The 144,179-nt window shown below is 40.6% G+C and overlaps 2 protein-coding genes across 3 annotated transcripts; both read left to right on the forward strand.

Annotated features, from left to right (window-relative positions):
• Positions 1–2,182: 2,182 nt before the first annotated feature.
• LOC150091695 (very long chain fatty acid elongase 2-like) lies at positions 2,183–92,206 on the forward strand. 2 transcript variants are annotated; one of them, XM_090376465.1, is made up of 8 exons: positions 2,183–2,285; positions 63,320–63,381; positions 63,902–64,092; positions 66,514–66,594; positions 67,003–67,059; positions 79,945–80,050; positions 86,184–86,320; positions 91,743–92,206. In XM_090376465.1, exons 2-8 carry the CDS (start codon positions 63,327–63,329, stop codon positions 92,037–92,039), a joined length of 924 nt encoding a protein of 307 aa, XP_090232591.1. In that variant the 5' UTR covers positions 2,183–2,285; positions 63,320–63,326; the 3' UTR covers positions 92,040–92,206. The 2 variants fall into 2 exon arrangements, with proteins under 2 accessions (XP_090232591.1, XP_090232586.1); XM_090376460.1 differs by lacking the exon at positions 2,183–2,285 and adding an exon at positions 46,727–46,859.
• A 7,986-nt stretch (positions 92,207–100,192) lies between these two features.
• On the forward strand, positions 100,193–138,945 carry LOC150091696 (very long chain fatty acid elongase 1-like). The gene is made up of 8 exons (XM_090385231.1): positions 100,193–100,283; positions 114,643–114,704; positions 115,725–115,915; positions 121,024–121,107; positions 121,455–121,511; positions 125,300–125,405; positions 135,596–135,732; positions 138,371–138,945. The coding sequence occupies exons 2-8, from the start codon at positions 114,650–114,652 to the stop codon at positions 138,668–138,670; spliced, it is 930 nt and encodes a 309-aa protein (XP_090241357.1). The 5' UTR covers positions 100,193–100,283; positions 114,643–114,649; the 3' UTR covers positions 138,671–138,945.
• The last annotated feature ends 5,234 nt before the right edge of the window (positions 138,946–144,179 follow it).

A 144,179-nucleotide genomic window follows, 5' to 3' on the forward strand; every position in this document is an offset into this window, starting at 1 on the left:
TAGTTCAAACAACACTGGTGGGCAACAAAAACACTGGTAGACCCTAAACTGTCCTCCTTTGCACATCACGCTGAGTTTGATGAAACAGTTTGTGAAAGCTTTACCTCAGGAAGATCCCTGCTTCAATTACCTTTATACGAAATTCCCATCGATCACCCAAGAGAAACCAAAACAAGGTATTTTTGTTGGACCTCAAATTTGCAAACTGATGAGTGGACCACGAATTTGAGGAAACTATGAATAAAAGAGAAAAACAGGCATGCATTAGTTTCAGATCTGTTGTTGAGAAGTTCTTATGAATCAAAAAAGAATCCAGACTACAAGAATATAGTTGAAAATATGTTGGCAATCTTCAAGAAGCTGGGCTGCAAAATGAGTATTAAGGTACAATTTTTACACCCTCACATCTACCACTTCCCAGAAAATCTAGGAAGTGTTAGTGAAGAAAAGGGTGAGAGGTTTCACCAGAATATTAAAATCATGGAGATGAGGTACCAGGGGAGGTGGAATGTCAACAAGATGGATGTGTGAGTCTTGCTGGATTCTGAAGACGGACTGCAATAGGCCACCGTAGCCGAGTGGTCAAGCACTGGTGCATAAGTACATATGCCTTGAGTGACCCGGGTTCAAGAGCCCGTGACTGCTAAATACGGTGCTGTTTCTTGTATTATCTCTACCGTGGGGTCGTCCTGGAGTATAATCAGTAATTTTAATTTAAAATACAAGGATCTACAAGAAAATCAAGAAAGAGAAAGTTTGACTCATCGTAGATCAGTTTTTAAAATGACAGGTCTAATAGGTCTATGCTTTTGCTTCTGAGAAATTGTGAATTCCTGTGTGTAGTGCTGTACTCAAAACACTAAATAACAAAATGGCCGCCATATTGAATAGTGGTGTAATTTTTTTTGAAATTTATGTATGCCCGTTTATTATATTAGCATTAATTAAAGTATACATTGAAAAGACGTATAAAAGTTTTATATAAAATTTTTATTAATATAAAATGTATATTGATTAAAAACTTGGACTGCGAAAGATCTTACAAAGGTACCAATCCATCACATTTTATTAATTGTTCTTTTAGAAATAGTCATAAAATCTAACCGCAGGCAACAGGAAAAATCTTCAGCTCTGTCTAACACTTCCTTCAAGTCGCTCATCCTATAAAAAAGTCTACGAACGTTTTCTCAAACGTGTCTGAAAGCAATTGCTGCTGATATGTATACCTCCTGTTGTCCTCAACATGTCAGCCTAGCTATCCGTTTCCCCAAATTACAGCCTGTACATGACGTATACAGGGATGTCTGTCTTGCATGGATTCCATTGGATATCTGACAAAGTCTAGTTCAAGATTTGATCATTCTTCTCTTAGGATATATAAATAACTAGACTGCAGTGGACAGGTTTTGATGTAATTTTAAATTTGGATCTTTTATAAAGAGTGTTGATTCATGATGCATGTTTACTAAACATACACCATGAATCATTAACCACGGAAGAAAAGTGAAACATGTATTATATTTCACTTATGAAATCCTAGAAGAAATAACTAAGATTATATAAACTCTTCCACTTACAAACTTTGTAGAATTGCATTTTATTTCGCTCCTATTTACAGGGCCATTACGAAATCGTGGAATCAGCCTAACAGGAATAGCTTGGAACACGTATTGCATTTTACGAGTTGAGGTATTTTCAATGAAGTCGAAAAAAATAATATATAGTCGAATAATATATAAAACTCAGCAATTTCGGTCTACATGAATACCTCCATGTAGATCACAATTATTTAGGGATGGTGGGGCTCTCTTTTTTCACGGTTTAATTCAAAAAAATTACAGGGTCTTCCAGAAATAATTTTGTAATTAAAAATTTGTCTATCTAATTCTATTTAATATCATATATTCGAATTTCGAAAACTTTTTGAGTGATGCACAATGTCTTTGTAGATGCAGAAATCTATGGACTGAATAATATGTTTAAAAACCTTTAATATGGTTTTTGCAAGGTTATCAGAACGCTGTTTACGTCACGAATATCAACGCTCGTATTTGTATTCTGCTCATTTTGTGTCAACTTGGCCAAGGTTAGATACACTCGTTAAACTTCGTGGAATTACATATTATCCCCCCCTCGTTTATAAGGAACATCACTGAATGCCATTCTCAATTAAGAATCAAGGTTAGAAGCACGATTCTCCTGAAAACGTAAAGTTTGTTGGACACGAGTCAAACTGTAATCAAAGGAGTGAAACTGAAATAAAAGGCCTCGGTATTGCAGCTTTGGTAAGTAACAGGAAATACCTATTATCTTTGCGCAATGTTTCAATATTTTTGTCCGATATTTTAAATTAAAATACTTCAAAAAAGGGATGAAAATCTTGCCTATCTAGTGATTTATAGAACTGTTATATTCAACAGACTTTGCCTCACGTATTTCGAACGATGTGGTCAGATTGTAAAAATTTTATTGTAACAATATTTATTTATATTAGAAAGGTTTGTAGGCTTTCTTAAATTTAATTAAAATTGGACCAATAGAATTCTGGAACGTAATAAAAATTAAATGAACTGTGCCACTGTAGGTCAAACAATTTGATGACAGGGTTACGTCTATTGTCAAAGTTGCCTTTCAGGTATAATCATGTATAATATTGTTGGCGTAGGCCAATTTAAAGACAGAAGGGGTACACCTAAAGAGCCATTCTTCGAGAATCAAGTTCCAGAAGAGTGGGTCTTAAACGGAACCCTAAGGACAGCCATGTGAAAGTGTTGCTAGCCTGAAATAACATGGATGGTACGATTTACGAAATAATGCCTGGCGATCTGGTTCAGTTGTTTTGAACATTGAGCAGCACTGAAAAGAGGGAGCAGACTGTTCCACCATAGGGAGTCATATACCGCTGAAACGTCTACAGAAATGGCCACTATGTATTTGCAATTGCTTAATTTAATCGGAGAAAAGAGTTCCACCGAGGCCTGTTCAGTACTCCTACCAGTACGAAAAGCAAACTGATTCGAGGACAATAATGATCGTCCAGAAAACAAAGTATTGAGCGTTGTAACAATCAATCGCTCTAAAGTCTTACCAAAATTTTGTAGGAGAGCTATTGGACGATGTGCTTTAGTTGAAGTAGAGCCAGACATCTTGGGAATCAATTTAAGAAGAGCTTGCTTACAAATATCAGGAAAGGTCCCTTCCGCTAACCATTTATTTAACAGCGACTAAAGAACAGTGAGACAATGACTGTGGAACTTTTTTGATGTTGACACAGCACAATCTACTTCTGCTTGACAGGAAGGAGTTAAAGAAGTACAGCAGAAGTAATCATCATTTATGTCCTGATGAGCGGATGAGATTCTTGATCAGGAGTTGAGTCGCCTGTGGGGAGTAAGGCGTCCAGAATAGCACCAACAGCATCACGGCAAGTGATAGTTTTTGCTTCGTTGACCGTTACCGAGCGTCAGGGAGATGAAGCTCGTTCCTAGTGAGTTTATATCCAAGACCTCAAGGGTCTGTATTTCCAGATGCATGAAAAAAATTATGCCATGTCGCGGATTTCCTGTCACGAATAGCCTTGTCGGCCTGCCATTCACAGCTTGATAGGTTTCCTTGAGCTGTTGTACATTGGCAGGAGGCCAGCTTTGTCGATGTCGGTGGAAGGCGCGCGAACACGAAAAACACTTTGACGTAGAAGAGTCAGGTTATGATTCCACCCAAGTGTTGGATGTTGCTGTGTTTGGGTAAGGCGCCACGTGTGGTTTCCCACAACTGCGCCATCAGTACTCTTGTGTAGTGCCACAAATGCCACAAATGTGTGTGTGATATTTGGTCGTGTGTCGGGGGGGTTCCCTAGGCATTCGCCCATTTCCACCTAGTTTACCTTATTTGACAGATCAACTGTAAATTGAACCTGACAAGATAGGAATGAAATTATATTTCAAAACAAGAAAATTTTGACTAAAAAGTTATTTTAAATTAATAATCATATTTTTGAATAGGAAAGTATAAACAAGCGTTAAAGAAGTTTTTGTGACCGTAGTGTGTTGTTAGTGTCAGGTCACTTTGCCACCAGGCACGAGGAGCTGGACCTGTATCTACTTTTAAAAACTCTCGTGCAAAAGCACAAATCCCGCACCCGCCAGAGGAAGTGCAATACTGGTGGCGTGGTGAGTGCCAGCAGTCCTGCTCCCAGGTTGCCCAATCCTGGGAATCAGACAAAAAAAAAAAAACAGTGGTTCTTACTCTAATGGACACAGTTCCTGTAGAGTCGATGTCAGTCGGGATTAGAAACATTTAGGCTCAACATGGAAAGCACAGAAAGATCAATGCAATGACACATTGAATCATGCCAAACATGTAATATAGACAGACCCAACACCGTGAGCCAGGTCCGTCCCAGTAATTTCAGCATTTGCAGACAACAAGAAAACTCATACAGAACATCTAATTATAGTTCGTTTAGTGAAGACTGCATAAGAAAAGTCTTGAAAATCCTGGAAGCTCAATGCATCACTAACAAGAACATCCAAATTATCTTCCGTCAAATCTGGAACTGTACACATAAGCGTCTGTCTTTCCAAAGTGTAATGAATCCCGTTAAACAGCACACGTAACCATGACTCTTCTTCACAACAGGAACAAAACGGATCGTCTTCCAGACCTCGGCGAAATAACTTTGCTCGAAGTGAGCCATGCCCAGTCAACAAATAAGATGTACAAAATTTGTATACATTGTAGGGGAAAGCCAAGAAAAAATTGATTGATTTAGAAGTAGTAAAATCAGCAGCAGTTATAAATTTTTCTTGTTTCATCACTATGCTCATTTGCACTCGAATAGGCCCTGCAGACATCAATTAAACTATTCAAAATTTAAATTTTTCTATTTTAGTGTCATTAGTAGGATTTGTGATAATGTCCATGAAGTTAGTAATTAAACCCCTCTTTAATCTGTATATCATTCCACGGTATACAATATATAACTCTAATGGGATAGTTCTCGCAATTACCTGCAGAGCAACGGTGGAGCCAGCTCTTGGAGCCATGAGTACAGATAACAACATCAGTCTCTGCAGAGACATATTTTAGCTTAATTAAACCTTAGCCACAGCCTCAATTCAAACTCTAGCACCATAAGCTGCAATCGGTAGAAAAATGGTCTCATAATATAAAAATAATGTTCTTTTGTTTAATTCCCATTGACTTCGGGAAATCCTTACTATCGATGATGTAAATTTCCTAATCTTCTCATTAGTATGAGATACATGTTTCATAAATCCAAGTTTGTCATCATGTATAACACCAAGGTATTTAACATAAGAAACATAAGAGATTGAACGCCATATAACAACACTCTAGGTGGACGATGATAATGAAAATGATTTTTAAATACCATAAAATTGGTCTTTCTAGTGAGATCCTAAGTTTATTACGCTCTGCCCACCATACCAAATTGTCAAGTATCAGCTGTATACACTGCTCCAACTCAGACCGAGACCTCCAGACACATCGATGATAAGATCGTCTGCGTAAGCTGAAAAATTCGTCTCCTTGCTCAATCACCCACTGATCTAATACCGCATTCCAGAAATAAGGAGCCAAAACTGAACCCTGCGGACATCTCCGTGTAATTTGCTTACTATACACCAATGCTTAGAACAAACGTTAACTACTCTATTCCGGAAGTAAGATCTGATAACTTGATAGATATAATAGTAACAATTTTATAATCTTAGGGATTTCAGTAGACTCTCCCACCAGACAGAGTCAAAAGCACCTTCAAAATCTACGAACACTGTTAAAACATATTTGCTTGGAGACAACTTGATATAATTCAAAAGAGTAGTCATTGCATCCTCAGTAGAATGTCCTTTCTTAAATCCATACTGATGATTAGAACAAAGCCCGTTTTCCTCTAACATCACCAAAATTCTAGGAGCCAACAATCTTTCAAACAATTTTCCCAGATTTGCAAGAAGAGAAATCGGTCTATACGCTTTCGGATCACATTTTGGTTTACCAGGTTTATGCAGAATCTTCAGCAATGCTAATTTCCAAGAGATACGAAAATCTTTTTCAATAAACATTAATTAAAAATAGAGAGTAAAATCTGGGGAAAAAACTCAAAGAATTTAATCATTACTTGATTTGCAATCAGATCCAATCCAGGGCACTTTTTACGATTCAGTTTTGCAACTGCAACACCAAGTTCTACCAATGTGGAAAGCTCAACATTAAAGGAACCAATGTATTCTCTATTGTCCATTCGAATTTTAGCCTGATCACATGTCCAGGCTGGAAACATCCTCAGCAAATATATTACCTACTATACCTTCAACTGTGCTGCGCCAATCTCGCATTTCTCGTCCGTCCGACGTAACAGTATTGTAAATTTCTCCCGACAGCAATTTATTTCGGGAAAGCCTATAAATCAATCCCCAGGGGTCAGAATTCCCTACCTCTCTTACAAGGTTTCAGCTATTTTCAGTTATCGCTTTGTGATACTGTCTTCGCAAGTTTCTGCAGCTTTCCATTAATTGCTCAACATCTGCCACCGACAAATGTTTATTTCTCTAATACATTCTTCTAGCAAATTGCACCCTAGATCTCAACTGCGTCAAGGCCACCAAGGAACAGGTGTCTTTTTATTTTGTTTCCACTTGGTTGACTACTGCATCGCTTGCGATAAGTGACGCTCTATACGATGCACCATTTCTTGCGCATTGAAATCATTATACTTCGGAATTTCATCCTGATTATATATCACACTGAGATAGTTCTTAAATTTTCTTCAGTCAATCTTTTCCATAAAAAACCTTCTTCTGAAATCTCTTACACAGAAGGTGTCAGTAACAGAATCCAGGGCGACAGTAAAGAATATTGCATTATGGTCACTATTTATCATTTCAGGATGCACCTCACAATTTCATATGCATCTATCAAATCTATAGAATAACAAGGCCACATCAATATTAGCCTGACCATTTAAATTGGAGAAGGTGTATGGTTTATTGGTAAATTGCGAACACAAAGACTGTGTGACAGTATCAATTCCCCGAAGAGAATACCAAGTGCATCAGCACATCCACTGTTCCTAAGTGTGGACTTTGCATTCAGGTACGCTGCTATAACTAGATTTGTAATAGCAAATCTGCCACATATACCATCTAATTTGTGTAAAGCAAGGTGAACACCCTCTCAAGGAAGACAGTACATTGATACTAAATAAGTCGATAAGGCTCTAGAAGAAACAGAAACACAAACTGTGTTTGATGTACACTCATCAGTAATTGTAGTAATTACCAAATCATTATATACAATTATGGCCGATTTTGGAAGGGAATCAGTAGACGCGATAATCCTACATGTCGCCGGGTATCCTACACTTTATAAGCATGTCCTCCAATCTGTGAAGAGCAATAAGGCTCTTGAACACAAACCAAATCAAATCCTCTATCAGATACTGCAGTCCTTGTCTCTTCTGTAATCACCCTAGATCTCTGAGCGTTAATCTGTAAAAATTTTAAAGTTCCATTTTCTGAATTATGTTCCAAAGATAAACTTAATAAAGTTGTACTATTCATTAACAGTGCGCTTGTTTAGCAATTTAACTGCTCTAATGTACTCGGGGCACTTCCTGTCCCTTACGGAGTGATCACAATTTCTATTTCTTCTTTTGCAATTTACACACTGTGGCTGATCCGCTTTATTAGGACAATCAGCAAAAACATGTCCACAGTGGACACAGGATACTGTCGTATGTGAAAAACAATTCTGTGCAGAATGTCCGTACCCCAAACACCTAAAGAAAGTTCACAACCGTGAACTTTCTGAGCCTGTGAGAGCCAAAACCCAGAAATATTCTGTCATTCTGTAATAAGCATCTATACAGCTTTGACTTAATGACCCAATTTGTGACCTTGATACTTGATCCAGACCTAAATCTAAATGTAGTTCCATTATTTACCTCTTCTTCAGTAAATTCAAAATCTCTGAAATTTTCATTATAAATATCATCCAATATCTCATCTTTTTTATACTCTTTTGGAACTCCATAAATTGGGACAGTTGGAGACGTCAACCTGGGTTTCTCAATAGAGAGCCGAGCCTCCTTCAAACCTGAAATACGGATTATTCTGTCTGCATCCTCGGTACTCGTTGTCTCCAAAAGTACCCCTTTGTTCCTTAGAAGACGTATATTCCTAATCTTCGTATTTTTATATTTCTTCTTTATAATGTCTGTTATTGCAGTTCTGACATCCTGGCTAGATGCTAGGTCAGAATCCTCAGTAGGTCTAAATATTATAATTCTATTCGGATCAGTGATCCCTGTGGCTGGCCGAGAGCCCAAGGAGGTCCCTTCTCCTAAAAAGGAAAAATTCACTGAAGTCTGTCATTTTTCTTCTGACTGAAGTCTGTCTTTTTTCTTGTGACGCTGAAACCACGGCCGAGCCACTACCTCTGCAAAAGATCTAGAAGACATAGGATCAGCCTGTTTCTTGATGGTTTGATCAAAATGACCAGCTCGAATCAACCAAATGACCAGTTCAGCGCCACGAACCTTGAGTCTCTCCTTATCAATCAATAAAGCTGTGGTAACAGCTTCCAAGTTTGCCCACAGACTATGAATACGATTTGAAGCTAATTTAGTAACTTTGCTGGAATCAGCAGACATATATTCTTCCAATGCCTTTCTAATTTTAGCCACTGTGGCATAAACAGCTGAGGCCTCTAAGGACCTTCTCAGGTTCACAACCTCAGTGAAGGAAGAATTCTGAACTGTTTCTGAATGTGTAAAATGTATATTATCCTGTCCACCACCACAAGTATTGGACTGGACCAAGCTAATCTCAACATCCACCCCCTCTTCCTCAAGGACAGCAGGAGGATTTTTTGTTTCTCTTTAGCTCCTCCGCAGTCTTCCGCCACAGGAGGATTGCTATTTTTATCTTTGTCCCACGAGACACGGCTCTGGGAGTTTTAGGAATCTTTTTATCTTTCTTTATAGGTTCAGAAGCCCTCTGCTTCTTGGATAAGTCAAAAAACTCGGAACCAGAAGAATTATCATCTCCAGATTCATGCAAAATCCATTCTCACGCACTGTATCAATTTTAAATTGCTGAGTCAATAAGTAAAACAAAATCACAATTAATCAGCAATAACATACAATATCTGATTCTCTTCTTTCTGAAAAAGATTAAACTATATTTAAATCAATTCCTTCTTCTGTATTTCTTCCAATAGTTCTGAAGAAAAATGCTTACCAACACCCTGTAATAAAAATATAATCACTTCAATTATAAAACAGTATATATTCGACTCTCACATCGGGATGAAAATCTGCATAAGAGTTTTGGATTTTACAAATCAATGTTTTCAGATCTCCCCTCCTATTCACCAGTGGGAACTCAAAAAATTCAAGAAAATAAGTACTCCTTCATGCGACTCCCACACCAAAGATGACGTCCCCAGGACTAATAGGTAAAAAGATATTAATGTTTTAAGACTGAAATTCTTAGCCCAAAGGAGCCCACTATGTTATCCTCTGAGAAAAATTTCAAAAAGATGGCATCAATCACAAAAGCCTCCCTATGGCTAAATTTATGAATATTAATGATAATTCACACTATTTCACTAAAATATGATAATGAGATAGCGCTACTGACTGTTTGTATTGCTATGACTATCTTTAAAAATCAGAATTTCCAAGGTCGCCATTTTCTCCCATGTAAAGGCTATGAGCTAATGCTTTGCTCTTCTTCTTTATCTTCGCCTTCTTCCCACGTTTATATGGGGTCGGCATTTCCGTCCTTAATTCTTTTCCTCCATTCCTCCCTATCCTGGGCTTCCTCTCTCTTCCATCCTCTCTCTTTTAAATCCTCTGCCACTTTGTCCTTCCATCTCAGCTTAGGCCTCCCCCTCTTCCTCTTCCCTATCACCTCCAACTTTTCACACCTCTTCCCCACATACTCCTCGCTTCTTCGTTCCACATGTCCAAGCCACCTCAACATAGAATTCCTGCTTTCTCTATGGGAAAATTCACAACTGAATGATCCCATTGGCAAGCCTATGTTATACTGTATATATGTCTGTCTATGGTATGTAAATGCCGTGTGAGAAAAAATCTTCAAACAACGATATCTTGAAAATTCCACACCGCCAGCACGTGAAACTTATATGCTACAACTCGCCACACCTTGCTCTAACTGATACCCATATTTATCCACATGGGGACAGCAATAAACGCACTTAATAACCAAAACAGCAGGAGCACATTTTCAGTGCACTAATATAAAGCTGGAGGAGTCCACTAGTAGTGGCTATTTGGTGGCAGGGCCCCTAGTGGGATCCTACGTTGCCCGCGACCATCACTAGGAGCTAAGTCAGGTTGCCCATTATTTGGCTGGGACCCGCCAGGATCGCCTGAGCTTCCTGGGCGAAATACAAGTTTAAAAAAAGGAAGGAGAGAGCACAGGAGATAACTGTAGATATGGTCGCAATGAGGACGACAGAAGGTGGACCAACAGGGAAGACGGTCGGCCAAGCTGTGGCATAGTTGATATAATTTTGAGGGTAAAGTGCCACCGGTGGTTTCCCAGAACTGCACCGTTAGTACTAGGGCTTGCATAAAACCGAGAAATTTCAAAACCGAGTTTAACCGAAGTTTACTCTTAAAACCGGTTTTAAAACCGATTTTCTCAGACTTGGGGAAAATAATTAAACGCTTATAACACAGGTATTTATTTTATCTTGGGTAGATTGTACAAATCGTAATCAAATCTTTTAAACAAAATCTATAAAAAATAAAAAAATTAAAATGCTTCAAAAAAGTAACCAGCTTGAGAATATACAAAATTACAAATTGAATTCAAATCCTTTGTATAAAAACAATCTTCTCGTATAGTAAACAAAAAATAATAAGCCCTGTAATAATAATAATAAGCCCTATAATAATAATAAATAACTAAAAAATGAATAGCAAACACTTAGAAAACGGTACTCACCTTGTATAAAATTTTATTATATTTTTTCACCTTGTATAAAACGGTACTCACCTGCAATAAAATTTTGTTGGTAGATGGTGGTTAAATTTAGGTTGAAAGAGGCATTAAATAGAACTAAGGCGGGGAATGGGGTGAAAATATTTTAAACAGATTTTAAAATGAGCGCAAGGAAGTAGAAATGCAGATCTCCAATCCTTGGTTGTCATAAAGAGGTTAAAAGACGTAAATGAAAAAAAGAGAGAAGACAGGTGGTGCCAATAGTCGTTACGATGGACTTTCGTGAGTAAACCGTCATCAGTTGGCAAATGGAACAGAAGTGAGCGCGTGTTGTATTTAAAGTTAATCTAAACTCCCATGATGCTCTTTTTGACACGTGGGAACTTTAGCCGCGAGAGGTTCCAGGCCGGTGAAAGGTTGAAGGGAAGTTTAGCGTTAATAATGTTGAGATCAGAATGGTGCCGATACCATTCGATGGTGAGGGCTTCATATTGAAGAATTCTGTAGCTCGATCTAAGTTTAATAATAGTGATGGCAGAGTCAACAAGGGGGGGTGTGGTTGTGGGTTTGAGCTTGGGTTGTTAACTCAGTGCAGGATTGACTTGTCTTGAAACTGTTGAAGTGGTAGTATGCGCGGGTATTGGAAGTTGTGGAAGAACCGAATTTGGTGGTAGTGCTGCCGATGTAACAGGTGTCGCAGTTCGGTTGGCATTTTATGAGATATATTAAGTTATTGAGATCATTGATGGGATATTTGTGTGTATCTTTGTAAGAATTAAATAGGGAACCTAGTTTATTGTAAGTGGAGAAGGTGAGGGAGATGTCGGTATCTTTGAATGCACGTCGGAATTGTGCTGCGAGTTCACTATGGTAAGGGAGAACTATGCGAGTATTTGTCTTGTGACTGTGTCTGGTGGGGTTATTAATACTGTTTTTTACGGTGGATATTGTGTGTGTGTTGGATGAGTTGAGGGGTATAGCTCCTGGCTATGAATTTATCAGTAAGGTATTGAAGTTCATTGTGTAAATCGTTTTGTGAAGAGGTGAATTTGATAGCGTTGTAGATTTGGTTGTGTAGGACGGCTTTTTTGGTACTAAGGGGATGATGTGAAGTGAAATGTAGATATTTACCAGTATGCGTGTTTTTTCTGAAAATCTTGGTATTTAAATTTGTGTCTGTTGTATAAATAGTGAGGTTAAGAAAATTAATCTGGTTGTCCGTTGCGATTTCGAGGGTAATGTTTAGCCTGTCATGTATTGTATTGAATTTTAAAAAAAAGATTGTCTATGGTTGTTCTGTTGCCTATTATTAGGATATCATCGGGGGTAGCGGATGTATAATTTAATTTCAGAGGGGAAAGGTTGTAAAATTTGGTTTTCAATAGTGGCGAGATAAATTTCAGAAAGGGGGGCAGAAATGCCTAAACCCATTGGTAAACCAAATGTTTGTCGATAAATTTTATTGTCAAATCTTGTCAAAGATTTGACAATAAAATATTTTTATTTTTATTGTCAAATCTTTCAAAGCATTATAAAAATCTCAAATTTTTATAATGCTTATCAGATATTTCTCCAACAAATTACACTTACAAAAATGCTTATATCACAACGTCATCCCCAAATTCGCCCGCATTTTTCCCAAAACTAACTGTAAAAAATACCCACATATCATACACCGCACGTCTATCGCGATCATACGTGAAGAACTTAAGAAAAGATTTAACAAAAAACACCAACTTTTAAACTGTATACACCAATTACGATTCTTGCTCAAAAGAAACATGCCACCGGACGCCTGGATTGAATATATTAATAGAATAGAATCTTTAATTGCAGCAATGATAGACATACAATTAGTCCCGTCACGGCATGGTGGTGCCAGGGGTTAACAAAACATATTTACAAAAGAGATACACATGAGAAAAAAAGATAAATCAGATTATTAACAAAGCACAGTTTTACATTTTCAGTTCGACGAGGAAACCCTTCCTGTATTTTTTATTATTGACCACTTCTTGGAGGTCCCCGTCGATGGCTTGCAGTGAGGGCAGCATTTGCTTTGGCAGGAATCTGTCGGTTAGTACTAGCCGGTTACGGTTTGCTAGCAGCTGTGCTGAAGACCGGAGATAAGGGGGAGGAATGCGCCAAGAGCAGTGATCCCAGAAGTTCGGCTCTGTAATTTTACCGGTGGCCATCTTGATGGTGAACAGCAGCCTTCTTTCTGCGATGTAGGACCGGAGCCTGCGTAGTTGAAGAGCTTCTGCTAACTGCGTTGATCTGGGAGCTGGGGGAAGGTGGAGTTTGCTGTTGGCCCATTTTAGAAGCCGAATTCGGCAGAGAATATTCTTTTGATGTTGGATTCGGCGGCCGAGGCCCATATCTCTGAAGCATACAGTATTGTCGGGTAAAGGATTGATACGATGTATCTTTTTACCAGTTGTGGGTCGGTGGTGTGGAGCAGCTGTTGTTTGGCGACCCAGCGTAGTGAATTCAGCCTCGACTGTATGAGATTTATGTGATCGTTGAAAGATAGTTTGGAGTCGAAGACGACCCCCAGATCTTTGTGTGTTTGAACACTTGGAACTGAGGAGCCGTTAAGCACAGGCTCCAACGTTGTTGGGCTGCCCTTTAGAGAGTAAGTTATTTGTGCTGATTTTAGGTGGTTGATTTGGAGGTTGAAGGTATTGAGGTAGTCAGCCATGTCCTGCAGTTTGCTAGTGATTTGCTCAGTGATTTCGGCTGCCGAGTTGGATGGCGATATTTTAGTAAGGAGCTTGATATCGTCAGCATATGTGATCCAATTGCACTTATTGGTCACAAATGGCACCATGATTGCTGAGAAGAGAATGCCAGACAGGACCCCCCTTGAGGTACACCGGCAGTTATGTGGCGCGTGAAGGTCTTTGTTCCGATCTTTAGAACAAGGGTCCTCTTCGATAGGAGAGATTCTAGGAACCAGAGAACATCGCCGCGAAAACCACAACAATATACATATCAACGCCACCATCCAACACATAGTACAAAAACACACCAAAAAATGGAACACACTCACATCTAAACCCCCCCCCCCCAAAAATCTCCATCATTAACCTCTCCTCAAAATCCTTCACCCCTTCCGAACTCTCCGGCCTAGAATTTGGCTTCAATTTTGCCATCAAAGAACAACACTATCCAATAAAAGATTGTATAATCGAACTCCAGTCTAAACTCGATCAACATCCCGATAAGTGGCTACTTATACACCAGTCTAATAGGATAATAAATTCTAAACTCACATCTCTCCCTAACATAAAAAAACAACAACTCCTGGATTTACAAAGACTAAGCAAAACCCCAAATATCATCACCCAAAAAGCTGACAAAGGAGACACAATCGTTATCCTGGACAAGAACACCTACACAGAAAAAATGGAGTTAATTTTAGCCGACCAAGATACATATACAAATGACAGCAACCACAACATTACAAAACTTAAAAATAAGCTTGACACAATTCTCATAAAACTCAGACAGAACAAAGAAATCAACCTTTTACATTACAACAGATAGGTATTCGCAACAACATTCTGCCCCACATGTTCGGAATAACCAAGTTACACAAACCTGGCCACCCACTAAGACCTATCGTTTCTTTTAGTAAATCAGCTTTTGTTAATTTATCCACCTTCCTTGTCAAAATTATATCCCCGCTCACTCGATTCTCTATATTCAAAATTAATAATACCAACCAAGCATTCCAAAAAATCAGCAACACCACCATATCCGACGGAGACGTATTAGCTTCTCTTGACGTCATATCCCTATACACTAATGTGCATATTCCTTTCACCCTGCAAGCATTACGCGTACTTCTAACAGCTGATGACACTTTAACGAAACGAACCTCTCTTTCAGTTGACCATATCCTTGAACTTACCACTCTTTTACTAGACTAGATATTTTAGATTCAACAATAAAATTTATCGACAAACATTTGGTTTACCAATGGGTTTAGGCATTTCTGCCCCCCTTTCTGAAATTTATCTCGCCACTATTGAAAACCAAATTTTACAACCTTTCCCCTCTGAAATTATACATCCGCTACCCCCGATGATATCCTAATAATAGGCAACAGAACAACCATAGACAATCTTTTTTTAAAATTCAATACAATACATGACAGGCTAAACCTTACCCTCGAAATCGCAACGGACAACCAGATTAATTTTCTTAACCTCACTATTTATACAACAGACACAAATTTAAATACCAAGATTTTCAGAAAAAATACGCACACCGGTAAATACCTACATTTCACTTCACATCATTCCCTTAGTACCAAAAAAGCCGTCCTACACAACCAAATCTACAACGCTATCAAATTCACCTCTTCACAAAACGATTTACACAATGAACTTCAATACCTTACTGATAAATTCATAGCCAGGAGCTATCCCCCTCAACTCATCCAACACACAATATCCACTGTAAAAAACAGTATTAGTAACCCCACCAGACACAGTCACAAGACAAATACTCTCATAGTTCTCCCTTACCATAGTGAACTCTCAGCACAATTCCGACGTGCATTCAAAGATACCGACATCTCCCTCACCTTCTCCACTTACAATAAACTAGGTTCCCTATTTAATTCTTACAAAGATACACACAAATATCCCATCAATGATCTCAATAACTTACTTAATATACCTCATAAAATGCCAACCGAACTGCGACACCTGTTACATCGGCAGCACAACCAAATTCTGTTCCTCTACAACTTCCAATACCCGCGCATACTACCACTTCAACAGTGTCAAGACAAGTCAATCCTGCACTGAGTTAACAACCCAAGCTCAAACCCACAACCACACCCCTCTTGTTGACTCTGCCATCACTATTATTAAACTTAGATCGAGCTACAGAATTCTTCAATATGAGACCCTCACCATCGAATGGTATCGACACCATTCTGATCTCAACATTATTAACGCTAAACTTCCCTTCAACCTTTCACCGGCCTGGAACCTCTCGCGGCTAAAGTTCCCACGTGTCAAAAAGAGCATCATGGGAGTTTAGATTAACTTTAAATACAACAGGCGCTCACTTCTCTTCCATTTGCCAACTGATGACGGTTTACTCACGAAAGTCCATCGTAACGACTATTGGCACCACCTGTGTTCTCTCTTTTTTTCATTTACGTCTTTTAACCTCTTTATGACAACCAAGGATTGGAGATCTGCATTTCTACTTCCTTGCGCTCATTTTAAAATCTGTTTAAAATATTTTCACCCCATTCCCCGCCTTAGTTCTGTTTAATGCCTCTTTCAACCTAAATTTAACCATCATCTACCAACAAAATTTTATTGCACATTTATACAAGGTGAGTACCGTTTTCTAAGCATTTGCTATTCATTTTTTAGTCAGATTTATCGCGGTATAATATAACGATACTATAATTTCACTATTGTAATAATAAATAAATAAAAATAATATGAAAAAAACAGCTTCGGGAAATTACTTTACTATTTATTGCTCAGTTTTTTTCTGAAAATCATCCTTTAAAAAACACAGTATATTAAGCATTTTTCCTGATAGACTTGACCTCATTTTTGTGTTAAAGAGACCAGTGATCGAAAACACTCTCTCAGATTGGCACTTGTTGGTTTAATGGTCAGCAGTGCTCTATAAACTTTCTCCAGCTTTTCACTTCTACTGCTAGTTGCCTCCAAAATTTTAAATTCTTTGCTGATTTCCAATTCACTCGGATATTTTGAAGGCTCTTCAGTTAATCTGTTTATTACACTATCATACTCTCGCATGAGTGTATCTCCAACATCGGAATTGGATGATTCTTTGTTTTCTTTTAAAAGAACAGTTCGTTTATTTTCAGTTTCTTCATTCAACGTTAAGACTCCTTCGGAATGTTTTGCAAATAATCTCTGATAAATCTCTTCAGCATGCTTTTTCAAACTTGCTTACTTTTAAAATCAAAAGTTCTTGAACCTGAATCTTCTTTCCTAAACTTTTTGGGGTTGTGTAGATAACTCAGGAAAGCCACATTTTTTCAATTTCGTCTTGCATTGTAATGCTGCAAAAGGCTTTGGTGAAACTTTAAAGCAAATGGGTTTTCTGCTGTATCAAGATTATCAAGCAGTAATTCTATTGAAGACTCTGCTTTAAGTAAGTCTGTATCTTCTGAGGTTATAGCCTTCAGAATCATTTCAACTGGTCGCAAAGTTTCACGTAGCAATTCAAGTGTTTTCCAGTCATCGTCAGACACAGATTCAGTTGACAGTACTGCACATAGAGCATTTTGAATGCAATTTTCCAATTTCAAAAATCTCTCAATCATATAGAATGTGCTATCCCATCTAGTCTTGCAATCTAATATAAGTTTATATTCTTTCCCATTAAATTTTGCTTTAACAAAATTTTAACGAAATTTTGTAATGTCGTTTTTGGTAGGCGATTTTCCAAAAAGCTTGCAAATTTTTCTGAGTTTGTTAATAGTTCGTGCAATATTGGCCATTGGATTGAAGAAATCAATGAGCTCATCGGTAAAGTCGGTTTGATAAAGCATGCCTTGTTGGCTTTCTTCAACTTCTTCATCATCACTACTTTCTTCATTATTTTCATTTTCTTCATTGTCTTTGGGAGACTCAGACACTGTGGCGCCATAATTGATTGCTTTTTCATAAAGTACATCTATAACTGACAGATGTATACAATGGGCTATACATTGTTGATGATTAGGCGTTGATGATGATTTGCCAAACTTAATCATCATTGCTGCTCCATCGGTGGTGCAGGCAACAATATCCTCATCCAAGTTCAAACCAAATTCCTTCAAGTGTCCATTCACAATTCGCTCAGTTCTTCTGCTATCAAGTGAGCCATTAATCTCAATAAGACCTAACGACCAATGATTGTCTTTTGACTGCACATTTATATTCATATACCTTTTATTTTGTATAGATGTATATTCGTCTAGAGTCAATGAATACCGTGCACCAAAACCAATGAATTTTTGAAATGCTGAATGAGTTCTTCTTTCTTAGTTTTATAATAATTCAGAACCATATTTTTAATTCCATTCACTGAGGCTGGTGGTAATTTATCGTATTTATTTCTCTGAAGGTGAAGGCTTGATTGTATAAACTCACTATTGGCAATTGAATTAAAAGAAAATCCATCTAAAGCAGCTAATTTTGAAATCTCTTCTTCCATAGATTTTTTAACGATAAAGTTTTCTAATGTTCTTACCATTTTTACGGAAGGTTCACTGTTATCTTGTTTAATGTCAATCTGATGCATTTTCTTTAAATGCAACATCAAAGATGATGTAGATCCTCCAGACGACTTCATTATCTTCTGACATTTCGAACATTGTGCTTCATCTTTGCTTTTTCGAGCAAAATAATTCCATACATTTGATTTCATCTTAGACATATTAAGAGTAATAAATATTAAGTAGTAGGAATTTATATCACCGGCAATTTTAAATAAAAGTACTGAAGATAACAAAGGCACAATACTATGCGTCACTCCCGCAAGCACTGAATGAAGAGTCTAAACGAGGCAAGTTTCAAAACTTTCACGAAAGAAATTTTTTATTTATTTACTCGCAATTTTTTCCCCCAATTAAATCTATTGTATTTTCAAAATTACATAAAACCTAAATTTGGTGAAGCTGCTTTTTGGAGAATATTTGATCGCAAATTTAATATTAATAAAGAAGCAAAAAACTGTCTACGATTGAAATTTTATGCAATATTCAACGAATCTGTTTCTAGTGAGTAACCATCAATAAGGCGCGTTCCATAACTTGCCTGGCGAACAAGATAGATGGAACGGAGAAATGTTGAGCATTTTCTTTTACGCTACCGCTCCGACTCACTCAGTCGTAAATGAGTACACCTGCATCGTGCCATGATACAGGTGGGAAGATAAAAGGTACCCCTCCTAGATTGGGGCCACTTGCCCATGAGATTCGTATCTAAACATAAAAATAAAATAAAATAAAATAAAAAATATGTTTAAAGCAGTTGAACGATCCAGACAAACGAACAAACAAAAGAAAATGTGCCTAACAAAAAACTATATTCGAGGGCTAACTAAGAAAATATTCGAATCTGGTTTTTGAAGCTCGGTTTCGGGTTTAGCAACTCAATATAAAAACCGATTTAACCGGTTTTATAAAACCGGTTTGCAAGCCCTAGTTAGTACTCTTGTGAAGATTACAGACTCTGTCGATTCCAGAAGTGTCTTTTGTGTCGTGTTGTGTGGTGGTATGTTGTTCTGTTCTTCTGGCACTTTTCCGCAAGGTCCCTGTTGGGGCCCCACGTTACCGTCCACAGCTAACGGGGAGGCGACTAAGTCGGTATGGATTATTCTTTGGCTAGCCTCTACCAGGCTCCCCTGAGCTTGGTAGAGGCTAAGATAGAGGCCAAGTGAAAAAAAAAAAATTATTAGAAAAGAGCTCAGGGAATATAGTACAGGAAGGTCAGAATGGGGGGAGTAAAGTACAGGTGGACCATAGAGTAGAGACCATGCTGTGACAGATAAGTGGAGGTTTTTACCTCCTCAGTGGTAGAATCCGTCAAGGAAGTTGCTCTCAGATATTTGGTTCAGGGAATTGCGGTGACAAACGTTTTCATTATGAAGACGATTTGCCTCTTCAAATGGTAGAACAAGCCTAATCAGGTGGAGCTGTTGAGCCATAAGCATGGTGCCTTATTGGGAAAAAAGCGAAGTTTCTCCGATAGCCATTTAACCTGCCAAAATTCCGAGAACCAGATTCGCAGCGTATTGCTGGATAGTTCGCTGCACTACTGAAGTTTTCCGTACTGTGTGGAGATATCCTTTACAAGGAGAAATTATATTTTTGGGAGACTGCGAAGCTTCGCGAACCGTGACCGCAGAGTACCATAGTATGGTTTCAGCAAGAGAACTTGAGATACATGGAAAGAAATAATGCGCATCAGCTGTTGACTTAGAAGGCGAGTAGCAATACATTTATATTGCATTTCGTGCCAGAGCCTATTAGAAATTCAGCTTTAATCCATCGAAGAACAAGCCCATTAAAATTCGTATAAAATGGTAACCCGACCATACTACAGTTCATTAGTAAATAAAATAAAGATCATATTTCGAAACATGTCATAATTTTGGTTTTCCTTTTATTCCAAATTGGAACCTTTAAAAAAAATTGACAGTAAAGTCTGTTATTGAATATAATACTTAAATTAATGTAGTTTACCTAACTGGTTGCCAAGATACGCAGTGGCAATTTTTTGATAAAAGAAGGCGGTGTTTTGGTACATTTGCCTTTCAAAATAGCAGTAAATTGAGCTAATGATTGTGGGAACATTGCAATGGTCCAAACTCCAAATTCCACTTCATCCTAAAGGTGTTCACCGGGGTTAAGGACGACGCTCCAGGCAGGCCTTTTGCGTGTCCACTTATTCGACGTAAATTATTACAGTCCGTTCCGTATGACATAGTGAATTGTTACTGAAACAGAAAAGGGTCCTTACGAGACGAGAACTGGTAAATTTAGTCTACTATTGACACGAAAAGGGTCCTGCCCATTCTGCTGCCACAGTGCAAAAAGAGCAGAATTGTTCAAAATGTCAGTGTACCACATAATATTCATTTTTCCAAGGTCCAGTCCAAGCTCCAACCACGAGAAATAACCTCAGTAGTTTCAATTCGCCAAACCCAAGTACGTCATCAGATTTAAACGAAGCATTTAAAATTGGAAGCCCACAGATGGCGTGCGGATATCTGAAGTTTATTGTAGGGCTCTGAAATTGCCAACTTTCACAGATTAACGAGCTTAATTAAACCTACATGAAAATAATAATAAATGGTGATACCGAAAGAGATACACTAATATAAGATTTAAAATAAAACTTATACTTAATTTAAATTGAAATAATTACTTCATTTTAATTAATTTCCATTAATATAAAATTTTAAATAAAAACTTAACTAATACGAGCCTTCATAAATGTTGATGGTCATGAAATCACGTATTTTAGCGAAAGGTGAATCACGTGAAAACACTGAATACATTTCTTACTTTAATAGCACTAGCTTTTTAAATTAATGAGCATGCGTCAATTATTTGCTATATATTCAATGGCAGCCATTTTGTGACTGGCACAGAATCACTTTGTTCTGTTTAATTACGACTACATTGCATATCGATACTGTAGGAATTGCACGAACCAATGCTGAACCTTTGATTAAGAAATCTCAGCAAAAAATTGATCCATTCATCTGATGGATGCTGTTTATCACTCCCGATTGATGCGACCACAAAAACTGGATATTGCGAGGTCATTTTTTTTTATTAAAACTGCTTACAATTAAATAACACGTATTTATCTCTTTTCTCTTTCCTCGTTGTGGTCTCAAACACTGTTATTTGTTGAGGAAAAGTTTGCTGGTTTTTCCATTATTCTTAAGCCAAGTATAAAAGAAAGTACATTATTCCCAAGTTATGCACAAATTACGGAAAAACAGTGTGAGGGGAAACCAAAATCTTAACTAATAATACTATAAATACCACGATGCATCTATTAACCCTTCCCTTCGAATTAACTTAAAAATGAACGCGCCTAACACATATCATCGTTATTAAAACAGGAGTCTATATACTGAGTGGCCACTTTATTAGGTTCACCTGCTTTTGAATCGTGAAATGGAACGCTCATTCAATAGCAGCAGAGTGTGTTCGCACCACGCGATATAAATCAGGAGTGTAGATAAATTTAAATAAAATTTAACAATATTTAAAAATAATTAAATTTAAAAAATTATATTATATTAACGGCTTCAAAGCCTACCTTATATCTTTAAGCGTATTATGTCTGTCGAAGTGTGTTTATGGGCCGATTTGTATGGTGGTGGTGTGGGCTGAAAAATCCAGAATAACTGATGAGCGAACGCTGTTCTCAGCCTTAGGTAGGCTAGCTGCAGCCTCTATTGAAGAAGACTAGAAATTTGTCCAGTCGTCATGGCAGGTTCTTGGTTAGGATCAGATGATGTTGTGTACAACTTTATATCGTCCGCAGAAAAAGACAGAAAAGAAGAAAGAACTGTTGTGATGCAAGGGAAGGTTCAAGAGCAGCAGCAACAAACAGGTAGTGGAAAAGGACGCCTACATGAGATACTCCTCTAACGACCAGGCATTTATATTGACAGATTTCGTGGGTAACTAGAAGGCTCTAGGTTTCAGAATTGCCTCCAAAATTCGTAATGCAACCTGTAATGTTGAAATAATTCTCCAAGATATATAAAGTATTTAAGTATCAATATTGACAAGGTCATAGGCTGTTTTCACCTCGAAGAAGAAGAAGACGACATCAAGCACCACTCGGTAGCTCGGAGTCCTCTGTATTCTTGTAACTGTGCCAAGCAGATTGGTACTTGTAGGCCTATCTTCAATTACTGTGTGGAGATGGATAGGCCTGTGCTTAAGCATGTTCTGTTTGCGCAGGTATAGCAATAGTAATGATATACGATGCAAGCAAGCATGTACAGCATCAGCAGAAAAAAAAAAAACTCTTTTCACCTATCCATTCACTCCAAAAGTTTGTCCAGTTCTTCCTTGAATCCATTTATGCTATTAACTTCCATAACGACAGATGGAAGTTTGTTCCAGCAATCAACCATCCGCTGGCTAAAGGCAAATAGCGGCATATCCATTCTGCAACTGTCTTTCCTCAATTTGAATTTATTTCCCCTCAAGTGCGTAATCTGAGCAAAGGAAAGAATCCATCAGCATTGGACTTGCCCAAACCGTTCAAGGCCTTATACACCTCAATCAGATCACCTGGCAGGTGCTTAGTCTCCAGACGCTGCGTTTTGCAGAACTTAAGTCTTTCTTGATAAGAGCAGCCCTTTTTTCCCATGACCAATCTCATTACCCTTCTTTGTACTCGTAAGTGGATTGTTAGTGTGCCAAGGAGATTGGTACTTGTAGGCCTGTCGTCAATTACTGTGTGGAGGTGGGAAGGCCTGTGGTTGAAACAATGTTCTCTTAGTGCAGGTTGGATGACTTTCTGAAAAAGTTCCAGGAATCTGCACTGTCGCGATGGCTCTAAAGTCGTTGGGGCCCTTAAGATGCTCACATTTTGGTATTGGACACACATAGCATTTGTTCCAAATTGTGAGAGAATAACACAAACTGGTGACCATTGGTTAAAAATATGCGGCAGAATATCCGCAATGCAGAAGCTGCAAAGTTAAAAAAATTAATCACGGAAATTCGTCCGGACTTACTACTGACTTTAGAGGTGGCATCTTTATGATCTCAATTAGTTGGTCTCTGGCGATAGTAAAATCAATGAGTACTGATTTGGTCGTGGTGGCTGCTATTGAAAGGCTGACTGATTAAGCTGCTTACTGGGCTGATCTAAGGACGAACAATTGTGCGCGGTCCAGGTAAGGTCTTCTCTACCATTGTAAAATGCTTTCAAGTAAACGAGTACAATCTTTTTCATTGTCGCATCCTCTCAAGAATCAGTTTCGCGTGAACCGTTCATTTTTACTTGAAAAACAAAGCTCTTTCCATTTTAGATGATGAATTCTCCTTCAGCATTAGTCCTTTTTCATCATCAGTGAGCCTTCTCTTTGCGAAGAAAAGCAAGTTTGATGTTAATATTAAGCCATGGGATGTTCTCGATGTGATCCGAACTCCTCAGCCAGGGTTTTTTTGTCTCAGTTTGTCATCTAAGCAGGATAGATCTTTCTCCAGACGGATGGTATACAGATTCGATCCTGCCTGTTAAACTACGTAAGGCGTTTTTAAAAAACTTGTCAAGGAATCAAGGTTGACAGTGGAAAGGCAGGAAATCACCTTGACAGTGTCCAAAATCGCGCTTCACAGACTCTGAATGAAAAATTCAAAGCAGGTAAAGCGCCCAGAGTCGCATTGTTCCTGTTGTCATATTTTCGCCAGTTAAGAATGCTTTCAAGCGAAGAACAAGAAAAAACAAAGGATGATGTGGGAAATTTAATAGAAATATTTTAATGTAACGAAGAATTCCGAACCGCTCGGGTATATCAAGAAATTTTTGCGAGGAAAGTCAAGGAATGGCCACCGCATATCCCCAACCCAGATAAAGGGTGAGGGTTGGCGCCAGGGAAGGCATCTGGCCATAAAAATTTCATGCCAAAATAGTAAATACGGTGACCTCATATAATGGGAAAAAGGCGAAGACAAAAAAAAAAAAACGTACTCGTATATGAATACAGTACTCCTCTTTGGGATCTCGTGTTAGTTGCAATATAACATTTTTCTTCCTGATTTCTTTTCCTTGTCATGTCCTTGTAAACTGAGAGAAAGACATTTCACGAAATGTGACATTTCATGAATGGGTATTCTTCATAGTTTTCTATCAGAAAGTTCATTTCAAAGTTTAATACTTGCTGATTAACAAGCTTACCAAAATCAGTTGTCTTCATGGTGTATAACTAGATTTTTTTTATATATTGTTATTGATGGCAACAAGAGAAACAACATTATTAAAATTCTGAACAGGCCATCTTCATTCTCGGTGGCGGCACGTGTTCAGACTGTTTTGAAAGAGAGAACGGGAATTATAGAAGCCAATTCAGAAGAACAGTGCCCATGGAAGTATCAGTAGAAACGGCATGCAGCAGAAACAGTGCGTCTATGAGACAGCGAGTGGAGAGACTCTGTTAGAGATGAATCATTAATTAACCTAACTGCCCTCTTCTGAATGGAATCAAGAAGCCTGAGAGAGGTTTTGGGGGCACCACCCCAGATGTGGAAACAATATTCCATGGCAGGGCGGATTTGCGATTTATACAGAGTGAGCAGCTGTTTGAAAGAAAAGTAACGCCGAGAGCGAAAGAGAAAACCAAGTTTTTTAGATGCAGAGGAAGCAACATTTGTAATGTGCTTGTGCCAAGAGAGATTAGAAGTCAGGGTAATCCCCAAAAGAGATATATCATTTTGCCTAGAAATCGGAGTGTCACTAAAGATAAGCATAGGAGCAGAAGAATCCTTTTTGCGAGATATAAGACAAGACTGAGTTTTAGAAGGGTTGAAATCAACTAAGCTGTCTTCGCCCCACTGGAGAATTACCTGAAGATCGGCATTTAAGGAATTGGTAGCAGATTTTCGAGAAGTTGAAGCAGATTGAGCAGGAGAAGGTTTCTCAAAATGGAAAGTGGAATGCAATGTGCTATCATCGCCAAAATTATGGATAGGATTTCCAGTCAATGGAAGAAGGTCATTGATATACAAGAGAAAAAGAGTGGGGAAAAGAACTGAACTTGGGGGAAACCAGTATTAGTGGAGAAGTAAGAAGACAGAGAGCAATCTACCAAACCCCCTCAGTGAGCGATCAGAGATAAAACTGGATAACCAATTACAAAAACAGCTAATGAATATGTGATGGTCCCCTGCACCTAGGCATTTCTGCCTTGTGCAATTTACGTCCTTAACTTTTACCTACTTGTATTACGTATTATTCAAATTTCTTTTTTCATTTTAATTATGTGTAAGTTGGGTTGTATCCAACCTACGTATGATTGAATTGAAAAACGCGCCCGCTTGTACTCTTATACATTATACCTCATAGTGATTCCTCTTACCTAGCCTGTAAATTTCGCACCATCCTGCACATTGCCATCTCGGTGTGATCGCGCAGTTTCTAGTGGTTAATAAACTGATAATAATAATAAAGACTTTTCGGCTTCCTTCTTATATGTTGGTTATTTTTTGCTCGCATCTTCCCCATCCTCCCTATTTGGTGGTCACGGGCGCCAACCCCGGTCTAATCAAGAAGCGTGTGCTACGCACCGCTGCTCCTCCCCACCTGGCTACGGAGGCGCCTATTCATAGACGAGTACAATTAAGAGAAATCTTTGCTAAGAAAAACAGCAAGGGCCTCTTTACTTATATAAACTCTAAAAGGAAGGGAATGAATATGATTGGTCCACTTGATATCGATGGTTCGACTGTTGATGATCCTGCTCAGATAGCAAACAAACTGAATGAGTATTTTGCATCTGCGTTCACACATGAGGAGTTATTAAGGAAAGAGAATGATTCCAGATGTTTATCAAATAGTAACAGGGTGCTTAATGATTTTGTAATAACTGAGAGCAAAGTGGAGGAGAAATTGTTGAAGTTAAACATAAGAAAAGAACCTGGGGTGGATGGGATCTATCCAGTTATATTAAAGGAGGCGGCAAACGAACTAAGCAAACCCTTAGCCATAATTATGAGAACATCCTTGGACCAGGGGGAAGTTTCCACGGACTGGAGATGTGCAAATGTATCCCCAATTCACAAAGGGAGATCAAAGGGTGACACGAGTAATTACAGACCAATAAGTTTAACTTCTGTTCCGTGTAAAATAGTGGAGTCACTGGGTAAAGAAGCATTGCAGGATTATCTAGACATTGTATGTATGTGGCCTATTTGTAGCGGCTCCAGGACCCGGGTCCAACTCCGCAAATGCAGCTTGACCAATATTCATATTCATTCTTTGCAAAATCGTTGATGTTGAATTTATACTCGATAAGACTTTTTCTATTAGTACGGTGGTTAGCACAAAATCAAAATGTTCAATATTATTTTTAATCGGGATGGCTTCCGACTCTTCATCGCTTTTTGTCGATTGTACGATAATTTTATTTAATGCCGTTAGCAAATCGGGAAATCTCAATTTTATAGCAATTATAGATGCAAGCCGACTAGACCAACGAGTTGGATTTAATTTTTTAATACAATATCACATTCGACAATTTTAGGATTAAACCTGTTCTAATACTGCTTTCCAAAAATTTTATTGTTCACCCAAATTTTCTTTCTTAATTCTATCAAGTTCTGTATTGCTTTTTCATACTTCTTTCGAGATGCATGCTTCTACGTGCTTACAGCCGTTTACATGGTCCATAATTTTAGAAAACAATACAGTTAAAGAGGCCTATGCGCTCTGGATTCATTATGATGAGTTATTACGTAGCACAGAGCGAAACGGAAGACAGAATAAATAAATTACAAGTTTAACATCGGTCGGTCCGGCCATTACCAGCGGCACGCCTGGTTGGAGTCGTTGAACATCACGTGCTCTAATACTTCAAACAACAGAAGCAATGAATGTCGTGTCCACCCTATTATTGAAGCAACAATTCTTATGAGTGACAAACGTTGGTTGCGTTCATATACGTCATAACCACAGGCTTCAACATCAAACAGTTAACTACTACATCACGCAGTTCACTACCCATAACCGGCACTACTCGCCCCTTATGTTCTACGTTCCTAAATTGTCAATTTGACCAATGAAGGTTACCATAATAACCGAAAGCTATTTTTACTGCATGTATTTAATATATGTGTTTTACAATTTAACATTAAACTTGTCATTTATTTATTCTGTCTTCCGTTTCGCTCTGTGCTACGCAATAACTCATCATTTAATAGACAAATTTTGCTAATCATTGATGCCTTTCGTCCAGTTACATCTAGTTCCAGAAAACATCCAGCATGGCTCGCAATATATGGAATCCAGTTTTTTGGAGTAGCACAATCATTGCCTGTTCATTTTGAATTGAGATTTACTAGTGGTTGAGTAATATTTTACAGAAAATGATCTATTTTTGTTATTTTTCGGAAATGGTCCTTTTGGCTTGCAAGCACAGTATTTTATAATAAATTCCTTCATATCTGCTGTTTGGACTTGCCCGAAACCCGAAAAAAGATCGACCAAATGTCATTCACTATGAAGAGGTTGAAGAATGATATCAGTATTTACCTCAATGTAAAAATTCATCGCCTTATTCAATCAGCCACTCATCATTCCAGAAATAAGGGCCGAAAACTGAACCCTACGGACAACCCCGTGTAATTTGCTTCTATACACCAAATGCTTAGCACAAACTTGATAGATATAATAATAACAATTTGCTAATCTTAGGGATTTTAGTAGATTCTCCCACCAGACAGAGTCAAAAGCACTTTCAAAATCCACGAACACTGTAAAAACATATTGCTTGGAGACAACTTGATATAATTCAAAACGGTAGTCATTGCATCCTCAGTAGAATGTCCTTTCTTAAATCCATACTGATGATTAGAATAAACCCCGTTTTCCTCGAATACCACCAAAATTCTAGGATTCAACAATCTTTCAAACAATTTTCCCATATTTACAAGAAGAGAAATCTTAAGCAATGCTGATTTCGAAGAGTGAGGAAAAACTCCCTCCAACAAACATTTATTAAAAAGAGAGGGTAAAACCTGGGGAACAACTCAAAGAATTTAACCAGTACTTGATTTTAAATCAGATCCAATCCAGGGCCACATTCCACCAAGGAACATATGCCATTTTATTTTTTTCCCGCTTGATTGACTGCTGCATCGCTTGCAATAAGTGACACTCTATATGATGCACCATTTCCTACTCATTGGGATCATTATACTGATGAATTTCATCCTGATTATATATCACACTGAGATAGTTCTTAAATTTTCTCCAATCAATCTTTTCCATAGAAAACCTTCTCAGATCTCTTACACAGGTGTCAGTAACAGAATCCAGAGAGACAGTATTTATCATTTCAGGATGCACCACACAATTTAATATGCATCTATCAAATCTATAGAATAACAAGGCCACATCAATATTAGCCTGACCATTTAAAGTGGAGAAGATGTATGGTTTATTTGATAAATTGTGAACACAAAGACTGTGTGACAATATCAATTCCTCAAAGAGAATACCACGAGCATCAGCACATCCACTGTTCCAAAGTGTGAACTTTGCATTCAGGTCCGCTGCCATTACTAAATTTCTTATAGCAAACCTGCCACATATACTATCCAATTCGTGTAAAGGAAGATGAACATCCTCTGATGGAGGACAGTACATTGATATTAAATAAGTCAAGAAGGCTCTAGAAGGGATAGAAACACAAACTATGTTTGATGTACACGCACAAGTACATTGTAGTAATCACCAAGTCATTATTAAATACAATTTTGGCCGATTTTGGAAGGGAATCAGTAGACGCGATAATCCTACATGTCGCCGGGTATCCTACACTTTATAAGCATGACCTCCAATCTGTGAAGAGCAATAAGGCTCTTGAACACAAACCAAATCAAATCCTATATCAGATACTGCAGTCCTTATCTCATCTGTAATCACCCTAGATCTCTGAGCGTTAATCTGTAAAATTTTTAAAGTTCCATTTTCTGAATTATGATCCAAAGATGAACTTAATAAAATTGTACTATTCATTAACAGTGGGCTTGTTTACCAATTCAACTGCTCTAATGTACTCGGGGCACTTACTCTCCCTTACGGAGTGATCACAATTTCTATTTCTTCTTTTACAATTTACACACTGTGGCTGATCTGCTTTATTATTAGGACAATCAGCAAAAACATGTCAACCGTTTGCACAGTGATCACAGGATACTGTCGTATGTGAACAACAGTTCTGTGCAGAATGTCCGTACCCTAAACACCTAAACCATTTATTCACCACCGTGAACTTTCTGAACCTGTGAGATGTTCTGAAATATCTCATAGAAATATTCATAAACCCAGATATATTCTGCCATTCTGTAATAAGCATCTCTAAATCTTTGTGCTGACCCCATTGACCCGATGTGTACCTGATCCAGACCTAAATTTAAATGTAGTTCCATTATTTACCTCTTCTTGAGTAAATTCAAAATCTCTGAAATTTTCATTATAAATATCATCCAATATCTCATCTTTGTTATACTCTTTTGAAACTCCATAAATTAGGACAGTTGGAGAAGACAACTTGAGTTTCTCAACAGAGAGCCCAGCCTCCATCAAGCCTTAAATACGGGTTATTCTCTCTGCATCCTCGGTACTCGTTGTCTCCAAAAGAACCCCTTTGTTCCTTAGAAGACGTATATTCCTAGCCTTCATATTTTTATATTCATTCTTTATAGTGTTTGTTATTGTAGTTCTGACTTCCTGGCTAGATGCGAGGTCAGAATCCTCAGCAGGTCTAATAATTATAATTCTATTCGGATCAATGATCCCTGAGGCCGGTCGAGAACTTTTCTGAAAAAGATTAAGACGGTCCGCCAATTTGTGGCATACTGGATATAGTGTTGAGAGTAAGGTGTCACCGGTGGTTTCCCAGAACTGCACTGTTAGTACTCTTGTGAAGATTACAGACTCTGTAGATTCCAGAAGTGTCAGTGATGTGTCGTGTTGTGTGGTTGGGAAGTTATTCTGTTCTTCTTAACAGCAAACAAACAATTTGGTTTTAAACTGGGAAACTGAACCCTCGACGCACTGGAACGAATCTTATCATGGCGGAGGGTTGCCGACAAAAATCCTTTTTCGTCATCTCTATAGAGTTTGCGGGAGTGTTCGACGTCCTCTGGTGGCCGAGAGTCCTCGCAAGACTCAGGGCAGCTCAACTGGCATCAAATCTAGACGGCTGCATAAGAAGCTACCTAACAAACAGACGGATCCTGGTACAGGTCCCTTACTGTAAGATAGACGGACAAGTACACAGAGGATGCCTCCGGGGCTCGGTATTAGGCCCCCTCCTGTGGAACTATGTGTGGACGAGTTCCTGTCCCTCGACTTAGGGAGCGTACAAGCACTAGCCTAAGCGAATGACCTCTCCCTGGCTTTAACTGCATATTCAAGAGCCCAACTGGAAATTCATGAGAACGCAGCATTAACTACACTGCGGGAATGGATGGAAAGGCACCTACTCACCATATCAGCCACCAAGACTCAATCAATTTTACTGAAGGGCTACCTAACCCCAACCAGACCGCTGCAAAGAAGGATCCACAATAGAGCAATCAAGTTAACCACTGATTTAAAATATCTGGGAGTTATCCTGGATCGAAACCTGTCTTTCACCCCGCACCTAAAATACATGCAGGCTAAGATAAAGAACTACGACACCATGCTCGCAAGAGTCAAACGTGAGTCAAACTAGAATCATACGCGACTGGGGGCTAAAAAGGCGAACCCCAGCGATCCTTTACAAAGCAGTCATTGTCCCGGCATACAATCTCATCCGCCTCGGGTGCTTGGTTTCACAAAGCCTCAACTGCGGTAAACCGTCGACGTCTGGATATTGTACACAGACCCTCACCAGAGCCTGCAACACAGTCTCCACCCATGCACTACAATTGATTACGGGCGCTCTTCCTCTTGATCTTGAGGTGACTCGCATTAATATACTGCAACAATTAAAGCGTGGTAAAGCCACAACCTTCTTGGACCACAGACACGGAAAACAATCGTAAAGCCGAGGACAGGCTTGCTGCCTGCCCTCGGCTTTACGATTGTTAACAACCTACTTAACACCAATCTGGTAACAGCGCTAGACGAACTCTGCCAAAGGGGACATCACCCGAAGGTTCCTCCTGAACTGGCAACGAGTATACCCAAAATATCCGTCATGGCTCTACCCTGGTCTCCATGTCACCTACCTTCTCCCTGGATATGGAGTCATCCGCTATAAGTAAAACATCCTCGGACTGACAGATAACCCAGCATTTGTGTGTGGCTCCCTTGAAACCTGGGATCACCAGCTACACGAGTGTGAGTTGTATGAAGACATTCGGGGTCACCTCATCACACGAGTCCACTACAAACCTATAAACCAAGAGCACTACGTATTACAAGACGAGGCAACCTACAATGTCCTCACTTACTTTTCCACAGTGCTTATTTGCTAGACGATAGACTCTACCTATGCCACCAAACCCAGAACAACCAGGATAAAACAGACTCCATACATACCGAAACTGAAGCCCCACGGACTTAATGGTAGCCTACGAACTGAGCGAACATAGGGCAATAAACTCTGACAAAACCCATAAGAACATATGCCGCAAGAATGAACATCGGAGACCACCGCTAATTTCATTACAAACACAACAACCTGACGCACCAAGGGAAAGCTACACCAATCAACTGTGACTAAACCTCACTTATAAATATTGACCCATGGACGGGACATTAATCCCATGAGAGAACCCCAACGAATGACAAACTGCATCGACTGCAATCGGACCTACACACAAATCCTGGCTGATTGTCCGGATTACCTACTTGCTGATCTATGGACGGAGTCACCATCGACGAGGACAAACCTATTGAACAACGACCAACGGATGGCAATTGGGGCCCATGAGTGAATACCTAACCAGGACTTGCATAAATCACTACTAAACCTAAAACAAAACCTTGGACGGAAACACCCTCGCTGGACCTCCTGGGTTCCCGGATGGCACAACCAAGTTGCCTCGACATCCACCGGACTGTAGCCTCTTTGCATCCACGCCCTATTGGCGATCTGGGTCAGCCTCCTTGTCTGGTATACTATTTTTCCTTTTCCTGGCAGAGGGAGAAAAAGATTTAGCTGTCTCCTTCCCTTCCCCCACCCCTCTATTCTCCCCAGTCTTCAGTCTCTCCCCACACTCTATCTGTAACCAAGCGTACGCCCTACACAATCAAAAATTTAACAAACTAAAATAAACTTTGCCCACCTATTTGACCCTCTCCTGGCGCACCCCCGCACTCGCGAATTTCTTTTTTTTTTTTTTTTTTTTTTTTTAGGTCCTATCCACTGAAATCCAAGGAAATTACGTGGTAGCACCTGCCAGAATCAGAAATCGCAAATGCCCAGGACTGGACATGATTGAACCAGAGATCTTGAAGAAAACTGCAGAATTTTCACCGCGCTTACTCTATACATCAGATGCCTGGAAACAGGCAAATTCCCCACAGCATGGAAAACAGCAAACACCAAGTTGTTACTTAAAAATCCTAACAAAAAACCGGACTGCCCAGAGTCATATAGACCTATCGCACTGCTCTCAGTGGTCAGCAAACTATATGAGAGACTGCTGCACAAGAGAATCAAAAACCACTATAAGAGGAAAAACCTGACGGCTAGGAATCAGTTCGGATTTAAGCCGGGTTCCTCCACAGTGGATGCATTTGGAAACCTGCTTCGGAAGGCAGAGAAATGCAGAAAAAAATACCTATTAGTCATTTCAATTGATTTTGCTGGGTCGTTCGACTCACTATGGTGGCCGAGCGTCCTGGGCAGACTAAGGGTGGCTGCAGTCCCTATCAACCTATACAAGGTAATGGAGGACTACCTATCTTGCAGGAAAGTAGAAATAAATGCCAATAAACTACCAAATAAACTACCAAAAAGTCACGAGATCTGTACACAGGCGCTGCCCGCAGGGGTCTGTCTTGGGGCTACTCCTTTGGAACATGGTCCTCGACGAGTTTCTGAACCTGGACCTGGGGCTGATCGGGTCCCAGGCCTTTGTGGAAGACCTTATTCATACCATTGAGGCTGACTCAAGAGCCTAACTGGAAACCACCGCAATCCAAGCTATACAGAAAATACAAAACTGGGCTACAAGAAACCAGTTAAAAATTTCACCGACGAAAACCACATCTATTCTACTAAAAGGAACTGTGGGGGTTGCTTCTTCCTTTTGTGGGGCTGGGGGTATTATTGTTTTTCTTGGTTGCCCTAACTTTCGTTATATTTTAATTATTATAATTTATCACCTTTTTTATATGTATATCCCCGTAGTCCAATCCTCCCACTTAGCATCTGACTTGTTTGTTCTCAGAAGATTACCAGACCCAAAGGGGACCCCAATTATTTTAGGTATTTTTCTACCGGATTGGCTGAGTTTCGGAATGACAGACTCCAACACATGAATGTAAAATAAAACAATGTTTATTAACATATCATACAGAAATTAGCAATAGTATTTGGTCAAACTATATTTAGCTGGTGACTTGTTATTTCATTAACCTTTATATGTGTAAATATCTTGTTCAAACTCAATTGTTTCATCATCAGATATTCTACTCTAATACACATTATTATTCATTATGTCATGGTGTCTCTTCATGTTCTTTACAGGGACTTCAATAGGTCGTGTCATACACTTTACATAGATTCTTCCCACTGTTCTTCTGAACAGTCTATATAATAAACCAATAACTACCCGCCAATGAACTGGCTCACAAAAACCTTCAAAGTTCGTGTCTCAATTTGTAAGAAAATTTCATTTATTCAATCAGATCAACAGGAAATATCAATCAATTCAATTTAACATTACCTTTCAGAACAGTTAATCCTCCATACCTTTATATATAACTTATTAATTAGCCCCTACTCAAATCAGAAATACTCTCCACAAATCAACTCATAATAAATTGAAATTTCAACCTGCAATTTCATACATATTATAAAAACCTTTCCCAACATTAACAATTCTCGGTTATCTATTATACCCTCTCCTTCCAGCAAGCATTTATATGAGGAGCTTCACTTCAAATTATAGGCTACGTCCGTCTTACATACCTTACACTTTTATTCATATATTCATTACTTAAACCTCCCTCCTTAACTATAAATATCTATCTATCCTAAAGTCCTCTCCTTAATAAATTAAATACACCTATGTCGGTAAACTCTCTAGCACTTACGTGTTTGGCCTGGAACTTTCCTCCCTGCTCGGCTTCCTTTCCTACTGGTCATTCAGGTACTGGAATGCGGGGGCGCTCATTTGGGGATCTCGGTGATTATGGTGTTTCCCTACCGGGTACTGCACGGCTGGAATCAATCAGTGTCGCATACTCCTTACCGGTCAGCATTTCTTCTTCCGTGGATAGAGGGGTTTTCGAGTAGGTCAATGGTTCGATCACTCATTCGACTGGCTTTGCCTATATAATTCTCAGGGTGTGATTCTTCCTTCTTCCTCACTACGGCTTCCATGTTTACAGGTGAACATTCCTACGGGCTGTCGGGATATGCAGAATTTCTATCACTGCTTCCATCTACCTCAGGTCTGCAGCTATCACCCAAACTAGACTACTGCTCTGCTTTGTATCGTTCTCCAACTCCTTCAAATCATCCTCCAGGCCGCTCCGAGAACTTCTTCCGAATCACACGAAAACTTTTCCAGAATGCTACGAAAACCTTTTCAGAATCTCCCTCTCAAAATTCCCTCTATTTTCTTCCTGGCCAATAGGAGATCTGCACATCCTTTTTCCTGTGTTCTCATTTGTCTCCTCTCCTCTTCCGTGGGCGGGTATTCTTTACACTTTGTGTCCCAACTTCCGTGAGCCTCGAACATACGAGAACAATCTAGAAAGAGAGGCGGAAGTTCCGGTCAGCTGAGAAGCGTCACAGCTCCTCCCGTGACCTCACGCGCGCACACCTGGTGACGTCGTCCACCTCTAATGGCGTTTCACCGTGAAATTTTTAAAAGGGCCAGCTTAAGCACTCTTGGCCCTTACTATGGTGCATCTGCCTCTGTCTTAATGGGGATTTGTCATGGTATATTACTTTCACTGACTCGTCAAAAAACTTCTATACAAACAAGCTACTACTAAACAGGGAGTGACTGGAAGGTATTTTTGAATTCCAGTGCTACTTAACTCATGTTGTTTTTACCAGAAAACCACTATTCGTATTACAGTTAAATTCTCATAATATTTAACCATTTTTATTAATTAATGTAAGGACGGGTCCTTACAGAACCCTGCAAATACGGCGTCCATCCCAAATTAAAGGTGTGACCATTAAACTTGCCAACCAAATGAAATGTCTAGGAGTTATCCTAGACAAAAACTTATCCTTTCAACGTCACCTACAATATATAAGGACGAAGATAAGACGTTACTCGGCAATGGTGGGGAGGGTTACGAGAAAAGACTGGGGATTAAAAAAAAACACTAATGTTGTATTATAAGACAACCTTCATCACGAGATAACTTATTCTTCTGCAGTGTGGTACAGCAAAACGACGCTTGTAGTCAATAGAAGAACTCTGGATATGATACAAAGGACCATTTTATTAACAATCACAGGAGCATGCAGAACAGTAACCACACCGGCGTTGCAGGTGCTTGCTGGAGCGCTCCCCCTCGATTTGGAGACTGTAAAAGCTGGCTTGCTCTTCCTGCACGCCAGGGGGTTGCTACCACCTTCCAGGATTTCATAATTGACCCAGCGAGTAGTACAAAACCAGAAAAAGTCCGATTACAGACCTACCTACTTCGGGAGTGGCAACAAAGATGGACAGATACAACAAAAGGAGAAATCACAAGAAAATTCCTCCCTGACCTCAGCAAAATTTGCCCCAAGCAACCGGCCTGGTACTTTCCGGGGAAGCACTTGACTTTGCTCCTTACTGGCCATGGCCCCTTTAAGGAGAAGCTGCTCGGGTTCGGCCTCGTTGAGGACCCCACTGCACGTGTGGGGAGGTCGAGAACTGGAATCACTTGGTCTACGACTGCCCAGAATACGAAGATCTCAGAGGCATCCTGATCACAAAGATACACTACCTTCCGAAAGGACTGGAATCCCACTTCATTGACACAGAAGAGGAATACAGAGCACTTTCTCAATATGTGCAGGACCTCTTCGAGAGGAGAAAACTGCTAATTACCATAAATCGTGTCTGACGAAAGACTACCACAAGTTAAACTGCACAAGACCATGAATTACTGTCCAATGGAGTTACTACAGAGAAAAACCTAAGACAAGAAAGTGAAAAACACAAGGACGGGGCTTACCCCATGAGCGACTGGACTGAAATCAACTCGACATTGAAGAAAAGAGACTTAACACAGCTGCCAAACGCCATTTGGCGACTTGAAGAGGGCGCCCTAGCCTCCTTCATCTTTAATACCCCTATCCCCGGTGGGGGGGAGACAGTCTTACTGTCTCCTCCCCCCTTACTGTCTCCTCCCCTCCTTGCCATTCCCACTTTCCCTTCTGATGGGACATGGGCATGCCCCACTGTGACTTGGGGTTGCCTCCTCGCTCGACTCCATACTTCTGTCTTTTTCCCCCAGACTTCAGTCTTCCCACCCACTCTACCTGCACATACGCAAGCGAATGCCCTACATGTCGGAATTGATTTAATCGTCTCCAAATTACGTGTTTCCCCCATACACTCGGCCTTTCAAAAATTTAGCGTTACTGCTCATCGAATTTACCAAAAAATATATATATATACAGTATATTTATATATATTTCTTTTTTATTTTCCTCTTTTTTAAATTTTTTTTTTAGGTCCTAGCCGCTGAAATCTCAGGAAATTAAGCGGCAGGACCTGCTAGAGTTAATCTTAGTCTACTGGTGTTTCCTGGTCTGCCTCCAGGGGGCAAAAGTCGGGCGACGTTGGGCCTCAGTAGGGGTCCAGTGGCTAAACGACTAGGTGAACAACGGTATTTGGTATGTTGAGGGTCTAGCGGCTCCTCGAATTTTTCTCCCATCTCCGCGGTGTTCTCTGTATCGAGTGACAGTACCTTGTCAAGCCAGAGATTTAAAGTGTGTGGACCGTGTATAGTGTAGTCTGTTGTGCCCATTGTTTATCTGGCTTATTGGCCATCGGGCCCCTGATGGGACCCGACGTTGCCCATTCCGCGCCACGTGGAGGCTAGCCAGATGTTACCAGTAAGGAATCAGTACTCTGGCAGGTCCTGCCACCTAGTTTCCTCAGATTTCAATGGCTAGAACCTATAAAAAAAAGAAAAAAGACATTGCTTTAATCGCTGTTGGCGCTTTGTTTGGTCATAGAAGGGATCGTACGCTGGATGAGTTTTATTTTTGGACGAAAAGGGTCGGGCAAGCAATTTTGGTGTAGTTACAATTTTGACATGTGGGGCTGTGCGCTGTGAAGGTAGACCAATCTGGGTGGGGGAGAGGGGAGGCTGGAGGGTAGAAAAAGAAGAAAGGGACCGATTGAGAAGGTGGCCCCCAAATGTTCAGTGGGCATGCCCATGCCACACCAGGGGGAAAGTGGGTTTTGCAGGGAGAGGAGGAGACAGACGTTTCCCTCCGCCAGGAAAAGGAGATAAAGCAGGCCCGGAAAGGTGTCGGATCAAGGTCGCCATTTGGCTAGTTGGCAACAAGGCTGCAATCTAAGTCGTTCACTTTGACTCTCCAGGTGGTGGACTTAGTCTCGGCAGAGACCAGGATGCGTCACCTGCACGTGACAGGCCAGCTACATCTAGGTCCCAGTGTTTGGTCGCATCCAGTTAGGACTCTGTTGTCTTTCAGTTGCTGAAGGTTGTCCCCACCACTTGTGTTCAAGTCCTGTAGTCACTCAGCTGGTCGTCAATGGCCAGTTGTGTGCTTTGTGTCCATCGGTGGTCCAAAGTCTGAAGTTTGTTTCAGGGTGGCGGAAGTGCTCTTTGTTTTCTTATAGTTTTCGTGAAAGCCTTATAGTTTTCTTCTTCCTGCAGCACTATGTCCTCCTGATTTCTAAGGATGGAGCGTAGTTTGGTAAACAGCAGGCCAAGGAGGTCTTTATATATATTACATTCGTAGAGCAGGTGCTGCCAAGTTTCTTCTTGTCCGCATCTACACTGCGCTATGTCCGAGATTCCAAAATCGTGTAGCTTCTTCCTGAAGGAGGCATGCGCTGTCAGCAGGTAAGTGGTATGAAGTCCAAGAGAGTGCCAGGTCAGGGAAATAGGGTAAACACGTCCAATGTCTGGTTGAAGCTTCTAGTTATGTGGCCTTTAGTGGAGTCATTCCACCGATTCTGCCACACTGTTCTCATGTGGTCTGTAAGACGTCTTTTTTCCTGTGGTCTAGTCAGAGTTGGGTCCGTAGTGTATCCCAAATGTGTGATTACCCTTCCTTTGGCATGTTGGTGCAGCAGCCCACGGCCGACGATCTCCAAGTCCAGAGGGAGATATCCCGCAAGGACCTGGAGAGCGTGGGTGCTCACCGTGCAGCATGCTCTGGTTGTTGTGAGGAGAATTATTCGATGGATGGTTTCCAATTTCCTTCTGTTAACAGCAGTGCTTGCCTTAGCGTACCAAGCTCCTGCTGCATAAGCCAGTGCCGGGATGAAGAATGCAATTGTAGAGGATGGCGAGCGCCCTCTTCTTCAGACCCCAGTCTCTGCGTGTAACTCTAGCGAATAGGCCGGAATATTTCCTGAATTTTACTCTGAGGTAAATTGCACCGACGAAAACCACATCCATCTTGCTGAAAGGAACTCTTCAGGTACAGCGTCCGCCCCAAATAAAAATAAATGGCCTGACCATCAAACTCACCAAGCAAATGAAGTACTTAGGAGTTATCTTAGATAATAACCTATCGTTCATACCCCACCTAAAATACATAAGAATGAAAATAAGAAGATACTCAGCCCTAGTGGCTAGGATTACGAGGAAGGATTGGGGACTGAAAAAACGAACCCTAATGCTATATTATAAGTCAACCTTCATCCCAGTAATAATCTACGCAGCTGCAGTATTGTACACCAAAACATCACTGGTAACCAACAAGAAAATCCTGGGTATGACACATAAGACCATCCTATTGACAACCATACGAGTTTGCCGCACGGTAAACACACCTGCACTGCAGGTGCTTGCTGGAGCGCTACCCCTAGATTTAGAAACTGTGAAAGCAGGGCTGCTCTACCTGCACTCAAAGGGAGTGGCCGCAAATCATCAGGACCACAATCAACCCAGCAAGCAGTCAAAAACAGGAAATAGCACGGCTACAGACCTACCTCCTTCAGGAGTGGCAGCAAAGATGGACAGAGAAGACAAAGGGCGAGATCACTCGTAAATTCTTTCCAGAACTGAACAAAATATACCCAAGGCAACCGGGCTGGTTCTTCCCAGGCTTGCACCTGACCCCGTTACTCACAGGACATGGACCCTTCAACCAGAAACTGTTCGGCTTCGGCCTCGCCGATGACCCAAATTGCACGTGCGGGGAGGTCGAAAGCTGGGACCACCTGCTTTAAGACTGCCCACAATACGAAGACCTCAGATGCACCATCATCACGAAAATCCATTACCTCCCCAAAGGACTTGAACATCACTTCATTGACACGGAAGAGGAGTACCGCGCGCTCTCCCAGTATGCACAGGACCTCTTCACAAGGAGAAGGGTGTTTATTGCCATACACCGAGACTGATAGTACAGTAACATAAATCGCGTAAGACAGAGACAACTCCTGGAAAAGAAAACTGTGGAAGAAAAGAAAATGAACGGAAAAGAAAGGAATAAAGAAAAGAAGAAGGGAAAAAGAAGAAGAAAAGAGAATCAACGAAAAAAAAAAAGGACAGGGATTGCCTCATGAGTGTCCCAACCGGAATCAAGTGGACAAGAATAGAGACAACAAACAACAAACTGCAGCCTAGCTCCCAAAGCCTCACGGCAGCCTGAAGAGGGCGCCCTAGCCCCTTTCACCTTTAAACCCTACTCCCCCGGGAGACGATTCTCTTGTCGCCCCCCCTCATTTCTACTCTGGTGGGGCATGGGCATGCCACACTGAAACTTGGGGCTGTCTTCCTTATTGGCTCCATACTTCTGTCTTTCCCCCCAGTCTTCAGCTCCACCCCCCTCTCTATCTTCACGCTAGCGAAGCCCCACACACCTAAATTTAAATACATCCAAAATATCTTCACCCACGTTCTGACCCAACTCAAGCGACGTCAACCCCACGATGGACGTTGGTATGTGTATGCACGTTGTGTGTACATATGTGCATGTGTGTATATATGTGCTTGTATACACACATATATGCATGCAATATAAATACAATATAATTTTATTTATTTTTTTATTTATTTATCTTTCTTATTATTATTTAATCTATTTATCTTTTTATTTTTATTTTATTTCTTTATTCATTTACTTTTTTTTTTTTTTTTTAGGTTCTAGCCACTGAAATCTCAGGAAATTAGGTGGCCGAACCTGCCAGAGTAACTTAAGTCTACTGGGTTCCTGGTCTGCCTCCACGGGGCAAAGGTGGGACAACGTTGGGCCTCAGTAGGGGTCCGGCGGCTAAACGACCAGATGAAGAACGGTACTCGGCACTACACATATACAATATCCATACACTTTTAAATCTCTGGCATTTCCAGTGAACTGGTACACCCACAATGAAAACTACGCGGAGATGGGGAAACCCCTGGTGCTGTCTGACACTAAATACACCTTACACCTTACACTTTACACCTTTCTAAGATACGGTGTGAAGTTGAGGTGTCTATCGAGGTCAACGCGGGGGAGTACAATGTCTACAGAAAGGATAGACAGGATAGGAAGGGAGGAGGGGTTATGCTATTAGTTAAAAAACACATAAAATCCAAGGAAGTGAAGCCAGTCGACATCGCTGGACAGTGCAGTGTCGAGTCAGTTTGGTGTGACATAAGCATTGGGAGATCAAAATTGAGAGTAGGAGTGTGCTATAGGCCTAATGACTCTGATGAGTATAATAAGAAACTGTTCGGAGAAATAGAGTGGGCCAGTAAATCAGAGAGTCTTATAATGGGAGATTTTAATTTCCCAGATATTGACTGGAATTTGGGGGCTGGTCACTCACACAGTAGTAAGGCTTTTGTGGATTTATTGGATGATTGTTTTCTACATCAGCATGTTCGGGAGGCAACTAGAGGGAGTAATACTCTTGATTTGATTATCAGTAGTGATTCTTCATGCATTAAGAATCTGCAGATAAATGAACCACTTGGTGGCAGTGATCACAGTGTGCTGAAGTGGGAGTTACTCAAAGAGGTAACTACCATTAGGGGTAAAGGGAAGGGGTATTGCTTTCGTAAAGGCGACTACAATGGACTGAGACAGTATTTAAATTCTATACAGTGGGATCAACTGATGATATTGCCAACAGCAAATTCAAAATGGGAAGCATTCAAAGAACTTATCGTGGAAGCTACTAGGCTTTACATACCAACTAAGAAATATTGTTCAAGGTTTAGGCCTAAATGGTTGTCAGATGAACTAATGAGGCATATGGCAGAGAAGAAAAATGCATGGGATACATACAAATTAACACGTGACACGGACGCCTATGATAGATACAAGTTGATCTGTAACCAAGTTACAAAGGAGGTTAGGCAGGCGAAGGCAGATTACGAGAGATCCTTGGCAAGGGATGCGAAGAAAAACAGCAAAGAGTTCTTTACTTATGTAAACTCTAGAAGGAAGGGGATGAATCAGATTGGTCCACTTGAGATCGATGGGTCAACTGTTGATGACCCTGCTCGGGTAGCTAACAAACTAAATGAATATTTTGCATCGACATTCACACATGAGGAGTTATTCAGCGAGGGGAATGCCAGAGGTGTATTCAACTCTAGCAGTAAGCTAGAGAATCTTGTAATAACTGAGAGCAAAGTGGAGGAGAAATTGTTGAAGATAAACACAAGAAAGGCACCTGGGGTGGATGGGATCTATCCAGTTATATTAAAGGAGGCAGCAAAGGAGGTAAGCAAACCCTTAGCCATAATTATGAGAGCTTCCTTGGACTCAGGGGAGGTACACATTGACTGGAGATGTGCAAATGTGACCCCAATTCACAAAGGGGGATCAAAGGCTGACACAAGTAATTATAGACCTGTGAGTTTAACTTCTGTTCCCGGAAAATTAATGGAGGCACTGGTGAAAGAAGCACTGCAGGATCATCTAGACAAGACTTCAGTTATAGCTAGGACACAGCATGGTTTTGTTAAGGGGAAGTCTTGCCTGACCAATTTGATTGGATACTATGATGCAGTCACAAAAGAACTGGATGCAGGGAATAACTTTGATATTATATACTTGGATCTTAGAAAGGCTTTTGATACTGTTGCACATGGAAGACTGCTGCACAAATTGGAGCAGTGTGGCATTGGAGGCAAGTTGCTGCTATGGATAAAGGGGTGGTTGAGGGGGAGAAGACAGAGAGTGGTAATCAATGGACACTGCTCATCGTGGACTAATGTTATTAGTGGAGTCCCTCAGGGTTCAGTATTGGGGCCTTTATTGTTTTCTGTATTTATAAATGATATTGATGATGGTATATCAGGCTTAATGTCCAAGTTTGCAGACGATACGAAGGTTGGCAGGGTTGTCAAGGACACTACTGACACTATGCTGCTGCAACAGGATTTGGAAAGGTTGAGCAGATGGGCTTCGAGGTGGCAAATGAAGTTTAACATTGACAAATGTAAAGTACTACATATGGGAAACAGCAACCCCAGAGCAACGTATCAACTCTGTGGTACTACACTGACAGTGGTAGAGAATGAAAGGGACCTGGGGGTGGTGGTGCAGGCAGATATGAAGTTCTCTGAGCAGTGCAGACGAGCTGCAAGAGTAGCTCATGGTGTATTGTCAATGATATATAGGAATTTTTCTAGCAGGGATAAGGAGGTGATTATTCCCTTGTATAAGGCAATGGTCAGGCCACACCTAGAGTACTGTATACAGGCCTGGAGGCCTCATTTCAGGAAGGATGTAGAGCTGCTGGTACGAGTACAGAGAAGGGCAACTAGATTGGTGAATGGGACAAAGGGGTTCTCTTACGAAGAAAGGCTTAAGTTTTGCAAATTACAGTGTCTGGAAACTAGGCACCAGCGGGGTGATCTGATAGAGGTGTACAAAGCCTTGAATGGTTTGAGCATGCTCAATGCTGATGGGATTCTTCCTCTAGCTCAGAAAAATCACCTGAGAGGGCATAAATTCAAATTGAGGAAAGACAGATGTAGGATAGATGTGCGGAAATTTGCCTTTAGCCAGCGGGTGGTTGGTGGGTGGAACAGACTTCCATCCCTTGTCGTGGAAGTTGATAGCCTAAATAAGTTTAAGGCTCAGCTGGACAGGTATTTCGAACGAACAGAGGGGTGAAGTGGAAGTGGTTATTTTTATTTATTTATGTTACTTTTTTTTTTTTTTTTTTTTGGCTGATGCTGCATAAGCTTGCTTTCTTGCATCAAATGCCTCTACTAATGCTAATGCTAATGCTAATGCTAATGCTAACGCCAAGATACTTGACTTCTGTTTGGAGTTTAATGGTTGTTCCATTTATCTTGATCTGGGGAGGCCTCCTGGGATCAAGGGAGCCCTTGAAGAGTATTGAATGTGTTTTTTTCCAGTGAGATGTTCAATAGGTTCCCATTTGCCCATCCTTGCAGAACAGAAATGGCATGATTTGCATGGGTCTCCAGCTGTGTCCTGCTATTAGCCTGCGGCATCAGTATGAGATCATTGGCGTATGCCTGCGTTCTTATATTAGGGATTTCCACATCGAGGAACTCATCCAGCACAAGAGTCCACAGAAGGTGCCCCAGAACTGATCCCTGGGGGCAGCCTCTGTGGACCTGCCTGGAGAGAGTGGCAAAGGGAGTAGTCAATGTAATCCTTCTGTCATCCAAGTATGATCTAAGGCAGCAAAACAGGTTGCCTGGAATTTGGGCGCGCCGAAGTCTGACCAGGATTCCGGGCCACCAGAGAGAATCAAAAGCGCCAGCAAAGTCTATTCATATGAGGAGAAAATACTTCATGTCGCAGTTTTTTGCTGCCTCAATTATGTTTTCCAAAGCGTCTGCCGCTGAGCGTCCTCTTCTGAAGCCGAACTGGTTCGGCGACATCATGTTCGCTTCCTGGAAGTGAGTCTCTAATCTATGGTATAGAAGCCGCTCAAAAAGTTTGCTCAAGGTAGAAAGCAAAGCTATGTGTCTGTACGATGTTGGCTTATCCTGGGGTTTGATTGGATTCTTAAATATGTCTTATTCTTGCTGTTTTCCACTTATTAGGGTAATAGCCTTCTGAAAGACAGCGATTGAAGAGATTTAGAATGATGTCTGGTATCAATCCTGTCGTCACCAGGGTCTTTCCTGTTTTTGATGTTTTCTGCTGATATGCTCACCTCCATGATGGTAAAGGGGGACTCAACTGCCGTGGTACAATAAGAGGAGTTTTCTTCATAGAGTTTTCTCTGTTTCTCAGTCTGGGGTTCAGTTTGAGGTAGGAAGATGTGGTCTAATATGTTGTCAATTGATGATTTCTAGGTTCTGGTATAACTTCCCGGTGCAGTTTCGGTGGCTGTAACCACTGGGGAAACAATTCCCCATGGGTCAGCATTGCCATTTGCACTGACCAGAGTTTCCCATGTTTCTTTTTTCTTCTGCTTAATCTTGGCCGTATAGTTATTTCTTGCCTCGCGATACTACACATATACAGAGTTCATACACTTTTAAACCTCTGGCATTTCCAGTCAACTGGTACACCCACAATGTAAACTAAGCGGAGGTGGTGGAAACCCCTGGTGCTCTCTGACCCTAATTTACACTTTACACTTACCTAAACATCATTGCTGACCAGGTACACCCTTTAATGGCAACGGTCTTCCCCTCTGGCGTATTTCAGCAGGATAATGCGCCATGCCACATCGCCCACATTGTTCGAGACTGGTTCGTGGAACATGAGGAAGACTTCCAGGTATTGCCCTGGCCTCCAAATTCTCCGGACATCAATCGCATCAAACATCTGTGGTTTGTGTTGGAACAGCAACTCGGATCTGCGGCATCTCAACCACCGGCCTTACAGAGTTAAAGGATTTGCTGGTTACGCGTTGGTGCCAAATACCACAAGACACATTTAGAAATCTTGTAGCGTCCATGACTCGCTGGGTATCATATTAGCTAGGTGGTCATAATGTAATAAAACTAACATGGCAAGTTAAATTGAAATATTGCATTTAAAACAACAGGAGAAAATATATGCAATTTACAGACAAGATACCCGACACAACAAGGTCTAAAACTTAATAACAACAACCAATGTAAGCAGAATTATTATTTAATGATTTATAGCTTTTCCTTATAGGACAATCGCCGTGTCTACACTCCTGTTTTTTTCTGTTCTCTTGTTGATGTAATAGCTCGTTTTCACAATTTTCATTTTCTAGTCAACTATCCATGCATGAAGCAAGGTCTCTGTGAGGAGAAAGATGCCGCTTGCAATTCTAAAATATTCGTTCTTGAAGTTAATCAGACCTATAATAGTTTTGATAGTGCAAATGTGTATTTCAGTTTCTTGTAGGTTCCAAAACGGGGAAGTTGCTTCAGTTGAGTCAGACATTGCCTGAGTACTTGATGATTAACGATAATTGCTGATTCTTTTCAGTCGATCTCAGTCATCTACTGAAGTTTATGTAACGGAACTTTAGATGTTCCTCCACTCATCGACGGGAATTGAACCCGGACTCTTCGGAATGATTGGATGGAGGCGATGTATCATGGATTAAGTGCTAAGCTATTAAGGTTAGGAAGAAATAGTTTCTTATGTCAGTAAATTTCATGCGTGCTGTGGTCAATTTGCCTACTTACTTGATGAAAAACCCGAATTTCTTGGAGAAAGAACCTTCCTACCTGTGAAAGACTAACAAGGTCGAGTTGTGGAAAAAGCCCATAAAATTCCCTTGAGTCCTTGATGGGATTCTAACGTTTACATCTTCCAACTGGTGTGAAGAGGAGGTGATCGTTATCCACGCTGCTGTCAATGAATATATGTGCTTATGCATTTTGATAAATATTAATATCTCTAATTTGGTAATTAACCATTTTTGAAAAGTCGAATATCTCTAAAACTTCGTTCTATTTAATTTTATTTAATATCGTAAACTCGATCACTAAAACTCTTCGAGTGATGTACAACGTGATTTTAGACAGTAAGCCAGAACAATCTGTGTACTAGATTATTTGGGTTTTTCAAATTCAGAATTACTTTATGAAAAAAAACTACACTGTTTTGTAATCTGCGCATGACGTCTTGCGGCGTGTTGGCCAAGGTCATATAAACTCGTCAATAAGAAACTTCAGAGAACTACAGGTTATTTTGTCACCCAGTTTATAAGGAAAATTGTGATCGAAGCAATTTTAGTTTGCGCAATACGATTAACAGCGCAATTATTAATAGAAAAGAGAAAAATTGTTAAACAACTGATCAAATTTTATTTAGGAGCTCAGTAGAGTGGAAGGCTTTCGCTCTCCAGGTTTGGTAAGTACCTGGTAAAATATCTTTGATTTTTACCTTTGTCCAATGTTCGACAGTAATATAGTGAGTTATATACCTTATTATATTACTTTAAAATGCGATGAATTTCTAATTTATCAAGGAAATTATAGAATTTAAGAAATGTTGCAATTATTACTATCATTCTTAGTATAAAATTAGTCAATGGATGTCCCGAAATGTAAAAGACTGGTACCTGTTCTCCAATATACAGTCCATATACGAAGGCGGTTCTAAGAGCGAAATGAGTAACTTTAGACCGAACACATTAAATTCAGTAGTAGGGAAAATCAGGGAGGCAACGCTAAAGAGAACATATAGATAGAAATGGACCATGGGTACATGGGCATTTAGATAGAAATGGAACTGTAAATGATATGCAACACTGTTTTGTTAAGGTTAATCTTGTTTAAATTACCGCGGTATCTATTATTATTATTATTATTATTATTATTATTATTATTATTATTATTATTATTATTAAATCCGTTTATTAAAGTAGCAAGTCTTTGCTTTCACCCCCTTATACACAGCCGACCGGCTAGAAGGGTGTACAAAATGCAAGAATTACAATTATTTACAATATAAGAAGGGTGTACAAAAATGCACGATTACGATTACATCTACTTGACATAGTTACTCATGAGATAAATATGGAAAGCATTTCTATGTTGTTCTTTTGGATTTTAGCAAAGCATTTTACTTAACGTGGGATCGTGGATAAGAATCCAAGATGGATCGTAAGGTTCTGCAGGTAAAGAGGCAGACAATTGTAATTGGTAGATATGTTTCAGTTCAGTCTAACTTTAAATATGAGGACTCCATGGATCAATTCTGGGACCACTAATGTTTTTGATCTTCATAAATGCCATCGACGAGATTGTTGGTTAGTTGGTTGCTGTAGAGTTTTAGGAGCATAAGTTACTTAGGTCATTTTATCCCGTATATAATATGTCTGTAAATTGAGTGTTCGGTGGTCGGTTTGCTGTTTTCTGGCCAAAAATCCGAAGTTTTTTCCAGAAGAAAAAACCATCCTACCCTCACATGAGACCGACTAACTCGGCTAGGCTGTGAAAAATTCCCATAAAAATGCATGGCATCAATGCTAGGGTTCCAACTTAGGTCTTTCAAATCGTTATAGGGAGAATAGTTTTTATACCAATTGTGCTACCCACAAGGGCCATTGACGGAGCGTAGAGTGCATATGATGAAAATTTGCAGACAATGATTGAAGGATGGTTAATGATCAGCGGTAAACAGTCCTCCTTGAGAATGCCACTAAGGCCATGTTTCTTCGTGTATATTGTCTGTAAATTGCGTGTCTGTCTTCTGAGGTCAACTTGCTGTTTGCTGGACGAAAAACCAGAATTCCTGTGAGGGAAAAAAACCATGCTACAGTCGATTGAGATCGACTAAAGCAGCCACGTTGTGAAAAGGTCCATAAAAATACCTCACGTCATCAACAGGACTCGAATTCAGGTCTTTTCACCCGGTGAGGAGAAAATGGCGATCGTATCAATTGTGCTACCCACGGGTGCATATTTTAATGCAGCGAAATGCGAAGTCTTGTACTTGGAAATGGCAAAACCAGAATTAAACACAATGGAGACAAAAAGGGATTTGAGATTTACAACAGAAAGGATATGAAGTTCTCCAAGCAGTGCGCACAGGCGGCAAAGAAGGTCGAGGGTACCTTATCGATGATTTATCGAAAATATGCCTGTAAAGATAGGGGCAGACGCCATTGTATAAGGCCGTTGTAAGATCACACTTGGAATACTATACCGAAGTATGGAGACTACATCTAAAATATATCATCGATCTTCTTGAAAGAATTCAAAGACGAGCAATCCGCTTGATGAGATCTGCAAAAGGGCACCGGTATGAGGAAGAATTCAAATATGTAAAGTATACAGAACTTGGCAACCAAACACCTCGGAGAGGACTTAATTGCGCTTTATTCGTTTGTGAGAGGAATGCAGAATGAATGAAGGCGAAATTTTCACTGTCATAAATAATATAGCACTTAGGCAAAATACATTATTCACAGTTCGGAATACGTTCGCTAACAGAAACTACCCGTAGCTGATGAAAAGTCAGTAGGTTCGAAACACCTGCTAGCAACAAGGACAGCCTACTGGTAATGGATTCATCTATTCAGGTACCGCTATACAATTTGTTTTGGTTTATGTTTTATTTGTTTGTTGTATGGTTTTGGGTGCATCAGCGATTTAAGCCATATAGTGCCTTATATATTATATCTGTAAATTTCATGTGTTTTGTGTTTAATGTTTTTCTGTTTGCTGCACAAAAAAAACCCAAATTTCCAACAGAGAAAACTTTACCCTCGCCCGAGACCAAATAATATAATGGTTGTGAAATGGCCTATAAAAATCCCTCACATCATCCACGGAATTCGAATTCAGGTCTTCTCCACCGGGTTTGGGGAAGGACAGCGATTCTACCAACTGTGCTACCCATAACGACGCTATGCAATTTAAAACGATGTTAGCAACTTAGGCAGAACCGGGCAAAACCAGAAAGGTTTTGCCCGGTTTGGTAACTTCCTCGGTATTAACCAAAAACACCACGGAATGAATGACAGCAAACTGATTATAATAGATAACCAGTTTTAGATATGGGGACATGGGTTGCATCATGCGAGGCGGCTCCAGAATGTCAGTTCAATTCCGCATTTATACGATACAGAACTCTTTAAAATGACCAAAACTGAGTGTTTGTGCAATGTATGTCTTTTGTTGTGTTTTTGAGTTGTTCATAGTCGCTTTGCTACCAGGAGGCAGCAATCACGAGGCAAGCTGTTTTTCGGTACCCATCCACCACTAAGAGGCAGGCAATAATTATAATCATACTGCTCTTATTGAACTAAGTTCTGTGCACACAGATAGTAGTGCAAGTCATGTGGGTGCCAGTAGTCCCTTACTATAGGATTACACCCTGTACCACTGGCTGTACACAGCGTGTGATATAAATAAATTTAAAGCATTTCAAAGATTGTCTAGTGTTGTTCAAAGGATGTCTTCTTCAAGGTAGAAAAATTATTTTTGATGAAGACCGTCCAATTAGAAGCAAACTGAACACCAATGAAGGCCATCCAGAAACGCATCAAAAGTTATGGAAAAGTTTTCAAAGAATAAAGTTTTTTCTTTTAGTTGGTAGCTGTTCCCAAAGCGTATAATGGATATAAAATTAAATTTGCTAATAAAATATATTAAACATAAAAAATTAGATTCGATTATGTTAACTTATGATCTCAAGGCAAACACGCGATACTTATTGATGGAAAAATATTCTGTTTCCGCATTCTTCTGTTTTTGCAAAAACCTTTCCAGTTTAGGCACCATTAAAGTGACCCTGAGAGACTTGAAGCCATTGATTCCCTGGGTTAGTAGGCACCAAGAACAAAGTAAGCATTAAAATGTCTGCTAAATGGTTATTTTAATATGTTTTCGTAACCCTGTTGGTAGCTCAGTGGATATAATCACTGTCCTCTTGCACTGCATGAAAAAGGACTGAGGGCGAATCCTGTCAATGAAGACAAGACTTTTATGGGTTCATCTCCATAACGCGATTCAGTTAGTCTGCCTCAGGTGAAGGCAAAATGGTTTTCCCTCCAGTAAACAGAAAACTGACCGATGAACAGTTGCAGATATAAACACAACTAATACTTTGGAATTCATAAGAGTATATTGAACTCAGTCACTCTTTCACCACGTGGAGAAAACACAGTTAGTTTATTGATTAAGTGCTTCTTCACTTAATTTCTAAACTTATTACAAGAGCGAAATCTCAAGATCCTTGCCGCATTCCATCATCAGGCCATACTGGAGTGTTAACAACTTAGGCTGGTGTTTTTAAAGATTTATTTTATCAAAAATTTCATTGTTTAGTTGATATAGAAAGTGAGCAGTGAGGTTATTTAAATAGCAGAATATAATAACAGAGAGAGAGAGAGAGAGAGAGAGAGAGAGAGAGAGAGAGTAAAATGAATCAAAACAGGTTGAAACCAAAGCCGTAACGTTCTGTCCTCAACAGAGGTTACAGTACTAAATTACCTCCCACGGATATTACTGTTTTGCTGAGCTCGAGGTTGACTGTTGCCTTGAGCATTCTGATATTGTGAAAGTTCATTCCAGTCAATATCTGTTTCTAAGAAGAATGCAGTCTAACTCGCTTTTCGATACTCCATTTTCAAAGCAAAAACAATGGAAGATCGGTCATTAGAAATTCACGTCATTTATATGATTCGCGTAATTCAGTTGAGTAATCTAAATGTTGCTTCTCTTCGAGCAATTTTGTAATAATCGTTACCATTCTTCTATCAGGAAATATTCTTGGAAATATTCTTGGAAATGGAGCATTGAAATTCATGACACGCACTTAAAAATCTCTTGCAGCTGAGGTCTGAAAGGACAGTAAGAGATCACAATGGGAAAACCGGTATCGTGATATGATCAACAGAACAATCCGAATGCACAAAAATCTCGTACATATGTAATTCGACCAATTGTCAAGAATCTGTACATGGAATGAAGTTATAGAGAGAGCTGCACGAATACAAAAAATCGGGTGGGGCTGGGTCGGAGCACGACCGGAGGGGTTTTACGTGAACACGTCACGACAGGCGATTATATTATTATTATTATTATTATCTGTTTATTTCCATAAGGAACCACCCCGGGACGGCAAAGTGCCAGAAGGGTGCTAAGTACATATCAGGGTACGAGATACTACGTGCAATTGGTTACATATACTGTACACGTAGTCTCGTCCCAAAATATTTTGTACACATTTTATGTTTAATACATACATTTATGTTTAATACATACAGTATTTACACATTTATGATTGTGTACAAACATTATACAGCTCATATATTTACAATTCATTAATAATTCCACATATAACTTACCTATTTACATAACTGTTACAGAAGGTGTATTTTTCCGGTCAACAATTATTATTGTTTTTAAAATAGAAAGTTTCTCTTTTACTCTCAATTCTTTGGTACTTTGCAGCCGATTCATATTTCGGTAAATCTGTACGAATCCTGGAAGATCTCTTTCCGGTATGTTGCATCCTCACACAGTTTTTCGGCATCTATGTGTAGTGAGTTAAATATTTTCGCTGCATTTGATGGGAAGAATCTTTGCAGGCTACTAAGATTGTTCAGGACTGGACGGAGTGGATTATTTACTTCCCCGCAACGTCTAGCAGTGGCACGCGGTTTAACTAGAATATTATCCAGGACTGGAGCATCTACTCTGCCTGTGAGCATTTGTGCGAGAGTGTGTATGTTCCTGTTAATTGTCCGCTGCATCCAGGGTGTGATGTTAAGGTTTGAGTAGAGAATGGCCCTTGAGATAGTAAAAGGGTGGCCAGCAACTCTGTTAAGCCATCGCAAGAACCAGTACTCGATCCCAAAGTACGGACTTATAATGTGAATCTGGAGCTGAAGACCAGATTTGCGAGGCATACATTGCAATGGGCAGGACACACATTAAAATGTACTTGGTCGCTAGCTGAGGATCCCTAATTCCTACCAGTTCCTGTCCAGTAGCCCATAAAGCGGCGAATATTTTTGTCTTCATATGGGCGAAGTGTTGAGCAAAGGTGAGTCTGTCATCCCACTTAAGACCTAGGTCCAGGTGAGAGTGCACTTTTTCAACGCTAGACCCGTTCACAGAGATCGAGATGTCATTTTTATTCTGCTTGTAAGTTATGGTCATTTGGGCAGACTTCTGTGCATTAATACGGAGCCCGATGCAATCCAGGTAGCTCTCAAATTCTCGGATTGTGCTATTTGCCATCTGGCAAATACTTTCTGCTGATTCATGGTCTTTGGAAGTGATGAAGAATTTTACATCGTCAGCATATGTTATAAAGTCATGGTACTGTGCAAGAAACGGCTCCAGGGCGGCCGCGAAAAGGGTAGCCGAAAGAACTCCCCCTTGTGGCACTCCTCGCGAGATGGTAAAGTATGATTGTAGCTTTTGGTGCTTAACAGTAAGTTTTCTGTGTTCTAGCAGGCTAGTTATTATAGCTAACAAGTTTCCTGTTACATTAAAATAATTCCTTAAAATCGCAATGAGCGCTGGAGTTGAGACGTTGTCGTAGGCTGCGGAGATATCCAAAAAAATAATATCAATTTGTTTTTTCTCATTTAGTGCTTTCTGCACGCGAAAAAGGGTTTCCAGTAAGTTTGTTATTGTTGATCTCCCCGAAATGACTGAGTGCAAATGTGGTGGTCTATTGCTAAAGCAGTGTTGATTGATGGTGGGAAGCATTGCTTTTTCGAAAACCTTCTGTAGGGTGCAACTAACAGCAATTGGTCTGTAATCCTTAGCCGCTTTTGGGTGTTTAATCTTTGGTATTGGGGTTACAATGTAATTTTTCCAAGCTTGCGGGAAAGCTCCTGACCTGATGATTTCCTGATAGATGTGCAGTAATAGATCTATTATAAATGGGCTACTTATTTTAAGGATGAACATTGGAAATTTATGTGGTCCAACAGTGGCCTTATTGGGCAGATCGTTGATTGCTTTCATTACGCTCTCTTTGGTGATTTGTATTTCACTCAATGGAGGTCTTGTTGGTTCCTCTCTTGCCGAATAGTTTCGCTTGTTTATAACTTTCAGGAATTCCAAAATTTTGTTACAATTATCAGTGTTTTTAATTTGATTCAGTCCGTGCAGGTTACCAAAAGTGTTATTAGCCCATTCCTTGAAAATGCATTCGGTCATATTTTCGGTGCTATTTCTATTGCTAGTAATTCTTTTTGCTCGTTTTAGTTTGTTACGAACAACACTGCAGTGTGCCTGTCGTTTTGCTTTGATGAAATGTGCTCTTTCTTGTTGGCAAGTGCAAATAAATGAAAACAAGTTTAATAAGCGATTACAAATTTATTTATCGTAGGCCTATGATAAGAGAAATAAGATACAAAGTGTAGGCAAGATACATCCAAGTTTCTGGTGAAAGTCAGATCAATGTAAGTGTTATCGAGCGTGGTCGCCGTGGTCTGAACGTAAGTGAGATGAAATTCGCGTTGAAAAAAGTCCTGGAGTGATCTATTGAGGTTCCTGCATATGGCGACTCCACCGGCGGTGCGTTTGGAAGATGAGGACGAAGTTCACGCCTTTCTATGGCTGTATTCTTACATGTTTTAAGTTCGAAATCAGATACGCTCACAAGTGAGGCATCATCCATCCAGGTTTCACTGATGGCCAAGTAATCAGATCTGTTTATAATAGAATCAGTTTCGATATCTTCAGCGTGCGCCACCAAACTCTGTGCTCTTCCGCATAGACGTCGCATATGATACTGATCGGTGTGGCGTGCTGACCAGGCGCAATGTCCAAACACTGATCTTCGTTCCATAGCATGATGTGTTGTCTCGCAAGCAGAACCTCCGACTCCGGCACCGAATCGGGCTCCATCGATTCAATGGGGCAGTCGATCTCCATCACCTCACTGTCGTCGAATTCTTCCCAGTTTATTGTAATGTTGTAATGTTTGTACAACGGTTGATTCACCAAGTAACGAAGCAAAGCCTTTACGACAGATTTCTTCATGAAACCACTCAAATATGTGTATCAAGTTTTTCCTTATATTCACGTTGAAAGTGTGATCGTCGTCCAAACGCCGAGGCAACTGCTGCACCATTATGTTCACGTCGACTGGCACGTTTATGACTTGACCCACTATGCCGTAGTGGCCCCCGTAATGAATCCTGCGGATCTGCATGAATGGTAAACGTGGTGAAATCAGCCGTGCACTGATCGGGTCCAGCGGTGGCAGTCCTCTGGGCTTTGGTGGATACTTGAAACCGTTCGATCGCGACAAGTTTGGAATATTATCGCTGTCCAGTGATTTTCTGCAAGCATTGCGAAACTTGAAATCTGCAACCGCTTCGACCGGGAACGTGTTATGGAGCAGTAGCATGTGTTTTGACTTCACTGGCTTCAGGTCTCGCAGAAACCATAGTCATTGTGCATTAATTTGGATCGGATATAAGAAACCTTTCCCTGCATTCTTACCTCTCTGCGACTTTAACCACTGGACCAGTTGTTAAACATGACTACCGCAGTAACTCCCGGCATATGTGATCTCTGCAATAATTCCGCAGATGAAACCCTACTTTGCAGTAAGTCAAAGCATAGAATATGCCGGTTATGCTCAGGATACTCAAGCCTCTCGCGCTTATCGCTTAACAAGAGGAAAGGGTTCATGGGAAAATGCTGCTTAAATAGTAATTAGACAGGAGCTGTATGAACCTCCAATCAGAAGCCCGATCCTCCCCCCCCCCCGGCAGGGAGAAAGAAATGCGTCGACCGAAGAATGCGACACATCGCAGGAAGTGGCTACGCTGACCTCTCACCCCATCGTTGATGCACAACACAGTTACTCGGGGAACAATGGAAGAAGTAATAATTTAGAAAATAATAAAGAAGGCGAGAAAGTTCACGAAAATTATGGCCATGAACGAACAAATGACTGTCTAAAGGATGTTAATGGGAAACACACCAGCAGAGAACTCGATTCTGACATTTTGAACGTCCTTGGTTGTGATGCTTGTCCCGAGGACTGTCTTCGTGCAAATCCCTCTGTCAGCCCACAGGCAAACCCACCTAAGGCCATGGCTAATCGGGCGAACACCCCCTTTTTCAGTGGCACAAAATATATGCTCAAAAGCGTAACGGATGAAGTATTTGGGGAATTTCTTAAACCTGTCGCAATCCAGGCCGAAGAATACATGCATAATCTAGAAGAAAAATTTCCCCGAATTTTCGAGTGCTTGTCCACCCTTCTCATTATCAACCAAGAACTCCGCGCACAGAACGAAGAAATAAAACAGGAAATTTGCTCGATAAGAGGCCAGATCACTGACCTGAAAAGCTGTATGATGCTGTGGGGTAGGCCGGATTACCAAACAATACCGCGAATGTCTCAAACCTCGGAGCCTCAACGCGAAGAGCATGGTGCTATACTCTATAGAAACGGATAAGATGCCTAAGCTCATTCCCCCTTCTCGGCTATTAATGCTGAACCATTAGTGGGACATAAACCAAAAGATGCCATATTAAATATCCCTCCCGTCACTCCCTATCAGAGAAACAGAGAAACTAGAGGACTTATCGAGCAACCACCGGTGATAGATAATCATGAGCAACAGCCCGTGGTAGAATATATGCAACAAGGATCTAAGGCCCCTACCCGATCCCCCCATCTCCCTTACCACAGGAGCTATCTAGCTCTTATTCTCCGGCCATATGTGAGGCTTATAGAGTGCGCCCTGTAAAGTATCCCACGCTGACATATGCGGAAATAACATCAAACGGGACTACAAGGAAAACCTTATCTCAGAAGACATTTCGGTTGGTAGGCTACCTACCGAAGAGAAACTTCAATAACAAATATACACAATAGCGAGATCCGGAATAATAACTGTTATCCCTCTACGCAATCTCCAAACTACAATTTTAATGTAGATACAGCGCGTATAAACCTCCCTAGAGATCGCCAATTTGCAAGGAGGTTCAATATTACAGCCGTCAGAACCCGAGAGAAAGTCTTTGTTACTAGGCTTACCACGAACACGCAGGCGAATGACATAAAGGCCATGTTTGCTCAAAAATTCGGAGTTCACACAGAAGTAAGACAACTAAAAACAAGGCATCCTTCTTATGCGTCATTTTTGCTCACATGCTCCCCCGATGACCCAAATCTAATCCTTGTAGACAAAAACTGGCCAGTGGGTGTACTAGTTAAAAGATATCGAGAAAAGAACACCGCATACGTGCAGAGAACCAGTAGTACGCATCAACCTATATAGCCACTAAAACAACAGAATGTCCCTTCTGGAGAATGCCAGACCATTTGCTTTTTTATTCAGAACGTTAGAAGCTTTGTTAACAAACTGCACACATTGCAGACATGCCTACTCCTTGAAGAATATGACTTTATGTGTATAGTGGAGACTTGGCTAAATTATAACAGGCAACTGGATCTGCTGGTACAATCCTCCAGTTATAGATTTATTGGGAACAGCATAATAGATAAGCGGGTTGGAGGAGTTGCAATCCTTTATCATGAAAGTTTGCATCCTACAAAAATTAAACCAAGTCCGTCTGAAAACTTTGAAGCCATATCTGCGTCTTTCAGGAGGAGGTCTCAAGAAATCCAAGTCTGCCTTATCTATCTTCTGCCGGAACACAGTGTTGACACCAGGACCGAGCTTCTTGTGTGGATTTCAGAGAATCTTGGCACAGATATCCCCATGATTGTAACTGGCGACTTTAATATGCTTAGCCCAAGACACGATCAAACTAAAGAATACCTTAATGCAACCCTCCAAACCTTAGGACTGACACTACTTGATACGCTTCCGACTAGGAGAGAGCAGCATTTGGATTTATTATATCATAATCTGATAAACATAAAAAATGTCATTCCTCAAACTAAATTCCAGTCAGATCACAACCCAATATGTTGTGAAATTTCCCTATCCAAAAGTGCAGGTGAGCAACGCATCGATGAGCAAACTCGTCAAACCAAGAAGATATACTCTCTTAAGTTCATTAGGCCAGAGATTATTTTAAAACATCTGAAAACCTACAACTGGAATGCTCTATACAATAAACTGGTGGAAGAAGCTACCAACTTGATTGAGAAAGAGCTCCTATTTATTGCTGACCTGGGTGCCTCAAAAGAGGTAAGGGTCACCGACAAAACTAAACCGTGCTTCAACGAGTATTTAAAACAGGCGTTTGTGGCCAAGCAAAAGGCTTATAGTAGATGGAAAAAATCAGGATTGAATGAAGACTTCACGGACTACAAGAAAAAAAGAGCCATTTTCTTGAAAAAGAAACGACATTCACGCTACGAAGAGGTTATTAGAAAGCTTCGACATTCGAAAGGAATCGTAAGCAAAAAGGCCGCTAAATTCGAAATCGAAGAAACCACATTCGGACACTGGGCTAGGGAGTGCTTTGAAAGGCGGCCAGTTGAAGGTAAAGCAAAAAATGTCCAAGGATATCAGCTGGAGGATATGGTACAACATATTTTAGCGAGAGGAGGCGTTTGAGAGAATGCTTTATCCACAGTCACTATTTCTAGAGAAGATCTTATCAATGCCATTAATTCCTTGCCTACCAAATCTACGATCGGCCCCGACGGGTTTCCTATATTTATTTTAAAAATATGCAGTGCCTATATTGTGCATAGCACACGCTTCTTGATTAGACCGGGGTTCGAGCCCGTGACCACCAAATACTGAGGATGCGGAAAGGTCAGGGAATGACCACCGCGTATCACCGGAGCAATATGGCCTTAGTTGCTAATGCTCCTAAAAACCAAATAACAAAAAATAACAATAACAAGCCTATATTGTTGGTGTGCTGTTGCACATTTTCAATAACATCCTGAGAGATGGAGTCCTCCCCCAGAGATGGAATCACTACTTTGTGCGGTCGGTGCCAAAAAAGAAGAACCCTAAGGCCTCTTCAGGCTTTCGACCTATATCCATCAGTTATTCTCTTTTAAAACTTTTTGAAAAAGTCATCCTTCCCGCTTTAACCCAAAAGTGTTTTGCTCACAGGCCACCCCACCTCCATACCGTAGTACCGACACGATCCGCTACTACTACTCTGTTGGAGACTCTCGTCAGAATGCAGCACGCATTAAAGGAAAAAGCCTTTATGCAGCCTAGCATGTGTTGATAGGCTGCATCTGGCAGTACTCTAACTGAAAGTCATACCAACCAGTAACAGAGACTTCTTCAGTGACTTTGATGATATTCTTCTGCTATTTATCTCCACTTACATCCAACAGGCTGGCATATAAGCCAGGCCACTGGATCTCAGCAGTAACCCCACCCTCTCGTTTGTTATTATAATGGTGATAGTGTCTTTCATGAAAGAGCAATTTTTCTCAGCTTCCCATATCTTCTGGAAACATAAAATCTTTGCGTCCAACTAAATCCTAACACATTGGGAAAGTACATCCAATATGCCTTTGTAACAATCCTCTGCACCTCAATAGACACATTCAGACAAACAAAAGCATTATTTTTCTTATACCTCGTTTTTTTTTTTTTTTTTTTTTCTATAGCCAGCGAGGCCTCATTAACAGAATTCTTTCTCTTCCCCTTGAAACTTACTTTATTTGCTTCACTAAATCCTGGCATTCAAATCATAATCAAACCGATTCAGTTACCAACAGCACTAATTACAAACATATCCTAATATCCAAAGGAACTCCGAAAGGTGATAGCGTTATCACAACACTGCGACCTTCCTCCTTCCATGAACGGAAGAAGGAAGGTCACAACATTAACGAAAGGAAGAAGGTCAAAACTGAAGTCAGCCCCGCCAATTAATCATGCTTAATGTGGACATGTGTATATGTAAAGGGCGGCTCCTAGAACGTTTGTTCAACTCCGCCTCGTATCTCTGTGAAGAACAAAGATACGAGTGTCGACAGATCTCAACATTCTGTTGAGATCTGTCGACACTGAACGCCTTCGAAGAAATACGCCTTGAGCGAAGCCTGAAGAATCTGATATGACTCCAAGCTTTGAAGCAGAGACGACTCCTGTCCTTGTCGAAAATGAGTAAGTGCATGAAGAGGAAGTCTGAGATCGTCATACAGGGAGCAATGACACAAGATGTGATCCCAACTCTCTGGTGATCCACACGAACAGACGTCTGTTTGTGATAAATTGAACATAAGAAGACTCTGGTTCATCGATCCATGTCCTGTCAACAGATAGGACCTGAATATGCCCATGCAGAACCACAATCGAACACCTTTATCAAGGAGAAATGAAACTTGTGGTATAAATTTACTCGTTGTTGCACCAACGGGAGCTGTATCCCATCGAGACTGCCAGATGTTAACTAACTCGTTCCACAGTCTCCTTCTTTCTCTTTTAGCATAACCTTGAAGGTTGATGGTTATTCCTAGAAATTCGGTCTCAAACTGCTTTTTCAGTCTGTATAAAAATCCTCTATAAGTAACTTGCAAATCTAAAGCTAATGTTCAGGCTAGTACTTGCAGAGCTTGCGTCGAGACTGTCCTGCATGCCTTAACTAAACACCGCAAGATGGTTCTCTGCAATGAGGCGAGTTTTGCTTTGAAGTGTTTGAGCCGTGCCCTGTGAAACCATGCACAGGCAGCATACGTGATTAGAGGAAGGAAAACTGCATTGTAATAGATCCTTAAAGTTTTCCTGGAGAGCCCCCATTCAACAAGGGACACTCTAACAATTGCACCAGTAAATCTACGTATTTTAGATGATAAGTTTGTCAAGTGAGGAATAAAATTGAGACTGGAATCAATTACCACTCCTAGAACCTTGTACTCTTTAACTATGGGGAGACGAAAGTTGTTGATCTTGACCAATGGAGGACGAGAGATAATCCAATTTTGATCCAAGAATCATCATCTTTGTTTTTGACAAGCTGATTTTAAGCTTATTGGCCACAGTCCAATCGTAGAGATCCCGGAGAACAAAATTTGCGGTAGTTTCATGATCGGCTCTAGAGTTACCATTTATCAAGATGGTGAGATCGTCTGCATACGCTATTATTTTGACGTTATCGAAAGATCGGGAGAGCTACTGCTGCAGCACCATGTTCCATGTAAAAGGACCCAATATAGAGCCCTGTGGGCACCCTCTAGATACTGATCTTGATACTTGGCTATGTCTAGCCTTAACTATTATGGTTCTATTGGCAAAGTAATTACGGATTAAAAGGTAAAGGTGGTTGGAGCACCTAGCCGATCGCAGACGCTCCAGGACGCTCTCCCACCAAAGGGAGTCGAAGGCGCCCTCGAAGTCGATGAAAACGGCTAGGGTATATTTATGTACCGAGTTTTGAACTGAAGAGACGAAGTCCACAAGAGCATCCTCGCAGGAACGTCTGGGACAGAACCCATATTGACTCGTTGAAAGCAGATCCTGTTCTACCAGTAGGGTATTCAATCTAATGGCCATTAGTCGCTCTAGCAATTTACCCAAATTAGCCAGCAGAGCGATCGGTCTGTACGATCTAGCCGCTCCAGAAGGCTTATCCGGCTTTCTGATCAACTTAACAAGAGCGACCTTCCAAATTTCCGGAAAAGTTTCTTCCTGAAGGCATCTGTTGAATAAGTTTAGAAAAACATAAGGTTTTAATTTCAACACTCTGATAATAAAAATGTTTTCTACAAGATCTAGTCCTGGGCACTTCTGAACATTAACTTTATGCGAGACAGCCTGCAGTTCATCCAACGTAAAAGGTTCGGTGGTTGGTGAGGACACATAAAATTCATTGTCTGATCGGATTTTAGAATGAACAGCTTAGTCTGGGGTAGGATCATCCAACGGAAAAAGAGCATCTAAGATTGCATTTGCAGAATCATGCCAGTTCAGTGTTTCCACGGAGTCCGCCACAATTGAGCCAAATATGTTAGAAGCAGAGGTTTTTCCTCTTACAATCTTGTATAGAAGACCCCCAGGGTTAGCATTTCCAGAGGTGTGAATGAAATTCATCCACGTTTCACGCTTTCGAGAGGCAATGGCCTTCACGTAGCTTTTCCTCAAAGAAGAATACTGCTGGTAAAAACGGTTAATGTCTGCTTGGGGCCAGTCTTTATGCCATTGGTAGTACCTACGGGCTCGATGAACTTCCCTTCTTAACTGGGATAACTCCTGAGTCCACCATGAACACGTCCTCTGATTAACCCTCTTTTCCCTAGAAGACTTATATGACGCTTTTATTATAGCATTTTGAATATAGTTCACTTGATGAGAAATAGGTGTGGTTTCAAAAGCAGCAAGTTTCTGTTCGTCAAGGTCCAGAAGAATGGAAGGGTCAAAAGCATTCCAGTCAATATTTCTGATGCTTAATATACTAATCATTAATAAACTAATCACGCACTATTAGTTACGAATTTCTTTTTTGGCTGTTCACGAACCTAAAAAGAAACTCCATCGCTGTTTTCACAGGAAACTTCAACTCAGCGAAGTTAACACATCACAACTTCAAAAAGAACTTGATCATACAACCGACATACATGATGTCAGATAAAGTGTAGTGTTGTAAAGGACTCCAGAGAGATTGAACTGGTTGATCCTTCTTCTATTTTTCGGAACATGAAAATCAGATCACTTTATCTCTCCTTCGGTTCAACTTAGACCACATCCCTGCTCTATTTTGTAGGGAAATTTTCTGCAACTGCACACAACTCCAGACTATCATAATCAAGGAGATATAATACGATAATAGAGGGAGATTTTTCTGCAAACACGAGTTTAAAATCATTCCATTATTAATATTGCACAGGCCTGAATATGAGACAACTGGAGGAAAATATGCCAGTACTGAAATTGCCTTACCATCTCACTCTCCCACCTTGTATGCCCAATTTATCGAATTCCGGTTAAACTGCCATCTTAGGTGCCTCTAAGTTTGTTATGTGCCAAAGAAACTAAGGCTATGAAGGGTACATTGTGTCTGTAAGGTGGGTGCTCTTCGATCGATTTGTTGTTTGTCACGTTGATAATCCAGTTTCTGAGATTAAAAAACAACATACTCCTTGTCCGAGACCGAATAAATCAGCCACTGTAGGATCGGGAATTATAATTATTTACTTCTAGAGAGCATTCGAAGCTAGAATCTTCACATTGAGCTTAAACTAGTGTTTTGGATATGGACTTCCTTTAAACTTTTAGGATTTAAAGCGCTCTGCTAAAATGCTTTATGAACATTCTCAGTAACTGATCCACAATCAAGTTCATTTTAATGTATTACATTCTGTGGAGTGTCACTAGGTATCAGAAAACCCACCCCCCTCAAGAATGGCATTCGCTGCAGCACTGGTAACCTGTCTCAAAGGCCATGACAACCTGACATTGTACGAGGAAAGTATGCAGCATCCCTTCATCTTCTCCAAAACTCCTTTAGATGCAATAAAAGCCATGTGGAAGCTGCTGTTTTAACAAAAACCTTGAGTCCTACCTTCAATACTTCGGTATTACGCTTAACCAAACTAAACGTGCTCAAATATCGTTCAAAAGAAACTTATTCCGAATAACATGAAGAGTTATGTTAAACGCAAGGCTATCCAATAAAATTCTCTCTTGTCATGCAACCTAAGAGTAATTTATTTGTGATGGCGCACTTCTCAAAGCACTTTGAGAAGTGCTTTTTATCGTAATTGACACTTAAGCAGTTTGGGAGGTAAGTTCCCTAAAAATAAGGTAATCTAAATTCTATTCTTATAAATAACTATAAAAATAAATTCAGCATGGAAAGTCATTTTATGCTCACTTGTGCACATAATCTAATAGGAGGTTTATTTAATTAACAATTTACAGTAAATACAGTATATTATTCCCTTTATTTTTTAGCTTAATCAGTAATTTGCATTTTTCTGTTTAGATCGAATATGGAAGTTTCATTAAATTCAACGTCCCGCTTGGATATGATATTCGGCCAACCAGGTAAGGTCCAAGAAATAATATTAGGTTCAAATGTTGCCTAGCAATTATTTTTCAAATTAAAATGAAATATTGGAAGTTTTTGTAGTAGGGTTTTAGGAGCATCAGCGACTAAGGCGATATTGCTCCGTATATACTGTCTGTAAATTGTGTTCTCTAGTCGATTTTGTGTTTAATGGACGAAAAACCCGAGTTTCCGGGAGAAAAAACCATTCTACTCTCGCCTGAGATCGATTAACTCATCCACTTTGTGGAAAAGATCCAAAAAATTTCCTCACGTCACGGACGTGATTGGAACTCGGGTCTTTTCCACCCGGTGGGGGGATATTATGTTATGTCTGTCATTCTTATCAATAAATGTCTCTTAAATGGTCATGAATTTATTTTCTTATTTGAGAGAAAAAAACTCATTTTATTTAATTGTATATCATCACTAAATAGAGGTAAAACAAGCTGTAATACCCTTTTCTGATATTACAGCTTGTTATCCTTCTAATTATTTCTGAATTTTCTGTCTTTTCAGATGATTCCCTAATCAAATACCCTTTAATGGATAACCCAAATCTCATAGGAGTTATTGCATTCAGCTATGTGCTATTTTCAAAGTTTGTAGGCCCAAAGGTAATGAAAACCAAGGGAGCGTTCGACTTGAGGTCACATATGACGATTTATAATATCCTCATGGTACTCCTGAATTTAGCGATGACCGTGGAAGTAAGTATTTAAGTACAAAACAATCTGTAGTATACACTGTGCTTTATTAGCCACTTTATTAGCGAAACCCCCGCTGTGCACACAAATGGTTGGTCCCACAACGTTGCAAATCACATGACCACAGTTGTGGATATAAATGCAGCAGAACAACCTTCCTACTATCAGTTAAGCATACAAACCGTAGCAAGAATGGGGAAAAGGAGTGATCTAATGGACTTCGAACGTGGCATGGTAGTAGGTGCAAGACGTGCTGGACAAAGCATCTCTGAAACGGCAGTTCACGCACCACAGTTTCGAGGGTGTATCGAGAATGGTGCAACGAACAGAAAACATCCTCTCAACAGCACTCCTGTGGAAGAAAATCGCTTGTTGATGAGAGAGGTCAGAGGAGGATGGCTGGAATTGTGCAAGCAAACACACAGGCCACAATGTCGCACTTTACTTCAGAATATAACCTTGGTGCGCAAAACAAAATATCGCAACGGACTACTAGCCGCACTTTGTCGCGAATGGGCTACAACAGCCGAGGGCCACATCGCGTACCTTTGTTATCAGTGAAGAACAAGAGAGCACACCTCCTGCCTGTGGGCACAGCAACACCAGCACTGGACTATCGAGGATTGGAAAACAGTTGCTTCGTCTGAGGAGTCGAAGTTCCTGGCGCATCATGTTGATGGGAGGCTCAGAATTTGGCGAAAACAACATGAATCCATGGACCTGTCATATATGCGACTACTGTGCAAGGTGTTGGGACAATGTTATGGTGTGGGGAATGTTTTCTTGACACACGTTGGGTCATTTGATACCCATAGATTCACGTCTGAATGCCACATTGTACCTAAACATCGTTGCTGACCAAGCGCATCCGTTCATGTTGACAGTTTATCCTCAGTCAGATGGTTACTTCCAGCAGGATAATGAGCTGTTTCACAAAGCCCGAATCACTATGGAATGGTTCCAGGAACTTGACAATGACTTTTCTTTGCTACAGTGGCCCGCTCAGTCCGCGGATCTCAATCCTATTGAACATCTTTGGGATGAGCTGGAAAGGGCTGTTCGCTGCAGGCCTACACCTCCGTCGAATCTCAAGTAACTGCTTGAAACATTTATGTCTCATGGTACTCCATTCCTACACAATGTCTTCAACATCTCGTTCAATCCATGCCTATAAGAATTCAGGCTGTTTTGAAGGCTAAAATAGGCTCAAGACGCTACAAGGTAGTTGTACCTATTAAAGTAGCAGCATAGTGTATATTTCTGTGTTTACTGAGAGAGAGAGAGAGAGAGAGACTTTGAATTAAACCACATATCTGGAACTTCTTCGTGGTTAGTTTGCTCTACCTTTTCCCTTCATTAGAACAATGAACTAATAGAATTTTGGACCTCTTTTTGTCCAAATCGCTACTCTAACACAACTTGGCGTAGTGTCAACAAGGTTTTGACAACTGACAATAGTTGGACCGTTTATAAGTAAACTGTCCTTAATCCCTGGTGTCATGTAGACAAAGGATTATGCTAATAAACACGTCTTACCAATTAATTCCATAGGTGTTCAATGCACGTAATATCCCAGATTTGGCTGGGCATACAAATACCTGAAAGCTTCTTCGTGTCCCCGACCACTTTTTCACACAATTGGAGTTGCGGATGGTTGCTTTGTCATCTTGAAGGCCCCTTGTCCATAGAGGTAAACATGTGACATTGCTGGGTGCGCACAACGATGTTCAGATATACTCTGCAGTTCACAGTACCTTCCAGTGGAAATAGGGGGTACCAAATGTATGTCCTTATAAACACACACAAAAAAAAGTTTGGATCATCAGACGCATCGAAAAACATCAGCGTGAACTCATCGGACAAAATAACTTGCACGAGGTCTGCCTTACATCCATGGTGGCAATGCAGCCGTAATTTCTGATTGGGGCCCAACATCAGTTGCTCCTGTGAAGATTCTTCTCAGAAGCAATTGATGAAAGGGGCCCGTAAAATATCCAGTCAGCGGATGTAATTGCAACCAAAGTAACAACGCTCACATTTGTGATGAACCCTATCGAGGGATAAACTGGAATTAAAAAGGAAGCGGAAAGAAACTCAATAATGAGATGACAGAAAATTACAGCAATTCGAATTTATAATTTATACATTTCATACCTTAAATGATATCCAGCTTTAAAATAATTTCAGTTTTATTTCTTCTTTTGAAATCTGTATTTTTACCACTTAAAAGTATTTAAAAGTATTTAAAAAGTATTTAAAAGTATTTAAGTATTTTAAAAGTATTTTTACCACTTAAAAAGTTCCGTATTTTCTTCAAACACATAATCATTCCCATTTCTGTATATTTTGTATATTTTAAGCCAAAAAACTGTCAAATTTTGACGCTGTTCTAATTTTTTGTCAATTCTGTTTTATTTTTTATAGTGCTTAGTTATACTTAGGACTGAATATCGACATATGCAATGCGCATCGGGTAACAAGAAACACCCCTTAGGGATTGAGAGGGTGAGTAGAGAGAGAGAAGTAATACTTTATAATTTTATTTACTAATCCAATATGTTAGACACTTGTCATTGTTTTTTATTCTGTTGTCTTATATGCTTTTTAAGTTATAGTTATTAATTATTTTAAACCGATACTACTGTATCGGCTGAAGTTGTGTACTTAATATTGAGAGAAACAAAACAAACATATCTTGCAAAGGAGTGGATAGAAATTGGTTCATTCTGTTGGGGGAGATAAATTTGACTGAATTAATCATAAGTAGTCTTCAGAGCTGTTTAAAAATATCAACGAATATTCATCAGCTGGGATGAAAATCCAATGTCGACTGTACTAATGACACAATATGACTAATCGGCTTTATAAATGGGTTACTACTTTGTATATTTATTTTTTATTTGTTTTTTTTAGGGAAACATCCTTGGATGGACTTTCATGTTTTCGAAGATAATAGAATTTTTAGATACAGTAAGTATTTTGTGATATTTCTTCTTTGCTATTTTACCTGAAATTCGTATACAATCGAAATTAATCTACGTGCTTCCGGTATGAACTTATTATTATTATCAGTTTATTTATCTACAACCCTGTACAGACATTATCTAGGAGGGTGGCTAATACAGACATCCTACAACAAATTACACGGCAACATTGAAAATCAGAAAATACATAAAAATAAATACATCAACAGTCACTTGACACAAAAATCGTTCATTACAGATGATTAAGAGTTCATAGACACAAATTCCACAGAAATGTACACTCTCCTCTTCATTAAATTTGTAGTGTAGTATACAAGATTGCTGCTATCAGCTTCCTGTAGGCTTTGTCATGGCAGTACCTGTTCGGGTCGATTTTGATGTCTCTAAAGAGCTCCAGAGTATTGGCAGGAAACATCCGCCTTAATCCCTCCGTGTGATGTAGAGCGCTTCGGAGACTATGAGGGTAGTAGAGCCGGTCCCAGGGCGTGGCCTGACCACAACATTATCAATTTGTGGGGGCATCTAAACTCCCAGTCAGAAGTTGTGCAAGAGTGCTGATGTTACGCATGGTGATCATCTGTATCCATGGAACTACTTTTACGTTTGCGTACAGTATGGATTTGGAAATTGTAAAGGGCTTCCCGGAAATCCTATTCAACCACCGGAGCACCCAGTAGCACCCACGCTGAGAAACTTCCTAATATAGGTATTTGGGGCAGAAGACCAAATAATTGAGGCATAGATGGAAACAGGAACAATACATCTTCGGATGTATTGGGTCACTAGTTGTTGATTCCGAATCCCAGTTATCTCCTGTCTTACAGCTCAAATGGCAGCGAGAGTTTTTATTCTGGTGTTCTGAAAGTGCCTTTTAAAGGTAAGGCCCTCATCCCACGTCACTCCAAGGTCAGTGTAGGTGCTGACTTTCTTAATCTGTGCTCTATTTATAGATAACTCAATTCTTTTCTTTATCTTCTTCTTGGTTATTGTCAGATGTCCTGACTTGTCAGAGTTTAGCCATAAACCTATTTTACCTAAGTATAAATGCAGATCATGAAGCTGAGCGTTGGCTTGGGAATTGACTTTGGACACAAGGGCCAGTTCGCTAGAGACAATAAAATACTTAATGTCATCGGCAGATGAAATAAAACTATGATTCTGCGATAGAAAAGGTTCCAGAACAGCCGCGAAAAGCAAAGCTGATAAAATACCTCCCTGAGGGATTCCCCAAGTGAGGAGCAAGGATATGACAGTAACGGCAGCCAAGAAAGCGTGCGGGTGTGGTGCTCCCGGAATATAAGCATTTAATCAGTGATTACAAAGTTTATAATAATGACTTTTTTTTTTTTTTTTTTATGAAATCCCCAAACACGAAAGGTATCAAAACCTATAGTACTTGGTACCGTGCATGAGCACCAAGAAGTATGGGGGGGGGGGGGTGCCGGAAACATGGGTTTCACCACTTCAAGCCTTCAATAAGCAAAGTGGTGGTATTGCACCGGTTGATGAGAGTCATCTACAACCTATTAAACTTATTATTCAAGTCCTTATTAAACTTCTCACGCTCTAATAAGTACTTCAATTTTGTCACTGAAGAAATCATATAAGTGGTACCACAAAACATCTGAGAATTATCTGCATTTCTCCAAGAAATTACACACAGATTTCAACCTATAGATTGAAGTGCTTAAATTATTATGTGATGTCAGAAGATTCCTTAAGACGAGTGCTACCGACTGATACCAAATGCATGCCTATCTTGTCATCAGGTATATATATTCATTTTTCATAATTTAATATGCAGCATGGCCGCGAATGCGAACAATGTCCGGCGACCGGGGTCAACGTGAGCTTTGTTTATTTTTTTTTCCGTGGTCCTCCCTCCACACGGAAATTGACGTAGTTTGTTGATCGGAAACAGATGATACCCCCCCCCCCCAGAGACTATACCGTGAGCTTTTGAAAGAAGTTGCCTGATTGCAGATAGTTGCATTAAGAGCAAACACGAAAACTGAATGTGAGAGGGCTCTAAAATATTTTACTTAATCCTGTTTCCCTACTCACTTCTTTCGGCTGATGTTTAGTCGGAAATAAGGCACCTTCCTCTTCAACGCCCTTCAGTAACCTTCAAAAAGGATTTTACCTAGCAGAAAACTGTTATATATCCGGGCTCTTCCCAACTGCTTGCCCCATAGTGCTGCGTCCAGTTCTCGGATTCTGTTGGTTGCATTTTTGTGATTTTGCTTGTCTCGAAGAGAAGATTTTTGGATCATATATTTATCCGGATTGAGAACTTTCAGTCGACCTATTTTGCCCCAACATCGATATAGTGCTATTTGCTACTTTAACCAATAGCTGAAGAGGATACCATTAACCAGAAGGTTATGCTTCGTCCACATAAACAGGCTTTCCAGTTAACAGGCGACGAAGACTCAGAGGGGGGGGACCCTTTCTGTCCCCATGACTAGGAACAGACTTCGGACGACTAAACAGTCTACACTCACACAAAACGACCAGGATGCTATTGCGATTGATAACTCTCCCGGCGAAAACGATGACGATTGCAAGGAGAATGGAGAGCGGGGCCTCCCGTCCACGTCCAGAAAGAAAGAACTTGTCAAGAAAAGAGGGTTAAAGCAGCCAGAAACCTCTGCTCCCCCCCACCCTAAGCAGAGGAAGGGTAATGATGAAGGAGAGGATCAGCCTAGGTTATTAAGCAAGGAAATTCCAAACCTAAGAATTATCCAGACTCTGCGGCGTAAAATGTAGAGCTGTCTTTACAGCGATAATAGTGGAGTTTCCAGTGCTGCGTGTTCGCGTAGTACACACTGCTGGGGCTCATTGGAAAATATGTTCTATGAAGCGATAATTGAAAACGAGCAACTGAAATCAATGAACGAGCAGTTGCGACAAACGAATGCGACCTTCATGACGACTATAACCAACCCAGCTTTTCGATGCTTTGAAAACCATTGCCTCTACCACGCAGGCCCAGGCCCCTTTTGAAGAGACTCCTCAGACTTTGTCATATGCAGCTGCTATCAAAATGCCCAAGATTCCTCCCCCAGATCAGAAGAATATGCTCATTATCAAGGCAGCAGAGGGTTGTGATATCGTGGACAGCGATGGCGTAAAAGACAGTCTTGAAAATCTTAAAACCAAAGTTGGAAAACATAAAATTCAAGTGTCCGAAAGATCCGCGACACGGGCATAATTCTGGAAGCGGTCTCCAAATCAGATCTGGAGCAATTACAAACATGTGGAAAAGCTGAAAACTTGAGCCTCACCTTTGAAACCCAGAAACTTAGAGGGTCGAGCATTATCATCTTCGATGTTGACGTCTCACACAAGAAGGAAGAGCTCTTGGAAGAGATTTTCAATAGAAATCTGTTTGGACACACAGACAGGGAGAAGGCAGCCAATGAAATGAAGATTCTGTTCTCAACGACTACCAGGTCACGGGACAAGCTCAACTGGATTTTCCAGGTATCTGCCAGGATTAGAAAATGTCTGCATAATGAAGAAAGGATCTTTTTGGGCTGGTCATCACACCGTTTCCGGGACTTTGTACCAGTTATGAAATGTTACAATTGCCTAGGATATGGCCATGCCTCCAAGAAGAATCTCAAAAAGCAGTCAGTCTGCGGGCATTGTGCAGAGGCAGGACACCTTTACAAGAACTGTCCAAATAAATCCTCCCCACCAACCTGTGCCAACCAAAGCCATTAATAAACCCAGCAATCACTCCGTTCGGGATGGAGCATGCCTTGTATATAAAAGAGCAGCTGAAATAATCCGTAGCAATACAAATTATGTATAATAGGCCATCTAACCAGACAACATCCAGACTTCGCATCGCCCAAATAAATGGACAAAAATCAATCTCTGTGGCTTCTCAGCTCCATCCCGTCATGGAAGAACTTGACCTCGACCTTCTCCTCCTCCAGGAACCCTACTGTGTTTGCGGTGGAGTCTCTGGATACACTTACATACATACCGGATGATACAGACAACAAACTAGCTATGCCTTGCAGCCATCATAATCCGCAACACGGACCTAGTTGTGACCAAACTTGATTCCTTATGCACCTCCCGCCTGGCTGCTGCTACTGTGGAAGGCTGCTTTGGCCGCATCTGAGTCCTTACATCCTACTTTCAGTTCAGCACTGACATCCACCCGCATATTGCCACCCTGGAACGGGCTCTTGACCTGCTTGATGATTCACATGTTATCATTGCAGCCGACTCCAATGCACACTCTACTTGTTGGTACAATGCCACCACTGATGCCAGAGGTGATTTACTTGATCAATTTATTGCTGCCTGCAGATTGGAGATCGCGAATCTACTGGGTCCACCTACCACCTACTCCTCAGGCACCGGGGAATCCAACTTGGATGTTACCCTTATAACTCCTTTCCTCAGCAATTCTCTTCAATAATGGCAGGTGCATGAATATGCGACCACCAGTGATCGCCGCCTTATTACGTACTGTATTACTGATCAAGTTACTCCTCGCCAAACCTACATGCATGATACTTCCAGGTTCTCAATAAGATCGGCTAACTGGGTCATTTTTGATGAGATCTTTCGGGAAGCCCCCTGCAGTCCCTCTGCCCACAATAGGTATCACTCCATGAATAGTACCTAAAAAACAGATTTTGTTCAGAAAATTTTGGAAGAGGCCCCAAGGGTTCCTCTTCCCCTCTGTCTCTACCAGTGTGCGCCATGAGTTTTGTTTGGCATGGTAAATCCTATTGCAATATTCTCTGCGAAGGTCCATCCCCTGGTGGTCGCAGGATCTTACTAACCTAAGGAATGATCTCAAACATGCACGTAGAGCATACCAGTGTAAACGCAGAACTGAGCCTCCCCACATTTCTGATCAATACAAAGAAAGATTCAGAGCCCTTCGCAGAGAATATTGCAATAGGATTTACCATGCAAAACAAAACTCATGGCGCACACTGGTAGAGACAGAGGGGAAGAGGAACCCTTGGGGCCTGGTGCATAAACTTGTCAGGAACAAAATCAGGTCTACAGACATCATCAATTCCATATACAATAATGGCTTTCCTGAGACAACAAATTGGCTGGACACAATGAACAAAATTCTGGATGACTTGATTTACCAAGATGATGCTGCCCTAAACACAGACTTCCATAATCAAGTCACTATCGACAACCAAAACTTCGAACCTACCCCTATTGAAGATCCTTTTACTGAAGAGGAAGTGGCCATGGCCATCAACAAGATCAAGAATGGCAAGGCTCCAGGTCTGGGCCTCATCGAGGGGGAATCTGTCAAACGTCTTTTGACTGTCGCTCCTGCTATCCTCATGCAGCTTTTCAACACCTGCCTGAAAGATGACATATTTCCATCACGCTGGAAGCTTGCAAACCTGAGACTTCTACCAAAGGATCCCACTGGCAGGACATCAGCTTATCGTCCTATAGCACTTTTACGAATACTGGGTAAAGTGTTTGAGAGATTCCCGCTATTTCGCCTCCAGCCTGCATAAGAAACTAAAGGTCTTGCAGCTACCCTCCAGTTCGGGTTCAGGCCGAGTTGTTCTGCATTTGATGCTCTGACCACGATTCTGAAACTTGCAAAAGATTCTGAGGCCATCTATGTCTTTGCAATTTTTATAGGTTTTAAGGGCGCCTTTGACACCGTTTTGTGGCCAGCCATCCTACAGAGGGTCAGGGCCACCGATTGCTCTCAGAATCTGTTTAACTGCCTCAAGAACTACTTCTGTAACCGACGTCTCACCATCAAAACACAGTTCTATTCCATCATCCGGCATCTTACCAGAGGCTGTCCCCAAGGCTCCATCCTTGGTCCAGCAGTGTGGAATATGATCCTGGATGACTGCCTTCTGAGGATATATCCCAACGTCACACAAACTTCTTATGCCGATGACCTTGTCATCGTCGTTGAAGGACCAACCAACGAGAGCTACAATAGAAACTAGGGCCAGTGCAGTACTGCCTGTCCTTTCCGAGTGGGCTGAGAACAACAAACTTTCAGTCTCTACTGAAAAGAGCAAAACCCTTCTACTGAAAGGAAAGTTGGATGTGAGGAGGCCTCCGACCATCCGATATAAAGGGCAATCACTCAAAAACCAGCGCGCTGTCAAATATCTGGGTATTACACAGGATGACCGAGGAACTTTCATTCCCCACCTATGTTCCATAAAAGAGAATATTAAAGCCTATATTGCCATGCTGGCACGCTTCACCCGCAAAGACTGGGGCCTCAAAGGCCGGGTTTTACATTTTCTTTACACAGCTGTATTTATTCCCATTGTCACATATGGCGCCGCAGTTTGGTATAACAGGATGGCGATAGTAAGAATGCAACGTCTGATCCTTCAGGTCCAGCGGCTTATGATGCTGCAAATGACTCGTGCATGTCGGACACGTCAACCGCTGCACTACAAGTTCTTACTGGATGCTTACTCCTAGATCTCCATGTCATATACGTCGGCCTTTCCCATGCCATCAAGAAGAATAAAGAGGTTGAAATACTCACCATTAAAACGCGTACAGACGCTTAACATTAACGCGTAAAGACGCTTAACATTAACGCGTACAGACGCTTCAGTCCACACACCGGTCATGAGATGACCGGTGTGTGGACTGAACTGGTTTCCCTATGGCAGACACGATGGAATAACTTATCAACAGTTGAAATTACTAAACTCTTTATTCCGGATTCACGTTCTTCAACAAACGACGTTGCAACTGATTCTATCCTAACCTCTACACGTCCTTTCTTTTGACTGGCCATGGATCATTTAAAAGGCGTTTTTTCGACTTTGGTCTGGCTGATGATGCTTTTTGCATATGTGTGTAGAGTCAGAGGATTGGAACCATGTGATACACTCCTGTCCGATCTATCTTGACCACCGCAACCAGCTTCTTCTGGCCCTCAATGCACCGACAATGCATCCAGAGACTAGGGTATTGGAATCAGAAGAAGCCTACAAAGCATTCTCGATCTATGCCACTGCGGTATTCAACAGACGCCGCTAACACTCACAACCACCAACTGGTACACCTATGACTACCGCAGCTCACTTTGTCGACTAGCTTCCCCACTGCCAGTCACACCAGAAATTAAATAACTTGTCAGCCATAAGGATATACCAAACCCAATAATGATTCTCTACTTCACAGGATGCGCCATTACAATCACGTCACCAAGTTTCTATTATGGGGCCACTCGAGAGCTGCCTCTATTTTTTTCTTCTTTTTCTTCCTGTCCATCCACAGTAACTTCATCTTCCCCCGCAATGCCCAACATGTTCTCTGCTGCTCCTAGAAGACTTCACCGGGCGATTCTCAACTTCCTTTGACAAAGCTTCCACCAGCGAGTCTTGCCGACGCCGACACTTCTCTCTGCAGGGAATAAACTAATGGGATTCCTGCCTTCAACTCTTCTCCGTGAAGCTCCTTTGCTTGCGCCGCCTCTCCATCGGCGTGGGATTAGATGCTTTCGGGCTCTTTTGCTGGCCTGGGACACTCCCCCAGGCGGGATTTTAACCATCCTCGATGAGTCCTAATCGAAGCGATTCTGCTGACGCTGGTCAACTGACAGGTGTGGGATCATCTGGCCGTTTGGCCCTCTGCTGAGGGTAGCATTCCACTCTGCCTACCCTTGCTTCCTTCCCCTTCTCTTACCTTTCCTGTCCAACTCGCCCCGTTCTTTAACTTGGCCTCTCTCCTCTTTTGCTTTGCAAGTGGGGAGAGAGCCCGTCAGGCGTTCCTTCTACCTTCCTGGCCCAGCTCCTCGTGCCGGTGGACGGATGCTGAAAGGCTCCTTCCATGGTGATCGAGCTTCCCAGTAACTAAGAGGCCAGTCAAACAAGACACTACTCACACATACCCACACTGACTGGCCTTGAAATGTTGTGCATACATCACAGAGTTACTCAACGCGCATTTGTGGGGAACCACAGGAACCGCTTGACAAAACACTGTGTCCACTATGTCCACTGTTCCACAAGTGAGGGTGTATTCTGCACGGAATTCTTGACGTTGTACAATTAGATTTCTTGTCTTCAAAATGGCCTTGATAATCTGTAATAGTTTGTCTTCAATGCGGAAGTAAACTGAGAAAATATTTTCAAGGGCTGATAAGGAAACATTATCAAAAGCTGCCTTAATGGCAAGGAATATGATATCAACTTGGGCCTTTTCATTTAAAGCTTGTTGTACTCTGAAGAGAGTCTCCAACAAAATAGTAACAGTGGATCTTCTTTGTACTACAGTATGGAGGTGGGGTGGCCTGTGGGCAAAACACTGTTGGATTAAGGCAGGGAGGATGACTTTTTCAAAGAGTTTTAAAAGCGAACAACTGATCGATATGGGCCAAAAGTCTGAAGGGTCTTTAGGATTCTTCTTTTTTGCCACCGGCCTCACATAGTAGTGATTCCATCTCCGGGGAAGAACTCCATCTTTCAGAATGTTTTGGAATATGTGCAACAACACATCAACAATATAGACGCTACAAATTTTTAAAATAAAAATTGGGAACCTGTCGGGGCCGATTGTAGATTTGTTAGGCAAGGAATTAATGTCATTTATGAGATCTTCTCTAGAAACAGTGACATCGGATAATGCATTCACACAAACACTGCCATTTGCCAAAAATTGTTGTGCTATGTCCTCCGACCGATATTCTTGATCATTTGTAGCTTTCGCTTCACCTGGTAGCCTTTCAAAGCATTCTTCAGTCCAGTGTCTGAATGTAGTTTCATCCATTTCAAATTCAGTAGCCTTTTTGCTGACAATTCGTTTTGAATGTTTTGTTTTCTTAGAATCTCTTCGTAGCCAGCAAGTCTTTCTTTTTCAAGAAGATGGCTCTTTTTTTTCTTATAGTCCGTGAGGTCTTCATTAATTCCGAAATTTCTCCATTTCCGATCAGCCTTTTGCTTGGCCACAAAAGCCTTTTTGAAAACCTCGTTGTACCACGGTTTGATTTTGTCGGTGATTCTTACGTCCTTCGAGGCACCCAGGTCAGAAATCAATAAGAGCTGTTCCTTTATTGTAGAGAGCATCCCAGTTGTAGGTCCTGACACTTTATTGTAGAGCGCATCCCAGTTGTAGGTCCTAAGATGTTCTAAAATAATTTCAGGTTTTACGAACTTCAGGGAATATATTTTCTTGGTTTGACTTGTTTGCTGATCGATTTGTTGCACACCTGCTCTATTGGATGAGGAAATTTCAACAGCATATTGGGCAGTGATCCGACTGGAATTTAGTTTGAGGGGTGACATTTTTTAAGTTATTCAGATTATGATACAATAGGTCCAAATACTGTCCTTCCCTATTCGGAAGCGTACCCGGTAGGGTCAATCCCAAGGTTTCTAAGGTTGCACCAAGGTGTTCTTTAGCATGATCGTGTCTTGAGCTAGGCATATTAAAGTCTCCAGTTACGATCACAGGAAGGTCAGTGGCAAGACTCTCTGTTATCCACACAAGAAGCCGGTCCGGGTGTCTGCAGTGTGCTCAGATAGGTAGACTTGGATTTTCCGAGCCTTCTTCCTGAATAAGGCGGAGATAGCGTCAAAGTTTTCAGTTTGACTTGATTTTATTCTTGTAGGATGAAGACTTTCATATGGTATAAGATAGCAACACCTCCACCCTTCTTTTCCTTTCTGCTGTTCCCAATAAATCTGTAACTAGATGAATGGGCCAGCAGATCCAGTTGTCCGTTATGATTTAGCCAAGTCTCCATACAGATAAAGTCGTATTCTTCAAGATGAAGGAAGGTCTGTAATGTGTGCAGTTTGTTAGCAAGACTTCTAACATTCAGAATAAAAAGAAAAATGGGCTGAATTTCTCCGGAAGGGGGATTTTCTTTCTTTAGTTGCTATAATGGTTTATGCAGACTTCCTGATCTCCGCACAAATGTTGTGTTCTTTTCCCGAAATATTTTAACTAATGCGCCCAGTGGCCAGTTATTGTATGCAAGGATCAGATTTAGGTCATCAGGTGAGCATGTAATAACAAATGACGAATATGAAGGATGCCTCGTCTTCAACTGTCTTACTTTTGTGTGAACTCCGTATCCCTGAGCAAACATGGCTTTTATGTCAATTGCCTGTGTGTTCGGAACAAGCCTGGTAACAAAGATTCACTCCCTTGTTCTTACGGCCATGATATTGAACCTCCTTACCAAGGAACTATCTGTAGAGAGGTTTAAATGCGCCGTATCTGCATTAACAGTGTAGTTCGAGGATTGCATGGACCGATATGAGTAATTATTCCGCAATTGGCTACTGTAACCATCTGAATTGGAAGATGTTCGCAAGTTGGTTGCTTTCGACAGCCTTTGATTTTGCTCGCTCCGATTAGTCTTCTGGGATGAGGTTTTGCTTGTATTCTGGTTAGTGATTTCCGCATACGTCGGCCTGGGACAATTTTCAGGACACACCACATCAGCCTCACATAACGCCAGTGTATCGGTGGGAGACATGTCTTGTGGTAAGGCAGATGGAGAGGACTGGGTAGGAGCCTTGGATTTTTGGTGAGTAACTTCTACCAGGGGCTGTTGCTCGTAAGTCTCTGTCATAGGTGGTTGCTCAATGATTCCACTTGTTTCTATATTCCGTTGCTAAGGAGTGACGGAAGGAATATTAAATACGGAATCTTGTTGTCTATGTCCCACTTCTAGATCAACATTAATAGCCGAGAAATGTGCACTGGCTTGGGTATTCTCTCCGCATATATCCAGGTTATCACCATCATATTCACGACCAGGTTCAGATATTTGAGGCACTCTCAGCGCTGTTGGTTAGCTGGCTTACCCCATAGCATCATACTACTCTTCAGGTCAGTCATCTGGTCTCTCAGTGAGCATATTTCCTGTTTAATTTCTTCGTTCTGTATTGTTGGTTGAATATGAGAAGGGTGGACAAATATTCGAAAATTCGATTCGGGGAAATTTTTCTTCTAGATTATGCACTTTCTTCTAGATTATTTCTTTCTGCTGGGGGAATCAGGCTTCTTATTGGAGGTTTTTGCAGCTCCTGTAGACCATTATTCGAGCAACATTTTCCCATGAACCTTTTCCTCTTGCTCATCGATAAACGGGATAGCCTTGAATATCCTGAGCATGTCCGGAAAATTCTGTGCTTTGATTTACTACATATGAGGGTTTCATCTGCAGAAGTTAAGCAGACATCAAATATGCCAGAAGTAACTGTGATTGGCATTTATTAAACTACTATTTATTACACTACTGATTCGGTAGTTTAGGTCACAACAAAGAAGGAAACGAAAGCACGGAACCGTTTCGTTTTGCCGCTTCGATTCTAATTAAACTAAACACACTAAAAGTGCCCAACTTCCTGTTTTCTTAGTAGGGTTGTCCAAAATAAGAAGAAAACAATGCGTACGTGACTACAGCAAAACGTGTTAGGATGCGGTCAGCAGAATGCTAAGCCTAATGAGATCAGGTAGATAACGAGAGTGTTCTCACAAGATAACTCTGCTAATAACAAAATTTTCTCACCCATGTAATCCGCATGCTTAGTTCTTTCAGCTGGCACACTTTCCCAGTGGAAGTGCAGGACACACAACAGAACCTAACGCAATATGTCATATAGAACACACAAGACTTTTCTGGAATTTACAGTAGTGCTGTATGAACCCTAGAAGAAAAACGAAATGGGACAGTAGCTCTAAACCTGCCTTATTTCAGAAATTAATATGAATGAACAATAAATAATAATAGAATTTCCAGTATGATATAGAGGATGTTGCTGAACCCATACAACTGCATCTCTGAACCCAAACAACTGAACCCATACAAATGTATCTCCAGTTACATTTCTGGGAATATATAATTTGTTTGGAGTGAATACCTGTTGTAGGAAGTGCAGTGCGTTACAAGAGAAGTTAGAAGTGCCTACCGATTTGTACTCGACTCGCTTGAACCTCGATTGAACACAGTGGTAGATGATTTTAAACAAATATAATATTATAACTGTGACTAAATTCCTTACAGCAAAAGAAGAATTCTGGGATTCCTCCTATATAAATTCAATCTTTATCAGCGAAATCTGCAGAGAATATTTCCCTCAATCACTATCAGCTTCTTAGACAAGCTTAGAATTGATTGCGAGACTCTTTGTACTGAAAAAAACTTACAGGACCAAAATCCTAATAATCATTATTAATAATAATCGTGGAAAGTCCCGATTAATAACAATTATTATCATTAGTACGTGAATTCGGTCTCAGGAAAGAGCCTCCCGGACCATCAGCGGAAAGTTCTTCCTCGAGACCGAAGGATTCATGCTCACCATTCAAGACCAAGTAATCGATACTAATTACAACTTTTAACTAATAACCAATACTAATACAATAATAATAACCAATTTTTTTTACAACATCAAACATTACAACTCACTGGTTGACATGATTTTCAGCCTCTGATTGCTAGCAGGAACAAGGCTAATATAAAACTGCTTTACCAAATACTGACTGGAAAGTATAACACCTCAAATGAAAGATATACCTCAATTGCCCACTAGGAACAGTCGGATTATTTTCAAGAATCATGCTTTTCCAAAGCAGTCCGGAAAAGAAAAGCATCATTAACTGGCTTTTTGATCTCACAAAATGGCACTGAAATGGATATATTTCAAGGGTGGAATAATTTCCTTCACGATTTCGGGAAACTCAGAAATGCCATCTGAAGAACCTTCATTTCCAGGACTCTGGAGTTGGGACTTTTTGCTGTTGTAGTTACTGCTTAAGTCCCTTCCTGCTTTTATTTAATACATTTCTAATTATTATTTTATATTAATCAATTGTATTTAAAAACATTTATCACTTATTTTCCCTTTATTTTCAGGTTTTCTTTGTTTTGAGGAAGAAATTCAATCAAATCAGTAACCTGCATGTCATACATCACTCATCCACTTTTGTAGTGGCATGGATCTCCATAAGATATGTGCCCGGTAAGATTACCTTAAAATATATTCAACAGTCATTCCGTGTTTTCTCATTACACATATTCTGTCACTCAGATAACTCAACCATACGACTAGTGCGATATTTAGATAGTCTGGAAACATGGCCTAGATATTTTCTGAGGCCCTTTCTAATGATTGGCACATGCTGAAGTTTGCAAAAAAACAAAGATAATTATGGAAAATTAAATCCAATTAAAATGCTAAAAAATTTCTGATTATTTGGATTATTATGTTAATAACAAGTTTCCTCCGCAAGTAGTTGAGGCTGACAGAAGAAATTCAACGGTCAACTGGATAGTTGACCTACATGAGGAGGGAAGTGATAATTTGCATTTTCTTACCTACTCTTTTTGGCTGGTACATCAGAAGAGAAGTGTCTTCCTTTCACTACATGGATATACTAATACTAAACTGAAACTACTGCTTTTCCAGTTACAGCACTTTATATTTATTAATTTGAAATTTCGATTCGACTTCCAGCCCATATGCTTTATTTTTCCGATCTTGTTGCAAAAGCATTCCCTGATTACTCTAATTAACTTAGACATTAAGTTTCATATGCTTTCTTGAATATCATTAATGAATATAGAAAAGGACAATGTGCACACTATTGAATCCTGAGGGACTCCACTAGTTCACTGAAGTCCATTAGTCCATTGAATAGTTGTCCATTAGTCCATTGAATAGTTGTTCATTAGTCCACTGGAGAGATGTGACCATTAATAACTATTCTCTGTCTCCTGCCAAAACATCCCTTCATTTATAGTAGTAACTTGCCCCTAATGGGACACTGTTCTAATTTTCTTCAATGTCAAAATCTTTTCTGAAACCCAAACATATGATGCCAAAATTATTTTTTTGCATCCTTTTTTATTGTATCGCCGTATCCAGATTATGACTGCAATACAGCATGAATGCAATACGCTATGACTGCAATACAACTGCACTCCTGTCTAGATGATCCTGCATTACTTCTTTAACCAGTGACTCCATTATTTTCCCTCGAAGTGAAGTCAAGCCTAGCAGGTCTCTAATTACTCGTGTCACCTTTTGTTCCCCCATTTTGAATTGGAGATCGATTTGCATATCTCCAGGCGATGGAGAACTACCCTAAATCCAAAGATGCTCTCATAATCTAAGGAATTCCTTGATCGGCATTGTGTTCAGGTAAACTGTGTTTTTTTGAAGATAATAAAGCACATGTTGGAATCAGTTCTTGTGACCGACATGACCTTTTATTGTTGTTGTTGTTGTTATTTGGTTTTTAGGAGCATTAGCAACTAAGGCCATATTGCTCCGGGATATGCGGTGGTCATTCCCTGAATGACCTTTCCGCATCCTCCGTATTTGGTGGTGACGGGCTCGAACCCCGGTCTAATCAAGAAGCGTGTGCTACGCACTGCTGCTCCTTCCCACCTGGCTACGGAGGCGCCGTGACCTTTTGTGACGGTGATATTGCAATGATGGCTGTCACTGAAGAAGTGGTAATAAAATACCACGAAACGTTTGACTCTGTTAGTACATATTTCCAATTCGGAAATAAACATAGTTATAAACGGAAGGTTTAGGTGATATTATCTTCAATGTCCTCATAATTATGGCTAAAGATCTGCTTACCTCTTTTGCTGCATTCTTTAAGGTAAATGATTAGACCCATCTACCTCAGGTGCCTTTGTTGCATTTAGCTTCAATTATTTCTCTTTCATTTTCCTCTCAATTGTCATAAAATCCTTTAGCTTCCATTTAGAATTAGATATAATTATAGTATCCTACATTCCTAAAAATGTCTTCAAGTGCGAATGTAGGTGCAAAATATTTATTCGTTATTGGTGATTCTATTATGGATGCTAAAAATATGTTATGATCCTGAAAAGAATGATCAGTTATGCTATTGATATTGAGTGGACCAGCACGGTTCATCCTTTTCCTGCTAGTGTTAACAGAAGCAGAGAAGTGTGAAGTGATTTCTGAAGGTCAGACCCTCGTCCCCTTGTCAGAAAGTTCGCAGGGAAGTTTGTACATGTTGTGTGGTTTGGAAATTCTCGGCAAGACCCTGCTCCTTTCATCGCAGATATTGCTGACTGCTACTTCGGTTGCAAAAGCTTTTAAGAATTCTTCCAGTTTCGGAGAGGATTTGAACTCAGTCCTCTACACCCGGTTACAAATACCTGATCTAAAATGCTCTCACAGAGAGTGGCTTCGAATATGCACTGGTTTCAGCCATGGCAGCAGTTTTAGTGAATTTGCGAAGGTATATTTATCCATTATTTTGCCTTCTTTTATTATCAAAATTTCTGTCTCCATCGTGGCACAAAAGTCATACACCCTCCTGGGTGTCAAGTAATAATTCTTCTTATTCCAGTCATGTAGCTCCCTGAGGAGCTGTTGTGGCCACCAACAATTTCCTCCAATCCATCGATCTTATTTTATTTATTTTTGTTTATGTGAACCCCAAACACGAGAGGTATTAGAACCTATAGTACTTAGTACCGTGCTTGGGTTGGAGGTTGAGAAGACGAAAGAAGATATTTGTTGACATTGGACTTGAACTTCTGTAGACTGTAATTTTCAGGAAATACGTATGAAGGAAGGTTGTTCCAGAAAACGGCAGTTGAATGAATAAACGAGGAAGATGAAAAGTTGGTTCTGTGGGTTTGAAGTTGGACAGTAAATGGATGTTGGCTGGTGGCGGCACGTGTTCGGACTGTTTTGAAACAGCGAGCGGGAATTATAGAAGCCAATTCAGAAGAACAGTGCCCATGGAAGTATCTGTAGAAGAGGCATGGAGCAGAAACAGTACGTCTATGAGAAAGCGAGTGGAGAGACTCTGTTACAGATGAATCATTAATTAACCTAACTGCCCTCTTCTGAATGGAATCAAGAAGCCTGAGAGAGGTTTTGGGGGCACCACCCCAGATGTGGGAACAATATTCCATGGCAGGGCGGATTTCCGATTTATACAGAGTGAGCAGCTGTTTGCAAGAAAAGTAACGCCGAGAGCGAAAGAGAAAACCAAGTTTTTTTAGATGCAGAGGAAGTAATATTTGTAATGTTCTTGTGCCAAGAGAGATTAGAAGTCAGGGTAATCCCCAAAAGAGATATATCATTTTGCCTAGAAATCGGAGTGTCACTAAAGATAAGCATAGGAGCAGAAGAATCCTTTTTGCGATATATAAGACAAGACTGAGTTTTAGAAGAGTTGAAATCAACTAAGTTGTCTTTGCCCCACTGGAGAATTACCTGAAGATCGGCATTTAAGGAATTGGTAGCAGATTTTCGAGAAGTTGAAGCAGATTGAGCAGGACAAGGTTTCTTAAAATGGAAAGTTGAATGCAATGTGCTATCATCGGCAAAACTATGGATAGGATTTCCAGTCAATGGAAGAAGGTCATTGATATACAAGAGGAAAAGAGTGGGGGAAAGAACTGAACCTTGGGGGACACCGGCATTAGTGGAGAAGTTAGAAGACAGAGAGCCATCTACCATCACCCTCAGTGAGCGATCAGAGAGAAAACTGGATAACCAATTACTAAAAACAGTTGGCAAACCATAAGATGGAAGCTTGTTTAAAAGACCTTTATGCCAAACACGATCAAAATCAAAAGCCTTTGAGATGTCAAGAGCAACTACTTGTGTTTCACCAAACCTTTCCATTGAATTAGTCCATAAATGGGTAACATAAGCCAGAATATCACCAGTGAATCGACACTGACGGAATCCATACTGGCGATCGTTGATCAGACGTAAGGTTTCTAGGTAGTTTAAGAGTTGGCGGTTAATCGATTTCTCCATTACTTTAGAAAGAGTAGAAGTAATTGCAATGGGACGATAATTGGATGGGAGGGATTTGTTACCCTTTTTAGGAACTGGTTGGATATGAGCAAATTTCCAAGCAGAAGGAAAAACACCTTTGGAATAAGAAAGTGAAAAAAGGCGGCAAAGAATAGGAGTAAGTTCATGAGCACAGGTTTTGAGAACAAGTGGAGAAATACCATCAGGACCTGGAGCTTTCTTAGCATCAAGATTCATCAAAATCCTTCCGATATCCTTTTGACGGAAGACCACAGGAGTTATTGAATGGAGCGTGTTGGGAATGGTGGAGGTGTTTTACCAAGATCATTAATACATGAGCTGGAAGAAAAATAGGATGCTAGCAGGTCAGCTTTATCCTTGGCTGAAGTGACAACAGAACCATCTGGTTTGGACAGAGGTGGGAGCAGAGATGGGCAAAAGTTGCGGCCAATAGCTTTGGCAAGAGACCAGAATGCTCGGCTACCATTAGGGCAAGAAGCAAGTTTTCTACTCTTAGTCTGTTCAAACTCTAGTTTGGACTGGTTAATAACTGCTTTACAATTGTTGCGAGCTTTGATGTAGGCAGAAAATGAAACTGAAGAATTAGAATCAAGCCAATTACGATATGCAGCATTCTTCTCTTGAACAGCCTTACCACATTTATTGGAAAACCAAGGTTTAGATAAAGGACGAGATTTTAAAGTGGAGTGTGGGATAAAGTATTCCATTCCTGCAAGAATAATTTCACTGACACGATCTGAGCAAACGTTGACATCAGAAGTTTTGAAACAGTAATCCGACCAAGGAAAAGAAGAAAAGAAGTCTCACAGGTCATCCCATTTTGCATTCTTGTAATGCCAAACAACACGATGTTGGGAATAGCCATGAGATAGAGGTTCCATTGGAGAAGGTAAATGAACAATCTGTGCTAGGTCATTAGTAATTGCAAAAGCCTCAGCATCTCGACCTGCTGGGTCGGTGTGACTAGAAAACGGAAGCTAGCTGGAGTTGTGAACAATAAAATCACCAAGGAAAATTACCTCACTGTTAGGAAAGTTGGACTGGAGAAAGTCAAGTTGCAAAGAGAGGAAGTCAAAGAGCTCCATGTAATTAGTGGAGTTGGGAGAAAGGTAGAGACAATAGATGAATTTGACCCAATGAGGTAGAGAGATTTTAAGCCAGTGAAGATCAAAGAGAGGAGATTCCAAATTGCCAAGTCTCTGATAGGGAATATCAGAACGGACATATGCACAAGTACCACCTTTGAGGCGAAAGGAATCATACAGCGAATAATTTGGGCATCTGAGATGAGCAGTAGTTGAATCAACCGATAACTGAGATTCTGTCAGAAAAAGTACATGGGGTTTGGCAGACTGCAAGTGGAAATGGACATCGTTGAGATTAGAATTGAGACCACGTATATTTGTGAAATGAGCGGCATCGCTCATTTCACAAATCGCTCATTTATGCTCTACGAGCGGCATCGAAAACTATCATGCCCAGAAGGTCACTGATCCCATCCTTCCACCTAATTGCAGGTCTTTCTCTGCTCCTTTTCCATCTATTTTTACTTCCATTATGTTCTTCAAGGGAAAGTTATCCCTCCTTGTTTTGATGCTATGAAGAAGAATTTCAGGCCTGCTGATTTTAATCAGTACTCACCTATGTATCCTTCGACCAAGGACAAATACGCTGTATTCTTCTGTAACACTACATTTGGAACGCCTCCATTTTCTTCCTGTAAACATTTCTCAGATTCCATCTTTCACATCCATAAGTGGTAACTGGAAAAATTATCCAATCAATGATTCTCAGTTTCGTCTTTAGTTGTTTTTTTTTTTTGGTGTTGAAACGACCTTATTCTTGTGTTGAAAGAACGATCTTATTCTAGTGTTGAAACGACCTTATTCTTTCTTCGGTTGCTCCTAAAATATCAATTTTGTGCGTGTCTATTTAATTGATTACCATTTCCATCTTGTTTTCTTTTAATCATGGAATGTAAGAACATTTCCATGTGGCCACGTTTCCCATCTTCTTTCTTAAATTTAATTTTGCAGGTCTCACAGTGACATTCGGGATCTGGTTTACGACACTCTTTTGGAGTAGTTTTTGTTGTGGTCTCTGAGGCATCAGATAATGTGGTGGTATGCCATTGCCGTCCACATGGCCGATTTTGAAAGGGGCCAGCTTTAATCATAAGAAGAGTACAAATATTTAAATCAAAATTAAGAAAATTCTATTAATTTTTTTAAAAATATTAATTAAAAATTTCTGTAAAAATAATAAATTATCCAGATACCAACTTTCAATAGAAACTTTTCTGCAGGTGGCAGTGGCCTTGTGATTATACTTTTCAACTGCTTTGTGCATGCTGTTATGTATACGTATTATGCCTTGTCAGGATATAGTTCACATATGAGGAAATATGCGTGGTGGAAAAAACAACTCACCCAGCTTCAAATGGTAAGTGATTATTTAATATCCTCTTTCAAAAGGGTAATATAGATCTTTATACTGTATTCAGTAATCTGTGAAAAAGAAAGTAAATCGAAAAGCTCCTATGGTGAGTGACGAGTGCAATAAAATGTTTTAAGCTGTGTCCCTAATGTCATAAATGTCATTACGTCAGCTAGACTGTCTTGCGTCCTCCACGAAGACGAATCTTTTTGGATTCTACGGAGAACCTCATTTTACCAACCAAAATCTTCCAAAAGTAAAACCGCTTGAAATTTGATCAACATAAATTCTGTCATAATGAAACCTACAGAATTCAAAATATACAGAACACGTAGGAATTACAACTAATAGAGATATAAGTCTCCAGATCATCTCCTTCAAAATGATTTCTAACAATATATCTGGTCAATTCACTTCGTACAGCTGCTTAGGAGGATATCGTTATTCTATGTACCCATAACAGATATATACCAGTACGCAGTGATCACTGAATTATGACCACCCCTTCCATCCGTGATGGACTACGGATAGCTCGCACTATAAAAAGCCGAACAGCCTCGTTCGCTAGAGCAGTGGTAATATGCACCTAGTTGCGCAAATCAAAGAAATAAAGTAGCAGTTGTGGGACGTAATAAAGATATCACAGAGTTTCAAAAGAGCATGGTTGTGGGAGCTCATGCGTCGGGTGCTTCTATATTGGAAACTGCATGTCTTGTCAGTTGCTCACGGTGCGTTGTGGTTAAGGTATACAAAAAATGGTTTCGAAGGGGTCAAACCACTTCCCGTCTACAGAACTGTAAAGGATTACACAAGGTGGATGACCATGGTAATCAAAGGATGAAGTGCGTTGTACGGGATCAACGACAGGTAGCTGTGCGACAGCTGATATCACAATACAATATGGGGAATGCAAGAATAATGACCCAAATGACGATGCAACGCGCACACTCAGACGTATGGGGTTCCACAGCACACTACCCACGACACACGCTCTCCCTACCGCTAATCATCGTCGGCGGTGAATGCTATGATGTCAACAACTAGCTGGTTGGATACTGGTGGTCCGGAAACGAGTGAACTGGTCGGATGAGTTCAAATACCTAGGATAACCCATCCGAAGCACTCTGCCTTCATGTGTGGAGCAAGCAACCGGAATGCATGGACCCATCGTACATGACACCCACTATCCAGGCAGGTCATGGTAGATGCTTAATACAGGGCACGTTTTGCTGGCAAGACCTAGGACCTTGGTGGGCATGGACCAAGGTTTCATTGATGAAACCTACTGGCAATTCTTAGGAGACCCTCTACACCCTACCATGTTGTAATTTTTCCCAGAGAGAAACGAGATCTTCCAGGACGATAATGCGTCTTATCACCGGGTCTGCACTGTGCACAAGTGGTTCGAGGAACACAGTGAAGATATTACCCGTCTTCATTAGCCTCCAAATTCGTCTGACTTCAATCCAATTGAACAATTGGATTGCGGGCAGACGTTCAATCCATTCACCTGTCTTGGCACGGGAAAGTGAGGTGTATGAACACGCAACCAGCATCTCTTCCGACACTGTGGAAAGCCTTACAGGCAGCGCGGCAGCAGATCCCTACGAACATCTTCAGCCCTCTGGTGGATCAAGGTTTAAGCGAATAGAGGATGTTATCCGTGAGAACAGTAGCCCAACACTGTACATATAGGTGGTCATAATTCAGCGATCACTCCTCACTGCATGAGGGAGAGATTCATGGAAGATTTGAATTCACCCAGAAGCAGTTGTGATAGACGATGATATTTTGTTGTTTTTTCTTTGATAGCTAGAAATCTCTATAGCAACCACACAAATTTAGGTTTCGATCTGACAATTCATTTGTTTTCTTTACAGCACGGAATGAAGTGAAATATCACAATGGATAAAGTGGAATAAAGATCAGTGAGTCGGTTCCTCTTTTTGCAAGGGACAAAACAACCCTCGAAGAAATGGTCGCTATTTATGGAGAAGACTGGCCAGGTTACAATATTGTTGGGCAAAATTGTAAAATGTGAAAGAACTTCAGTGCATGAAGAAAAAATCCCAGTACGCAGATGCCCGGCATCTGCTGTAACAGAAGAGAATGTTGCAAAAATTGAGGTATTAATCCTGGAAGATCGTCGTATTAGCATCAAATAACTAGATACAGAACCCCAAATTAATAAAGAATCTGTGGAGAACATCAACTACCAATAGCTGCATATGAGTAAAGTATCTGCTAGATGTGTTCTCAGACTTCTAACCCCTTACCAGAAAAAGAAGAGGGCACGCTATGCAGATAAAATTTTGTCGATGTACCAAGAAAAACTAAAAATTGCATCATCCTACTTATTCCCCGACCTTGCACTCTTGTATTTCTTCCCTTTCCTGCTCTGAAATTCTTTCCTCGTGGAAAACAGTCTGCTGCTGATGATGATGAGCTTATTTCTGCTGCAGAGTCATGGTTTGAAGAACAGTTAGAAGACTTCTGTAAAACTGGCCTGCTGTATTGAGAGTTCCAAAAATGTGTCATTTCGTCGGGTAACTATTTTGAAAAAGAGTAACACATGGTGTTTGTTTTTGTTTCAACCTTTTTATCACAGCTTCTTCTCAGAGAATACAACTCTCTTTGAACCCCAGTCGTATAAAAATAATAATGAGGGCCGTACGAGGAAATCAAATGGAATAAACAAAAAAAAAAAAAACTATTATATTAGGGTCACTTAGAAAGTCAGTTCAACTACCCATGTTTATTGTGTCTGTAAATTGTGTGTGTTCTCTGGTCGATTTGAATCAGCCATTAACATATATAAAATAATACTGCGACAACAACTCCTTGAAATCTTCCACAAAATGGAACTGAGTAGGCTAGTTGATTTTGTGAGCTCGCCAATGTCCTGAACTCAGAGGATCTTGTACAAATATATAGAATCTGTGGCACTGCTCATATCGTATCAATCTGTCCCAGTTACAAAAAAAAATCTTATCCCTTCCTTAAGGTAGCTTGTTTGTTAAGTGGTGCCAGTGGTTTTCAAAAAAACAGCAATATTGGACATAGTATGTTTGATCCCTTTCCGCCAGTTATCCAGCAGGCAATGTACTAATCGAATGCCCGAACAGTGGCTGCCTTTAAGAACTGTATTCTGGTCTCAAACAAAACTCTGCTACCGAGAGCAATGAGCAAAAATCTTCCGAAACAGGTCAGCGCCAGGATTTCCGGAATTAACTGATGAAATTTAGAGAAGATTAAAACAAACACAGCAATCCTATCGAATCTAATGACGTAGCGACAATGAGTACAAAACCCTTCTTTACTTCCACACTGATTCCCTCCTCACAAATTACACACTGGCAGCAATACGTAATTTGTGATTATAACTGAGGCATATCAATCAATCATCCTTCCAAGCCCAGAATTTTGCAACAGAGCTAATTCAATACAGGTGCAAGTTGATTCTTCCAAACTAGAAACAATATTTCTAACCGGTAATGAAGATTTTCTCTGAACCAAAAACACTAGATATCTTGGCTGATGTTATAGCTCTTATATTTAAGTTCTCCCCATATTATTCATACAAATTATTACATCTGTATGAGGAACATCATGATAAATGATTACAAATCACCCTTTCTTCTACCGATGAAAGGCCGAAACTCTCGATCAGAATTGGCTAAAGGTCGGCTTCGTCCATTCCAAGCAGCACGCATTACTCCTAACGTCAATAGCAGTTCCGGTATCTAGCCATTAATTCTAAAGAGTACTACTCTCTTCTCACCAAGATATTTCAACTCTCAAGTGAACTCAACAAACCCCCTAATTTCTTTTTAGCTCTATTATCAGAATTATCATAGCATTGAAAACAAAATTTCGAAACTCGTTCTTCAATAATGAATTCGATATTTATATAATTCACTAAAACTTAGCTGCATGAAGGAATTCGGGACTCTGAAATCACGACTGATCATTTCAATATTTACAGAAGAGACAGGGGCTCTAGCAGAGGGGGATATCGAAATGTGCATCTCTGAACAACTCTGTTATTGATTGTAAAGGTTTTCGCAGGTTAAAGGCCTCTACAGTCACATTAAAGCTCCTAATTTCAACTATCTACTGGGTACAATCCAGTAGATGGTTGAAAAACTCCAATAGGCTCTCTATGAAATAGAACCTCTTATCCATGGTGCTCAGAAGGTGATCATTTTCCGAGATTTCAACGTACATCTATCCAGCTCCTGATCAAAATTGCTTTCGTCTCCCAAAATCCCTCTTCAAGATTTAATGGAAGGACCTGGTGCATATTCAAATAAATCATGGTAGTATCAGGATATCAGCCCTTATTGTCCATTCTTTTACATCATCATTCTCATTTGTTCACCAGACCTCTTCGATTTTATCTGATCTTAAAGCACTTTCCTACAGCCAACTGGTCTTTGCTCAGTTGCATATTTAGAAATCTTTACTGGAATCAGTTACTGCAGCCGACGATGTGAATTGGATTACATAGCAATTTCTCAAAGTTATCAATATTTTCCTTCAGTACAGAGTCAGAAAAGTAAATACCATATATGGTTCTCCTCAGAAACAAAAGAACCCCTCCGTCAAAAGGCCATGTACAGAAAATCGTTCAGACAGGTGAAGTTCATTACAACACTCGCTTCACGGAGCACAGAACTGAAATAAAGCTGCTAATCAACTACCAATACCTTCATAAATTAGTACAATACAACTTTGAATCCAAAGGTGACCTAAAATCCTTTTGAATCTTTGTAAAAAGGAATGCGAGAGAGGCCCATCCGCATATTTTGCAGATGGGCCTCCAACACTGTGAGGATTGCACCATCTTCACCCTTCTAGAAAAGGAAGAACTCTTTGCTGACTTCTATACCTACTCTCTGACCTGCTTGTATTTTTGCCTTTTTCTAACCCAGCCCATCTGTGATAGTTGAATAACCATGTTTTGCTTATGATATTCGACTGCTGGTAATTTTCCCTAACTATTTCAATGTTTCTTTCTGTACATAAGGCAGAGTGCAATTGCCATTTAGGTCTACGTCAACTGCGTCAATTCAATGGCCCTGAGTTCCCTGAATGTAAGTTCCCTGAACCCTTTTATTTCATTAGATTCATCTTTGATATATGTCCAAAGTATACCATATTGACGTTTAGTCTGTATCTTAAACCAACACGAGAGAATGAAACAAAACGTTCGCTTCTTGAGGATAGTAGAAGATATAGGGGCGCCTGAAATCTGCACCTCTTTTTATATTTATGAAAATTCTTGTGATTTCCTTTTCATTTACCCACTTTTAACAAACAATAGTGTACGTAACTTTATGTTCATAGTGCTGCAATGCTTAGTGAATATAAAATAAAGTGAGTTCCTAACAAATATCAACATTAATGTTTACTTTATTTATTTCAGTTGCAGTTGTTCTTCTTGTGTATCTATTACCTGTGCGTCCTGTACCAGGATTGTGGATATCCTCGATTGATTTCTTTTCTTCAAAGCTTTATTTGCGGAATGTATTTCTTTATGTTTATGAATTTTTATTTTCGCACGTACATTAAACCCAACAAAGGAAGTCCACCTGCTTTAAATACAATACCAAAAACTTCAGAAGACCTTCCGGGAAAAAATCAATCTCAAAAAAGTTTTGATGTTCATAATTACCAAAATGGCTCTTCGGTATACAAAAGGACAACATCTGGAATTAGTTAATAATGCATTAAATGTGAAATTAATTATATTTTATGAGTAGTTACGTTTCTGCTAATAAATATTTTTAAAATCGTCTTTCGTGAAATTCGCATTTTGTAATTAAATTGACGATCATCGGTCTCATTGTAAATTCTGTGCAAATAAACATAATAATGAACTCATGAAAATGGAGTTTTTGTTCGTTTTCTCTTAGTTCATAGTGAAATCACTTTAATTAGACGTTTATTTAAAACCCTCATTACAAAGATAATAATGTATGCCAGTAGAAGAGTCACCAATCTCAACATTTTGTTCTAAGGCTAATCATTACAGGCTGAAAAATGAGCAAAGTCTGTCCTTGTCATCTTCATATAACACTGTATAATACTATATGATACAAAAAAATATTACCTAAATCGGTCATGTTTGAAATAAACAACCATGGCCGAGTAACTCCATAAAAGTTCCCCCCACTATGACGGGATTCAAACTCAGGACTTCTCCATGCAATGGACGGGATTCAAACTCAGGACTTCTCCATGCAATGGACGGGATTCAAACTCAGGACTTCTCCATGCAATGGACGGGGATTACAACCACTGCGCTAACCGCAAAAGTATTTCACGAGTACTATATATCATTAGCAGCAGTGGCATATAATGCAAGAAAACAGGTTTATTATGCATCAGCCCAAAAATACTCTCCCACATCACCTGTCTGTCCATTCCAATAATTTGTCTTGTTCTTCCTTGATTTTATTCAAACTACTCACTTCCAACAACAGATGGAAGGTAGTTTGTTCCAACAATCAATGACCCACTGGCTGATGAAAAACATCGACACATCTATCCTGCAATCATCCTTCCTCAATTTGAATTTCTGCGCTATCATGTGTGTGTGTGTGTGTGTGGTCTAAGCAAGAGGAAGAATGCCACAACATTGAGCTTGCTCAATCACTTCAAAGCCTTAACCCCCTCAACAAGGTCGCCTTGCAGATGTCTAGTCTTCAGACGCAGAACCGAAGCCTCACTTGGCACGACCACCATTTCGTTCCTTCACCAATCTCGTTGTCCTTCTCTGCACCCGTTCCAACAGCTCTACATAATTCCTGAAATGAGGCCTCCAGACCTGTATGCAGCACTCAAGATGTAGCCTGGTCATTGCTTTGTACAATGGGATAATCGCTTACGTATGCCTGCTAGAAAGTTTCTGTATATTTTTTATTTAATTTAATTTTATTTTATTAATAACAAGATACACAACAGATAACCATTAACAGTGTATCTGAGATCAGAACAATGAATACAATAATAAGAGATCCAACAAGAAGATAAACATTGATATAGATTAAAACATTAAACTCATATGTACAAAAGCGGATTGCATTAAGTTACCGGTAAAACAAATAATAAATTAATTAGTTAGAGAATAGAAAAATAATAAAACAAATAATAATAAAAACAACAATAATTAGATGAGAGCTAGTCACTTTGCAGTTTATGAGAAGAGGCAAACTTGTGGATGGAGTTCATCAGTGATTGGGAGTCGTCAAAGAAGTTAATGAGTCATTTGCTGATTTGCTGATTCTGTTCAGTGGACTGAACTTCATAAAGTCCGTGGTGGCAGAGACAAGGCGAAACGCTGTAAGGTTCCTGACTCGTCTACAAGGAGCATTGAAGTTGATTTTACTAAGGATATCAGATGCTTCATAAGTTCCAATGATTACTTTGGCTAGAAGGGTGATATCAGCAGTGACTCTTCTGGTGCACAGAGTCCTCAGATGAAAGTAATCACACAGCGATTCATAATACACTGAGTGATAAAATAGATGATTACGGTATGTAAGGTAACGGATACAATTTTTTTGGACTGCGGATAAAATTTTTTTGGTTCAAGACCATAGTTATAACACATATAAAGAGAGCCCTAGTCTGCAGTGATGGAGAAGAAAATCCTAAATTGGCCAGTTCACAGTTAAAATCACCCAAAACCATTCTTATTTTGGCGGATTGAATTAGTGGGAAGATAGATTCCAGCGAGCTTTGTAAGTACTGAAGCTTGGGCGTCCACAGAAAATTTTCCAGAGGGGGGCAAAACTTGGAAACCAATAATGACATCAATAAATTTTTATTTAATTATTTAATTAAACAAGTAGATTATAGAATACAGTATTGCCTCAATACAAAAACACATGCATAATTTATATAAATTTACAATATAAGAAAACAAGAATATATATATATATAATAATTTCAATAATCAGGTATCGTATAAGAATTGAATTCACCGTCTATCGCTTGCAAACCTATTGATGACATCTTCAATAAATTTCTTCTTTTCCGCTTCCTCCTCTAGTTTCTTCCTGTGCACACTAATCATACATAAACCTGATAAGGAAGTTTCTGAGATAGCGGACACCTTAACCATGTTTTCCCACGTCTCAAGGTGCTGAAACTTCTTTCAATGGTACAGGTCGTAACAGGTAATGTCATACCAATAGTTATTGCCGAATTAATAGAAGGGAAATAGTCGCAATGTTCCAAAACTTCTGGTAAAGTTTGGGGAATATCAGTCGATGAACCAAAAACAGGAACACATGTTCTATTGCTGCAATAGATGAAACACGTGTTCTATGGTTACCCCGCCGAGGGCCGAAACCGGCCAACCAGTAATAAAATTTTAAGGCAGACAAGCGTCCCATGGTCGAGGGTGTAAGGTTACATATCTCAATCACTTTTACGATTATAATTTGTCGAATTTTTTACTCGATCCCAGGGAGGGGCAGTGCCCCGTTTGTCCCCCTCTGCGGACGCCCATGTGGAGAATGGGATCATTACTGAAGTGACTTCAGTAATGATCCCATTCTCCACAGACACTGTTTCTTCCCACCTTCATTCAGTTCACTTCTCCCCCTAGCTTCCTTTAAGTGGCAAGACATAATTGACGTGATATTTTTAATTTGGGAGTTGATGTGAGAAATTTCATCCTGTTGATTAGTTGATATTGTTTTGATGCTACGAATCTCGTGGATATCTCATAATTTCTTTCATTGAGTGTATTAGAATCCAGGGAAATATCAGATTTTGCAGTACGAGGTATAATGATTAGCTGAGTTTGATGGTGGATTTTCTTCGTAGCATTGACGAGCAGTTCCTGGAATTTATTTGATTGTAGAATAGAAAAAGGTTGGATTCTGAGTTTCGGTAGGGAAGAAGGAGTTAGCGCTGAGATCTTCTGAGAGCAGAGTGCATTTCACTCTGCTCTCAGATGCATCAACTCAAACACATGCGTTTGAGTTGATGCATCTGAAAGTTGGCGCGGCCTCGAAGACAACAAGGAGAAATTAGAGGCTCCTTCCACGTAAGGTTCAGAGTCGGTATTTCTGGTTATTGGCATGATACTTGACTCAAGTGAACTAGAGTAGGACATTTCAACTTTGCTAACGGAAGAGGAGGGAGGTGCCTCAGCTTCCGTGCTATTTTGCGTTGAAACAGTTATAGGGCTTTTCTGAGAACTTCTGAATCAACATCTATCACAACAGAATGATTTCCGACGATTTTTATTTATTTTTTTCAGGTCACAGTGGCTACAGTCATTGCATACTCAATACATTGGATAATGGGGTCAGATCCGGTCCCACAGATGGTGCAGACGCTAGAATTTTCACAGAAGGTCGCCTTAGTTGTCCCTCAGTGAAATCCACAGGTAGCAGGGGTCTAAGTAGGGAGGGGAGAGCAGAGCAGCTATGCGAACCTCTAATGCCGGGTCAAGGTCAAGTGTCTGTTGGACTCGTGCATAAGTTGAACTAGAAGATAATGGCTGAATGCGCTTGTATAAAGAAGCAGAATGAACATCCAGAAATTCTTTTAATACTTATCTGTGGTCTGCTCAAATAATAAAGCACTTTTTTGCATCTGGAAATCCAAGGGCCTGTCTTTATGCAGTAGCACTAATAGGAACTTAATACTTTAATAAAAAAAAAACACACAAAAATCAAGGAAAGTTTACGGAACACATCATACAAACAGCCGGACACCAGGATATCATTCAGAAAACATCATGAGCTGTCATTCAGCCTGCCCGCATTGCTCAGATAATTTTATGTCTAACTGCGAACAAACCCTAAGTCTTTTTCGTTTTCCACTGCCCTGAGAGTAGTACCACACAGTTAGTACGTTAATTTTATATTACTACTCATACGCAGTGGCTTGCGTTTATCAAGTTAAACTTCAATTGATATTTCTCATCCCATCCACCTAATTCGTTTTTAGATCTTGTCGCGTTAGTTTACCCTGATTATTTTCATTAACCACCCAGCCAACCTTTCTATTAGCTGCTAACTGAGACATTGAACCTTTATACACCATCTCCAACTTCAAAGCATTTACACGCGAATACAATGTAGATTGTTACAATCAGGGAACTCAGAAAATGGCCACCATAAATCTGTTCGAATTTACTTTTCGAAGTGAATAATGGTTTAGACCAAATAGAAGAGTTGAGGGACAGGCATCAGAAGCAGAGCCAAAAGAAAAATGTGATGTCAATGTTTGATTGAACTAATGAATTTGACAATGTGAAATGGTCTCCTTGTTTATTGACTATAATTAATCGCTGTTGAAAGTGGAAATCATCAGCGTCATCAGCATGTTTTCACCTGCACAGGTTTTCACCTACCTGTGGAGACTTCAAATCAAAATCTACGATCTGAATTTATATGAAACCAGAGCGTAGATTTTGAGTTGAAGTCAGGTAGGTGATAAACTGTGCACGTGAAAAAATGCTGCTGACTTGATCAAGGTATTAAAGACTCCGTTCAATGTCATCAGAAGTTGAACGATAAATTTAAATTATATAAATGTTGCCAAAAGTTCCTCTAAGGATAGCCCAAGTCGCAAATTGCTAGCAAAGACTTGTGATAACAATGGCATCCAGCTCCTTGATAGATCTAAATATCATGCTGATAATCCCTTCTCTTGTCAAAAGACTGCCATGCGTGACTCTGCTACTACCAGTGACTATTGACTAACTAATAGCCGCCAAAAAACTGATTTGATTTCCTGTAAAAATTGCTCTACATAGCAGCACGTGCCTCAATTAAAAAATGTACCCGAAATCCAAAATCGGTTCCCTTGTGGTCAACAGGAATTAAAAACTCTCCGCCCTCTCTTAAGTGTGCAAGGAAAGCGCTACAGAGAAAACGAAGAACACACGCACCTCAAACAATAATACAGTACAAGGAAAGACACAATACAGTCCGGAGAGAATACACAAATTAAATTTATCACGCTAAACAAAGTTCCTGGTGTGCCATGGTGGACACGGAAGGAAATACAAATCCTTGGGGATTCGTTCACAAGCGCATAAAGAACAAAGTAGGGTTCACAGATATTATATATTCTATCCGTTCCCAAGGCTCCTCTGAGACGCTTTCCTGGGAGGAGACAATGAATGAGATTCTGGACTAAGACAATCTCGATCTTGGCTGTTGCTGTTGTTGTTGTTGTTGTTGGGTTTTAGGAGCATCAGCGACTTGGGCCATATTGCTGCACATATATTGTCTGTTAATTGCGTGTGTTCTGAGGCCGATTTTCTGTTTTGATTGCTGCACGAACAATCTCAGTTTCTGGGAGGAAAAAACAAGCCACCCTAACATGAGACCGACGTACTCAGTCACTTTGGGAAAAAGGCCCATAAAAATTCCTCACTTTATCAACGGCACTCGAACTCAGATCTTTTCTATCCAGTGTAGGGAGAACGTAGATTCTACCAACTGTGCTACCCATAAGGGCTGGCCCTTATGGGTAGCACAGTTGGTAGAATCAGAAGCACAGAAGTGTATGGGAATATCACTGAGAATCAACGCTACTTGTCTTCTGCCACATAGCCCACACACCGGGTGAAAAAGGCCCAGGTTCGAATCCCGTTTCTGACACCAGGAACTTTTATGAGCTTTCTTCACTGTGGCTGAATTATTCGGTCTCACGTGTAGATAGCAAGGTTTCCTCCCCCAGAAATTGGGTTTTTTTCGTTCAGCAAACAGGCAAATCGACCAGAGAACACACGCAATTTATAGACAAAATAAATACATGGGTAGATATAGTCATTTACGGGGAACTCTAAGATCATAATATCATTATCATCTCCAACAGAAAAGTTACCATCAAAACAAAATTGCATAGATCACTCGTCAAATTAGCAGACGATGCTCTCAAGGCGTTGTTCTGCGAGCAGCTGTTTGGAATATGATTGTGGATGACTGGCTATTGCGCAACCGTCCCCATACTACAGCTGTCATATGCAGATGACCGGTTATCGTCGTGGAGGATCCTACTCGTGCAGCTATTGAGAACAGAGCAAGTGTAATCCAGAATGCCCTATCTGTTTGGGCCGGAGAATATGAACTGGAAATTTTTAGAGATAAAAGAAAATCCTACTTCACAAAGTACGTCTTGACGTGTCAATAGAACATGAATTATTCAGAAACAACGTTCAATCAATTAAATATTTAGGTATTACCCAAGGTGATAATAGAATTTTTATGCCACATCTAAAGTCCATGAAAGAGAATACCAAACATTGCATCATTATGCTTGCTTCACCCACAAAGACTGGGGGGTTTTAAAGGATGCGCCCTCCACCTTCTTTATTCAGTTGTCTTTATCCCGATCGTAATGTATGGCACTGCTGTATGGTTCCATCGTTTGTCCATCAACAGCGCTAGCAAAAGCAGCACAATAGGCTGCTGTTGAAGTCGTCAATGGACATACAGATTGTATGCTGCCTGTACGTCCATTGCTGCCTGATTGCTCATGTAGGCAGCATACAGCCTCCTCGGTCTTAAAGGATCTCTTCAAATGGGCAACTGCCAACACACTTAAAATTTCTTCATCCAAAACCCCGCTCATGATTTTTAAAGGTCAACTAAATGTTCATCGTCATTCTATCCTGAAAACGGCTAACAAGCAAATACCATATGTCAAGCACTTAAAACATCTTGGTATGATCATTGATGACAGACTCAACTTTACTCTCCATGTAAACCACTTGGTATATAAAATCAATAAATTTACTACGGCTGTTGCTCGGATTACGAGGATAAGTAATACTGATTCTTGCCTTTGTCTGCAACTGGAGGACTGGAACAACCTGCTCTATCACTGCCCTTCATACGGTGACTAACGGAAATCCCTACAAGACCGTATAAACACCTTGTCACCTGCCAATGAAAAACATCTAGTAGAGTCTGTTTCATACTTTGTGAATCCTACAACAATTTGCTAGAAGAAAACTTCTATTGGCCAATCCCGCTTCAGCTTCACCTCCTGCACCTTCGATAATGTTGTCGTCAGCTTCAACATAATCATCATAAATCAATGCGTGGTGCCTTACAAAGTTGAAACCTTTTCACCTTGAAGATCATCTTTAGCAGCTCTTAGATCATCTTTTGAAGATCCACTCCACATTCAATCAGTTCTTTTTTTTTTTTTTTTTTTTTTTTTACTTTTATTTCCCCTTAGGTGCCAGGGCAACCTGAGGATTGCTGCATCATTACAACGGCCTGTGTAGCCGAGTGGTCAGGAGCGGGATGAAGTAGCACACGCTCTTTGGGTAGACCGGGGTTCAAACCCCCGACTGCTAAATACGGTCGATCTGCCAACCCGCACGGGACCAGCGTGGCATATTATGGTCCATTACTCTCAACATGAATTGTTGAGGAGGCTTCCATCCTGCAGTGGGTTGATAATGGCTGCACTTTACTTTTTTTTTTACTACCCGAAAGACACAAAATAAAAACCATCACTGGGTGTTCATAAATAGGTCATATAACCATTACAAAAACTATTACTTTCATACAGGCTTTTCTATTATTTTGTCCTCCCTTGTATGTTTCAAATTTTCATCACTGCAGAGAATGAAAAGTTGAACAGAAAGTAATTTTTCATACTTTTCCCTCAGTTTGTATAGGGAGGAAACTGAGAGAATAGTCTGATGGAGAACAGAGAACACAAAAAAACTCATTTTGCATTCCGTTTACAACCCTTTCTATCAACTTGGCCAAGGTCAAATACGAATTCCTCCAATGTTAGAACTACTTGCTTTTTCTGTTTTTTTTTTTTTTTTTTTTCACCTTTTAATGCGAAGGTCAATTTCGTCACATCGAAACTAACTTAAATGTCTTCAAAAAGCAAAAGTGATTATAAAACTAGACACACAAATCACAGTATTTAGTGCAGTAAGAGGGATTTGTACTATTTCGCTTTGGTAAGTGAAGAGACATTATTTCTTTTTAAGCGTTGCTTTTAGATTAAAACCCAATAGCATGGCAATTCTCTTTTTCATTTTAAAATGAGTCAACTAGTGGCTTGTCCGAAAAATTATTGAAATTACCATCTTCTTGACATCGATGATTTGTAAAGGATCATCTCTAAAAATGTGATCAGTGTGTGAGAGAGAGAGAGAGAAGCACTAAAGCAATTGAGGCTGTGTAGCTTCAGTGTATTTCGTTTGTCAAAGAGTGTATTCTTCGATCGGTTTGCGTCTTTGCTGGACGAAAACACGAGCCTCTCAGAGAAGAACCTTTCTTACCCTACACCAAGACCAACCAACATGAGTACGTGATAATAGTTCCTACCATCGAGATGCCATTCGAATCCAGGCTTCTACTGGAGGGAGGTGAGGACTACCCTTATCTTTGTCGGTATTTAATATTTTAGTGTCTACAGTTTTGCCCAGACAGGATAGGAGGGAGTATATGATGAGAGCCTTGTCAATCATTTCGGCCCTGGAGAGAACATGCAAGACACTTGGAGTAGAATTTTTGTCGCGTGGTTTCTGCTTGTTAACAGGAGAGATTTATTCTGCAGGAATGAAATACACTTAAATAGAAAGGGTGCAAGGATATTTGCTGATGCTATCGAGACACTGATGGGTGGGTTGGACTACTGCTAGTTTAAGGGGGATTCACAGAGTAATAGATTAACAGTAGTCACAGGCAGAAGTGGAAGTGACTCTCGCATTGCTACATGCAGCGGCCTGGAAAGTAAGGCGATAGGGATTTCAAGGACTCCTGGGAGTCACCATTTAACAAATAAATACCCCTGCTGTGTTACGGTAACTAAGAGTAAGAACGCGTGCATATACTCGCATGTACAATAATGCTAGGAGCGTTGTAAATAAACTTGAATGTCGTTGTAAACCAGATGTCTTATAACGTTTTAACTTTCCAGATGTTGACTGGAATTTGTGCGTTGGTTGTTCATACACACTAACAAGACTTTTTTGGATTTCTTGGATGCCTGTTTTCTACAGCAGCATGTTTACAGAGGCTACAAGAGGAAACAATACTCTTGACCCGGTCATCAGCAGTGATTCTTCATGCATTAAGAATCTGCAGGTGGTAGCCACCCGCTTGGAGGCAGCGATCATAGTACTAATGTGGAATTTAATTAAAGACATAACTACTGTCAAAGGTAAAGGGAAAGGCTTTTGTTTCGTAAGGGTGAATACAGAGGTCTCGGACAAATTTTAATTGTGTGCAGTGAGACCAACTGATGAAGTTACCAACATCAATTGTGTGATACAATACTCAGGGTAGTGGAGATTGAAAAAGATCTGGGGATAATTGTGCAGTCAAGACATGGAATTCTCTGAACAATGCACACATGCTGCCAGGACAAATCATGGGTTTTGTCAATGATATACAGAAACTTTTATAGCAGGGATAAAGAGATGATTATTCCATAGTAAAAGGCCATGGTTGGGCTGCATCTTGAGTACTGTATACAGGTCTCGAGGCTTCACTTTAGGAAGGATATAGAGCTGCTCGAACGATGCAGAGAACGGAAACTGGATTTGTGAATGGAAAGAAAGGGCTCTCTTATCTAGAAAGGCTTCGGTTCTGCAAATTGAAGCGTTTTTTGAGATCAGGTACCTGCGGGGAAATCTGATGATTGAGATGTTTGAAGCCTTGACTGGATTGAGTAAGTTGAATGCGAATGCCATTCTTGTTGTTGTTGAGACTACACACATGAGGGGGCATAAATTCAAGATAAATTCAAGTTCAGGAAGGACGATTGCACAAGGTAGATGTGCGGAAATGTGCCTTCAGCTAGCGGGTTGTTGATTGTTGGAACAGGCTTCTTTCTGTTGTTGTGGAAGTTAATGTGGTGAATAAATTCAAGAAAGAACTTGACAATTTTTTGTAGAATAGGGATGGGGGAACTGTTTTTTTATTTATTTTGGCTGATGCTATAAGGTTGTTTTGCATCATTTGCCATTAGTACTGTTACTTTCTATTTGACCCAGGAGGCGTAAACATTGTTCCGTAATTGATCCCAATTTTTTCAACTGAACATTATTCTCCGAATCTTCCTTCCGTTTGTACTCCAATTTTTTGAATTTTTCTTTTTTAACTACTTTTCCTTCGCCCTTTCGGACTTGCTCTCGCCAGTATCAGGGGTTCCCACTGAACTATCCTGTCCCACATTCACCATTTTTCCCTTAGTGAAGTCAATTCCTGAAAATCAACATAATCGTTCATAGGCTCTGATCTGTCTTGAGTACTCTGTACAGCAGCCCCAGAGACTACTTCCTCCCAATCTTCATACACTTGCATTTAAACATCAGCATTGGGCTCCAATTTGTTTCCTGATTGACTACGTATTTTTCCACTGAACTTCTAGTTCTGAAATATTTCTTCCATTTATACTGCAATTCTCTCTTTCCTTTTATCTTCTTTCATCCCTTTTTCTTGATCCCTTCCGCACTTACATCTGCGTACTTACTATTTATCTGTTCATTTCCAACCTTTTCATCTTTTTGGCAAGAAGTAGTCAGAGTCCATTGCCTTAACACCGATCCATTCACCCATGATTTGCCTCAACTCCACTATAGATTAATACACCTAGATCAAGTTCAGGTGATGCTGGATCACTGATATCCAAAGTTCGCTATTAAAATTCCTGCTGGCATTGAATAACTTTCCTCCTCCTCATCTCATCTCCGTATTACCTGTAAGCAGTTAAAATGACATAAGGAGAAATTAGTTAATTTGTAATATTTCCTTATTTTTTAAGCAGTAATCTTTATTAGTTTACTAATTTGCTTAGTTCCACTAGTTCATAAGTGCTGCTCCAGTGTCCTCTTCCCAAAGAGGGAAGAGGACACTGGAGCAGCACTTATGAACTAGTGGAACTAAGCAATCCCAAAGAGGGAAGAGGACACTCGCGCAACAACTAATCTTATTACAACCGCATAATCATGATTATGCGATTCTAATAAGATTAGGTGAAAATTTTCCAAAGAAAGTATTCTGTTCATTTTTCATATTCTTTGTAAATAGAGTATGCGTAATAAATGTCCTGTTTTAAATTAATAATGACTGTGTCCTGATTCAAGAGAACGTACATTGCCAATCTGAGAACTTAGGTAAAGTCTGGTGGTAAAAGAAAACAATGCTTCTTAGCTGGAAGAATTCTAATATTAGCAGCAATCTGAGAAGTAGGCCTTGGAGGGACTGAGGAAACCTGCTGTAAAGAAAAAGGTTATACAGGAGCCAGATTTTGTAGTTCCAAGGTAAACGTGTTTTATTGTAGTTTTTATAAGATATATATTTCTGAAATGCAAAAATCTATCATTTCTGAAATCTAGACAGAGTACCTTTGAGATATAGAAGTTGTCAGGAAATGGAGTTTAATAAACATAAATAAACCATAAATTTGTTAGCAGATAGTTCTAGTTAGGAACATGAGTTCCCATAAACCGAATGAGTAATATCGTCGGCATAAGTGACTTTGGAAGTATTGGGAACAGAGCGAAGCAGCCGCTCGTCCAGGACAAAACCCCAGACGAGTGGGCTGAGAAGAGAACTTTGAGGGTATCCTGGTCAAACAGAACAGCAGATTTTCTGAATAACAGAAACAACATGAACTTAACGATGACAAGATTGGCTGAAGGTAAGATTTAAAGATGCGGAAACAGATAGCAGCCTTAAGGTGAAAGAACAAACTTCCCCACCACAGGAAGCCAAATTCCCCAGAGAAATCAACTGTATTGTTGATTTCTCTGGGGAATTGGAAACATGAGAAAGGAGTTCAACCAGAGCTTCTTCAGTACCTCGACCGGCGCGGAACCTTAACTGTTCTGGTGATATTAACGAGAGGTGTGTACAAAATAGTCCAAGCGAACAGCAGTAAGATGTTCTAAAGTTTAACCTAGGTTTTCCAATAAAGCAATTAGATGATAAGCCTTTGCGGTAGAGGTAGAACCTGGTTTAGTGACTAGTTTTAAGGGAGACATCAGTGTGGTGCCACTTTATTAGGTACGCCCCTGCTGTGCACACAAATGGTTTGTCCTACAACGTTGCAAGGCACATGACCACAGTTGGGGATATAAAGGCAGCAGAACAACCTTTCTAGTATCAGTTAAGCGTAAAAACTGTAGCAATAAAAGAAGTGATCTAACGGACTTCGACCGTGGCATGGTAATAAGTGCAAGACGTGCTGGACAAAACATCTCTGTAATGGCAGTTCTCCTGAACTTTTCACGCACCACAGTTTCAAGGGTGTATCCAGAATGGTGCAACGAACAGAAAACATCCTCTCAACGGCACTCCTGTGGAAGAAAATCGCTTGTTGATGAGAGAGGTCAGAGGAGGATGGCGAGAATTGTGCACGTAAACAGACGGGCCACAATGTCGCACATCACTTCAGAATACAACCTTGGTGCGCAGAACAAAATATCGCAACGGACCACTAGTCGCACTTTGTCGCGAATGGGCTACAAAAGCCGACGGCCACATCGCGTACCTTTGTTATCAATGAAGAACAAGAGAGCATGCTTCCTGTGGGCACAGCAACACCAGCACTGGACTATCTAGGATTGGGAAACATTTGCTTCGTCTGACGAGTCGAAGTCCCTGGTGCATCATGTTGCTGAAAGGCTCATGAATCCATGAATCCATGGACCCGTGATATCTGACGACTAATTTTCAAGGTGGTGGGGGCAGTGTTATGGTGTGGGGAATGTTTTCTTGGCACACGTTGGGTCCATTGATACCCATAGATTCACGTCTGAATGCCACATCGTACCTAAACATCGTTGCTGACCAAGTGCATCCGTTCCTGTTGACAGTTTATCCTCAGTCAGATGGTTACTTCCAGCAGGATAATGCGCCGGTGCCCAAAGTCCGAATCACTATGGAATGGTTCTAGGAACATGACAATGACTTTTCTTTGCTGCAGTGGCCCGCTCAGTCCCCAGGATCTCAATCCTACTGAGCATTTTTGGGATGAGCTGGAAAGGGCTGTTCGCTGCAGGCCTACACCTCCGTCGAATCTCAAGGGACTGCGTAACACACTCATGGCTGCACGGAACTCCATTCCTGCACAACATTTTCAGCATCTTGTTCAATTCATGCCTAGACGAATTCAGTCTGCTTTGAAGGCTAAAGGAGGCTCAACACACTACTAGGTAAGTGTACCTAATAAAGTGGCAGCAGTGTTAGTTTTCAAAATGCTGTGGAAAAAAGAGATCAGTTAAGGACCTTTTGAACAGAACTACCAGGACGGAGGAAAAGAATTTGTTCATTTTTATTAAAATTGCCTTCTAAGGCACCTAAAGCAGGATAGCTTTTATTCCCGATTTTAAAAGCCACAGCTTCGACTTCTGACTGTATGAGAGCTGTGATGGTGACTGAGCACACATAAACTTATTTATTATTCCTAAAGTTCTGATATTCAGGAAGACTACTGGGATCATCCGTCGGTAATAAAGCATCTAACATGAAATTGATGGCAGAAGTCCAGGAGAGAACTTCTCCATTATTATTATTTTGTATAGATTGATAGATTTCAGGAGGATGAATTTTATTTCTACTGAGTCATGAATTAATGAATTCTAATCCCCAGGAATTAGAATCAGAACTGGAGAGGACAAACGATTGCCAAGCAGTCCTTTAACTGTGATGGATGGCGTTGATGTACTCCTCTTAAAAGCGCGGTATTCATCCCACATAGCTCCAAATTCTCAGAAGGCTAGCTTCGTAGGTGACGCTGAAAAGTTGAGACGTGTTCGGAATACTTGACAATGCAAGATGGTGAGGTAGTGAGTCAGCAAGGAGTTAGGGATTTTTTTGTGTAACGTTATATCTGGTGCCTCAAGAACTGACATTGGCTATAGCATAACTAACATAAGTTGCTTAATTTCAGATAATTTAGCAAGGCTATCAAGCTTAGAGTTAGGAAAGAGGATTTATAGCACCATACAAGGTGCGGCTAAAATGAAACGAGAATCGTTGCTTACCAACGCCATGTCAACAATATTCTTAACGTTCTGTAGCTTGTTTTTATCTTTACAGATCAGTTTTTGTTTCGTTGAAATCGGTTAAGTTTTGATTGATCTGTGCGTCTTTAAGGAAATGTTTCAACGCTTCGGAGGAAAAATTAGTAATCGTAATTTAGAGCAAAGAATTGTTATTAAATTTTTGTATTCAGTGAAAGCATGAGATGAATCCTGGGTCTTTCGGTATTATCCACAAACCAAGCGTCAAAGAATGCAGTGGAAAACTCCCTCTTCTCCTTTTTAAAGAAAGCAAGACTGTTTTGATCGAAGATCAAGTCCATGCTTGTTGTTTTCTTTGATTTGATGTTCAGGCGAAAAGTCTGAGTCTGCATTACAAAAATCAGATAGGGAGGTCAAAAGACCAGTTTCTGAAGTTTAACTTTTAAGAACAACACAAGGTTAACATTCAGAGACAAGGGTTGTGTCAAAGTCGCTACTAACAAAGCACACTAGCCGTAGAAGATTGATCAAATGGAGAAAACCCTTCCATATCAGAACTCAATGCGACTTTGCCAATCAGACATATTTAAATTATATTTTTGTACGCATAATAATTCAAAATAGTATTGTAATCATAACCTAAACTAACCAAATGTAAGATGTCGCTGTTTAGAAATAAATAACAAGCAAGACAAACATAATATATAATAAGGACAGTGAATCAAAAAAAAGAGTTTATTTTTAAGAGAATCCACTCCAGAACAGGGAGGTGGTATTAGAATTTACTTTTCAGTTAATTAAAACATCTAAAGTCAGTGACTAATACAGCTTCGGCCTTGATCTAAGTTTTGGAGATGAGCGCATACTCAACCGACACATTCCAGAGAGGATTAATTACTTAAATAGATCAGGGGCTCCCACGCTTGGTCGTATATTCTCTTCGGTAGCAAGGAAAACTATTCTGATTTCTCATAATTCACAGAGGTCACTTTCTGGTGTGTGCATACCCATGCGTACGCATAGATATCAGCAATACAGTTTTCAATGGTGCAACCAATTGCTCAATAAAGAAGTTAAAAAACGATTCTGTGGAGTGACAAATCTCTCTACACTCTACTCCGATCAGATGGACGAGTGTAAATGTGAAGGATTCCGAGAATGTCTGCTGCCAAACTGCATTGCGCTAATGCTGAAGTTCGGGGGGAAGGTGGAGGTGAGGTTGTGATGTGGGGCAATTTTTCATGGTATGGCTTGGGATTTTGGGACTGTACTAAGAACCATGAATGGCGATGTTTACCGTAACATTTCCTCAGGTCCATTTCTTTGCACAGATGACCCTTGTTTGTTTCAAAAGAATAATGACCCATGCCATAGCACCGTTTTTGTTCGAGAATGATTCATAAAAATGAATGTACAAAAGTTGGAATGTGGCCAATGCAGAGGGTTGATTCTAATCCTAAAGAACATCTGTGGAATGAACTGGAACTTCGGGTGAGGATCAGACCGAAACGGTTCCACATCTTTAGCAGAACTGGTCACTGTTTAGACAGAAGGATGGAGGACTGTATCCACGAAAGTGGTTCATTGGTGGAAAGCTATGCTAGGAAGGTGGAGTGTGTGACAACTGCCAAAAGGAATCCAACACGCTATTAAAGTGAGTGGCAGTGACGTAAATATAAAATCGACGTGAATCAGAATACGTGTTGGAGGGTAATGTACGTGATGGACCCGAAAAATCATTAATGACCCAGTTGATGAACAGAATGAGCACTTTGCATTTAAATGTTCAGGTGGCATTTCCATCATGGCAAACGTTTTCTATTGAAATGTTCGATTACAGAGTGATGATATTCATTATCATTCTTTAATCGAACAGGGATACAATGATAGTTCTCCAACAAGATGGAAGGACAGAAAATTGGGCTTGAATCCAGTTAATGACTCGAGAAAGTTTTCATACTGTGGCTGAATTAGTCGACCTGAGGCGAATATACCCTGAATTTTCTCCAAGAATCCTGTACTCTTTGATACATTAACAGGCAAACCGACTAGAGAATGCACGTAATTTACAGACATTATGCATTAGTTTATGAGTGTCTCTGCTCCGATAACCTTAATACGAAGTTAAATGGTCTACAATATCGTCATTGTCAATAAGGAAAAATGGAATGATGAGCGACCGCAACACCGAACTCTCAGGGACCCATGTAGCTATGCTGTTCACTCTGCAGTCTTCTTTCTCTCAGACTAAGAATCATAAAGAGAATTTGGAGCTACGAATTATAAATACAGTTTCATTCCTTATGAAACTGTACTTATACTTTTCCTTTTGTTTCTAAAAGACTTGACCTTTATTCCAAAAATATAATAATTGGGCCCAATATCCGACTTCTTTACAATGTCAACGTGATATCTGGGACTGCTGGATCCCATGAATTATCTTCTACCACCACGAACTAACCTGTAGACATGCAGAATATCCCCTTCTAAAATATCAGACACCTTTCTGAATTATTGGCAAAAACCAAAAGAGCTTGTACCAACTTGAATTGCTTCCAGAGAAAACGATAAAAAGCCATTTTTTGCTATTTTTCTTATTTATATTACGAGAGCTGAATTAAATCAATACAGAAGCTCACGAAATCAGAATTTTTCAGGTTGGTTTTCCAACATCAGACTGGTTCGCCACATTAATCTTGAATGATAAAAAAAAACTACCACTTGTCGTCCAGAAACTTGTTTAAATATTCAAATAAATTAGGCCTAAGTGTTAAAACTGCGCATTTATAAACGGGTTCTAAGTAAGTAAACAGATAACCTTCACAGTCATTATTATTATTCTTATCTATTTTTTGTACTAATGGGTTAGGCGTGGAACTCTCTGATTATCACACAGGTGTTCAGGATCTCGCGGCTTTTTGGAGTTCCATATAAGTATTGCCTGCGACATCTATTGGTGCTCGGTTCTTATGGAGACTGGGTGATCACCAGTGATGTGATGTGCCAGTTTGTTTCTGGGGCCAGGTGGCATATCTCTTGCTTCGTTACTTCGTAGTATTCTCGCATGAACGAGGTATTCATTTCGATGCTCAACTTTATGCGTTGGCTTCTTTTTCACTCTTGGGTGATCACTGGCGCAATTTCTAAGAAGCATTTCCATTTGGTTGGGCTGGATGGTCTTGCTCTTCCTTTGTGTAGACATACGGGGGTCAGCGCCATTTGTTCCACTGTCTTCTTCAGTAGTCAGTCTCTCTGACTTTTCGAACCGAGCCCCTGCCCAAGGCCTGAATGCGATTGACTTTATCCCGCTCCACTCTAGATGCACTATGTTGAATATTTCTACTTCTTATCTTCATCCTGCTATGGAGGATGGTCCTGATTTGTTTTGGAGTTTTGCATCCAGCGGTGAGTGGTTGCTGTTGCGAGAGACTACATACTTTGCCACTCTTTGCATTAGCCATCACTTATATCTTGGAGAAGGCACGCCCGATGAAGCGGCTTTCACGATTTTCCCTTCTTTTTTTCGCAGCGAGATTCGAATTGGGATTCATCACATTTGTGGTCATTATCACATTGGGCTAATCGCTCCCATTTATTATTATTCATCAACAAACTCCTGTACAGAAATTTATCTAGGATAGTGGTACCCTTATATCCATCAAGAGCTAAAAAAATACGTTACCACATACAATTTTATACATGCATACATCAATTAACTAACAGGAATTAAATCATCCTTTCTGCACTACTTTGTCAATCTTTTTCGAGTCCTTTCAAATGCTATTTTAGCCGTCTTAAACAACGTTCTATACAGAATTTGTGGGAATATTAATTGTTTCCTAGTCTTTTTCTTTGTAATTCTTCACTAAATTTTTAAGTTTAGTGCAACTTTCAGTCGTAGTAAGATTCCTGACAGTGCCGAATAGACGAGGGAATAAAAGTACCAAAGGATGCCTGGAGAATGTCTGCTACCAGATTGTAATGTACCAAAAATGAATTTCGAAAAAGCTGGAGTTATGGCAAGAGAGCATTTCTCATGGTCTGGCTTGAGACCTTCGGTGATTTTACTGGGAACGACGATTACCAACGTTTTGACATTTTAGAAAATTGCATGTTCTCTACGACGGTCATTTCTTTGGTATTTACCTATCTTTGGTTTAATAGAAAAACGATCCATTCCATACCGTCATTGCTGTTCTAGAATGTTAGCATTAGCATTAGCATTAGTAGAGGCATTTGATGCAAGAAAGCAAGCTTATGCAGCATCAGCCAAAAAAAAAAAAAAAAAAAAAAAAAAACCACTTCCACTTCACCCCTCTGTTCGTTCAAAATACCTGTCCAGCTGAGCCTTAAACTTATTTAGGCTATCAACTTCCACGACAAGGGATGGAAGTCTGTTCCACCAACCAACCACCCGCTGGGTAAAGGCAAATTTCCGCACGTCTATAAATAAATAAATAAATTTTCTGTTTATACTCCGGGACGACCAAATGATCAGAGCAGAGGAGTTCACAAGATAGACAGAATACAAGAAACAACACCGTATTCAGTAGTCACGGGCTTGAACCCCGGTCACTCAAGGCACGTGTACTTATGCAACCGCGCGCCTGACCACTAGGCTACGGCGGCCTTAGCCGTCCTACATCTGTCTTTCCTCAATTTGAATTTATGCCCTCTCAGGTGATTTTTCTGAGCGAGAGGAAGAATCCCATCAGCATTGAGCATGCTCAAACCATTCAAGGCTTTATACACCTCTATCAGATCACCTCGCCGGTGCCTAGTCCCCAGACACTGTAATTTGCAAAACTTAAGCCTTTCTTCGTAAGAGCACCCCTTTGTTCCATTCACTAATCTTGTTGCCCTTCTCTGTACTCGTTCCAGCAGCTCTACATCCTTCTTGAAATGAGGCCTCCAGACCTGTATACAGTACTCAAGATGTGGCCTAACCATTGCCTTATACAAGGGAATAATCACCTCCTTATCCCTGCTAGCAAAATTCCTACATATCATTGACAATACACCATGAGCTACTCTTGCAGCCCGTCTGCACTGCTCAGAGAACTTCATATCTGCCTGCACAACCACACCCAGGTCCTTTTCATTCTCTACCACTGTCAGTGTAGTACCACAGAGTTGATACGTTGCTCTGGGGTTGCTGTTTCCCATGTGTAGTACTTTACATTTGTCAATGTTAAACTTCATTTGCCACCTCTCGGCCCATCTGCTCAACCTATCCAGATCCTGTTGTAGCAGCAGCATAGTGTCAGTAGTGTCCTTGACAACCCTGCCAACCTTTGTATCGTCTGCGAACTTGGACATTAAGCTTGATATACCATCATCAATATCATTTATAAATACAGAAAACAATAATGGATCCAATACTGAACCCTGAGGGATTCCACTAATAACATTAGTCCACGACGAGCAGTGTCCATTGATTACCACTCTCTGTCTTCTCCCCCCTCAGCCACCCCTTTATCCACAGCATTAATTTACCTCCAATGTCACACTGCTCCAATTTGTGCAGCAGTCTTCCATGTGCAACAGTATCAAAAGCCTTTTGTAAGATCCAAGTATATAATATCAAAGTTATTCCCTGCATTCAGTTTGTGACTGCATCATAGTATCCAATCAAATTGGTCAGGCAAGACTTCCCCTTAACAAAACCATGCTGTGTCCGAGCTATAGCTGAAGTCTTGTCTAAATGATCCTGCAGTGCTTCTTTAACTAGTGCCTCCATTAATTTTCCTGGAACAGAAGTTAAGCTCACAGGTCTATAATTACTTGTGTCAGCCTTTGATCCTCCTTTGTGAATTCGGGTCACATTTGCACATCTCCAGTCTGTGGGTACCTCCCCTGAGTCCAAGGAAGCTCTAATAATTATGGCTAAGGGTTTGCTTAATTCCTTTGCTGCCTCCTTTAATATAACTGGATAGATCCCATCCACCCCGGGTGCCTTCCTTGTGTTTATCTTCAACAATTTCTTCTCCACTTTACTCTCAGTTATTACAAGATTCTCTAGCTTACTACTAGAGTTGAATACACCTCTGGCTTTCCCCTCGCTAAATAACTCCTCATGTGTGAATGTGGATGCAAAATATTCATTTAGTTTGTTAGCTACCTGAGCAGGATCATCAGCAGTTGACCCATCAATATCAAGTGGACCAATCTGATTCATCCCCTTCCTTCTAGAGTTTACATAAGTAAAGAACTCTTTGCTGTTTTTCTTTGCATCCCTTGCCAAAGATTTCTCGTAATCTGCCTTCGCCTGCCTAACCTCCTTTGTAACTTGGTTACAGACCAACTTGTATCTATCATAGGCTTCTGTGTCATGTGTTAATTTGTATGTATCCCATGCATGTTTCTTCTCTGCCATATGCCTCATCAGTTCATCTGACATCCATTTTGGCCTAAACCTTGAACAATATTTCTTAGTTGGTATGTAAAGCCTAGTAGCTTCCAAGATAAGTTCTTTGAATGCTTCCCATTTTGAATTTGCTGTTGGTAACATCATCAGTTGGTCCCACTGTATAGAATTTAAATACTGTCTCAGTCCATCGTAGTCGCCTTTACGAAAGCATTAACCCTTCCCTTTACCCCTAATGGTAGTTACCTCTTTGAGTAAATCCCACTTCAGCACACTGTGATCACTGCCACCTAGTGGTTCATTTACCTGCAGATTCTTAATGCATGAAGAATCACTGCTGATAATCAAATCAAGAGTATTACTCCCTCTAGTTGCCTCCCGAACATGCTGATGTAGAAAACAATCATCCAATAAATCCACAAAAGCCTTGCTAGTGTGTGAGTGACCAGCCCCCAAATTCCAGTCAATATCTGGGAAATTAAAATCTCCCATTATAAGACTCTCTGATTTACTGCCCCACTCTATTTCTCCGAACAGTATCTTATTATACTCATCAGAGTCATTAGGCCTATAGCACACTCCTACTCTCAATTTTGATCTCCCAATGCTTATGTCACACCAAACTGACTCGACACTGCACTGTCCAGCGATGTCGACTGGCTTCGCTTCCTTGGATTTTATGTATTTCTTAACTAATAGTATAACCCCTCCTCCCTTCCTATCCAGTCTATCCTTTCTGTAGTTGAAACACGCAGTTGAATCTACAAACGTTGTAATAGCAGGTTTTAATCGTATAGACTGCCTATAGATAAATTGGAACCGCTTTGCACATCTATAGCAAGATTTGTCGCTGTTTTGAATGAAGAATGGACGAGCTTACCCAAAAGGGTTTAGAATTTTTTCTTTGCTGCTAAGGGCACCAGTGACATCACTGTGAAACAGACATGTGAACGGATAGTTTATATGGTTTGTATGTTTTCTTCTGTTATGCAGATGACCTTAAAGTTATAAATCCATTCTTCTTAACCCTTTGCTTTTCTTCAAATCCATCGGCCTCCAACTGAGTACTTCAAAAACTCCCCAAATTGCTTTTACTAATAAAACACTAAAATGGTATACAGATTTGTATCGATCGTAACTCAGCTAAAATGGTATACCCATTTTAATCTCAAATATGAACTTTGAGTACGTGATAAACAAATAATGAGGAAATACCTCGAAACAGTACTTCTCTAGCGTTCTCTCCTATGCTGTGGAAATTTGTCTGCCGCACCTCCCACCAGCCTCAAGAAAGTATGGGGTCTAGAATTCTGGGTGCTGAAATGGGCCGACTTGTGGTCTCACCAGATCTTTCATCTGTGTTCATCGAAGCATGATTACTTGAACATCTGGAACACGGTTGGTTGGCGTCTGCCAGGAAGACACCTTCGTTATACACCCTTTTTGAGTTCAAGGCTACAGAGATTACAAAGTTTCAAGAGACACTTCCCAAATGTGACTTTGGACACTCTCAACTCGCTGAACATAGACATTGACCTATGGTCTATTGAAACCTCATGTCCAGATGACATCTTGGGCTATCTTACTGTATGCAAAGGACAGGTGTGCAAGTGCCGGTCCTAGTATGCTGATATAATTTTATGCCATGCTTTATTTGTAGTCTTGCGTGTTTTAATTACGATTATTTTTATACTCTCATATTTTGTTTCTAATGGTAATTTTGTAGCTGAACTTGTATTTATGTGCTTGGTCACATGTATAGTTAACGTTTTTGTAAGATTCCTCTGGTTATCCGTCATAGAATCACAAATGTATACCATTTAACTTATTAAAGAATATTATTATTATTATATAGTCCTCAAAGTGCAGTTTAATTTTTGCAATTTTTGAATTATTCGTAATTTAATAAACGCAGTTATTAATAATTACCTGTAAATATCTTCCACTTGATCACTGACTTTTATTCTTGTTTAGAACGAATATGGAGGATTCGCTCAGTACAGCAACCCATCTGGATTTGATATTCGGATTACCAGGTAACGTGTTACTAAACCTTCTGGTAAAATGTGTAATTCATTCATTGCATACCATATGTCTTTTAAATATATTAGACAGATAATGCGTGCTAACGAATATGTTACAGAAAAAGTGTAGAATCCACTCATTAGATACGATTACCTATTTCTATACTTCGTCGGCAACATATGCATTACTTGAATTCAATTTCTAACTCATATCAGTTATTTAAAAATATTTCTGATATATTATATTTCAGAAATCCGCGGTTTTACGATTAAATTTCAACACTCAATCCACTGTAATCATGTCAAAAAACGTTGGACCATGTTGCAACATGTTGTGACAACCATTCTTCATGCGCGCTTTCCTGAACATTGTCAATTTCGTTCGTAAGTCGATCGAATGAAGTCCAGTTAGAAATGATGTCCAGTTAGGTTGTCGAAGGTATTGCCATTGTATAAAGACACATGAGACAAAGCAAACGTAAAGATCTTTTGGAGAAAAATGAGGCTGAAACCTGCCAATTGGTGAAACAATCCCACCTTTCGGGATGGGGGTAACACTTCGATTTATTCATCCTGATAAACAAACAAACCGACCACAGAACGGCTGCAATTTTATCAAGATATACTGCTATTAGTTGCCCCAGTGCAAGTACCAAAACAAAACAAAATAGCTATTTGCTGAACATCTACACAATGCTTGCTGTACAGAATTGAGTATTATCCTGCTGGAATATGCAGATGCTTATATCCACAGGAGTCCCAGAGCGTGGACACTACGGAAGTCGATAACTCTGCATTAACGTTATGGCACACCTTCCTAATTTTACAAAAGACATATATGTATATAAGTTAATGAGATTTAAGGGATGGGACAGGTTTACAAGTGTAAACCTGCTGCTTATGTTTCTTTCGCAAGATTAGAAAGGTGTCCGAAAACCTTTGGTAAAGTGGTGCTTACTATATAAAGGTAACAAGTTCTACCATCCTTTTCTGGGAATCTTCTGAGTAGTCCTCTATTTTTTGTCTTTTCAGATGAAAAGATGAAATCATATCCTTTGATGCATAATGCAAGTGTTATTGGCATCATCGCAGTATGCTATGTGCTGCTGTCCAAGTTTTTTGGTCCAATGGTTATGAAAAACAAGTGTGCTTTCGAACTAAGGCTGCAGATGACGATTTACAACATCTTTATGGTAATCCTCAGCGCGGCTATGACTTTGGAAGTAAGTTTTGATTTTAACCATAACAACAGACTTGTAGTTATTGCTAGACGAATGAAAACATTGTATTTTTTTTTTTCTATTTTTCAATTCAATGGTTTGTTAAAAGTTATAATAATTTGTTAATCCCAAGAAAAGATGTCACCTTGAGTATGTTATTTACGCATTTTGTTTAAGGTAAAAGAAGTACACGGCCATTCCACTTTCACCAGCAGGATCACTGTTCCTACATTTTCCTCATTTCTTCGTTCAGTTTGAGTTAACTTCACGATGTTAGGCAAGATGGCCTGTGTTATTTTCTCAAATAATAAATTCACGGGAATATAGCACGCACGTGCTCGGAAGGACACCGAAATCACCTATCAATCTTTTATAATGAATGAAATATCTAACTTCAAAAAGAAATGAAGTTTCGATTAATTCTTGCACTAAAATGCACTAATTATGCAGGATAGGAACATTTTCTCGTCCTTTCATTCCCCAATGAGAATATTGCTCCATTTATTCATTTTGTGGATCCTCGTGGGGCCACTGCGGATATAATCCGCAGTGGCACCCACGAGGATATAATCGCAGAAAGAAAGAGCTTGCTTCTTGAAAAAGAAAAGGCAAGTCCTTAACCAAGCTGTTCTGGATAGGCTGAAGGGGGAGTAGAAGGATCCTTTCGCATCATCATCATCTAGCCATTGACCAAAAAACATGTCCAGGAATGGACAGAGTTCAGCTTTCTGCAGGCAGATTTTCCTGATTCTGATTCCTCTCACTCACAGAAGGACTGGTTACCTAGGACACACTTCAGCGACATCGAAATAACTAGAGAGACCCTAATTGATGTCATTAATAAACTACCGAACAAAGCCATTGTTGGTCCGAATGGTTTCCCACTCTTTATTATCAAAATTTGCAGCCCATATATAGTTGACTTTCTCCTTCACCTTTTCAGACAAATCCTATAATATGGAATAGTTCCGTCAATTTGGAGAACTTATCATGTTAAGCCCATTTAAAAGATCAAGAAACCCAAATCTCTTAAAGACCTGCGACCAATCTCCATCTGTTGTTCTTTACTCAAAATTTTTGAAAAAGTAATTCAGCCCGCAATTGCCCAACATTGCTTTGGACACAGTCTCGAGTGCCTACATACGGTTCTGCACAGGAGATCGACAACTAACAATCTTCTTGATACCCTCTTCAGAATTCAGCGGACCCTTAACAGCAAATCACAGATTGATGTCACTACTTCGGCCTGGTAGATACCTTACTTCAATTTTTGAAGTCAATTTTACTTCCTAGACACCTGCCTGTGACCCACAACGACTTCCAGATAACTATTGACGTCTCAAGAGGCATCCTTCAAGGAAGCGAGCTATCAGCTATCCTGTTTGCAGCAGTTTTGTGCCTTTCGTAGTTCAGAATCTTCAGAATCCTAACTTTGTCTCTTACGCCAACGATCTAAAGTTCTACATGAACTAAGATCATAATCATCAGATTCATGATATCAACCAACATGCTTTTAGGCAGATATTGAGCTTGTAAAATTATTTTGGCACAATTGGGCTACTCTGATCTTTCCAAATCAGCGCAACTGCCGATAACCAAAAAGAGAGTCAAAAATGATATCCAAATCTTTGTTAGTGGGGAGCCGGTGCAAAACGTGACCTCCCATGCTGACTTTGGCCTCACCTGGAATGTTGGTTTCACCGTTCAGGCTCACTTTATCAGGATGAGACAGAAGACGTACCCGGGTCTTTGGGCAGCGCGTCAGGAGCTTGTTGGTGTGCATCAGCCAGCGCTGCTTGTTCGGCACATCCTGAGGTGTATTACGCCGATCCCTCTCTATGTATCAGAAATTTGGTCATCTGCTCCTGCCTCATACCTTCACAAGTATCTCAGTTTAGAGTACTGGTTGCTTGGATTGATGAACAGGGTGGTAGGCCACCCCTAACTATCTCCAGATCGCTCCTACAAGCAAATCTGGACACCACTCCCTGGAGACATATCATCGTGACAAAAAATGTCCTCATGCTTGTATGGCTTCTAACGGAGTGAATTGATGCTCCATTGGTATCCATTAATCTTGGGCCCGAGGAGGGCAAGAGGTCAGGAGCACCCCGACTCCTGTGTCTCTGCGTCTTACGCTGTCAAGCATTGATTCCCTGAGGAACATGTTTCCAGCCAATTGTCTTCAGATTTTCAATAAATTTAGGATCCACCCTGATTTCTTGTAAAGCTTGTCTTCACAGAACTGTGAAGACAAGCTTTACAGGAAATCCTCAAGGACTGCTACCAGATAATGAATCTATGATACTCACCTGCTCCTGGACATGACTGGGTTTTTTTTTTAACTCGCCTAATAGGAAAGTTAAAGAAGTTTGTATTTGACAAAGACTTTGTTTTGTCTCGATACAACTATATATTTTATCCTGTAATTGTCTCGGGTCGAGCACGCATGTACTCTTGTTTATTGTACATGTGTCCCTCGCACCTTACTCTGTAAATATTCACACCATTCTGGCACAGAGCAGTCCCGGGTTGACCCAAGGTTTCTTGGGAAATAAACTTATTTTAATACTAATAATAAGAAAAAGAAGAAGAAGAAGAAAAATGCAAGACCCACACACTGCACCAGGGAAAATTAGTTGCCCGAAACCACCAGCTGCTGACCGGTAAAGAGATCGAAGCTATGACAGAAGGAGAGACCTACAAATACCTAGGGATGATGCAGGCTGAGCAGTTGGAACAAAAGGAAATCAAGAGCGCCTGACCGAAAAATATCATCAGAGACTAAGAAACCTGCTGAAAGCAAAATTGAATGGAGGGAACACGGTTAAAGCCATAAACACCTATGCAGCTCCAGTAATAACATACACATCAGGGGTCATAGACTGGATTAACACCGAGCTAGAAGATATCATGCGAAAGACAAGGACAATGATGACCAAAAATCGCCAACACCGCCCGAAGTCAGCAGTGGAGAGAATAACAATACCTCGGAAAGAGGGAGGAAGGGGCCTGATAGACCTGATATAGCAACAGAAAACAGCGATAGTTAACCTGAAGGTTAACTATCGCTGTGATAGTTAACCTGAAGGTTAACTATCACAGCATAACTCCACCAGGCCATAAAGAAAATAGATAAGTGGTATGCCCCACTCAACCTAAGCGAGCAAACCCCCTCCCGCCCAAACGGTACACAGAAACGAAGATAGAAAGAAGGGCAAAGAAGACAATCCATGGCAGACACTACAATGACCTCCATCAAGATCACATCGATAACATTGCTTCCAATGCATGGCTCACAAGCGGGACGCTCTTCCCCGAGACTGAAGGATTCATGCTGGCCATCCAAAACCAGGTAATCAACACCAGAAACTATAGAAAATATATGGCAAAATAGCCCGGAATGTCAGATGACGCATGTCGACGATGCTACCTCTCCTCAGACACGATCCAACACATCACTGCGGGGTGCAAGGCGATCACTCAGACTGAGTACGCTCATAGACACGACCAGGGAGCCAAGATAATACATCAGAAGCTATTGAGGAAATACCAGTTGACCAAAGAAAGTGTACCATACTACAGGTACGAACCCCAGGTAGTACTACAGACAAGAACCCACAAGCTGTACTGGGACCGCGCCATAATAACGGATAAGACCATCCCGCAGAACAGACCGGATATAACCCTTGTGGACAAGATGGAAAAGGCAACCTACCTGATTGACATAGCCGTGCCCAACACTAGCAATGTCCAGAAAACCCATGAGGAAAAAATTAGGAAGTACACGTACCTGAGACATGAAGTCAAAGAGATGTGGCATATGCAAGAGGTATCGACCATCCCGATCATCGTGTCAAACACCGGTATGGTGCCAAAGACCCTACATAACTGCCTAGCAGCAATAGGTCTTCCAGAGAACCTTGTAAGCCATTCCTCATAAGAATAAGTTATTTTTCCAGTAACTAAGAAAATCACAAGGCTATTTTGCGTAACAATATTAGAGCTAAATAAAGCCTTCTAACTCAAACTGAAGGAGGAAATTATGGAAATTTAGGAATGATGATTCCGCTAGAGAATTTAAAATGACTTTCCTCCCTATTTACAGTGAACATAAAGCATGCATAAGAAACAGAAAGCGAGATCAGTCTTTGTATCAAAACAAACTGACAAATATTAGCTGCGAAGAAGAGAAAACTAAATTCTAAGAATGCCAGTTCATATCAGTTTAACTTTCAGTGCATATTGTATTGATTTACATCTTCACTGGCAAAGTAATATCTGCAGAAAACTAACATTTGTAACTCTACGACCACATCTTAAGAAACAAGTAACTTTTGACTTAATATTTGGCAGTAATGTTTTTGTCAGCAATAGAAGAAACCAGTCTTCTGTAACCCATTAATCTTCTGGTACTCGTAAGGTTCGCAGAAGTACTCCTCTAATTTCGAATAGATAAAATCGCCTTCAACTCTTTGAAGGAGGTCATCCTTCAAAGAAAAGTTGAATCATTAAGAATAAGTCATCCTGTTCCAGTCATCATGATGAAAATCCCTCATTATGAGACATTCTGATTGCTGGCCCACTCTATTTCTCTATACAGTTGTTCGTTGTACTCATCACCATCATTAGGCCTATGACACAATCCTCTTCTCAATTTTGTTTTCCAAGTGCTTCCATCACACCAAACTGACTCATCATTGCACTGGCCATCCATGTTAACTGGATGCACTCCCTTATATTTTATTTGCTTCTTAAGTAAGAGCATAACCTCCTCCTGTCCTGTCTGTCCTTCCTGTATACATTGGACTCCCCATATTCAAATTATGCATCCCTTATATCTGACTGATACCATGTCTCTGAAATCCCAGCAATGTTTTCATTTGATGACTTAATCAATACTTCAAATTATTCGGACATTTTTCATTGGTGTTCAAGTTTGCAACACTAACTCATCCCGAACAACTTGCAGACTGTAATCCTCCTGAAGATATTAGCAAATATTGATAACAATCTAAAATTCCTATCACTTTCTTCTCTAAATCTTTTTCTGATTTTAAAGCAATAATCATATAAATTCTCATCTGTTCTGTTTTATTTCATTTCTATAGAGTATACTTGCAATTTTCCCCCACCCCTTAGAAGAATGGACGTGCGCTGCACCCGATAAAAAGCATCCCTTTGGAGATGAAAGAGTAAGTTATTAATGTAAGATATTATTAAAGAGAGAAAACGTTGATATTTTCGATGCATAAATACAAGATTATTCAATTAAAATTCATCCTACGCATGACAGTTCTTAGTAGAGTAAGGTGCAAAGAAGTGCATGCACTTAGTTAATATTCATAATGTTAAACTTTAATAATGTTATTAAAATTTCTCTCTCTCAGTTCTTTTTTCATCAATGCGAAGTATTCTTTATATTTGCATTGCTGTATTGTATTTTTCAAGACTGGAATACTTGTGTGTACCACATGTATGCCAGTTAACTTTTTTATGCATAAAACGTTTTAACTTTTTTATAAATATTTCTGTTTCATAGGGATATATTCTGGCATGGATATTCTTCATTTCGAAGATAATAGAATTCACTGATACAGTAAGTATTCTCAATTTCAATTAAATTTTGATAGTTTCTTCTGTTTTACTGAATTAAAACAAAATGCTTCCTTTTTATATGATGACAAGAGCAGTCTGCCAATGCCTTCCTAATTTTATTGTAAATGATGCAAAGCGTATACGTATACAATATTAAAAGAGTATTGTATACCGGACAAGTGAGTCTGATATGGTCGCCAATAGGCGTTGACTCATGTTAACATGAGTCAACTCTTCAAGTAGTCATTTCCGTTTTGTAGTAGTTTCTGTTTGGTAGTTCTTCATTGTCCGGTTGGTTCTCGTCATTTATGAGCCGGTAGTTGTTGATGCAGTTGAGTACCTCTTCGGTGAATGTCAGGACTAGTTCGTCTTCTGGCGAAGAGATTTTGTGGAAAGTTGGTAAATGCAATCTCTTCTACGCTGTCCAGTAGATGTGACTCTTGATTCCATTCCTCTGCAGGTAGATGTTTGTAGTTATCAGGATGCGGAGGTCCTCATACAGAGGGCATTCGTACATTAGATGGTACCAGCTTTCCAACGCCCCGCAGGCAAATAATGGGTCGTAGATAATTCCAAACGTTGTTAATTTTGCTTTCATGTATCGATGTCCGGTGAGAAGAGATGTCGTATGCGGTCGCAATCAGTAAGTCACGAAGTCCTAGAAACAAACAAACAAACAATTGCATTAGGGTCGCCCGGAAATGTCTTTCATATACCCATATATGTATTGCGTCTGTAAATTGCGCGTGTTCTCTGGTCGATTTATCTGTTTTGCTAGACGGAAAAACCCCAGTCTCTGGGAAAAAAAACCTTTCTATCTATGCCTGAGACCGACTAACTCAGCCAAGGAATTAATCTGTCTGAGGTGTCGGTCTCAGGGTCTCAGTTAGTCAGTTGTAAACTATAGGGGAGGTTTGAGAAAGATTCTTTCGATCTTTGATATGAATTTGAGCGTGATCTCACCCTTAGTTGAATGAGCAGGCGTTTCTTTTCTGCTTTTCGTCCAATTGCCTAGTTGGCTGTAAAGTCCAGGAGGGTGCGTAATGCTACTTTGGATAGGTGGAAAAGCAAATCGGATGGACAATTTCCAGGTCGAGTGTTAGAGCACCTGCCAGGATCTGGAGCGCGTGGGTGCTTACCGTTCAGCAGGCACGAGTAGTGGTCAGTAGGATGGACCTTTGGATTGTATCCAGAATTTTCCTGTGAGAGGCTGTATGTATCTGTGATACCAGATGCAGGAGCTATCTGCTATAATTGAGAGGAAGATCACCCTGTAAAATAATGACAGGGTATGCCTGTTTAGGCCTCGCGGAACGAGACCCTGAAACCATCACAACGTTTTTGTCCTGAGGTACTTGACGCTTGGCTGGAATGAGAGGTTGTAGTCCAAGATGATTCCAGAGTATTCCATTTGTGTTGAGAGCTTGACGGTGATCCCTTCTGTTTTCATCTGAGGTGATAGAGCGATGTTTCGTTTGCCTTTCAGGAGTATTGAATTAGTGTTTGTTGGAGAGATCTACAAGTTGTTTTGTTTTGCCCAGTTCCGGAGAATTTGAAGGGCATTATTGGCAAGGGTCTCAAGCCGCTTCCTGGAGTTAACAACCACGGTGTTGATGAAATCGTCGGCATAGGCTTGGGATTTGTGCCCCAGATCAATGCAGAGGAAGTCATCTATCACAATGTTCCAAAGTAAGGGTCCCAGGATCAGGCCCTGCGAGCAGCCTCTGTAGACTTGATTTTCTGATATGTGGCATTGCCTACCATATATCGATCAGAGAGGTATGTTTTTACGGTATCGTAGCGATTCTTAGGAATATTCGCTTTTTGGAATCTGACCAGGACGCTCGTCCACCGGAGTGAGTCGAACGCTCCGACAAAATCCACTGAAATGACTAAGAAGTAGTCTCTCTGAAGTACAACTGTGAGGAGATTTTGCAAGGTGTCGATCGTGGGGGTGTCCAGGCTTGAACCCAAATTGGTTTTCAGATGTAAGGTTTGCATTTTCATAGTGGTGCTCTTGTGAAGTAGTCGTTCGTATAGCTTACCCACTACTGGAAGGAGTGCGATTGGACCATAGGATTCCAACAGCTCTGGCGGGTGGTTTAGCAGGGTTTTAAACAATAAGTTTCAAATTTGCTGTATAGAGGCAGCAGGTGAATAGATTTAAGAGCAACTCTGGGACTTATCCCACGGTCTTTTTAATAACTTCGGGCTCCAACAGGTCCAGTCCTGGGCATTTTCATTTATACTTAAGGCGGCTGTAGCCTTGACTTCTTCCAAGGTGAAGGGGCGGGGGGGGGTTGCTCCTGGCTTTGTGATGCATATACATTGTTTTCTGACACGTGCGGACCTGTCTTGGAGTTGCTGGGAGGGCATGCTTTTGAAATATAACGTTCGTTCAGGATGTTGCTAATTGATTGCTCCCTGGAGATGATCATCGAACCCTATGGCGTCTTGGTGGTCATAAAGTCCTACAAATTGCAACAGAACCAAAATTGTCAACATTTTCTGCCCCCCAAATCGACATTGGTATATACGGAAAATTTACATGTACCACCGCATAAAGCAATTCAAAGATAATTGTATATCTTATATCTTGCAAAAATTTAGGTATTATTAAATGCGTTATTTTGATGAAATATAAAAAATATGATAAAACTAATAAGTGCTTAAATTGATATAAATAAATTAATTAATGTACAGGATGTTACAAGATTCTGCTGCAATAGAACAATAATTTTAAATAGATTTAATTATCATTTAGACCCATCGATTCGATGAGTCACTGAAGTACAAGGGTCGTTTGAAAAGTTCGTGGTCTCAGGATGTAGGGTTTATTTGAGAAATATTGTAGTTTTCGCCTTTGTCCCCTTTGGAGTTAATACACTTTTGCCACAGATGCTACAATGCGTTGGTTCCAGTTGCGAAGAAATTTTTTCATAGGACTGCAGAAATGCATCTACTGCCGCAATAATATCACAGTTGGTGGGAAAATGGATGCCAATCAAGTGTTTTTTCACGTTATGAAATAGGTGAAAGTACGATGTTGCTGGATCTGTCGAACATGGGGGATGATCCAAGATTTCGAAGCCACACTCATGCAGTGAAGCCATGGCAATATGACAGACTTGCAAGCAAGCGCGTTGTCCTAGCGGGACAAGACTCCTTTTCTGAGTTTTCCTCGGAATTTCTCTGATGTTTTCAGGAAAACGCCTTACAAAATCTGTGTAATATGCCCTTTTTACTGTCTGGCTGTACTGAAGGTAATCGATTAGCATCATTCCATCAGCATTCCAAAAAACCGATACCACTATCCTACTAGCAAAAGGATTCCACTTGGATTCCTTTAGCTGACTGGTTTTGCAAAGAAATAGTTTTCTTTGTAGAGTGAGAAAATCTTTATTTCCACTGATTGAATGTCCCTTTGTCTCTGGCTGAAATTGGTGGACCCACGTCTCAACCATGGTCCAAAATCTTGCATGAAAAATGCTGAATCTGCTTGAAAACGATGCAAATGTTCACTTGACATGACAACTCTGTTCTCATGTTCTACAACATTCAAACGACATGGCCAAAATGTGGCAATGATAAATCTCTTGACTGGAGCTCGCATGTGATAAACATTTTTCAGAGGAGTTTGAAAATCATGTTGCTGTTTCTGACAACAGAATTAGCTTCCTTCCAATCACTATCTTTTTCCACAATCTTAATATCACTATCATGACTGTTATGACTATTTATATATAAAAATGCCTTTTGCTCCTTCCCTCTAAAGCTTTCTCTTTTCAGGCTTTCTTTGTTTTGAGAAAGAAATTCGGTCATGTTAGTAATCTACACGTTATACATCACTCAGGAACTTTTGTTGCGACTTGGATATCTATTAAATATGCTCCAGGTAAGAATATATTTTAGCCACATAAGAAAATTGGGCATATAGTTTTTTATGCATACAGGTAGATGTAATAATCTTGACCCTCTCATACAGTGTTTGTACGAGGCCAGAAGCAGAATGTGTAAAGATCTATTTCTGAAAACTTTATTTCATTCACTATTAAAATACAGGCATTGTACAAATACAAACAATAAGAAAAATAGGGGGCGTGATGGCCCAGTGTTTACAACACTGAACTACCAGCCTGATGGACCCGGGTTCGAGTCCCGCTTTAGCGGAAGCGAACGAGGCTTCATCACGCTGGAAGACGTGTATAATAATAGTAATAAATTAGAATAATAATAATAATAAATTAAATAATATAAAAAAATCGCAAAAATAGTTCCAGCGGACTACGTTTCCCAAGGTCGGAGTGACGGCTAAGGCACGATGTGCCTTAGCCGTCACTCCGACCTACATGAAGAAATGCAACCAAGAGCAGCTAAAGTGGAAAGGGACGAGGTGGAGATATCCAGAATAGAAAACGAGTGAAAGAAACCCCTAACAGAATTCAAAAGAATGGACCCTAGCAAAGGGAAAAATTAAGTTCTTACGTTCCAAATCATCAAGAGCCACCATAAAAAGGTCATCATAAAAACTACACTGCAAGACCTGCCACTATTCGTTACATAATTAGTATATTACCATTATAAGGACACTAGTGCCCTCTAGCTGGAGAGCTGTAAAGGGACATTCCTTTAGAAATAAACTAATAATAATAATAATAATAATAATAATAATAATAACAAGTAACGACTATTCCGATCATCGTGTCGACCACAGGTATGGTGCCAAAGACCCTACATAACAGCCTAGCAGCGGTAGGTTCCAAGCGAACACCTACAAGGAACTCCAGAAAGTCGCAATCCTGAACACCTGTAGGATAGTCAGAGGTTTACTCGACCAACAGTAACAACAGACATAACAACGACCACCCTGTGTACTTGGTAGAAATACCCATCACGAGGTGGAACCCCCAATCAGAGAGAAATCATATAATAATAATAAAATTCTTTATTCGTAGAAATGTAGGACACGATTCCCGCTACAGGCAACCACAGGAAACTTACAATTAACTGTACACATTACAATCAGTACATAAAAACTACGTGGGTACACAGCAAATACATAGAATACATAGACAGTGCAATATACACAGCTAATATTGCAATCAATGGATTTTATTGTTATTATAATAGATTGATTATACAGAGCTTATATTGCATTATAGTACATAGATTTTATAGTTATTATATACAAGCTGCAGCACATTGAGACAGTCCGGAAACTTTCACTGGGGGTTGACTAGTTCCGCTGACAATTGCAGGAATGCTGAATGCACTTGACTATGGATTTGCGCTTTTATTCTCTGTAGACAGAATCTCTGGACCACACATCCAAATCAATGTTTGCGGAGTTCAGCACGCCGATGATGCTGTTCGGGAAGTGTCTCTTGAAGGTCGAGAGCAGCGGAGCACAGATTAAGCGCCATTGTGAGCTTCCTCGCACATGCCAGGTGCTCGGCTGGGGTGTATCTCAGATTTATGCAGAGCTGTGATTTTGACGTTGAGGGTAGGTGAGCCCAATTGTTGGCTCACTTTAGGACCCAGAAGTCCAGACCCCAGGTATCTTCAGACTGGACATAGGAGCAGCCGACCAAACTTCTAAACTATAACTGATGATAGAACTAAAGTAGTAGAGGAGAAATTTTCTGACTGTTTCCTTGTTGTGCGCTCTACAGAGATCAAGTTTCATACCTCAGAAAGCCCGTAATGCTCTTGAACGCAGTAGCTGGATTTGTTCCTTATACGTTAGGTTTTCGTCCATTACCACTCCTAGGAATTTTACTGAATGAGTGGCGACGAGAACATGCCCCGCAATGGACGGCTGCAGAGAGGCTGCTGGATTGAGGTGTGCTTGTGTTCTAGGTGAGAAGATGATATATTTGGACTTTTTCAGGGTTTATTTTAAGCCCAAAATAGGTAGCGTATTCACAGAAAGAGGACAGATATTTGTTCAGGATGACTGAATTCGATAATTCCTCTGCCTGGTCCGGTGAGGTGTTAGCTGGGCTTGAGAGGTAACATACAATGTCGTCGGCGTAGGCCATAAACGCCGATATTTCATTCATTAATGGAATAAATATTGCTAAAAAAAGCAGTGCCGACAACGATCCACCTTAGGGTATACCGACTTCCACCTGTTTTGTGATGCAGTTATTCCCTTGCTGGAAGGTAAGGCACCTCTTGGTTAGCAAATTTCTGAGTAGCTTCGAGACATTACCCGTGAAACCGTAGTAGTTCTCCAGGAGGCATATAAGTGGCTTAACTTGCATTGAGTCAAAGGTCGCTTTCAGATCCAGAAAAAACAGCATGCATAACATAGCCTTGCTCCCAGGCTTGAAGAGTTTTCAAATTCAGAGCCTGTATGCATGTTATCGGCGATCTTAGTGAGAGCGCGTAATTTGTATGCTGAGGTCTCTGGGAAAGGATCTGATTGGCAACCGCTTTAAACAAGCACTTCTCCAGGCATTTGAGAAAAGGGGAGGAGATTGAAATAGGCCTATAGTCACCAGTAGAGGTCGGATTCTGCACCTTTGGAATTGGGATGACTATAATTTTGCCAAGCGCTTGGGACGACTCCCTGTTGTAAAATTCTATTAAACAAATTTGTCAGCTCGTCGATGATGAAGTAGGAGGCTACTTTTAGGCAAAAAGTGGGAATAGAGTCACTTCCCATTGATCTTTTATTGGACAGAGCGTTGATGGCTTTGATTAGCTTCTCTTCGCCAATCGTCACATTAGTGAGATTAGTTATGTCGTAGTGTGCACTGTTCCAGGGGGAGTCCGCAGCTGCACTGTCTGTTTCGACGAACCGGGGTACATGATCGCACCATTCGGACAGGACTAATGATTCTGCTGACCGGATGTGATTGGCCGACAAATCGCTGGCCACCCGCTATCCTCTTCTCCATGAACGAGTTTATAGCCTGCTTCTTGGATTTCTGGAAACTATCTGGCTATCTGTGGGTGATCTCTTGAATTGGGCTGGTGGCCGTTGTTTTTCTTTAAAATGGTGCATTAAAAGGTTTTGCTTTAAAAGAGTACTGGACCACCACGGCTTCGAGTGTGGCCAGATGACGCAAACTCTTCATATGGACACTCTAGCAATGAAAGACTACCATTTCTGAAGCCAAAACGCAGATTCCTTTATATCTATTTCACTGAGAGTTCGCCAGGGGTAGAGCCTAAAGAGATCCATTGCTGTTTCAATTTTTAGATTTTTTTTTTGGATCATATACAGTAGCCCGAGTGGTCAGAAGCGGGAGTGCAATAGCACGCGCTCTTTGAGTAGACCGGGGTTCAAGCCCCTGACTGCTGAATACGGTGGATCTGCCAACCCGCACTGGACCAGCGTGGCAGATTATGGTCCATTTCCCTCAGCATGAATTGTTGAGGAGGCTTCCATCCTGCAGTGGGTTGATAATAGCTGCACTTTACCTTTACCTTTTACAGTTTTCCTGATCTTTTCAATCGAGGTCGATTGGTTTGGTTGGTTATAGCATTCTTTCAACAGGATGAGAAAAGCTTCGGTTGGTCTGTGGTCGGAGGGAAATGCCGAATTGGAACTGATTGCAGCTTCAACACTCCCATGGCTGGAAAAGATTCTCTGTAATGTGGCTTCTCCTCGAGAGGGGGGAAACACAGATGCAATGGATGTTGAGACTCGACAGATCCGAAATTAACTGATCGAGGAGCTTTGATGCAGCAGGCAGTGGCAGTTTGAAGTCTCCGAGAATTATTACTTTCTGGTTGCACTTGATAGAGTCAGGAGCCAAGCAGAAAAATTAGTAATGCATTGGTCTGCAACGGGTGGGGATAAGTAAACTGCACATTTTTTTTTTTTTTTTTTCTGTTTATACTCCTGGACGACCAAACGGTCAGAGGAGTTCACAAGATAGATAGAAAACAAGAACCAGCATCGTATTCAGCAGCCACGGGCTTGAACTCTGATCACTCAAGGCACGTGTACTTATGCACCCTCGCGCCTGACCACTAGGCTACGTCTACTAGCAACTGTAGTCCATCGACTAGATAGCAGCCCAGTGCAGCCTCAAAATCGTTACCTGGGTATGCACAAACCTTGATCAGAGGGAACTGTTGCCTTTGGCAGATTAAGACTCCGCCTCCTTTCTTATCTTTCCTGGTTGCCAGAACAGACTGATAACCGATGTTGGTGGTTAAAGGCGATATGTCCATGTCATCAAGAAGCCAGGTTTCAATAAGGACAACAAAGTCGTAATCCGCACTTAGAAGTATGTCAATTAGGGCATTGAGCTTGTTCTTCAGTCTCCTGATGTTCTGCATGAAGCATTTTACATGTTTATCGTTGACAGGCTTGATCTGGATTAAATTTATAGGGTTCCTTTCCCTGAGGATGGTAGCTGATTGGAGGTGGATTCCTCTTGAGGAGGGTGTGGCACTAGGACCGACCCTACTAGTAATGTGCACTTATATCTGGTTATCAGACTTGACAAGATGATTGCAGGATTTAGTCAGCACGGTGGCTGCTCTTCTTTCATTAGGTTGAAAGGTACAGTCTGGTTTGCTGCCTAACTATGCAGAGAGATGCACCCTGCCCACCTCTGGTCTCGAGATAGCATGTACCCCTGGTTGCACATTATGGTCGCCAAAAGATGGTATCACCAGGAGACCTGCAGGCCAGATATCTGTGTTTAGATACCTTTCTGTATTAGGATCTTTGATCTTGATCCGAAAAGAGGCATAGCTTGAATGCCTGGTGAGAACCCTGATGGGGGTACCAGGTATGTCTAGCTGCATCAGAAGGGTTTCAATTTGTTCCACCGTTGTTTCTGGGAATAATCGACTTATAAATATGCTGGATGGTTTAGACCTCCTTCCTCTACGTTGCACGATTTTAATTTATACCTTCTGCTTATTTCAGGAGGGCAGGTGGGCAGGAGCAGCAGGTGGGCTACGCACTGCTGCTCCTGCCCACCTGGCTACTGAGGTGCCAGGGGCATGATGGTCCAGTGGTTACGACACTGCACTATCAGCCTGATGGACCCAGTTTTGAGTACTGCCTTGGCTGAAGCAAATACGCTGAGTGACCTGTATAATAATAGTAAAAATAATAAATGAATTAATAGTAATAAAAAAGTTAATAAAATAAATATACATTGTGAAAGTTAAGTTGCTCCAAGGTCCGACCTACCCCGAGGTCGAAGTGGCCGCTAAGAAAGATTGTGGCGCCATCTGATGTCACTCGCGAGAACTACCATTGGACATAAGCCAAAGCTAAAAAGGTCCGCCTCCAATAATGGCTGATGCCGCAGACAAATATTAATCATACTGAATCGAATGTGGCGCAGGATAAAGTCACTTGCATTCAGGCCTTAGGCAGAGGGATTGGTACGAAAAATAAGAGATGGTCGCTCGAGGAAGACAGTGGAGCGAGTGGTGTTGTCCCCCGTATGGCTACCACAAGAAAAGGGCAAGACTCTCCAGACCCACCAACTGGAAGTGCTCCCTGCGCAACAGCGCTAGTGACCACCCAGGAGAGGAGAAAATGCCACGCATGAAGTGGAGCATCGAAATGAGTACGTACATCAGACAAGCATACTACGAAATAACCAAGCTGGGAGACCGATATGACAACTTACAGGGCGAGACTACATACGAGGTGGCTGGAACGATTCCAGATATTCAGGTCACTGAACAGTGAATAGTGGACCAGAGAAGGACCATTGTCACAAAGAACCTGAATTTTCTGCAATCTTGGAAAAAATCAAGCGGGACGTGAGCGATCAACTACAAAGGATAAAGAATATGGAACCAGAAGAGGAGCAACATACCAACACAGAAACAGAGGAAGAATATCAAGAAGAAATACAACTTACAACGCCTGAAGAGGAAACAGACGAGGTCATGATTACCAGAATAGAGGACCAGTGGAAGAAGGCCCTAACAGAATTCGAAGGAATGGACTCCACAAAGACTCACATGATACCGAAGCAAAGGCCGAATAGAATCTTGTGGAGAGTCACAGGTAATACTGCATTACCTCGACAGCAATGGTGTAACACTGGAGGCCATCCACACAGCCATGTATTGTGCTGCGGTAGCAGTCACGAGGATTAATGGAAAAGAGTGAAACCAGCAGCAGAAGAACCGAAAACAGAAGGAACCACCAGCTTGGGAAAGAAGACTTCAGCAAAAGATAGAATTAAAAGTCAAAATAGGCCAATTGACGCAGTACCAATGGGGCAATACGAGTAAGAAATTAAATGGAAAAGTGAAGAGCATCCTCAAGAGAGACAGCATCCACAACAAATATGACATAAAAAATCAGAGAATAGGAGAGTACTTGGACACACTGAAGCAGAAACTCCTTGCACTCAGCAAGCGACTACGTCGATTCAAAGAGAGCTCCCAGAGGAAAATAAACAACTGATGAAGACCAAAGAGACTTCTACAGAAATCTTAGAGAAGATGGGAAAGAAAGGAACAGACTACCCAAGAAGGAGACGATTAAGGCGTGGGGAAACAGTTGGAGCAGGTAAGTAAGACATAACAACCGAGCTACCTGAATAGAACTAGAAGGCATGAAAACCAAGGACGTACAAGAAATGAGAGGGTGGGAGTTTCGGGAAGAAAAAGCAAAACAGACGATCAAGAACTCTCACAACTAGCGAACTCCAGGAATAGATAAATGTCCACAACTACTGGTACAAGAATCTCACTTGCACACACAATCACCTGGCAGAGCAGTTCACCTGAATGATAAGGCACCCAGAGGCAATCCAAAAGTTTTTTACTCAAGGAATCACATATCTGAAGCCTAAAGACAAAAACACAAGAAACCCAGTGAACTACAGGACAATCACCTGCCTCCCAATAACGTAAAAAATTCTGACCAACTGCATAACCAAGAAGATATCAGACCACTTGGAGAGCCAGAACATAATGGATGAACAGCAGAAAGGATGCAAGCGGCTGAGCAAAGGATGCAAAGAACAATTAACCATAGTTTCCATGGTTATAGAGCAAGCCTACAAGAAGTGCCACAACATGTGCACAGCCTACATCGATTACCGCAAGGCCTTCGACTCCGTGCCTCATAGCTGGCTAATCAAGGTGCTGAACAGCTACAAAGTCAATCCGATAGTCACAAACTTCCTAGTAGAAACGATAGCGAAATGTAGTACCATCATTAAGGTCAAAAGCGTCATAACCAGGCCAAATCCTATCAGGAGAGGAATCTTTCTTCCTAGATAGAACCAATGAGCTCTGACCCCATTGTGGTTCTGTCTAGCACATAACCCGCTATCTACCATGCTCAACAGTAGCAAGTACGGATATAACCTCAAAGAAGGAAGGATGAACCAGTACACCCTCACCCGCCTGATGTACATAGATGACATCAAGCTCTATGCAGGAACCGTGAAGCGCCTTCAGCCATTACTCCAGATCACCAAAGAATTCAGTAATGATATTAGGATGGAATTGGTCTGAACAAATGCAAGACCCACAGATTGTGTCAGTGAAAATTAGTCAACCGAAATTACCAGCTGCAGAGTGATAAAGAGATCGAAGCCATGGCAGAGGAAGAGGCCTACAAATACTTGGGGATGATGCAGGCTCAGCAGTTACAGCACAAGGAAATTAAGGCCTGCCTGACCGAAAAATAGCATCAGAGACTCAGAAGCCTGCTAAAAGCAAAGCTGAATGGAGGTAACACTGTTAAAGTCATGAACACCTATGCAGTCCTAGTGCTAACATACTCCTTCGGGGTTATAGATTGGATTAACACTGAGCTGGAGGATATCATGAGAAAGACAAGGACTATGATGACACAGAACCGCGAACACCACCCGACATCTGCCGTTGAGAGACTGACAAATTGCCCGGGAAGAACGAGGAAGGGGTCTGATAGACCTCATTGAGCAACAGACAGCGATAGTTAACCTGAAGGATTACTTCCAGAAACACACAGCAGCACTCCACCACGCCATAAGGAAGGTAGACAGGCGGTATACCCACTCAGGCTAAGCGAGGAGGCCTTCCCAACCTGGAGGCAGAAACGAAGCTAGAAAGATGGCCAGAGAAGACACTACAGTAATCTCCATCAAGATTATATAGATAAAATTGCTTCCAATGCATGGCACACGAGTGGGACGCTCTTTCGCGAGACTGAAGGATTCATGCTAGCAATCGAAGACCAAGCAATCAATACCAGGAAATACATTGCCAAGGAACCCGGAGTGTCTGATGACATATGTCGACGATGCCACCTGGGCTCAGAAACGATCCAACACATCACTGTGTGATGCAAGGTGATTACTGAGACTGAATATACTCATAGACATGATCATGTAGCCAGGATAATACATCAGAAGCTAGCAAGGAAATACCAGTTGGTCGAAGGAAGTGTGCCGTATTAGCAGTACGAACCCGAGGCAGTACTAGAGTTTCAACCCACAAGCTGTACTGGGACTGTGCCATAATAACGGATAGGACAATCCCGCACAACAGACCGGATATAACTGTTGTGGACAAGAAGGAAAGGCTACCTATCTGATTGACATAGCTGTACCCAACACTGGCAACCTGCAGAAAAACCATGGGGAAAAAATCAGGACGTACACGAACCTAAGACAACGAACCTGTGGCATATACAACAAGTAACAACCATCCCGATCATCATTTCAACCACAGGTATGGTGCCAAAGACGCTACATAACAGCGTAGCAGCAATAGGTCTCACAGTGAACACATACAAGACACTCCACAAAATCGCAATCCTGAACAACAGTAGGATAGTCAGAGAATTCCTCGACCAACAGTAAAACCAGACATAACAACAACCACCCTGTGTACTTGGTAGCAATACCCGTCACGAGGAGGATTCCCCAATCAGGGAGAAACAACAACAACAACAACAACAACAATAATATTGTAGGGTGCTAGGCCGTTATGCAGAGTATGACGTAGCCGAGTGGTCAGGAGCGAGAGTGCATAGTATGCGTTCCTTGAGTGGTCCAAGGTTCAAGCCTGTGACTACTAAATACGATAAATATTTGTATTGACGATTTATTGTAAACTCTACTGACTTGGTTGTCGTGCTAGAGTATAAACAGAAAATTTATTTCATTTTATTTGGTGCTAAAGGCCCTACATAAGAGCCTCCCAGCAATAGGTCTCCCAACAAGCACCCATAAGGAACTCCAGAAAGTCGCAATCCTGAGCACTTGTAGGATAATCAGAGAGTTCCTGGACCATCAGTAACACAAGACATAACCACCACCCTGTGTACTTGGCAGCAATACCCTTCACGGGGTAGAAACCCCCAATCAGGGAGAAATAATATAAAAGCAACAACAATAAAAATAATAATAATCTTAGTTAAAGAGGTTCCTCACACCAGACCAGTACCTGATAACCTCACTATCCCCAAGCACATAAGAAGCATACGCTCCTGTCATAAAGAAAAATAAACGCATAGCCTTACCACTCTAGATGATGCGAAAGAAAACTACCGACTGAATCAGAGTTCAGAATTCATTGCTCTGGACCCACAAAAGCAAGAAGAGTAACATTATAGCCCACTATTGAACTACAATTCACAGGGCATCCATTAACTAAGGAAGAGAGATAAATCACAATTGCACAAGTTGAAAACTTAAGAAAAACTACTATGAAAAATAAAAGTAAATAATTTCAAAATTAAGGAACACCATCTTCCAACAAAAGTAAAGAAAAATAATTCGGAATATCTTCACAGCTATATAAACCAGATAAACAGATATTGAAAGCGGATTAAGGGAATTCCACTTAGTAAATTTTACAACTTACCGGTAATAATTTCGCCATTGCACATTCTCTTCAGTGTTGGACCCAGTTTCTTTGTTCATAGCCACTCCTTATCTACTGATGCCATCAGTGAAGATATATAAATCATTTTTCATGCACATCCCCTCTTTGTTGTTCAGTTTTTATTATGTATTGCGATTATTTCGGTAAGTTTTTTTGAGGTTGGGAATAATGCAGAGATAAATGAAATTTTAATTGAATTTTTCAGTAAAAGTACAGAATTCTCTTTAATACCATCATTACACAGAGATCTTTCTGCAGGTGGTAGCGGTGCTGCAGTGATACTTCTGAACAGTTTTGTGCATGCTGTCATGTACATATACTACGCCTTGACAGGTTATATGCCAAGTAAGGAAAGATCCATTTGGTGGAAGAAATATCTCACGAGATTACAAATGGTAAGAAAATAATTAATATTGTTTTAAATAAACAATGGAATGTATTTATTAATTTATTTATTTATTATTATAATAAATAAATTATTTAATTTATTTATATAAAAAATTATATAAATTACTATTATTTATTAGTTTAGAAGCTTAAAGAAATTTAAAATAAAAATTTATAACCTGAAACGCCCTGTTTTTGTTTGTGTGAGTAAGAGAAACAACAAAGCCTTTTAACAGAACTCTACACAAGAAATTAGATTTTTAAATTAAACTAACAGGAAGCAAATTATGGTAATGAGCATGCCCACATTATGCAGTAACGTTATCTACAATCCGGAAGTCACTTAATCGAGACGAATCAAATGAAAAATGCCATTTCGATGGAATAAATTTAAATAAAGAGCCACTATAGATGTAAATTTAGAGGTTGAGTACCAAATTACCAACAGCAATCAATGTGAGTCCCTAAGTGGCAGAAACTTTCAATCTAGCATAGTGTTACACTGCCTATTAATAGATTCATGGGAGTGATGTTCTCTGGTTGATGCACAACTTTTCCATATGTGAGTGAATTTCTGCTGCCATATAGTAAATATGCACTTTCTACAACTCAACATCATTGAAATCAGTCTGTGAATAGGCAGATCGTTATCGTCATGCTAAAAAACTCTAGAGGGTTATCCTATCCCAGATTAAGCACATATGATTATCTGAGAATAAAGTATCTCTCCTGCAATCGCCATCAGGATGCATCAATTTACACTGAAAGGACAGGATTAATGGGACACCTGGTTCCTGCACAACGCAATTCCGTCATCCTTCTCACCAGTGGATGAACCCAGCGCTTGGCAGGTGTATAGGTACACTACATCACTGAATTCAAGTATATGATATTTTGACGTCAATATTGATAAACCTCGTGAGTTAACCGAAAAGGGAATTATTGTTGGTGCCCATTGCATGGGCCACTGTATCGCGGAGTGTGTCGGGAATACTCTATTTCCAGAATTAACATCTCATCATGGACAGCGCTGTGAGTGAAGAAAGGTGTTGGATGAATGCAGCTGTCGATGATGCGTGTCTCACATTGTTTCAGCCAACCGGAGAGATCATTTCCACCAAGGCCATCAGGCGAGCCACAGACCCACCAGAGTCACATTGCTAAAACAACGACACAGGACTCTATGCCTCAACTGGGCGAAAGAACATCGGCGCACTGGACCTTGGATGATTGGAGATGGGTCTCCTGGTGCGATGAGTCCCGTTTCCAGTTATTTCGAGCAGACAGGAGAGTGTCTATCTGGTATAAACCACACAAAGCTATCTTCCCGTCATGTCAACAAGGAACTGTTTAGACCTGTGGACGGTCGGTAATGATTTCAGGCATGTTCATCTAGCACACGTTAGGACCTCTGGAACATCTAGACGCATCTCTGCACGATCCAGATTTCGTGCCCATCATTGCAGACCATCTGCATCCCTTCATGGTCATCATGCACCCACAGGCAATGGACTCTTCCAGCAGGACAATGCGCCTCCCTACAGAGCCCTGGTGACTAGAACATGGTTCGAAGAGAGCACTCTGCAAATTTTTCTACCGTGGAATGGCCTTTCCGTTCACCGGCCATGAACCGTGGAGCATCTTTGGGATGCTGTGGAAAGGTCCGCTCGAGCTTTGGATCTTCCACCCAGGAATGTGATGGAATTAGGGACAACGATGCAGCAAGCGTGGATGGAAATATCTGTGGAACGCTTTCGTGAACTATTGGACCCAATGCCTTGCTATGTGAATGCCCTTATCCTGGTGAAAGGTGGACCTACTCATTACTACGTAGGTATCCATGATTTCTGTCCATTCAATGTACAACAACGAATGTTGCAGCCAGAGACTGTTTATCAATCAATATCAGTCTACATATACCGTTAGCAACATATTGCAGTACAAGTATTTACATAAAGGTTTTCTGAAATTTTTATCCATTCTGTATAGTTTAAAAGATATGTTTATGAATGGGATTATATCTGCAACTCCTAATGTGATGTGAATATGAAAGATACGACTTCTTGGATTACATAGTGACTGTGGATTAAACATAGTACAAACACATTGAAATGGAGAAAAAGCTTTAGACCAAACAGCACGCAGCAGACACATCAGTCATCATAGAAGAAGAAATTCAGGATTTCGACACAACTAATGGTAATGTTAAGCTCAACTCACAGGGACTCTTACATCATTAACTTTATCATTTTAATTTTACCGACACTCATTATTTATTGATATAATTGATAAAGTCATCACTAAATCAAATTCATTCACATCGTATACATGGTGATGACATATACAGGATGAACACAATTAAAATATTCCAATTTTCTGTTTTTCCGGATTGCGATGGAACCTTTTTGGAACCTAATGGTGATTCAATCAATCCATGCTGCTTGTTTTAGCTCACCATTCCTTCATTAAATTTACAATTCCTCACAACAAAATCCCTAAACGCTAATAAAATAGAACACCTCACAATAATAAAGCTTAAAATCCTTTTTAAATAAAAATACTCAAAATGAGCTTAGAGAGTAGAAAATGAATTAACTTTTTCGATCCATAACAAGCATTAACGATTTCCTTTTAAATTTATTACAGGGGCAGCTGTTACTTTTGTGCATTTACTATCTGCAGATTCTCGTGTACCAAGATTGTGGCTATCCTCGAAGCATATGTTTTACTCAATGCTTCATATGTGGACTGTATTTCGTTTTGTTCGTGAATTTTTATATTCACAACTACATTAAGGCCAGAAGACAACAACAACCTGCCTTTAAGCAGGTAATTAAGACATCAGATGTTCCAGCAAATAAACAAACATGGGAAGCTCTTGACGTTTCGCATAATCACCAAAATGAATCTACAGTGTATAAAAGAATAGGATCTCACACGACTTAATAATAAAATAAATGTGGAATTCTTTGTTTTTGAAAAAGTGATCATGATCTTGTCAGAGTATTCAGAGAAGTCTATTAGGTGTTGAAATTTAGGGCAGAACATCACCGTATCTCGAAGCTTGCTTAAGTTAAAGACAAGTCTATTAGAATGGCCAACTAGGACTACACCAGGACGGAATTTTGTATTTCATTATATTTTTATGTATTTCGTATCATATATCGTTTTCCTTTTATTATGTCTAGCAAATCGTTGTACAAATAAAATACACTAAGCTTCACAGGTATTCCATTAATGGTTAATAATGCTAAAATTGTGTCAATATTTAATTTTAATCATGTCGTATTTTAAGTATACGAGCGGATATTCTGCATATTGTGCCTAGACACATGACCGGATAAAGAAGAGCCAGGTGTATGCGAGTACCCTGAGTGGACAGAAATCATGGGATACCTACCTATTAAGGGGTAAGCCGAACTTTGCCCGAATAACGGCAATCACACGGCGTGATATTGAGTCCAAAAGTTCACGAAAGCATTCCCCATGTATTTCCATCCATGATTGCTGCACCGCTGTTCATAATTCCGTCGCATTCCTGGGTTGAGGATCCAAAGCTCGAACGGACTTTTCCATAGCATCCCAAAGATGATCCACAGGGCTCGTGTCCAGTGAACGGGGAGGCCATTCCACGCTGGTAAAATCAGTGGAACGCTCTTCTAACCATGTTAGCGTCACCGCGGCCCTGTGGGAGGCACATTGTCCTGCTGGAAGAGTCCATTGCCCTGTAGGTGCACGATGAACACGTAGGGATGCAGATGGTCTGCAAGGATGGACACGCAACCTGTATGTTCAGAGATGCCACTTTTCTCCGCTCACAGCGCTGTCCACGATAAACGTCTGCGCGGTTAGCACAGTGGTATCGTCACCGTCCTCCCCACACCGGGTGGAAAAGGCCTGGGTTCGAATCCCGTCGATGACGTGAGGAACTTTAATGGGCTTTTTTCACCCGTGGCTGAGTTAGTCAGTCTCAGGCGTAGATAGCAAGGTTTTTCTCCCCGGTAACTGGGATTTTTTTCGTCCAGCAAAACAGGCAAATCAACCATAGAACATACGCAATTTACAGACACAAATACGGGTTAATGTATTTAATTACGGGCAACCCTAAAATAATAATTTGATTTTTTTCTTTTTTGTCCACGATAAACAACGGTACAAAACATTGCACACCGCAATATCCATACACTTTTAAACCTCTGGCCTCTACAGCATTCTGTATCACACCACAATGTATGCTACGCGAGATGGGGGAAACCGCTGGTGCCATTAGACCCTAAACATACTATGTCCACGATTAGATGTTATTCCGGAAATGCCGTATTCCCGATATACTCTTGATACTGTCGAACGGGGATATTGCAATTTCTGTACTATATCCGCGATAAGGTGACCCATGGGTCGGGCACACACACACATCATCCCTCTGTCAAAGTCGGTTCACTCACGACGTTTATCCATACCGACATCGAATTACCGTCTACGTGAATGCAGTGATGAAGTGTACCTATATACCTGCCAAGCTGTGGGTTCATCCACTTGCGACAGGGGCGACAGGGTCGCCTTGCTCAGGAACCAGGTATCCCATGAAATCTGTCCTTCCAGTATATAATAAACACCATAAACTGCAATTTAACTTTTTGTATCTTTGTATCTTATTTTGTAATTAATGTAGCAATCATTAATAAACTTGCATGCCTTAGCAAATAAATTATAAACGTGTAGTAGTCACTCCAGTTCACTGTGGATTTGATCTAAATTCAATATCTAAGAAAAGAATGACACACTTTCAATGTTTATTCTAATACAGTTCATCGTAGGCAACTAAAACAGGAAACACACAGTTGTAAACACATGAAAACAAGTTTTTTTTTTCACAATAGCAACATACCGATCAAGGAAAAACAATGACAGTCACTCGGCTGAAGATGAGTGCTGCTCTGATGATGCGTCATCACTTTTTGGAGCATCATCTCCATTGGCTGGAATCTTTCGCCCTGTCTGAGCCTCCACGTCACGGACTGTAAAGAAGGGAGAGCTCTTAAGGGTTTCGGCGGGATTCTCCAATTACACATCTGCCAAAAACTTGGCATATTAATTTCATCTGCTATCATTTTAATTGAGACGAGTAAGCGGAGGGTGAAGATCCGTTCTGAGACTTTTCTATAGTTTCGAAGTTTGGTCATTTCTAAAGTGTGTGAGAAGGATTGCACCCACTGAAGAAGCCAGTACTCTCACGTGAAATGGTTTTTAGCGTGGGTTTTGCTGCCGACGCCCAGATTTCGGATCCGTAGGTAATGACTGGCTGAAGAAACCGGTAAATATATTGAAGGGTGTACTGGGACTCTATGACACGAAGGAGGTGTTGTGTGGCAAGCCATCTGAATCAGAAGACCTTGTTGTGAATATCTGCGACATGGTGTTTAAAGCTGAGCTTAGGGTGAAAGATGACCCCGATATCTCTGTGCTTGGTTACTGGAGGGATGGAGGTTCCATGGATTTTCAGGTTTAGTTGAGTTGGGTGTGATTTGAGTGAGAACTCCATTTGTGCAGATTTATTTGGGTTAATCTGAAGAGAGGACTGTGCTAAGTACGTAACAAGAGTTTTTAGGTTGTTGATGATGGTGTTGGAAGCAGTCTCAGGTTTGTCGGTCCCATGGATCCGATAGAGGAGCTTCAAATGATCTGCGTAGTTGAGAAAATCCGTTTTCTGGTACAGGAAAGGATGAATGGCAGCAGTAAGGAGGAGCCCAGAAAGGATTCCGCCCTGAGAAACACCTAAACTGACTTTCCTGTGAGGGATTTTTTATTTACCGTCAAGTGAGGAACCTTGATCGTAAGAAGCGACTTTAGGAATTCAAGGATATTTTCTTTGATCTGTTATCCCTTCTCACATAGCTGAAGGAGGGGCCGGACGTCGATGCAGTCAAACGCAGAGTGGATATCTAGATAAGCAATTGCCACCTCTGCCCGGTCATGTGGAGCCTGCAGAATTTTACCAGCAGGTTGGTGAGGGTGGACCTGCGTTTCAGTGCATAATGGATAAATGGTGAATTACATGGGAGAACCTGGTTGGTTAAGATGGGAAGAAGGCACTTCTCCATAACATTGAGGATGCATGACTCTTTCATAATTGGCCTGAACTGTGATACTGAGGTGGCTCCACGTGTTTTTGGAATTGCGCGGACTATATATTGGTTCCTGACTGCTGGAAAACTTTGAGCTGTGAAAATTCCATTTAGGATTCCTACAAGCTCATCTATGATGAAAACACTTACGCTCCTCAGGATAAATTACGAGGGCCCATCAAATCCAGCGCATGACGTTGGTGGGATACCATTGACGGCCTGGATGAGCTCTCCTTTTGTAATGATGATGGATGCAAGGGTATCTCACTGACAACTGTTGTGAAGGTTCCTACGGTCTGATAACTTTGGCTTAAATCTTGTAATGTAGTCAAGCCATTCGATCGGATTAAGTTGTTCAGGAAAATCATTATATCCTGCCTTAAATGGTGTCTTCCTACCTTGAGTGTTTTATCAATGTAGGCTTTCGTGGCTTTAGATTTGCTTCTGTTAAACTGAGAACTCATTCTTGAATATGTTACCTTGTCTATTGGATCAGATATGGCTTTCCATATTGCATGACGCCTTTGCTTATTCTGAAATTCGAGGCTGAGCTTTGCTCCCGCAAAATTTGACACAATTTTTGACGCTGCAGATCGAGCAATGGAATTCAGTCAGCAGGTAAGAAAGTGTAGCCCGAGCTGTGGGTGACATTGGTTCAGGGCATCCCAAGGAAAGATGGATGCTGCAAAGCAACATTTCTGTGGATCGAAGAGTGAAGGGCTAATCACAGTTTTCTTAACTTGTATCTGATGTTGCCATGGTCTGACATGAAGGCTGGCTCTCTAGATGAGGGTGTCTGTTGCATAGATTAGGTCTAACAGGTTAGTGCCTCTAGAAGGGGAAAAATTCTGGAGGGTCAGTCCTACTGCAGCCAGATTAGAGGATAACAATCTGCGAAGGCTGCGTTGGTCTGAGCTAATATCGAAATCTGCGCACCCGAGTATAGTTGCTTTCGGATGGCATTGATTAGTGATCCAATTAGAGACCTCTTGTATAGTGTTCTTAACTGAGGGTGGGGGAATGTAGATTGTACACACATCATATGTTGTCTTGGACACTTAGTGCGACTATTGCAGCTTCAAACAGTTCTGTCTTCAGAGTGGCTGAGCTAGTCAGTGAGAATTTCTGTGTTTTGAAGAGAATGCCAACATCGCCGCCAGTCGTCCTCCGCTCTCTTGAGGCAAAAATGCCAGAGAAGCAAACAGGTTGAGAGAAGGCGAGGTCCTCTTCATTAGGGGACAGCCAAGTCTCTGTAATGCAAATCACGCCATACAACCTTGACAGGAAACGAATTTACATTGTCTGAAGCTTATTTCTCAGGCTTCTAGCGTTTTTGTAGAAAATAGTGTACAGCATAGAAGTTTTTATGTATATCTTTGTTGGAGCTCTAGCTCTGGTGGCTTTCGAATATCGTCTATAATTCGTTCTGGAGGTAATTCTCGCTTTAATCTTCATATGTCCCTCAGGAGTTGATGTCAGGTGTTCTTGTCGCTGGCTAGCTTCTATGAGACTGTTCGAACCTTTTGAGAGGTTCGAAACAGTATAACCAGAATGCTCCTCCCCTTTCTTAGACTTGGTGGTGTTAGAGGGAGACTTGGAAGGGTAGAAATGTTTCACAAAGTGCACGGAAGGCCAGATAATGCAAGGCTCATTAGTTTGTAGTTAGATTCTGCAGTAGTGATTTTGAATGATGCATAGTATGGTTGTTTGGTGGTATGCCTAGTAACTTCTGCATCTATACCTGTGTCTTCATTCAAATATGATCTCATCTGTTGAACTGTTGTGTGTGAGGAAAGCCGTATGACAAAAATTGCTCTATTACGTGATGAGATTTTAAGCGGAATCGCATGGATTTTCGTTGGGTTAGCAGTACCAACCGTGGGCTTCATATTGTAGTACAGCTTCTCTGGTGTGGTTTCTGGGTTTTTTGTTCCTTTCTGCTTACTTTCGAAAAACGTCATCTCCTTAGAATATTCTGGAAGTCCTGGGTGGGTTGTTTATTCGAGGTGCGGTGAGATGAATGATTTCGGGATGTTTATTTGGTTGATCCGCTGCCTACAGTACCTTAAATGGTGGTAATTGGATGCCAGGAATTGGTATAGTCTCCTCATCCTCTAGGGCGTGCGCGGCCGGATCTGTAGCCTTGAGGCGTTCTTCCTTGGTGTCTGGACGGTTGAGTGATTAGATTTGAAGACGTATGCATATGTATCACATCGGCTTAACTCTGCATCTTGGACGGATAAGTTTTGTTTCTGAGATGGAAGAGGATGCTGGTGCTGTCCTGCTGTGATTGATGTAATGAGGGATGAGAGATCACGAGTTCAGTCGCA

This window comes from Mastigoproctus giganteus, chromosome 1 (genome assembly GCF_048544385.1).
Source record: "Mastigoproctus giganteus isolate SK-2022 chromosome 1, ASM4854438v1, whole genome shotgun sequence".
Lineage (NCBI taxonomy): Eukaryota > Metazoa > Arthropoda > Arachnida > Uropygi > Thelyphonidae > Mastigoproctus > Mastigoproctus giganteus.

Excerpts from the sequence above, each read along its gene's own strand:
- LOC150091695 (XM_090376465.1), top strand. The coding sequence starts at position 63,327 with ATGGAAGTTTCATTAAATTCAACGTCCCGCTTGGATATGATATTCGGC. Across the intron at positions 66,595-67,002 it reads ACCCCTTAGGGATTGAGAGG|GGAAACATCCTTGGATGGAC; the intron begins GTGAGTAGAGAG and ends TGTTTTTTTTAG. Across the intron at positions 67,060-79,944 it reads TAATAGAATTTTTAGATACA|GTTTTCTTTGTTTTGAGGAA; the intron begins GTAAGTATTTTG and ends CTTTATTTTCAG.
- LOC150091696 (XM_090385231.1), top strand. The coding sequence starts at position 114,650 with ATGGAGGATTCGCTCAGTACAGCAACCCATCTGGATTTGATATTCGGA. Across the intron at positions 121,512-125,299 it reads TAATAGAATTCACTGATACA|GCTTTCTTTGTTTTGAGAAA; the intron begins GTAAGTATTCTC and ends TTCTCTTTTCAG. Across the intron at positions 125,406-135,595 it reads ATCTATTAAATATGCTCCAG|GTGGTAGCGGTGCTGCAGTG; the intron begins GTAAGAATATAT and ends ATCTTTCTGCAG.